Raw genomic sequence first — 144,179 nt, forward strand, 5'->3', positions numbered from 1 at the left:
AATTCTATCTTCCAACATACAAAAGGCGTGTCTCTATATTTTTCTGAGAGCAGCATACAGCTTACATTCATCAATTAAGGGGCCTACTTTGACCTGTCAGGAGGGAGAGAGAGAGAGATAGGCTCCTTACTTAGAAGTTAGAGGCTATATTGTACCAGTCTCTGTGGAATGTATAGATAACAGGCCCCCCTTCTCTTCCCCCTTTCAACATCTCTTCTCTGTCCTGCTGGCTTTCTTACACAGAGAGGACCTGATTTTTCTATACATTTCAGTGCTGGTAAAGTACATACAATATATGCATAAATAAATATCTATTTTTCCAATATCTCCCCATCACTAGGACTCGGGGTTTCACGAGAATGTAAACAAATACAGATCTATATATTCAGCCTCCTTAGTGGAAATCATAAAGTGGAGAGTGGTGAAAGATGTCTTCATGTGATCTCTAGAAGTTTTTGTTTACTTATGTTAGGCTAGCTGTCCCCTGCCACACGTTGCTGTGGCCCAGTCTAGTGATCTGGAAAATAAAGTAATTAAAAAGTGTTGGTTTCTAATATATGTAATTTCTTTATGCTTGTGGGTAAACAGTATTTCTTGCTGTTTTTTTGTCAGTGTTGATGTGGAGATTGTCTGTTTTGCCTACTCTGGAACATGCAACATATAATTGTCCTTCTTTAAGGGTCCCTTTCAAATCTATGATACTATATCTCTCTCTGTGTGAATCATATCTATCTATCTATCATCTATCTATCTATCTATCTATCTATCATCTATCTATCTATCTATCTATCTATCATCTATCTATCTATCTATCTATCTATCTATCAATCATCTATCTATCTATCTATCTATCTATCTATCTATCATCTATCTATCTATCATTTATCTATCTATCATCTATCTATCTATCTATCTATCTATCTATCTATCTATCTATCTATCTATCTATATCTATCTATGGCTGGATGGCTCTTTGTCAGGAGGGCTTTGATTAAGTTTTCTTGCCCTGGTGAAGGGAGTTGGACTGGATGGCCTTAAGTATTTTCTGTTGGTCATGGGGGTTCTGTGTGGGAAGTTTGCCCCAATTCTGTCGTTGGTGGGGTTTAGCATGCTCTTTGATTGTAGGTGAACTATAAATCCCAGTAACTACAACTCCCAAATGTCAAGGTTTATTTTCCCCAAACTCCATTTGTGTTCACATTTGGGTATATGGAATATTTGAGGTGACTGTGGAGCCCTATTATTGATCTGCATCTTCTCTTGCAGTGAGGACATTGGTTTCCAGGTGGAAGGCGGTCCCGGTCAGGGTTGGCTTGATGCGCCTTCCTCTTGGCACGTTTCTCTCTTTCGCTCTCCATTCGTGCCTCTTCGAATTCCACAGTACTGCTGGTCACAGCTGACCTCCAGTTAGAGCACTCAAGGGCCATGGCTTCCCAGTTCTTGGTGTCTATGCCACAGTTTTTAAGGTTGGCTTTAAGCTCATCTTTAAATCTCTTTTCCTGTCCACCAACATTCTGTTTCCTGTTCTTGAGTTTGGAGTAGAGTAGCTGATTTGGGAGATGTTGATTGGGCACACCGTGATTTGGACAACGTGGCCAGTCCAGTGGAGTTGATGGCGGAGGAGCATCGCTTCAATGCTGGTGGTTTTTACTTCTTCCAGCACACTGACATTAGTCCACCTGTCTTCCTAAGAGGAACATATTGGAACATATTGCAAACGGGGCTCTGGCAGCAGCCTCCTGAACAGCACGTAAGGGAGGAAGGGTCCAGTGCTGGGAAAAGGGAGGAAGCAGGAATGGTGATGTCGGATTATTCATTCCTTACCTGCTTTTGAGGCAAGGAAGGAAGCCTTGTTCACAGACTGGACTACAAGGAGGAGGAGACAGCTGAACCTCACAGATCACTGAAGGCGAGGAACAAGGGAAGCTCCACCATTGGCTCCTCATGTGGAGAGAAGAGAAGGGAGTATATGGACAATCTTGCTCTTTGGCTTGTCCAATGGGACAGAGCGCCCTTTGTGTGCCGGTGGTAGGGAGAGGGGTTAATTGATCTCTATGGTCCACAATGCATCCACTTTTTGCCTCAGTGGGCCATGGTCTCTTAAAGGTTGGGAACTACTGTCATAGAGGAACATGCCCCCATTATTTCCATTTTACCTCTGCCTCTGGTACCAACTTTTCTGATAAAGAAGTAATGCCCAGGAACACATCTACATCATTATCTGAGGTATTCTTGTGTAAGTATATATACAAATATTGTGCACGCACACATACACACACTTATATGAATATGAGAATGAGAATTTGCCTTATTTATTCATCAGCTCCTATCCATGGCTCTGTACAGATGATGACTTGCTATTGTCAGGACATATTGCAGTAAGGTGAATGAAGTCACCGTTTGCCATCTGTTGCGGAAGAAACCCTCAAGGGAAGAACAGGGATCTTTCCATTTGAGACATGTGGCATTTTATTCTTCAGGCTGGTTTCGTAGCCATAGGAATAGAACACCACCCCATCCCCATGTAAATGGTTTGGGCATAGATGGTGAGATGGGAAGAAAATGGAAGGCAATGGGATTTAAGGTTGCAAGCATCTTTTCTAGTGGGAATTCAGTACTTGAACAACTGCCTTGAAAAAGGTTTAGGAGATGATGTTTTCTTGGCCTGAGGGTGGAGTGAAAGGATTTCATACAGACTGAATGTCTGAATAAAGGTAAAGGTTTTCCCTGGCATTAAGTCTAGTCGTTTCTGACTCTGGGGGGAGGGTGCTCATCTCCATTTCTAAGCTGAAGAGCCAGCGTTGTCCGTAGACACCTCCCAAGGTCATGTGGCCAGCATTACTGATGGTGTGCTGTTACCTTCCCGCAGAAGAAGTACCTATTGATCTACTCACATTTGCATGTTTCTGAACTGCTAGGTTGGCAGAAGCTGGGGCCTACAGCAGGAGCTCACCCCACTCCTCGGATTCGAACCGCCAACCTTTCGGCCATCAATTTGAACAGCTCAGCGGTTTGACTTGCTGCATCAGGAGAGGAGCGAATGTGTGAATATGCACAAGTAAACTGTGCTTGTAGTTTGTGTTTTTGGTTTTACTTTGTTGTAGTTTGTTGTTTGGGCTTAGTTCACATATAAGCCGCCCCGAGTCCCCGTTGGGGGAGATGGCGGCTGGGTATAAATGAAGTATTATTATTATTATTATTATTATTATTATTATTATTATTAAATGTCTGGCCAGGCAAAGTAGGCAATCTGGTTGGCAGGCAGGTTCAGAATAGGGATGTCAAAGTCCAACAGATTCATTTGATCTTCATATGCAAAATTTTTGTTCAGATCATATTTTTTCTTAGTATGTTGTCAAAGACTTTCATGGCCAGAATCACTGGGTTGCTATGAGTTTTCTGGGCTGTATGGGCATGTTCCAGAAGCATTATCTCCTGACGTTTCTCCCACATCTATGACAGGCATCCTCAGAGGTTGTGAGTTGTGTTGGAAACTGGGCAAGTGATGTTTATATATCTATGGAATGATGTCCAGGGTGGGAGAAAGAATTCTCATCTGCTTGAGGGAAGTGTGAATGTTGCAATTGGCCACCTTGATTAGCATTGAATGGCCTTGCAGCTTCAAAGCCTGGCTGCTTCCTGCCTGTGGGAGTCCTTTGTTGGGAAGGCATTAGTTGGCCCTGATTGTTTCCTATCAGGAATTCCCATTTTTTTTAGTGTTGACCTTTATTTACTGTCCTAATTTTGGAGTTTTTTAAAATACTGGTAGCCAAATTTTATTCATTTTCATGTTTTCCTCCTTTCTGTTGAAATTGCTTTTGGATTTCAATGGCTTCTCTGTGTAGTCTGGCATGGTGGTTGTTAGAGTGGTCCAGCATTTCTGTGTTCTCAAATAATATGCTGTGTCCAGGTTGGTTCATCAGCTGTGCTGCTATGCCTGACTTCTCTGGTTAAAGTAGTCTGCAAGGTTCTTTGACTTGTGTTTGGGGAATGCTGCATTTAGTGGTCCCTATGTAGATTTGTCCACAGCTGTATGGTATACGATAGATTCTTAGTTTCCAACACACCTCACAACCTTTGAGGATTCCTGCCATAGATGTGGGTGAAACATCAGGAGAGAATGCTTCTGGAACATGGCCATACAGCCCAAAAAATTTACAGCAACCCAAATGTGCCAGTGTTGATAAATAATTCTTCAGTGACTTTAAACCAAATGTTATCCCATTTCCACTAGCCAATTCCTACAGATGCAGCAATCCTTATGATGTTATACCTACTTGCCATATATACTTTAAAGCTAAGGATCCTTGCAAAAGAAAAGAAGCAGCAAACCTACTTTTAAGATTTCTTAAAATCTTGGGTCAGTCATTAATAGGAATGAAGACTGTAGTCAAGAAGTCAGAGAAAGACCAGACTTGGAAGAAATGAGGCTCCATCTACACTGACCATTTAATGCATTTCCAATTGAATTATTATATAATGCAGTTCAAGACAGTTAAATTGCTTTATATGAGTCTACACTGAGCATTTATTGCAGTTTGAACTGCATTAAATAGTCAGTTTGGATGGGGCCTGAGTCAAGATTCTGCACTTTAAAGATATATCCCTGAATATTAAAGTAGGATTATCTACATTATCATATTTCCCATTTCTATATATGGCTGTGAAAGCTGGACAAGCTGATAGGATGAAAACCAGTTCATTTTAAATTATTTAAAATCTAATGAGTGTAATGTGTTGGTTTTGGTAATGTCATCATTTGCTTTTCACATCAGCTTACCAAATTTGATTTTCTGGGTTGCGGAGTGGCTAATTGTAATGGAGTGAACAAGGTTAGCAGAGGGAGGATGCTTGGGTCCTTTCTATACTTACTTACTTACTTACTTACTTTCTATACTGCCATATTAAATCCAGATTATCTGCTTTGAACTGGATTTTATGGCAGTGTAGACTCATATAATACAGTTCAAAGCAGATAATACTGGCAGTTTGACTAGTGTGGGCAGCTGATGCTCCTCATCAACAGATGGCTTGCTAAGAACATACATGGTTACAGGTACTCATTTATTTTTAAACCTTTTCAAACATGTTTTCAAATGCAAGTGTTTCTGCCTTATGCTGGATTATGAGTCTACACAGCCATGAAATCCAGTTCATCATGTCTATTTTCATACATAAACAGTAGGCTTGGTTGATAAAAAAAGGTTAAAAACTCATTTTAGATGTAGTAATTTGATTCTAAAGCCAGTTCCAATTTTCAAAGAAAAAAAATGTTCCAATTTTTTTGAAATTTCTGAGACTTTTGAATCTTTTTGTTAATGTTTTGAAAGTGTTATTTCTTGTTTCATTGGGTGGTCTCTACTTTGAAAGCAGTTGTTTTACTCCAGAAGCAGGGAAAAGCAAGTGGAGGGAATTCCTTCCTTCTCTGGTTTAAAACTGGCTTCTCTGGCTTGAGTTGAGGCCAGGAAATTCCTTCCTTCTCTGGTTTAAAACTGGCTTCTCTGGCTTGAGCCGAGGCCAGGAAATTCCTTCCTTCTCTGATTTAAAACTGGCTTCTCTGGCTTGAGTTGAGGCCAGGAAATTCCTTCCTTCTCTGATTTAAAACTGGCTTCTCTGGCTTGAGTTGAGGCCGGGAAATTCCTTCCTTCTCTGGTTTAAAACTGGCTTCTCTGGCTTGAGCCGAGGCTGGGAAATTCCTTCCTTCTCTGGTTTAAAACTGGCTTCTCTGGCTTGAGCCGAGGCCAGGAAATTCCTTCCTTCTCTGGTTTAAAACTGACTTCTCTGGCTTGAGCCGAGGCCGGGAAATTCCTTCCTTCTCTGGTTTAAAACTGGTTTCTCTGGCTTGAGTCGAGGCTAGGAAATTCCTTCCTTTTCTGGTTTAAAACTGGCTTCTCTGGCTTGAGCCGAGGCCAGGAAATTCCTTCCTTCTCTGGTTTAAAACTGACTTCTCTGGCTTGAGCCGAGGCCAAGAAATTCCTTCCTTCTCTGGTTTAAAACTGACTTCTCTGGCTTGAGACGAGGCCAGGAAATTCCTTCCTTCTCTGGTTTAAAACTGACTTATCTGGCTTGAGCCGAGGCCAGGAAATTCCTTCCTTCTCTGGTTTAAAACTGACTTCTCTGGCTTGAGCTGAGGCCAGGGACCAGAAGCGGGGAAAAGCTGAATAATTTCCAAAAAGCTTCGGAAGGGCAAAGGGACTTCCGGTTTTCTTTAAAACTTCAAAATCGCTTCAAAAAGGTAATTTTCCAACTTTATTATGAATGACGAAGATTCCAACGGTACCTAAACATGCCTAATAAACAGCATTGCAGATGCAATCCTCTTTTACAGCCTTGCACTGTAAAACTGGATTGCATCTGCAATGCCATTTGTGTATGAAAATATGCAGTCTGGACTGTAAAGTTGTGAAAAGGTGCTCTTCAGTACAAGGAATGTATTGTATAACCAGTGTGTAAACTCTGCATGCAGAGGTTTAAGCGACGATCTTGGCTGTTGTCTTCTTTGGCAATGAAATGGGCTTATTCCCAAATAAATGTACTGGGCATCAGGTCAGCAAGTCAATGGCCTGCATTTCTCTTGTCAAGATGGCCTGAGGATGGAAACTGGTGTCTTTTTGAAAGGATTTTTGTTGTTGTTGTTGTTGTTCTGACATATCAGGGATGTGGAAAAAGCCCAGAATGGGGTGTATAGCCGGAAGAGAGATCTTTCAGCTCTGCTGTGCTTCTGTATTCCTCCCTTTGTTCTCAGTTGCTTGGTTTCCTATTCTCCTCCACCACCCTTTCAGTGCTGCACCCAAATGCCAGGCTGGTTTCTGCCAAGACTGTGCTCATTCTCAATTTAATCATAGATAAGAGGCCTAATGTGCAGAAATGTCATAGCTTGAAGTCTGATGTATGCATGTGTTGGTGGGTGGGTCTTTGCTAAAATACAAAACTGTACCTCTTAACCATTTCTCTTCTTTTCCCTTAATACAAAGAAAGCTCAATTACCAGTAATTTAGTATTTGTCATTAGGTACTACCACCTCCCCCCTTTATATGCATGTATGTAGGTATGTATGCATTGGATTTATGCCCCATCTTTCTCCCAGATTTGGATTTATGGTGGGTATAATTTTGATCTGGTCTTTGTAATCATTGATGGTTGTCAAGTAACCCCATTGTCAGACTCAGTCCACTTCCTGGTAAAGTTTAGACTTGTTCACACTAAACCAGCATTTCTCAACCCATGGGTCGGAACCCCTGGGGGAGGGGTTGCGAGGGGGTGTTAGAGGGGTCGCTAAAGACCATCAGAAAACACAGTATGTTCTGTTGGTCATGGAGGTTCTGTGTGTGAAAAGTCTGGCCCAATTCTATTGTTGGTGAGGTTCAGAATGCTCTTTGATGGTAGGTGAACTACAAATCCCAGCAATTACAACTTCCAAATGTCAAGATTTATTTTCACCCAAACACCAGTGTTCACTTTTGGGCATACTCAGTATTCATGCCAAGTTTGGTCCACATCCATCATTGTTTGAGTCCACAGTGCTCTTGGGATGTAGGTGAACTACAACTCCAAAACTCAAGGTCAATGTCCACCAAACCCTTCCAGTATTTTCTGTAGGTTATGAGAGTTCTGTATGCCAAGTTTGGTTCAATTCCACCACACCACTGTTGGAGTTCAGAATGCTCTTTAAATTGTAGGTGAACTATAAATCCCAGCAACCACAACTCCCAAATTGCAAGGTCTATTTTTCCCAAACTCCTTATGGGTGGACTTATGTTAGCCACCCTGAGTCCCCATTGGGGAGATGGTGGAGGGGTATAAATAAAGGCTATTATTATTATTGTTATTATTATTATTATTATTATTATTATTACTACTACTACTACTACTATTATTATTATTGACCTCAAGTCCTCCATTGAAATCAATGTCCCTCATTGGATAGAAGTCAGAGCATACCCTTTGGGGATAGGCAGTAGGTATCACTCTTCACATTAAGCTTCAATTTCTACCATCTCCAACCTAAAGAAAGAGGAAGGAAAAAATGTTGGCAAGTATGTAAACAGTGGCATCACTAAGGAGGGTACAGGAGGTGCAGACTGTACCAGTGACATCAACAGAAGGGTTTTCCAGTGTTTCAGCAGAAATGTATTATTTTAAAATAAAAATATCCCAGCTTTAGCTTACATGTACTATGTATTTATATGTACAAGGGTAAATTTCAATGTTCATGTACTGTTTGAACCTTCTAATTTGCATGTAATTTGGCCAGAGTTGTCATTACTACCCAATTATCACGATTCTTTGAATCTACATGTGCCACAAACATACAGTTTTCGTTGTTAGGTTTTTCTCCTATTTTAGCTATAGTATTGTGGTATGTTCTGTGGGGGTGATACCATGAGTTGCCACATTGGATTTTTTAAAATCATGTCAGAAGTGACTTGAGAAACTGCAAGTTGCTTCTGGTGTGAGAGAATTGGCTGTCTGCAGGGACATTCAAAGGGGATTTCTGGATGTATTATCATCCTGTGGGGGGCTTCTGTCATGTCCCCATATGAGAAGCTAGAACTGACAGATAGCTCCTCACCCCGTCTTGCAGATTCAAACCGCCGACCTTCAGGTTAGCAGTCCAGCTGGCACAAGGTTTTAACCCATTGTGCCACCGCGGCTCCCTGCCACATCAGGTGACACCTACTCTGGTGTGAAACCCCTGAGGACTGGCTGTAACCCAGGGCTCCTTAAACTTTTTCCACTTGTGGCCTCTTTTCACCTGAGAAATTTCTATGTGTCATATGTTCTGCAGTTGATGGTGCTTGGTGATGGAAGGGTTAATGTAAGTATTAGTTCCAAAGGGTTTAGTAATCTATAAGTAAGAGTTCATGGGTGAAAGCAATTAAGGGTGGAGGTATACAAGAGAGGTTGCAGCTGGGTGTTTGTGGATATAAGGAGCGAGCCTTGGAAATGATCTTTGGGAGAAAAGTATTGTCATATTTTGATGGTGGATGCTGCTGGTTTTTCCCCCAGGTCTGTTGGATTTTCGGTATCATGTAATCTTGAAACCCTGGAACCTTGAACCTTTGGACTGGCTTTTGACAACAGTATAGACTTTTGATCCCTGGACTTTGTTTATTGAACTCTCGGCGTTTGACCATTGGACTGGACCCTTCGACTACGGTGTAGCTTTTGCTATCAGTTTTTGTTTATTCTGTGACTGAGTGCTATCTTTATGTTTTATATTTTGGTCTATTAAAACAGCCAGCAAGTAAATGCTGTTTTAATTAAACTGTTTTATATCAAACTGGGTTTTTGTTTGATTCACCTCTGCTGGAAATAACAGCAGAGCCCTGGCAACGTGACAGTATGGGATCTCAGGTATATATGTATATAAAATAGGTATAAAATATAACAGTGATAATAAATCAGTTATTTATGATGTACAGCTGAAGCATTTTCTGTAGAGTCCACTGTAAACACAGTACATTGTTGCTAACAGATTTATATTCTGAAGCTACTTGGTGGTCTTCAGAACCCCCATGCCTTGAAGGGACTCTCTGGCGTGAACCTCCCTCCAGCCTTGCACACTCTCCCTCGCCCCACACACATGCACCACGCTGCCATGTGCCGGGCACACTTGCTCTCCCCTCCCCTGCTTGGAATCTCAGAAACAGCCCTCTCCTTGGTTGTGAGGTTGGCCAATCACAGCGGAGGAGGGCTTTTAGTGGGAGGATTCACCCCCTGTTTCCAAAAAGGAAGAGAAGGACTGGTGGTGAAATTTTCAGCATTCTCTGCCAAAAGGGTTCCTAAGACAATCAGAAATATATGTTTTCTGATGGTCTTTGGTGACCCCTCTAACACCCCCTCGTGATCCCCCACCCCCGGTGTCCCGAAGCCCATCTTGAGAAACATTGCAGAATTATGTCTTGTGTTTTTGCCTTTCTTCAAGTTGAAATAATGAAGCATCATTCTACTTCCACTTTTTCAAAGTAAATATAAATATTTGAATTCTGCAGTAGGCAATCCATTTACAATTTCTCCCTCATCTTACAGAAAGCGCCACACCCTCAAAACAGGCATGTTCGTTGTGTGCCAAAGTAAAGTCCCATTCTTTTAAAAAAGATGCTAAAAAAGCAAAAAGCAAAAAAAAAAAGTTTAAAAATCCGAGAACAAACAAACCCCAAAGCAAAAAACTAAACCCACCCCAGTGATTCTGGAAATATCAAAGCAAGCATGTCAAAAAACATCCAACAGCAGAGAAATATGCTTAAGGCGAAAAAAAAAAGTAATAACAAGGAATAACTTATGTTAAAAAAAAAATCCAACGCACACATGGACACGCACAAATGAAATAACCTGATCTCATCAGTTTTTGGCTCCTTGTTTTCTCCCATGCTCTGCCCTTAGGTTTTTTAAAAATTGGATTTTAGTCCGTGGAATAATCCTTTCATTTGAACAGCGGCACCGGAGGAGTCCTTTTGGGTCTTCGAGTGGCATAAATATTGAACAGTACACGGATGCCACCTCCTGATCAGCTTTGTGTGGTGCAAGTCCCTTTCCATTAGAAAGCGGTGTGCCACTTGTTCCGTTTTATATTATTACTATTGTTATTAATGGGGAATCTAGTCATATTTTGTATCCATCCAGAAGTATCCCTACTAAAGAGGAGGAAAGAAGGAAATCATTTAAAACCACAGCATCAAGCCAGGAAAAAATTAAAATGCAAGCACTAGCGCCCATGCTTAGAGATTTCCCAGGATCATGCGATATTAGGATAGTTTTGCCTTTATGGCAGGAGACTAGCCTTGGGGCAACGCTATGGGGGAACCAATAACAAGTATCACATTGTCCCACCGCAGAGGTGGTTGGAGCACCGTGTCGAGCACTATATCGAGTGCCCATTGGCTTCTTTATGCTGACGCTTCCCCTCATCCTGACTACCAACATTAGCCACCACTCGGATTCTCTCCTTACAAGGCACCTCATTCCCCATGATCCAGGAGGAGCCTTTTCATAGTTTCAGAGAACCACACTCTTTGCCACTTTTAGTCCACTTTCATGCGCTGACATGAAGAAAAAGAGTTTCTATTGGTTTCCTCATAGTCTCAGCAAGATGGACTTGAACCCAGTTGGAAGATGGCAAGTTGGCTCTTGGCTGTCTCTGCCAGTTTTGGTGCCATCTTCTCCCAAAGTGGCATCCGCTCAGGATGAGGTTGAGGATATGAAGTCTCTCACTTGGCCGCTTGAAGTCAACACATCCAAGTGAATATCTGTTCCCTGTTCTTCCCCACTTCTGAAGGCGAAAGGTGTTTGGCGGGGGCCACGTCCGAGTCATACGTGGGTCTGCATGCGTTGCTGGGCCGGCCGCCCATAGTCAGACTGTTGGGACAAGGAGGTATAGGAGAAGCGCGAGCAGCCGGAGGCCTTGCTGGCCTGGTCGGACTGCTCATACCCACTCTCCGCTTTCTCATAGTTGCTTGGTTTGACGTAACTTGTGAAAGCCCGGCTGTAAGGGGCAGTGAGGTAGGCAGCCCCACTGTACATGCTTTCCTGGGGGAAAAGCCGCTCGTGGGGGTCGTAGGCTGAGCGGGAACCAGGTGTGCCCAAGGTGTAACGGTGAGTATATTCGTACAGTTTGGGTTGCACTGGTCCCGCCGAAGGGTACAGAGAGGTCGCCCCAAACAAAGGCCGGGGGGCTGGCGTATATTCAGAGAAGCTGCTCCCCAAACATGGTTCTTCATGTGCGCGGACCTTGTAGTAACCGTTGGTGGGATCCTAAGGCCAAAAAAAAGAAGAAGATTAAAATGGCAGTCAAGCCAGTCATAGGAAGAGCATGAGGATCTCTTTAACAGTGTGGTTAGTGCAGTGGTGCACAACTTGTGGCCCTCCACGTGTTTGGACCTCCAACTCCAACTCCCAGAAGCACTAGCCAGCTTGTTTAATGGTCAGGAATTCTGGGTGCTCTGGGGCCACAAGTTGTGCACCACTGTGTGCCATAGGGATGATGAATATGTGAATCTCCAGATGTTATACAGCAACCCATCTTATGAATGGGTTGTTGTATGGCCATGTTCCTGAAGCATTCTCTCCTGACGTTTCACCTGCATCTATGGCATGCATCCTCAGAGGTTGTGAGGTCTGTTGGAAACTAAGAAAATGGGGCTTATATATCTATGGAACATGCAGGGTGGGAGAAATCACCTCCCAACAAAGGCAGTAAGAAGCCAGACCTTGAAACTGTCACGCTTTCATGGCTGGAATCACTGGGTTATTGTGAGTTTTCCGGGCTGTATGGCTATGTTCCAGGAGCATTCTCTCCTGATGTTTCTCCTGCATCTATGGCAGCCATCCTCAGAGGTTGTGAGGTCTGTTGGAAACTAGGGAAGTGGGGTTTATATATCTGTGGAACATCCAGTGTGGGAGAACTCTCATATGTTTAAGGCAGATGTGAATGTTGCTGTTGGCCACCTTAATTAGCACTGAATGGCCTTGCAGCTTCAAGATCTGGCTGCTTACTGCCTGGGGGAATCCTTTTTTGGGAGGTGATTAGCTGGCCCTGATTGTTTCTTGTCTGGAATTCCCCTGTTTTTGAGTGTCATTCTTTATTTACTGTTTTGATTTTAGGGTTAGTATACTGGTAATCAGTATTATAGTCTGAGGGAGTTGCAGTTCCAACTTATGAAGGGCCACACATTCCTCATCTCTATATAGCAGGCATGGGCAAACTTCGGCCCTCCAGGTGTTTTGGATTTCAACTCCCACAATTCCTAACAGCCTATCGGCTGTTAGGAATTGTGGGAGTTGAAGTCCAAAACACCCGAAGGACCAAAGTTTGCCCATGCCTGCTCTATAACATGTTGAGTTAGCACACAGCATGTGCAGGTTCAAAGCTTATTGTCATGTTGTGCTTCTTGTTGTACAATCACCCTACCTCATTCATAGATTTTTTTTACAGCAGGGTCCGGATATCATCATAGTGTACTTAAGACCTTTCCACGTTTTCCAACCTCTTTTTTCCCAACTCTTTCCCCAGTAAAAGAAAGTTAAGGAGGAAATGATGGAATGGTCTCATTACGACTTTCGAACGGCAGGGCAATTTCGCACATCTGTAGTGCCATTACTCTAGTTTAACTGCCATAGCAGGACTAGCTATTCAGGGAAGGATAGTCACAATTTTCAGCGAGAGAGTTCTAGTGCCTCTCCCAACTAAAAATGCCAGGATTGTATAGGACCGAACCATGGCAGTTAAAAGTGGAATCATCGAGCATGCGGTGCGAGGAGCTCTTCATCTGCAATCAGCCCTAACTCTCAAACTGATTTACTCCGAGGAGGGAGAAGAAGGAGGGAGGCAGCATTCTGCAGTTAGAACAGCATTGGACTATCTATGTTCACTACTCTGAGATCCTTTGAGGATGAAAGGGGAAATATGTAAAGGATGCATGATAAAATGTTTGCTGCATGATGACGTTAAGCACATAATTAACATACAGAAGCAATCGGCAAATGGTATGGCAATGGCTGCTATCAGAGATGAATATAAAAAAAAATAGACTTATTCTCCAGGAAAGTAATGTATGAACAGAGATTTAACAATGGAACTTCCATATTCTGAAGAAGTGTATCAGATACCAGACACAAATAGTAGAAATCTGGCTCTCGCTATGTAACCTTCTTGCTTGCTTTTTAAAGGTATCTAAGGTTGTATTGTCAAAGGCTTTCATGGCCGTAATCACTGGGTTGTTGTGAGTTTTCCATGCTGTATGGCCATGTTTCAGAAGCATTCTCTCCTGACATTTCGCCTGCATCTATGGCAGGCATCCTCGGAGGTTGTGAGGTCTGTTGGAAACTAGGAAAATGGAGTTTATATATCTGTATAATGTCCAGGGTGGGAGAAAGAACTCTTGTTTATTTGAGGCAAGTGTGAATGTTGCAAATGGCCACCTTGATTAGCATTTAATAGCTTAGCAGTTTCAAGGTCTGGCTTCTTACTGCCTGGGGGAATCCTTTGTTTCTGGGAGAACAGAAACACTCCTGTTTCTGGGAGAACACAGAAATGCTGGACTACTCTAATAACTACCATGTCAGACAACACAGAGAAGCCACTGAAATCCACAAGCATGTGGACAATTTCGAAAGAAAGGAAGAAACCATGAAAATGAACAAAATCTGGCTACCAGTATTAAACAAACCTCTAAAATCATAATAGTAAATAAAGAACAACATCCAGACAAGAAACAAGTAGGGCTAGCTAATCACCTCCCAACAAAGGATTCCTCCAGCAGTAAGAAGCCAGACCTTGAAACTGCTAGGCTATTCAGTGCTAATCAAGGTGACCAGTTACAACATTCTCACCTATCTCAAACAGACAAGAGTTCTTTCTCCCACCGTGGACACTCCACAGATATATAAACCCCAACAGACCTCACAATCTCCGAGGATGCCTGCCATAATAGCAGGCGAAACGTCAGGAGAGAATGCTTCTGGAACATGTCCATACAGTCCGGAAAACTCACAACAACCCAGTGTCTATGGTTGTTGTTTTTTGGATGGTGGGCAGTTTACAAATGACGGGACCTGTATGACAGAGCTGGTGGTGATATGGCCCTCTTGAAGCTGTTGGACTCCATTTCCCATCAGCCCCTACCAAAACTGCACCTGGTGAAGGATGATGGGAGTAGCAGTTCATCAGTATTGGTCTGTAAAATCAGGTCTTTTGAATGATTGAGAAAGTTTATAATCTTGGGACACTCTAGGGGGCATTTTATGAGTGTGTTTTCTCTTGAAGTTGTTGGACTCCAGGTCCCATCAGTCCCTACCAAAACTGCACCGGGTGAAGGATGATGGGAGTCGCAGTTCATCAGTATTGGTCTGTAAAATCAGATCTTTTGAATGATTGAGAAAGTTTATAGTCTTGGGACACTCTAGGGGGCATTTTACGAGTGTGTTTTCTCTTGAAGTTGTTGGACTCCAGGTCCCATCAGTCCCTACCAAAACTGCACCTGGTGAAGGATGATGGGAGTCGCAGTTCATCAGTATTGGTCTGTAAAATCAGATCTTTTGAATGATTGAGAAAGCTTATAGTCTTGGGACACTCTAGGGGGCATTTTACGAGTGTGTTTTCTCTTGAAGTTGTTGGACTCCAGGTCCCATCAGTCCCTACTAAAACTGCACCTGGTGAAGGATGATGGGAGTCGCAGTTCATCAGTATTGGTCTGTAAAATCGGATCTTTTGTATGATTGAGAAGGTTTATAGTCTTAGGAAACTCTAGGGGGCATTTTACGAGTGTGTTTTCGAAAGCCCTTCAAACAGACCTTTGAGCATATCTATTCAAGATCTCTGTGTCTATAGCCAGAGGTTAGAAAAGTTCTCCTTTTGGATTTGTTTTCCCAGAATCCCTAAGCCAGCCAGCTCACTTTCCCAAGCTCTGAAAGATTTCGATCAAAAGAAGCGAGGGCCAATGCGTGGTCAAGCCCTCCTTCACAGCTCCAGCTGAGCTCACCTTCAGCTCTTGGCTCCCTTCGTCATCCTCCAGGATTTCGCTGTGCTCAGTATGGGATGTAGCTGGAGACTCGCTGCTGGTGGCCTGGAGGTAGATGGAGGGGTGGGGGGGAGGGAAAGGTGAGCACCATACAGACAAAGCCTCTTGGCCCAGTGCGGGCTCGTTGGGTCCATTGGGGCCAAACTAGATGAGACCATGGAGATCCAGAATGGGATCTCCGTCTCTCTTAGCCTGGAATTGTTCTTTTGTGGGGCAATGTATTGTGTGAATGGAAGATTGAGGGAGGAGGAATCAGCAGGCTTAGGGGAATTGCAGTGTTGGGGGAAGTGGAAAAACCTTCATATCTCTTCCCAGGTGGAGTCCCAATATAACATAATAAAGATGGAGACGTCTTAGTGGCTAGAAGAATCCTGACTTGTAAGGCACTAGAAAATGAAAAACTGGGGGAAAGGAGAATTTATTTATTATTCATCTATTTACAATATTTATATATCGCTTTTCTCATCCCTGATGGGACTCAAAGCGGTTTACAAAAATTATGCCAAAATTCAATGCCTTACATACATGGAACTGGGCAGTTGTAACTCTAAACATGGCAACATTTCGGGATTGCAATGATTTTTAAAAACCATCCTTTCAACAGGATCTGCTAAAGCATTATTTCTCTCACTGTAAGCTGCCCTTCTCTCGCTTATGATACAATATTGTAGGACCTAACATAAAGAGACACAATGGTGCAAGTTTATCAAATTGGATTAAACCCCTGTGCCGGCAGGACTGAAGACTGACAGGTCGCAGGTTCGAATCCGGTGAGAGGCGGATGAGCTCCCTCTATCAGCTCCAGCTTTTCATGCGGGGACACGAGAGAAGCCTCCCACAAGGATGATAAAAACATCAAAATCATCCGGGCGTCCCCTGGGCAACGTCCTTGCAGACGGCCAATTCTCTCACATCAGAAGCGACTTGCAGTTTCTCAAGTCACTCCTGACACAACAAAAAAATATATCAAATTACAAACAGTCTGGAGAGATTTAAAAGGTTTGTTCCTTTCTCATCATTTTAGGTTGTGTTATATGGTCGGATGTGTTTATTTTGATGTAATTTATTGTCGAAGGCTTTCATGGCCAGAATCACTGGGTTGTTGTAGGTTTTTCGGGCTGTATGGCCATGTTTTAGAAGCATTCTTTCCTGACGTTTTGCCTGAATCTATGGCAGGTATCCTCAGACCTCACAACCTTAGATGCAGGCAAAACGTCAGGAGAGAATGCTTCTAGAACATGGCCTACAACAAAAAACCTACAACAACCCATTTGATGTAATTGTCAGTATGGTTTCTTTCTGGCAATTGAATGTTTGCCTTAAATGTTGGAAACTGCCCTGATTCCCTTTGGGGAGATAGGACAGTATAATACAGATTATTATTATTATTATTATTATTATTATTATTATTATTATTCACCCTGTTAGAATAGTTATAAAAATAGTTCTATTGTGGCCGGGCTTAAGCACAGCAGGTTAACCACTAGCTGCAATCAATCTTGCCAACTGGAAGGGTTGGCAAGATTGATTGCAGTTAGTGGTTAACCTGCTGGGTCAGGGTGAGCTCCTGACCTTTAGCCCAGCTTTTGCCTATCTAGCAGTTGAAAACAAATGTGAGTAGATAAATAAGTACTGTGTTAAAGCGGAGAGGTATTTGGGCACAGCGTTTCTATCAGAAAAAGGAGGAAGTTTACAAACAAAGAAAGCTCTTAGACAGGGAGATGGAGCAACAACACCCTCCCATGGCCGGAACCAAGCACAGCCTCCAAGATACTGAAAGATGGGAAAGCCTATATATACCTCTATCTATTGCTGTTTACATGTTTTATCCATTGTTAAGTTTATGCTGGCATCGAATTGTGCCTTTGTAAGCCGCCATGAGTCCCCCCTCGGGGGTTGAGAAGGGCGGGGTAGAAATGTGCGAAATAATAATAATAATAATAATAATAATAATAATATTGTCTGTTTTGTCATTGTATAATCGGCAGTGAATGTTTGCCGTATATGTGTTTTGTGATCTGTCCTGAGTCCCCTTTGGGGTGAGAAGAGTGGAATAAAAATACTGTTCCTATTTCATTCTGCTAGAATAGTTATAAAAAATAGTTATATTGGGGCCGGGCTTTAGTACAGCAGGTTAACCAGCAGCTGCAATAAATCATGCCAACTGGAAGGTTGACAGTTTGAAGCCCAAGTCTGGGTAAGCTCCTGACCTTTAGCCCAGCTTCTGCCTACCTAGCAGTTCGAAAACAAATGTGAGTAGATAAATAGGTACCACATTAAAGTGAGATAGTATTTAGGCATGGTGTTTCAACTAGAAAAAAGGAGGAATACATTGTTTGGAGCAGATTTCCCCAGCCTCGTGCCATCCAGATGTTTTAGATGACAACTTACATGATCTTTCCACATCTGGCCAGAATTGAAGGTCCAAAATAATGAGAGGGTGCCAGATTAAGGACGGAAAGAAATATCTACCAGATTAAGGAGAGTAGATGGAGGAATACAATGGCTGCTAGCTTAGATGTCTTTCTTTTTAAATGTTAACAAAAATTTACTGGGGAACGAAGCAATCAGCCAGTGTGGGCACTATCTCTGAGGTCATATTATATCCTAATAATACTGAATTCATTCTACAAACAATGATCCCGCCACCTTTCAGATTCACATGCAAGAGGGGAATTATTAGGCTTAGCAATGCAGACAAAGCAAATGTTTGTAGACTTTTAAAAAAAGCCCTCAGGAAAACAAAAACACAACTCAATGAGCAAAGCTTGGAAAAGTAACTTTTGAGACTACAGTTAGCAGAATCCTTCAGCCAATAGGCCCATTGACTTGTGGGTTGGAATGTCCTTTTCCCAAGCTCTGAAGACTAAGCATGGGCATGGAATGAGAGGCAGTCTGGGAAAGAGAAAGCCAAGGATGAGATGAATGGAATGAAGCATCTTGGATTAGGACATGGCCTCCTGAAACCCTGAACTGCAGCATCCCACTCTGCAACATTTTGCTAGAAATCCCCTTTGCATTTTAAAAAAATATCATACACTGGTTGTCCACAGTTGGCATCCAAAAATTTGGAAGATCAATGGTTTTCTACCCTGGAAGGCAGCAGAATACTGTGTATGGGATATATGGAATGGTCGGTCATTTTGAGCAAAACACACTGGGCCGTTGGCTCGACTCACCATGGGCTCCTTGCCATCGTCTTCTGCCTCGCTTGGCCTGCTGGGGCTACTCTCTGTCGTTGTGATCTGCACTAAGATGTCTGCCTTGGAGAGCTGTGTTCCGCGCTTGGCTGCAGGACAGACAGATGGACAGATATAGGCATTGAATGGCTCTCTCCGTTGTCTATGACTCCACATGCAGGGATGAAGGATGATGGCTTCAGACCCGGGAGATAGCTGGGCTTGTGTATGGATGTAGATACGAAGGTAATGAGGGAAGATGCACCCAACTCTCTCATCGTTTTTGGACAAAAAAGCCTCACACATAACCTACATCAGAGCTCAAAGGTAACTGGCTAAAGAACACATTACTTAAAATTACAAATAATAGACCAACACATTATGATTCCAAGTTAATGAGTTATAATTGCACTTCTGTTCTACATGTTAAGTTAATAGGGGATTGGAAGGAGAGGAATATCACATTATTTAAGTGTGGTTCACGCTGCGATTTGCTTCTGCTACATTCAGATATGTTTTTCTAGAAGTAACTCAAAAGTAACCATTTTGGACTCCTTCAAGGACCAGAAAAGTATAAAAAAACCCATACATATTTATAATAATTGTGCAAAAGGATCAGTTCTGGGATCAACCACATATTCCTTGACTAAGGATATACTTAGGAGAGATAGAATCATAGAGTTGGAAGAGACCTCGTGGGCCAAGAAGTAGGAAAATCGCATTCAAAGCACCCCCAACAGATGGCCACCGGGCCTTTGTTTAAAAGCCTCTAAAGAAGGAGCTTCAACCACACTCCTGGGCAGAGAGAGTTCCACTGTTGAACAGCTCTCACAGTCAGGAAGTATTTTCTAATGTTCAGGTGGAATCTCCTTTCTTGTAGTTTGAGGCCATTGCTCCGCGTCCTAGTCTCCAGGGCAGCAGAAAACAAGCTTGCTCCCTCCTCCCTATGACCTCCCCTCACATATTTATACACGGCCCTTATCATGTCTCTTCCCAGCCTTCTCTTCTGCAGGCTAAACATGTCCAGCTCTTTAAGCCGCTCCTCATAGGGCTTGTTCTCCAGAGCCTTGAACATTTTAGTCGCCCTCCTCTGGACACATTCCAACTTATCAACATCTCCGTTCAATTGAAGTGCCCAGAATTGGACACAGTATTTCAGGTGTGGTCTGACCAAGTCAGAATAGAGGGGTAGCATGACTTAGAATCATAGAATCATAGAGCTGGAAGAGACCTTATGGGCCATCCAGTCCAACCCCCTGCCAAAGCAGGAGGAAAACTGCATTGAAAGCCCCCCCCCCCCCCCCACAATAGATGGCCATCCAGCCTCTGTTTAAAAGCTTCCAAAGAAGGAACCTCTACCACACTCCAGGGCAGAGAGTTCCACTGCTGAACAGCTCTCACAGTCAGGAAGTTCTTCCTAATGTTCAGATGGAATCTCCTTTCTTGTTGTCCTAGTCTCCAGGGCAGCAGAAAACAAGTTCGCTCCCTCCTCCCTATGACTTCCCCTCACATATTTATACATGGCTATCATGTCTCCTCTTAGCTTTCTCTCCTTCCCTGGCCCTAGACACTATACTTTTGTTTATGCAGACCAAAATCCCATTGGCTTTTTTTTTTGCTGTTGCATGACATTGTTGGCTCATGTTTAACTTGTTGTCCACGAGGACTCCAAGATCTTTTTCACACATACTGATGTTGAGCCAGGGGTCCCCCATTCTGTATGTTTGCATTTAATTTTTTTCTGCCTAAGGGCTTCATCACACAAGAGAATGAATCCACTTTAAATCTGGTTGCTGCCTATTGCAGAATTCTGGGGTTTGTAGTTTAGGGAGGAGCCTTTAACAGCCTCCCTAAACTACAAAGCCCAGAATTCTGCAAGAGGCAGAAACCAGATTTAAAGTAGATTCATTCTCTAGTGTGATGAAGTAGCAAGTGGAGTATCTTGCATTTGTCCCTGTTGAACTTCATTTTGTTAGTTTTGGCCCCTCTCTATAGTCTGTTAAGATCGTTTTGAATTCTGCTCTTGTCTTCTGGGGTATTGGCAATCCCTCCCAATTTGGTGCTGTCTGCAAACTTGATGATCGTGCCTTCTAACCTTTCATCTAAGTCATTAATAAAGATGCTGAACCGAACCGGGCTCAGGATGGAACCCTGCGGCATTCCACTCATCACTTCTTTCCAGGATGAAGACAAAGCACTGGTGAACACACCCTTTGGCTTTGCTCGCTTAGCCAATTAACATCTTGCTCTATAATTCTTTGTTCTGGTTTAGAAATGGTAAAGTTACTTTTTGGGCAACTTCCAGAACCCTCCAATCAGCATAGCCACTGGCCACACTGGTTGGGGGTTCAAGGAACTGCAGGGGAAAGAAAGCGGTTTCCAATCTCTGGTTTAATTTCACACTGTTTATATCTTATTGAGCAATCAACAATTTACTAGCTAACGACTGCGTAATTACTGGCTAGCTAATTAGTCTCCTGCCCCTTGTCTAATCTGCCTGGCAGTAGTTCTCTAGGCTAAGAGGCTTTTTTTCCAACATGGCTGGTCTCACATTATTAGGCAGAAGAAGACAACTACCCCCAGGCAGCAGATTTTGGATGTCACAAAAGACCAGCGTAATTGTGAGTGATTTAATTTGTCATTGTTGCATTTTTGGTGCCAGGAGTGGGAAGATATGCTTGTGGGATTTTCTGCCTCCTGTGCCAAAAGAATTTGGCTGTCTTTGGGTGCTATGCACCTTGACTTGAAAGCATATATATGTGTGTGTGGGCTCATTTGCTCTTCCGCCTCAGGCAACAAAATGTCTTGAGCCAACCCTGTGTTCGGAAGCCTCTGAAATTGGGGAGACATTCGCAAAAAAAGAGCGGGGGCCAGAGGACAGTTCCATCTTGTCTCCTGCATATGTCATCAGTTGGGGACCCCTCCCTGCAGCACCAACTGTTGCACTGGGCCAGAGTGAAGAGAGAGGGGGCCAGGGGGACAGTTCCATCTTATCTCCTGTGCTATACTAATAATATAATATAATATAATATAATATAATATAATATAATATAATATAATATAATATATTGTATATATACAAATAATATTTATAATATTATAATGTAATACAATATAATAGTAATAATATGATATTATAATGAAGAGAGGCAGTTCCATCTTGCCTCCAGTGTCATCAATTGGGAGCCCCCCCCCCCCCATTCAGCACCAACCGCTGCTCTGAGATAAGAGTGAAGAGAGGGGACAGGAAGGCAGTTCCATCTTGTCTCCTGCACTGTGCTTATAATATAATATAATATAACGTAATATAATATATTGTATATACATATAATATTGATAATATTATAATGTAATACAATATAATACTACTAATAATAACATGATATTATAATTATATATTTAAATTAAATGTAATATTACTAATAATATTACAATATAATGGTATAGTACAATATAGTTGTAGTGTTGATGTAGAGATTGTCTGGTTTGCCTAATCTGGAACATGCAACATATAATTGTCCTTCTTTAGAGGTCCCTTTCAAATCTATGATACTATATCCGTCATATACATATATGTGTGTGTGAATCGTATATATCTATCTATATCTATGACTGGATGGCTCTTTGTCAGGAGGGCTTTGATTACGTTTTCTTGTCCTGGTGAAGGGGGTTGGACTGGATGGTCTTAAATATGGGGGTTCTGTGTGGGAGGTTTGCCCCAATTCTGTCGTTTGTGGGGTTCAGAATGCTCCCTGATTGTAAGTGAACTATAAATCCCAGTAACTACAACTCCCATATGTCAAGGTCTATTTCCCCCAAACTCCATCTATGTTCACATTTGGGCATATGGAGTATTTGTGCCAAGTTTGGTCCAGATCCATCATTGTTTTGAGTCCTCAGTGCTATCTAGATGTAGGTGAACTACAACTCTCAAACTCAAGGTCAATACCCACTAAACCCTTCTAGTGTTTTCTGTTGGTCAGAGGAGTCCTGTGTGCCAAGTTTGGTTCAATTCCATCGTTAGCAACTACCAGCTAACTACCAACTACAACTCTCAAATGACAAAATCATAATGTTTTGAGTGATGGTCACTCCTTGTGTTGTAAGACGTTTTGTTGCTAAATTTGGTGTGATTTTGTTCATTAGTTCTTTTGTTTTTAAGGTACGCATTACGCACAGAGCATTTTTATATATATAGATTGTATTTATATATATATATATCTTGTCAGCCGCTCTGAGTCCCCTTCGGGGTGAGAAGGGCGGCAAATAAATGTTGTAAATCAATAAATAACAAATAAATAAATATTCCAGGAAACTTCTGCAGTGTGCCTTATGCTGCACTGTGGTCCCTCTTTGGTGGAGGCAGAGAAAACCCCTGCGGGGACCTGACCTCAACCCAGCAGCTCTACAGCCTCCCGCTCCTCCCCACTGCGTGCTGTTTCAGTGAGCGCACACATTGTCGGCTGCTTTGAAACACAGGGCACGTGCTTTGCTGCCATTGCAGAATTGCTAGGCTCCATTTAGCCCTCCAGGTGCACTTCTAATAGAGAAGAGCCTGCAAAACGGGGGGAGGAAGGAGCAGAGGGAACGGCAGGAGTCCTCACCTTTTCTGCAGTGCTTGCGCCGATAGCAGAGAGAGGCAAAGACAACCAGGATCAGGAGAGCAGCAACCCCAGAGGCCGACATGGCGCCCAAAATCATGACCGACCAGACCTCTGCAGGGACACAATTCATTGCTGGGTTATTGCAAATTCCTTTTATCCACTTTTTCTGTAAGCCTAGCCATCCTTCAAAGCATTTAGAGCAACTGACAATGGCTTTTATCCTGCTGCACCACCACACCATCCCTGCAGGACAGGTTACGCTGAGGGATGGTGATTTGCTCAAAAGAGCTGTTTGGTTTGAAGTGATTCATTTCAAATCTAGATCTCTCCACTCCAACTTTGGCAGAAACAGGGCAAGAGCAAGCATTCAATATATATATTGTATTGGCGAAGGCTTTCATGGCTAGAATCACTAGGTTCTTGTGGGTTTTTTCGGGCTATAGGGCCATGTTCTAGAGGCATTTCTCCTGACGTTTCACCTGCATCTATGGCAAGCATCCTCAGAGGTAGTGAGGTCACTACCTTTGAGGATGCTTGCCATAGATGCAGGCGAAACGTCAGGAGAAATGCCTCTAGAACATGGCCCTATAGCCCGAAAAAACCCACAAGAACCTAATATATATATTGCAGGGATGGGAATCATATGGCCTGCAAAATGTTGTTGGACTCCAAATTCCAGGGACTGTAGTCGATGGTGAGGAATGCGGAAAGCTCTAGTCCAACAACATCTGGAGTGCCACATAATCCCCATCCCTGATACAAAGAATCATCTGTTCACATAGTGCTTTACATGAAATGAAAGTACAGGTCATTGCCCCAAGGATTTAAAATCATATGGAAAACATAATAGAAAAGGGTGTTGGGATTTTTTTTCCGTGTCCAGAACAACTTGTGAAACTACAATTCACTTCTGGTATGAGGCAATTGGCCGTCGGCAAGGACACTGCCCAGGGGACACCATCCTGTGGGAGACTTCTCTCATGTCCCCGCATGGGAAGCTGGAGCTGACAGACAGGAGCTCACTTGCTCCCTGGATTCAAACAGAAGGGATGCCTGAATGTTTTCGCATCCTATGGGAGGCTTCTCTCATGTTCCTGCATGAGAAGCTGGAGCTGACAGATGGGAGCTCATCCCGCTCCCTGGATTCAATCTAAGGGGCGCCCTGATGTTTTACTATCCTATAGGAAGCTTCTCTCACAACCCCACATGAAAAGCTGGAGCTGACAGATGAGAGCTCAACCTACTCTCTGGATTCAAACCACCAACCTTTTAGTCCGCAGTCCTGCCAGCACAACGGTTTAACCCATTGCGCCGCCGGGAGCTTCTACTGGGATTTAAAACTGGAGAAGAATATTCTACAATTTCAGTACATGTCCACAGGCTTTGTAACATTAAATTATTGGATCTTGGACAATCTTATCCAACTGCTGCCCCTGTTGGAGACTGATGACCTTTTCATTATCTCCAGTTGGCATCTGGATGATGGAGGTTGTCATCAGAGAAAACTGCCGGCACAAGCGTTTAACCCACTGTGCCACCGTGAGCTCCTGAAGACTGACAGGTTGGAGGTTCGAATCCAGGGAAAGCGTGGATGAGCTCCCTCTGTCAGCTGCAGCTCCCCATGCAGGGACATGAGAGAAGCCTCCCACAAGGCTGGAAAAACATCAAAATATCTGGGCATCCCCTGGGCAACATCCTTGCAGACGGCCAATTCTCTCACACCAGAAGTGACTTGCATTTTCTCAAGTCACTCCTGACATGAAAAAAAAAATCAGAGAAAACTGGAAAGCACCAGGATGAGAAAGATGAAAAAAATGAAGGACATCTCAAAGGCTCCTGAGAAAATATTTTGGGAGCCTCACCTTGTCGGCGCAGGCTGACTGCGGCAGAGCGGGCACCAAAGCGGTTCCAAGCTGTGCAGTTGTAGGGGAGCGCAAAATCGTCGTCATGCGTCGGGTCAATCAGCAAAGCCGAGAGCACCCCTTGGTCCGTCACCACGGTGTCCACTGTGAAACGGTCCAATGAGCCGGCATCCAGGACTCGCTCGCCCCATGCCCAGGCCTGTTACAAGGGGAAGGAAGGAAAGGGAATCAGGATCACTTTGCCAGATGGGAGACGCCTGAAGGGTGAATAACATCCAGCTGGTACATATGTGACAGCTGCCATACGGAGGCACCTTTAAAACAGCCACACAACTTGTGACATTACCCACCATGAGGTTGGCTTATTATGTGCAGGAGGAATTCACTGTGCAAAAAAACCTGCTTATTTTCTCCATGCTACTGCAGATTCTTTATGCCTGTTTGCAGTCCGGGTGCAGAAATAATAATAATAATTATCGTCAGATCTGCATAGTCAGCTGCAGCCTACAAATAGCTCACCAGATGTTAACAAGCACCTCGTGGCATGATTGAAAAGCTTCACGTTATGTGCCGACCCTTCTCTGACCATTCTGACATGGCAGGAGCAAAGTCAGCAGGCTTTTGCTGCAGCGTGCAAACATTTCTTGCTTGTATCGTTCAGCTGCCTTTTTCAGAATGTCATTTTTTACCAGCATCTCATAAACTTTTGAGGCATGGTGCCAGAGGTGGCAAAAGCAACTCACATCATGCCCCAGCCAACATGGACATCATCTGTCCTGATTTGGAGAGCTGGAGTTCCAAAAATAATTTGCCAGGCTCTGCACAGCACTACATTTCACTGTTTAAAAAGCATTTCTGCACACAGTCCTAACAGATTGGTATCCAGGATGTACTGCGCAAGGAAACAGATTTCAACCTCTCTTTGCTTTGCTGTTTTCTCGGGGGCTAAATAGCATTTCTACATTAAACATTTAATGTCCAGCTGAGTCTAAATTCCTTCTTTACTCCTCAATAGATGAGCTCATCTCAGCCTGATCTGGACTGAAACCAACATATATGAGTTGGGGAAGCCGAATCTTTTTTTTTTTAAAGGGCCAGTGTGGGGTAGTGGTTTTAGCATTGCTCTACAGAACAGGGTTCATATCCCTGCTCAGCCATGGAAACCCACAGAGGCCCCATCTACACTGCCATATAATCCAGTTTTTGAATGCACATTAACTGCATTGAACTGGATTATATGGTAATGTTGACTAATATAACCAATGCAGTTCAATTAGCATTATAGGAGTCTACGGCGACCATTATAATGCAGTTCAAATAGGGATTTTGGCCTGCATCAATAGAAGTCTAGTGTCTAGATCCAGGGAAGTCATGCTACCCCTCTATTCCGCTTTGCTGAGACCACACCTGGAATACTGTATCCAATTCTGGGCTCCACAATTGAAGTAAGATATTGACAAGCTGGAATGTGTCCATGGGAGGGTGACTAAAATGATCAAGGGTCTGGAGTACAAGCCCTATGAGGAGTGGCTTAAAGAGCTGGGCATGTTTAGCCTGAAGAAGCGAAGGCTGTGAGGAGACATGATGGCCATGTATAAATATGTGAGGAAAAGTCATTGGGAGGAGGGAATAAACTTGTGCTCTGCTGCTCTGGAGACTAGGATGCGAAACAATGGATTTAAACTACAGGAAAGGAGATTCCACTTGAACATTAGGAAGAACTTTCTAACTGCGAGAGCCGTTCAACAGTGGAACTCTCTGCCCCAGAGTGTGGTGGAGGCTCCTTCTTTGGAGGCTTTTAAACAGAGGCTGGATGGCCATCTGTTGGGGGTGCTTTGAATGTAATTTTCCTGCTTCTTGGCAGGGGGTTGGACTGGATGGCTTACAAAGTCTCTTCTAACTCTATGATTCTAGGATTCTATATGGCAACTTAGGGCTGTTCCAGACAGGCCCAAAAGTGCGGGGCAAGCTGGTAGAACTCAAGGAGTTCTTTAATGGTGGCTGGGTAAGTTGTTTAAAATTTAAGGGCTTATTTTGGGGTTTTTTGGGTGTCTGGGTGCCATCCCGATAACTTCTAGACACACTGACGGGAAAGCCTGGGTTTGGGAAACTTTATGGTGACAAAAACTCATGCTGAAGCGGATTTTTAAAACCCACTTCAGTATAGGTTTTATCTCTGTCTGGAAGCATCCATTGATAGGGCCTGAGTGATACTGGACAGATCACACTCTCTCATTCCCAGAGGAAGGCAAAAACAAACCTCCACTGAATAAATCTTGCCAAGAAAACTCCATAATAGGTTTGCTTTAGGATTGCCATAAGTCAGAAGCAACCAACAGCCAGAGAAGGAGGAGGAGACCCAGGAGAAGATTCTGCTCCAAACAAGAGAACTCTTTTCATCCCTCATTATCTTAGTGTAAAGGTAAAGGTTTGCCCTGACATGAAGTCTAGTCATGTCCGACTCTGGGGGATGGTGCTCATCTCCATTTCTAAGCCGAAGAGCCGGCGTTGTCTGTAGACACCTTCAAGGTCATGTGGCTGGCATGCCTGCATGGAGCACTCTTACCTTCTGTTACGCCCAGCTTCTGCTAGGTTGGGAGAAGCTGAGCGTAACAGTGGGAGCTCACCTCGCTCCCTGGATTCGAACCGCCAACCTTTCAGTAAGCAAGTTCAGCAGCTCAGCAGTTTAACCCGCTGCACCACTGGGGGACCCTAGTGTATTTTAGCGTATGTAGGAGAATATCTATTTGAAAAATAACTAGGGAAAGAGAGATTACATCTCTGCACATGATGCCTTTGATCTGGGCTTGGCCCAGGCATGTTTACTTTGGAGTAAGAAAGAAAAGGAGTCTAGCTTCATATTACATTATTGATGCACTGTGCAGTTTAACCCTCTGTTATAAATGGTAATCCCTTTCCTGAAACTAGCTGCCTGGGAGATTCTCCCCACAAGGGCCTTTTTATGGCCTCTATTTTGTGGGATGAGAAGATTCAACCAGAGAAAGAACACAGAGAAGAAAGGTTAATCTCCTAAAGCTTTATAGCCTTCATCCATACCAAGTTGCCTTTATGACTTGAGAAAAAAAAGGACAGGACTAATTACAAATCTTCTGTTGTCTCATCTAGTCTGTTTGGAAAAAAATTAGAGCCCAGAACGGTGTGTTCCCTCAGCTGAGAATGTCAAAATTCTGGGCCAAGAAAAGCTGAATTCAGCAACACATATACATTCCGCAAATCTAGCAACTCTACACAGATAGTTACTTCTTCATTTTGTCCGTTCCAGTCTCGCCCTGTTGATTTTAGGGAGGGAAAAAGAGAAATTCTCTTGGTAAAGGCCAACCCCACCTCCTACTATACGGTGCTCTGCATTTTCCCCAGAGCCACCTTAAACCCACCCTGTGAAGCTATGTTTGGAATGTGGAGAAAACCTTTGTTCTCATCTAGCACTCCCTGAATAAATTGGATCGGAACCCTTGTCATCCCCAATAGCCAAATGGGAGTTGTGGCTGAACACATTTGGAGGGCACCAGAATGGCAAAAGGATACAACGAGGAGTTGTCACTCCATTTCTCAAAAAGGAGTTTGACAATTTCTGGAGGGTGAGATGCTATTAATGGCTCTTAGAGACAATGGCATAAGGCATACACTCCAAGCTCAGTAACTGTGTACCTTGGAAAACAAAAGTCTGAAGTGCAAACTGTTGGAATTCAACCCCACACTGCCCAAGTCTCAAGTCCTCAACAAGGAACTGTTCAGTTAGATTAGTATAGACTAAGAGTTTCCCTTTTCCCCATGTCTCCTAAATGACAATTGGGAATGTGGCTTTTTGTTCTCTCTTTCCTCTCATTCTGATTGGTTGTTTATAATGGATACTTTTCTACGGCAACCTTTTTTGAATCTGTCTTCTGTCTTCTTACACTTTAGTATGGAGAGTATGTTCTGTGTGCTTTGAGATCTCTCTCTGCTTGTGTATCAGAGAGATGTAGTGATTGAGTTTTTCCCCTCTCTTGAAACTTTAGAAGAGATGGGTATTAGAGTAGTTCAGACCCAGTGCTTGATGATTAAGAAATGCAGTTATTTCTTATTATTGTAATAAATCTTCTGTGATTTTTTAAGATTGGACTCTTACATGTTTGCCTCCTAAGCTCTGAATTCTTTACAGCCACATCACACTCTGCTCGCTAATGAGCTGAATGCTCAACTTTTGTATCCTGTTTGTTTTTGGATGCTCTGCTATATGTTTTAGGGTAGTTTTCCCTACCACAAACAATATTTAAATGATAACGGCATTTAAGCATCAATAGAAAGAGTACATTATTTTTTCTTATTTTTGTAAATAAACCTTTTGTAATTTTTTAAGATTGGACTCTGCATGTTTGCCTCCTAAGCTCTGAATTCTTTATAGCCATATCACACGGCATTTCATGCTCTGCTTGTTAATGAGCTGAATGCTCAACTTTTGTATCCTGTTTGTTTTTTGGATGCTCTGCTATATATTTCAAGGTAGTTTTCCCTAACACAAACAATATTCAGATGATAATGCCACTTAGACGCCAAAAGAAAGCGTACATTATTCAGCTTTGCTTTTGTTCTTAAGGATGCCTTATTTACCATGTACTATCATTTTACTTTTTAGTCAACACATGGCCCTCCAGATTTTGTTGGGCTGTACCTTTCACCAAGATAGCCAGTTACAAGGGATCATAGGAGTTGCACTTCAGCATCTGAAGGGCCACACACTGCCTGTTCCTGTTTTAATTTGATGTAGCAACTGTTTTTACAATGGAAAGGCAGGTCAGAAATATCTGTTATACATGCTACTGTTAATAAGGGAAATGCAACCACACAGACTCCCAGCCCTATGCCTTCTAGAACAAGAAAACCACAAAGAGTGGTCATCCTGGCTTAGCAGATTTGGCCACACAGTTAGTAGGTTAGGTTTTGCCCCCCACGAGTTAACAAATTTTGGGGCAAATGTATGCTCAATTGTATACCAAAGAGCTCTCGACATTGCTGCACAAAATGATCTAACGAACATAGCGCAAGCTAGAGCCACTCCATACCTGGCCAAATTTAAATGTAATGTGGGCATGGAACCTTACCTCTCTTTTATACTTCCACTCTATATTAGAAATTTTTTCCCCCGGCTAGATTTGAGCAGCTCGACATTAAGTCCAAGTTGGGACGACATCAGAATATCCCCTACATGAGGAGAACCTGTGGGTGCCGTGAGGTAGATGCAGAAGTGGAGGACTCAGAACATTTTTTCTTAAAATGACCCTACTACAACAGGATCCGGTCTTACTACCTAGAGCCTCTGCTGGAGAACCATATTCATTTAGAGAATAAGGAGAAATTGCACATCCTCCTTCAGGGTTCAGATAAAAACTCTATCTTAAAATTGACCCTTTTTACCCAAAAAGCGCTGGCCATCCGTGAGAAGATGGAAGCAGAGAGAGGCGACCTTGCTGCCATCAACAAAACTCAAACTTAAAAACTTAATATGGACACGCCACTAGTTTTACCTACCCATGCCCCGCACCCTAACCCTATTTTAAGGAATTAATCAATTTTTAATCTTTTAACCTCTTTATCTTGTAGTTGCTCAATTATTTAGGAGTGGGTCGACAGGCCAGTAGGCCATGATGCCTTGTATTCATATATGGTTTTACTGTATGTGTATGATTTGTATGTTTTGCATGTTTTGATATGGTCAAAATTGACTAATCAATAAAGAATTGTTGTTGTTGTTGCTACTGTTCATACTGTAATAAAATTGGAAGAATATACCTTTTTGTCCTAGTGTTGGCCACAGAACTGAAAAAGGATGCACATTTTGATCACAGGTATCATATAGGATGTATGCATATACAATACTATTTATGCCTTAAAGATTAGAAACTTGATGTATTTTAGACTAGAACCTGCATTCCCCTAATTGTTGAACTCTACAGCTGATGTTGACAACCAAGCTTGGATGACACCATTATGAGAGACCAGGTTAAAACAAGAGGAAGAGCTTTTTGCACAAAGTAGTACAACGAGACACTCACAATCCGGTCAGGCGGAGGGCTGCTTCCCACTAAGCACTCCAGCCGTGCCTTGGCACCCACTGTAGTCTGCTGGCTGGGCCCTGCACTGATGATGGGAGGACCTGGAAACAGAAATGCTGTCAACACACCATCTAAAAGACATATGCCACTCCTCCCACCTGTCCCAGCTAGGCTTGGAAGGATACAATCAGGTCCATGGCTTAGGTGACTGCCTGGCAGAGTGTCAGGTGATGGAGCTTGTGAATTCATTACTTTAAGCACAGAATCACAAATCCCCTACTACAGCAGAGTCTCGCTTATCCGACTTTAGGTTATCCGACATTCTGTCTTATCCAACGCTCTTATCTGACCCCCCACCCCTTCCTCTAACATTTCCCCTTCAATTAAAGGAGCACTCCCCAACTCTCTCTCCATTCCCAATAAATGAAAAAGTCAAGACAAGGAGGAGGAAGAGGAGGAAGGAAAGGGGGAAAAGAAGCAGGACCAGAAGTGGAAGCATCCTCCCTCCTTCCCTCTGTGATTTCCATGCTCCTCTTCCGCCTCCGAGCACTTCCTGCTGGGCCACTCTAGCCCTGAGGTGTTGCCTTGCTTTAACCCTGTTGTTAGTATTCTAGCTGTCCAACACCACGTCAGATAGGTAACAGTAGGAGACTCCGTATTATCTGACATTTTTGTTTATCCGACATTCTGTCAGGCTGTTTATGTCGGATAAGACTCTACTGTATATTATTCCCCATGATGCCACAAAGAGGCTGTCTTGTCAACCCCACTGCAGCAGTCCCAAGGTAACCCTAGGCCCCTTACCATTCACAGCCAGTGCTACCTCCTTCTCAGCCACTCCGATGCGTGGCACAATAGCTTTGCAGACGTAAATGCCGGCATCCTCCTGTGTCACTGCTTTGAGGTGCAATGTGTTGCCGTTGCTCAGCACCTGCTGGTACACAAAGTCTTGGTTGTGACTCTCTTTGAAAACTGAGGGTTTCCTGCCTGACTCTTTTCAGACAAAGTGGGGTCAAGGGAGAAAAGGAACTTCTCAATGAGGATGGTGTTGATTCTGGTCCGAGCTGGGGAAAATGAAATTTCGGACTACAATCGTCCCTTGTGGATTTCATGAAGGGGACCTCTGGTTCTCCCTTCCCTAAACACTGAAGTCTCACTCTGTACAGACAACAGTGGGAGCTGGATGGTGCACCTAGCTTATTTTTATTTTGGTCAAGATTAGAAAGCATTACTTTAAAAAACTACAGACTCCAGACTCTCCTAGCCCATATGGTTGATGGCCAAATGGGCTGGAGAACTTTGGGAGCTGTGGTCCAAAAAAGATAATAATTGATTTTTTGTTATCTCAGATCTGTTATGGTTTGCAAGGTACAACTGGATAGAGATTAGAAATGTGGATGTCTAGCTCACTAGATACTTGTTCCTATAATTACTATAATATATTTTTGTCAAAAGATGGCAGTCTACTTACAACAGTAGATCCCTTCTTAGTCCAGGCCAAAGTAAGCGGTGGATTCCCAGTCCAAGTACAAGTGAAAGACGCATCTGAGCCAATATCTACAGTTAAAGGCTTGGGTTGAGAGATAAGGCGAGGTCCAACTGTGGGAAAACATTAGGAGGGAAGGGGTATTTCTGAGCGTTACCAGAGTGGAATACTCAAGAAACAGATCTACAAAGGAATCAGGAAGCTCCTGTCCCCATTTGTTCACACCTCACCTCTGCCATTGATACATTAGGTCATTCTCGTCTTGTGACAATCTCTCAGCCTCAGTCCCCCTTCTATAAGGTAAAGGTTTCCCCTGACATTAAGAATAGTCATGTCCAACTCTGAGGAGTGGTGACAATCTCCATTTCTAAGCTGAAGAGCCGGCATTGTCCATAGACACCTCCAAGGTCATGTGGCTGGTATGATTACATGGAGCGCCGTTACCTTCCTGCAGAAGCAGTACCTATTAATCTACTCACATTTGCATGTTTTTGAACTGCTAGGTTGGAAGAAACTGGGTAACAGTGGGAGCTCACCCCACTCCTAGGATTTGAACTGCCGACCTTTTGGTCAGTAAGTTCAGCAGCTCAGCGGTTTAACCCGCTGCACCACCAGTGGCCCTTTCTATGACATAGGGATATATTCCAGTGAGGAAACAGACAGAGCAGCAATACTGTAAAGGTGTGAGAGAGAATGTATCTAAAGTACTCTGAACACAATTATGCAAATAGAGATGACGCGAAAATAGAAACTCAAGGTGTCTGACCAAACCTGGTCTGAATAATGGGCAGCATTGCTGAGGCAGGAGCAGCAGCTCATGGTCAGCCAATGGTTATGTTCTCAGTTCTGATCATGAAGTCTTAGTCTTAGAATCTTGGAGGCTTTGGCCTACAACTCCAGCCAACATAGTCGTAGGTTAGGCTGACTCAGGTATTGTGGAAGCTATGGCCTCAAAACGTAACTTCTCCAAGCTATGGGTCATTTTCTTCATTTTGATCTTATCCCTTCAAATAGCAATGCTAGTGATTAAACTGGAAATCATCTGCATAGAAAGAAGGGATGGGAATTGCACCGCTTTCCAGATATTGTTGGACTGCAACTCACAGAATTCCCAGCATTCCTGCTGGGAGATACAGCCCAACATGTCTACAGGGCTGCACAATTCCTTCCCTGAGATAAAGCACATTCCCCACATATCTCAGGATCTGAAATCCATTTTGCTCAATACTCACAATGCACATCTACCAGCGTACTGACGTTAGTGCTGCCCACAGAGTTTGACACCTCACATGACACAGGTTCGGTGAAGAAGGACTGGTCAACTGTTGCTTCGTAACTATCACCATTGGCCTCTGAAATTGGCACACCTCCTTTGGCCCACCTGTGAAAGTAGGGATGGTTTCAAGAGAGTGGGAGAACCTCATAACATGAGCCTCTCCCCTGTTCTTGGTCTTAACATATAAGCATGCAATATCCGGTATTGTCATTAGGGGGCACCCTGGACACATCAATGATTCTTCCTGATTTCCATATGGTAGGATTTCCTATTCTAACTCTTACCTGTACCCAGTCACTTCAGGGTTGGAGGTGGCTGTGCAGAGGAAGCTCACTTTGCCACCCTCAGGGACAGTTTGTGGTTGCACAGACAGGATTACAACAGGCGGATCTGAAAGACAGAGAAGAATAGATAAAAGCCTAATAGGAAGAAGTCAATGATATAGTAAAGAGTTAGCTCCTTCCCAAGCCCAGCCTTTCATATATTCAAACTTCCTATTCAAGATCCCTTTCCTGATCAGCACTGGCAGCTATCTCTATTTAATGAAGCCCCAAGTTGACTTGGATCCCTTCGTGTCCATTTCTGCATCTCCCTAGGAAACACAACCTACAAACTATCTAACAGAACCACTAAGAAAATCCAACAAAGGACAAGAGGGATCCTCTCACCTCTGCAGGAGTCTACCATTTACCATGCAGCTGTGGATAAGTCTACATAGGGACCACCAAGCACAGCCTTGCCCAAACACACATCAAGGAACATGAAAGGCACTGCAGACTACTTCGGCCGGAGAAGTCAGCCATAGCAGAGCACCTGATGAACCAACCTGGACACAGCATATTATTTGAGAGCACAGAAATGCTGGACCACTCTCACAACCACCATGTCAGACTACACAGAGAAGAATCTGAAATCCATAAGCATGTAGACAATTTCAACAGAAAGGAAGAAACCATGAAAATGAACAAAATCTAGTTACCAGTATAAAAAAACTCTAAAATCATAGCAGTAAATAAAGAACACTCAAAAACAGGGGAACTCCAGACAAGAAACAATCAGGGGCAGCTAATCACCCCTCAACAAAGGATTCCTCCAGGCAGTAAGATGCCACACCTGAAACTGCCAGGACATTACATGCTAATCAAGGTGGCCAACAGAAACATTAACACCTACCTCAAACAGACAAGAGTTCTTTCCCCCACCCTGGACATTCCACAGATAGATAAACCCCACTTTCCTAGTTTCCAACAGACCTCACTACCTCTGAGGATACCTGACATAGATGCTGGCGAAACGGCAGGGGAGAATGCTTCTGGAACATGGTTATACAGCCCAGAAAACACACAACAATCCAGTTATTCCAGCCATGAAAGCCTTCGGCAATATATCTCCCTAGATACCTTGTTACCTACCTACTTACCTATCTACCAATTAGGTCTCCTCTAGAATTAACTAGGCTTATAATGCCGAAAGATTAGGAAGCTACAATTTCACACAGTTTGCCCCTCCAGGTTTCCTGTTCTTCCTTAGCCATGCAGATGCCACATTTTTAGGAGCCTGGAGCCGAAGCAACCTACAGAGAATACTGCTTATGCAGCAAAAAGCAGCTCCAGTGGTCTAGGCCCATGACAACTCTTCTAGTGTATTTTGCAAAAAGAACAGGCAGAGCGTCTATATATAGCATGTTTGCATGTCAAGCTATCTATCTATGGTTAAAAAATAGTACAGTTTGCACCTAAATACTATTCTTGATGTTCACACTTCTAAACCACTCTCTGTGTGACCTTGGCCAAGTCATGACCCCGACCTGTTCTGAGGAATGGGATGAATTCACTTTCCACATGTGAATAGAGGTCCCCACCTGAACCTTCATGTCAACATCATAAAGACATTATCACCCAATAGCACTAGGATCCCCAGTGGTGCAATGGGTTAAACCAGTGTTTCTCAACCTGGGGGTCAGGACCTCTTGGGGGGGTTGTGAGGGGGTTTCAGAGGGGTCACCAAAGACCATCAGAAATCACAGTATTTTCTGTTGGTCATGGGAGTTCTGTGTGGAAAGTTGGGACTAATTATATCATTTGAGTTGAGAATGCTCTTTGATTGTAGGTGAACTATAAATCCCAGCAACTATAACTCCCAAACAGCAAGGTCTATTTTCCCCAAACTCCACCAGTATTCACATTTGGGCATATTGAATATTTCTGCCAAGTTTGGTCCAGTTCTATCATTGTTTGAGTCCACAGTGCTCTCTGGATGTGGGTGAACTACCACTCCAAAACTCAAGGTGAATGCCCACCAAACCCTTCCAGTATTTTCCGTTAGTCATGGGAGTTCTGTGTGCCAAGTTTGGATTTGAATCCATCATTGCTGGAGTTCATAATGCTCTTTGATTGTAGGTGAACTATAAATCCCAGCAACTATAACGCCCAAATGACCAAATCAACCCTCCCCCCCGACTCCACCAGTATTCAAATTTGAGTGTATCGGGTATTGATGCCAAATTTGGCCCAGTGAATGAAAATACATCCTGCGTATCAGATATTTATGTTACAATTCATAACAGTAGCAAAATTACAGTTATGAAGTAGCAATGACTAATAGTGGGCTGTTTATGTAGTTTTAATAATGCTGTACCTATTTGGTTTTACCTGGTTTTTAATTATGCAGGTGTGAATCCATACAGTATGTATTAATTTATGGGTGCATCTCGTCATCAATATATGTAGCATTTTATTGAGTTATAGGATTTTAATTGTGTATTTTATATTGTATTCAATAATCCAGTTTTCATGTATTTATCTGTTTGCCTTATATGTGAAAGACCTATGGTCTAAGCATCGAATAAACTTGACTTGACACAAGTAGCAATGAAAATAATGTTATGGTTGGGGGTCAACACAACATGAGGAACTGTATTAAAGGGTTGCGGCATTAGAAAGGTTGAGAACTACTGGGTTAAATCCTTGTGCTGGCAGGACTGCTGACTGCAAGGTCGGCGGTTCAAATCCAGGTTGTGGGGTGAGCTCCTGTCTGTCAGCTCCAGCTTCTCATGCAGGGACATGAGAGAAGCCTCCCACAGGATGGCATCTCCTGGGCAATGTCCTTGCAGACGGCCAATTCTCTCACACCAGAAGAGACTTGCAATTTCTTAAGTCGCTCCTGACACACACACACAAAATCCAACGGTACTGCAGTTCTTCTTCCCAAGATCCACTGCCTATAGCTGCCAACTTCGTTCCCTCTCCAGGCATGCCTCCTTCTCCCAATCCAAAGACTTACATTGCACATTGAGGGTGACTGTGGTCTGCTTTCCAGCTGGGGCTGCTGGGTTGCTCACTCGGCAAGTAAAGGAACTGCCCATGTCCCGGCTGCTTGGAGTCAGGAGAAGGGTGCTGACAGCCACTTCTCGCTTGCCGTCATCCATCAAGGCCTGCAAAGGAAAGCACAAAAGCATTGTGTGCTTAATACAAGAGTGAGACATGTCAAGCTTAATACAAGAGTGAGACATGTCAAGATGGGAAGCTCAGACAGACTGAGCTTCCCATCCCTGCTCACCTAAAAGTCCCAGTTTCTCAATCCTTTGAGACCCTGGCTTTGCTACATGGTTCTCCTGTAATATTTAGGCATACCCAGCCTACTTTTGGTTCTCATTCTTTGGTCTTGCCAGTACTCACACACCTTACCTTAGAATACACAGTAGAGTCTTGACGCTGCCCGTCACGGTACCAGCTAATCTCAGCAGCTGGCTTGGCACCGGCAGCACGACAGGACAAGTTGTAGGGAATGTTGGAGATCACATGGACGACTGGACCATTGTGGATCTCAGGATCATTGGGAGGAACTGGAAGAACAAAGAGAAGAGGGTAGGTCTTATGATCTGGGAATGGGTTACCTACAGATGCAAACAAGAGACATCAAAACATGAGAGAGTCTTCGGAATAGATACCCAAGTTCAAAGGAAGCATTTTATTCAAACCTGATGTCATAAAAACCCAAGAATGAGTGTCCTGAATCTGACTGATCTGTTGCTCCTACACTTTTTCTGGATGCAACTCATTCTTCAGAAACACACCAGAAAACTAGCTTATCCTATTGGGATGTCCACCTGACAAGAGGCAGGTATTAGGGACATATGATCCCTCAGCTGTTCTTAGTTCCCGTCCAGACAGTACCTTTATCCCAGGAGATTCTGCAGCAAACAGGAGAGTGGCCAGATGCCATTCCCTGTATGCAGAAACAATTGCTACAAAAGGCAAAAAATTGTGCAGGAATATCACGGTTTTGATACGAATATGCGGATCTTTGCATGTCTGTACGTCCCTCCAATCGGGACTTTTAATCTGGGTTTGTCCCTGGGTTTTAGATTATTGTTTCTGATTGGTCAGTTCCTAAAAAGAAGGTGACACTTGAGTAGAAGGCAAGAACTTTGTTTGTGTGCCAGAAACTACATGAAACATGTGGAGGGCACATTTTCTCTGGCCAGGACAAAGTTGTGGCCCCCTAGTCAATGTTGTACATCTTTTCACAAGAAGGGCAATCGGGAACCAACATGTATAACCCAGGAATAGCACTCTGTTGTTTGATACCACAAGTACACAACCAAATCTGTCTGGACAGATGTACAGACAACCAGGCTCTAAAAGTGTCAATAATGACAAAGTTCTGTTCTTGGCTTGAAAGTGTGTTTTCCTGTTTGATTGTGCAGTGCTGACTTGGGCAGAAGTGGTCCTACCCCATAAATATTGTTTGTATGGCAGATACTGCATGAAACGTGTAGAGGGCACATTTTTTTTGGTCAGGACAAAGCTGTGGCCCTGTAGTCAACATTGTACATCTTTTCACACGAAATGCAATCAGATACAGCCATGTTTAACCAAGGAACAACACCCTGTTGTTTGATACAACAAGTACACAACCAAATCTGTCTAGACAGATGTCCAGACAACCATGCTCTAAAAGTGTTAATAATGACAAAGTTCTGTTCCTGGTTTGAAAGTGTGTGTTCCTGTTCGATTGTGCAGTTTTGCCTTGGGCAGAAGTGATCTTACCCTATACACTTTGTTTGTGTGGCAGATACTTCATGAAACGTCTGGAGGGCACATTTTCTTTGGCCAGGAGAAATTTGTGGCCCCCTAATCAACGCTGTACATCTTTTCACAAGAAGGGCAATCAGGAACCAACATGTATAACCCAGGAATAGCACCGTGTTGTTTGATACCACAAGTACACAACCAAATCTGTCTAGACGGATGTCCAGACAACCATGCTCTAAAAGTGTCAATAATGACAAAGTTCTGTTCCTGGTTTGAAAGTGTGCGTTCCTGTTCAATTGTGCAGTGCAGATTTGTGCAGAAATGGTCCTACCCCATACACTTTGTTTGTGTGGCAGATACTTCATGAAACATCTGGAGGACACAGTTCTCTGGCCAGGACAAAGAATGGAACTTTTGCAATGATTCTCTGCAGTGATTCTCTGCATATCCGCATCTTGAGGGTTTTAAGCCTCTAAATCTTGCAACGAAGCATCAAGTCTGGACAACAGAAGCAGAAATTCCAGGACCAACAGGTCTTTATGTGGACCTCTTCTGAAGTCCTGGGATTTTTTTGCCTCTGTTTAAAACCCGTGATTTAGTGCTGTCTGGAAGTGCCCTTAGACAGCAACTCCCATCAATCTTAGCCAGCATAGTGACTGGTGAAGGACAACAGACAACTACATCTGGATAGTCACGCGTGCTCCAGAGCTTCCACAAAGCAAGATCTAACATGCCTATGGAAAAAATAGAGACCAGAAAAATAATTGTATCACATTCTCAGCTGCTGTATCTGACTCTTGGTTGCCTTTATAATGTGTGTGTGTGTGTTTGTGTGTGTGCATGCATGTACGTGCCTGATGTCAAAGGCAGCGAGGGGATAGAAAATGTCTTATTCTGGTACAGTGCAACTCATTCTCTCACTCCTGATCCAATGATATTTCTATTCTGCCTAAGCAACCTGGTTGCCTGCTGCAGGCTTAGCATCTAATCTATTCTTCCAATAGGACGGGAGAGGAGGGGGCAGGAAGACAACATGGGCTCAGATCAAGGTTGGACAACTTCTTCTTCTTCTATTAAGCATTTTCCAATGCAATAAAAAGGTCAAAAAATACAGAAAGAACAAACAAGAAAAAAGAAAAGAAAAGATAGTCAAGAAAAAAACAGGAATAGTGAAAAATATTAAGACGGAAATTTATTTCCAACTTTTCAAACAATGATGAGACAAAGTTATAAATCATTTCTTTTCTAATTATGACTACCATTCATATATTTCTACCGCTTTACCAAATCTACTAATTATAAAAGCTCGTAATTAAGATGTTATATGTTTTTTTGTAAAAAGCCAATTAAAGGCTACCAATCTTTCAAAAATTTCACCAGTTATTTACTCTGATCAATGTCATTTATTTGTTATTTACTCTGATCAATGTCATTTATTTGTCCATTTTAATGAATCTGCCACTCTAAGCAGCCAGTCCTCATTCATTCTTATTGCTGTATTTTTCCACTTCTCGGCATACAATAATCTTGCTGCAGTGTTCACATATTGGAATAATTTTCCATACTTTTCCTCCATTTGATCATGCATCAGACACAGCAGAAAGAGTCAAAGGCTTCATCCCATGGGATAATTAAAAGGTTTGAGATTGTTGGTTTCCCTTTAAGCTTCGCAATTCTGGGTTTGGAAATTAATTTTCGTACCCCCATCATACCTCCTCCTTTCCTCTACTTTCTTTAAATTAAGATTTATCAGTTTGATTTGTCATCACACGGTAGAAGATTTGTTTCCTCCCATTGTAGGATTTTGATTATATATTTCGGTTTTATAAAAACATCACCTCGGCTCATAGAAAGTGCTTCTGAATTAACCCTGATGCTTCAGCAAGCTTCTGAATTGGTGATGGTAGGAAGTGGACACTTCTATGGGCTGCTTTCCTTCCCAGGTCCCAGTATTATGATATTTTTATGGAATGCTTTCCTTCCTTGTGGGGTGGCTCGCCTTCCCTTGTGGTGCTCGGACCCTCTTGAGCTCTCCTCCTTAAGGGGGGGAGAGGTCTTTGGGGTCTTCAAGCCCACCTTGGGATTCGCGACACCTTTGCGCTCGATCCGGCAAAGGGGGGAGCTTTAGAAGCTCAACCTAGCCACCACTACACAGGTCCTCGTCAGGAGCTCGCTCTTAACGAGGCTTCTCCGTCGCCATGTCCACCGGAAGTCCCCCCAGTCCTAGTCTTAAGACACTTCTATGGGTGCCTTCCTTCCCAGGTCCCGGTCTTAAGACAGTTCTATGGGATGCATTCCTTCCCAGGTCCCTGTCTTAAGACATCTCTATGGAATGCTTTTCTTCCTAGTCCTGGTCTTAAGACACTTCTATGGGCTGCCTTCTTTCCCATTGTCCCGATCTTAAGATGCTTCTATGGGGTGCCTTCTTTCCCAGGTCCTGGTCTTAAGACATTTCTATGGATTGCTTTCCTTCCCAGGTCCCAGTCTTAAGACACTTCTATGGGACCTTCCTTCATAGGTCCCAGTCTTAAGACATTTTTATGGGATGCATTCCTTCTCAGGTCCCTGTCTTAAGACATCTTCTATGGAATGCTTTCCTTCCTAGTCCTGGTCTTAAGACACTTCTATGGGATGCTTTCCTTCCCAGCTCCAAGTCTTAAGACGCTTCTATGGGCTTCCTTCCTTCCTTCCCAGGTCCTGATCTTAAGACATTTCTATGGGATGCTTTCCTTCCCAGGTCCCAGTCTTAAGACATTTCTATGGAATGCTTTCCTACCCAGGTCCCAGTCTTAAGACATTTCTATGGGATGCTTTCCTTCCCAGGTCCCAGTCTTAAGACATTTCTATGGAATGCTTTCCTACCCAGGTCCCAGTCTTAAGACATTTCTATGGGATGCTTTCCTTCCCAGGTCCCAATCTTAAGACATTTCTATGGAATACTTTACTTAATGGGATTAAGACATTTCTATGGAATGCTTTCCTTTCCAAGTCCCAGTGTTAAGACATCTCTCTGGAATGTTTTCCTTCCCAGGTCCCTGTCTTATGACATTTCTATGAGCTGCCTTCCTAATTGAGAGAGAAGTCTATTGCCAATCGATTTAGGAATCGTCAGAGAAACCCACACTTTAAAAACTGTGAAATACCTGGAACCCAGAGTTGAAGTTTGTGTCATGTTATGGGTTCTGTGGGTTGCCGATTCTTAAATGTGTAGAAACACTGATTTTATTGCTTGGGATGGAAGTCTCAGGCTTCACTTGAATATCCTCTGTCAAATTTCATGTGAATCAAAGTGGAATAAAAAATGGTTGGCCATCCCAAATTTCCACCATATATAATACTAAGATCCCACCTGATGCTCACATTTCCGACATACATTAGAAACAAGAATCAAACAGGAACACACACTTTCAAGCCAGGACAACTTTTCTTATGTCAAATACCAAAATGTCTCCTTAAGATTATAATGTAAATTTCAATTTCCTCAACTGCTTTTTCAGGTCGGGCATCTTCTGAAGACCTGAGGACCTCAATGCCTCAACCCACAATGATTCTCCTTGAGGTTCACAACATCATTAAAACAGAAATGTGCCCCTTATCCTCAGCCCAGGTCCCGAAAGCAGGTTTCAGAAATGAATTGCCTGACTAAAATTCTCCTTTCTCGCCTCAAACAGGCCTTTTGTCAGAGACGAAATTGCATTTAAATGGGGAATTCTGGGACTTGATCCTCAAGAAATACTTTTTAAAGCTCTGGATAAGATTATGCCTGATCCAGATGAAAGGAAAACAGTGATATGCTGCATATCTGAGGATCATGATTTCCTGAGTAATGGGGGAACTTCATAGTTCCCCAGCAGCCGAACAAAAAGATAGCAGGATTTAGTGTAGTTTCCAGACTGTGAAGGTCTCCGAGTTTCTGTGGTGATAGACTTCCACCAGCAGCATGAATTTAAAAAGGTGGGGGTGAGCACCTTGTGATGCTATAAGCCAGAATTGGATACAGGAATTTGGGAACCTCTCTGATCTTATACTAGCTGAAATTGTCTTCCTTACAAACCAATTTTGGGATTAAGGAAAAAAGAAATGGAGCTGACTCAGGTCTGAGCACATTGAATCGAGAAGAGGATTGTTTCTGAAATGGATGGGAAAAATAAAGAACTCACTCAACACAGTAAGCTTGGCCCGTTGGGATCGCAGTGCTGCCTGTGTGGCTTGGCATTCATAAACGGCGTCATCATCCAGCTCCGCATAGTCTATCCGCAGGTTATGCTGTCCAGCAGAAGCATCACCAACAATGGAATATCGGGACCAGCCTGTGGTGAAGAAGGGGTGAGGTATACTATGAACATATTTGAGGTATCAATTGCAATCTCAACACATTACAGGAAGTTGCTGCCAACTGTGAGATAAATAAGGTTGAACACTGTGAAAGCCATCCACTGCATGGCTATCAACCTCCTCCCGGTAGACTCAAATCAAGGAAAAGCTTCATGAAAACCACCGCTCCTCTTAATGTTCCCCCAGCAACAGCAAGAGCATCCCTCTGGGCAGCTAAACCAGGAAATCCCAACTGGATGGCCCCCCACGAGGGTTTTCCTCCAGGGGCAAACCAAGAATGGCCAACTTGGAAGTCCCTGAACACTCAGAAGTGGAGTTGGAAGATCAAAAGACAATCTGGCAAAATGGCATTATCTAGAAGAATCCTCCACTTTGAGCGACTATGGAGCAGAACAAACAACTCTGCATCTGTATGCTTGCCTTCAATGCCCTGCCTCATGCACAGAGGAAGAAAGCTACAGACAATCCAGTTGCTGTTGCCTGTTTTGGGTCTAAAATTATTTAGCCACTTGTGTTCCCTCTATTTTATCAGTTTTATACTAATTTTGTTTATGCAATGCTTTTGACACTAAATAAATAAACAATGCAATGTAAAGAAATCAATTGGTTTGGGAATTAAAAAGCCTACAGAAGCCTCAATATGGAAAACGGTGAAGTAAAATTATGGGATGTATACTGCAAAACACCTTGGGAGGGAGGCAAAAAGTAACTGTTTGTTTCAAGAAAGAGATAAGAAAAACTGCCCAGGCAGTTCCCAAATTACAAACATCCAATTTACAAATGACTCCTAGTTAAGAACGGGGGTGAAACAACAGGAAGTGAGAGAAATATACCCCTCAGAAGGGAAATTCATTACTGAAATAGTTATCATGGGGAAAAGGTGCCTCAACTGAAGCTTTATCACCAGTCTTCATTTCCACAACAAGTTAAATTGTTCAAAATCCAATTGTAATAGGGAGAGAAAATGAGGTGAAATCTTCTGAACAGGGGCACAGACAGCATAGGCTGGGCTCTAGCACAGCTGGTAAATCACCAGCACCAATAAGATCTTACTAACCAAAAAATTGCCAGTTTGAAGCCTGGGTTGGGGAAAGCACCCGACTGTCAGCCCAGCTTACTGTCCACCTAAGCAGTTTGAAAACATCTTAAGAGCTGTAAGTAGAGAAATTAGGTACTGCTTAAAGTGAGGGAGGTATTTTATGGCACCATAAAAGGAAATACCAGAAATGCTGGCAACCAAAAGGAAGGAGGAAGTTTGTGATGGCTCTTCGTCATTGACAATGGAGTAACAGCACCCCCCTGTGGCCGGAATCGAGCACAACCTCCAGGAAGCCTAAGTTGGATGCTGACACAACATACCTATGTCTGTTGTTTGTCCTGTCTGCTTCAATGGAATTAAATGTTTGCTGTGTATGTGTTCAGCGATCCACCCTGAGTCCCCTTGTTGTTGTTGTGGTTGTTGTTATTATTATTATTACAAACACCACAGGGGTGTTAACTCTTTTCTACACTAGCCAGAGCTTGCATATCTATCTATCTATCTATCTATCTATCTATCTATCTGAAGTTACACATAAAATGTACCTGTTTCATACATATTCAGCTTAAGAACAAACCTACAGAACCCATCTTGTTTGTAATTTGGGGACTGTCTGTACTTGGTCACTACAGCAACTACTCAGTACCACAATATTGTAGAGATCAGTGCTCTAGGAGATCCACAACCCCCGGCCCTCCCTTCCTCAAACCATGATGAACATACCAGGCAGGTCTCTTTCTCCCCCCAGCGCGAGCCCATCCTTGGTCCACTGAACCATGCCGCGGTAGCCCATGACCACACAGGCGAGCGTCACTGACTGCCCAGACACGATCACTTGGTCCATGGGCTGCTGGAAGAAATATGCCGCCAAACCTGAGAAGAAAACACATATATCAAGATGGCGGGGTTAAAGCTATGAATAGTGACATATCGCCTGTGGCTCTTTTTGGATGCAGTTTCAAAGAAATATGCAAGAACTGACTTTCTGTTTCAGACCAATCTAAATAATCATTTTACTCCTAACAATAGCCAGTCAAATGCTTTTAAAAATGTGGAGGAAGGCTATGCTGCTGACATCATCTTGTCATCCCTGCCTACTATGGTGAGGAAAACTGTCCCCATGCATCGGCAAGTGCTAGAAGAGAGCCACACCATCCTGCACAAGGCTCCAGTGGATTGGACACAATTTTGCTCCATTAAATTTGGGAGCAAAAAACAGATTTACTCCAAAAATACTCCACTGCAAGCTTCTCCAAAGTTTCTTATGCAGTAGTTTCAAGATGTTTCATGTTGGTGACATACCTTTTTTTATACATGCATCATTTTGTGATACAGAAATTGAGTTTTACTAGCAAACTGGAACTTTTTTTTCATGTCAGGAGCAACTTGAGAAACTGCAAGTCGCTTCTAGTGTGAGAGAATTGGCAGTCTGCAAGGACGTTGATAAGGGTATGCCCGGATGTTTTACCATCCCGTGGGAGGCTTCTCTCATGTTCCTGCATGAGAAGCGGGAGCTGACAAATGGGAGCTCACCCTTCTCCCCAGATTCGAACCACCAACCTTTCGATCAGCAGTCCTGCTGGCACAAAGGTTTAACCCATTGTGCCAGCGGAGGCTCCAAACCAACTCATTATAAGAGACACAGACACATATGTACATTGGAATAACAAAATAGATGGATACACAGCATATCTCATGAATATATCTATATAAATAAAAATGTAATGTTCGTTTGTGGGATTAACATAACTCAAAAACCACTGGATGAATTTGGATGCAAGACCCAAGGAGTGACCATTACTCAAAAAAAATAGATTTTGCCATTTGAAAGTTGTAGTTGCTGGGATTTATAGTTCACCTACAATCAAAGAGCATTCTGAATTCCGCCAATGATGGAATTGAATCAAACTTGGCACACAGAACTCCCATGACCAACAGAAAATACTGGAAGGGTTTGGTGGGCATTGACCTTGAGTTTTGAGGTTGTAGTTCACCTACATCCAGAGAGCTCTGTGGACACAAACAATGATGGATCTGGACCAAACTTGGTACGAATACTCAGTATGCCCAAATATTAACACATATGGAGTTTGAGGGAAATAGACCTTGACATTTGGGACTTGCAGTTACTTGGATTTATAGTTCACCTAGAATCAAAGAGCATTCTGAACCCTGCCAACGACAAAATTGGGGCCAACTCCCCACACAGAACCCCCATGACCAACAGAAAATACTTAAGGCCATCCAGTCCAACTCCACAAGGGCAAGAAAACGTAATCAAAGCCCTCCTGATAAAGAGCCATCCAGCCATAGATATAGATAGATATATATGATTCACACACACACACACACACACACACACACAGATATAGTATCATAGATGTGAAAGGTACCCCTAAAGAAGGACAATTATATGTTGCATGTTCCAGAGTACATAAACCAGACAATCTCCACATCAACACTGACAAAGAAACAGCAAGAAATACTGTTGACCCACAAGCATAAAGGAATTATATATATTAGAAACCAACACTTTCTCGTTACTTTATTTTCCAGATCACCAGAGTGGGCCACAGCAATGCGTGGCAGGGGACAGCTAGTATATATATATGATTTATTGCTTATTTCACATAGACTCAGAGGATTCTCATTATGCTTGTGTGACACACCTACACACTTCAGCCAGCACATTTACATGTCATGACACAGTTTGGAAAGCTCTGTTCTAGTGAGTATTATTGGCCATTTTAAAGCATTTGTGGTTTTTCATCCTCCTCTCGCCTTTTACAATCCTAGATAGTTCCCAATGCAAAAGGAATTGAGGAAAAAAATCTCATCGGTCTCTAAACTGTTGAGTCTGTTCAACTGTCCCTTTACTCACTGCAGGGCACTGCTAGATAATTTGGGGGTAATTCTTAAATCTAAATTTGGAGAATAGAGAATGCAGGGACTGAGTGGATCCCCAAAATAGCATGCAGCTAGTCGGACACATTTGCCTCACCTGTGCTATTCAGGGAGGATTTAATTTTGGAAACATGTTTTCTTGTACTAAAACTCACAGACTCTTGTAGTTGTTGTCTAAAAAAGCAACTTCCCTAAGTGCTGGATTCATTTCTGAAGCAATAAGCCCCCTTTCTGAATGTTGTCAACGTTGATATGAGTGTATGCTCATGCATCTTTCTGTATGTGCATTGGGTGCAGATTAAGAGTCAAAAATTGCATACTCCAATTGCATTCTGAATTGTCTCAGTCTCCTCAGCCTGGGAAGGGCTGTGAATGAAATACCCCTTTTGAAACCCCGGAGAGGCACTGCCAGTCATGCTAAGCTAGATTGCACTAATGATCCGACTTAGTGTAAGGCAGCTTCCTTTGTTCCTGTCAGATATATTGGGCCATAGCTCAGTGGGAAAGCACATGCTTTGTATGCAAAAGATTCCAGGTTTGCTGGAGGAGGCTGGGAAAGTCTTGCCCGAAACCCTGGGCAACCATTCCCAGTCATTGGAGCAAATTGAGAATGGAGAATATGTGGCCCTCTACATATTTTGGATTGCAACTCCCATAATCCCTTATGATTCACTAGGGCTGCAGGACAAAACTTCTAGAGCAGTGTTTCTCAAGTTTCCTAATGCAGCGACCCCTTAATACAGTTCTTAATGTTGTGGTGACCCCCAACTATAACATTATTTTCTTTGCTACTTCATAACTGTAATTTTGCTACTGTTAGGAATAGTCATGTAAATATCTGATATGCAGGATGTATTTTCATTCACTGGATCAAACTTGGCATGGATACTCAATATGCCCAAATGTGAACACTGGTGGACTTTGGAGAAAATAGACCTTGACATTTGGGAATTGTAGTTGCTGGGATTTATAGTTCTCCTACAATCAAAGACCATTCTGAACTCCACCAATGATGGAATTGAACGAAACTTGGTACACAGAACTCCCATGACCAACAGAAAATACTGGGAGAGTTTGGTGGGCATTGACCTTGAATTTTGGAATTGTAGTTCACCTACATCCAGGGAGCACTGTGGACTCAAATAATGATGGATCTGGAGCAAACTTGGCAAGGATACTCAATATGCCAAAATGTGAACACTGGTGGATTTCGGGGAAAATAGACCTTGACATTTGGGGGTTGTAGTTGCTGGGATTTATAGTTCACCTACAATTCTGAATCCCACCAATGATAGAATTGGCCCAAACTTCCCACACAGAACCCCCAAGTCTTGAATGGAACTGCTGTTACGAGCCTCCCTCCAGTCTTACATGCTCTCCCTCGCCCGCACATGTAAATCACGCTGCCATGCACCAAGCACGCCTGCTCTCCCCTCCCTGCTTGGAGGCTAAGAAACAGCCCTCTCCTTGGCTGAGAGGCCAGCCAATCACAGTGAAGGAGGGCTTTTGATGGGAGGATTCAACTCTGTTTCCAAAAAAGGAAGCAAAGGACAGGCAGAGAGATCTTCAGCCTTCTCTGCCAAAGGGGTTCCTAAGACCATCAGAAATATATGCTTTCCGATGGTCTTTGGCCACCCCTCTGAAACCCACTTGCAACCACCCTAGGGTTCCCAACCCCCAGATTGAGAAATGCTGTTCTAGAGCAACAAAAAGTTCCCAGCCGTAGAGCAAATATTGCAGTGTTAGATAGACCAATGTATCTGACCTAGTGGTTTTCCTTGTGCAACTGCCATGGTTCACCTCCAAATTGCTCAGTTATGGAAGGAAGACAGAATGCTTGCACAGTGTCTTTTGAATGCTAGCGCTAGGAGGCATCCATCTGAAGCACCTGCAATATAAGGCAGCATGCTAAATTCTTCCTAACGTCCTACTGCCTCATATGGCTGTTTGTGTAGACAAGGTTGAAATGTGTAGCTGACACTCCACCTTCTTGTGCTTGCGATGTGGCTCTGTGACAGTTCATCCACCAACACACACACACACACACACACAGAGAAAAACACCTCTCGCTCAGCTGAGGAAAAGTGCCCATATTCCCAGAGCATTACCCCATCTGTCATTAGTTTTGCGGTGCAATTCTATGCATTCCTACTCAGACATACCACTTAATACATTCAGCTAGACTTACTCGTAGGTAAGTGCATCTCTGCTGTAGTCTCCCTCTCCCCGACTTTTCCTTTTGTGCAAAAAGTGGAAAGCAGAGAAATGTGGGGTAGGGGGAGGAGCAGAGTGTGTTTTAATTTTATTTTGAGGCAATGCAGCTGCCCCCGGGTCCCTGGCATTGCCTTATCTCCCCTCCACAGACTGCTGAGGTGCCGGTTTGGTGTGCTCTGCACATGCCCTTCAGCCAAGAAAGACTCTGTTTCCGCTCCCTGCCGCCTCGATCTTACCACTTTCTTCTACTCCCTTTCTCCCACTCCCCCTGGGGCTCAAGGCAAATTGCATTAAAGGAAACTTTAGAGATACTCTTTCGAGTGTACACATATATAAACACACAAATAAATTAGCATTTCACTAAAATATTAGCCCTCTTAATCCCTCCCTTTGGTTTGAAGTAAAAAAAAGAGAGATTGTGGGTCAGCGCATAAAGGAGAAGGCCTTAGAGGCTGGCAGAAGGAACAACGCACGAGAAGGAATCAGTATAGCCAATTGCATTGATTTTATTATTTCATTTAGTAGAGGGTTTTTTTGTACCGCACCTTCAATAAAGCGCCCCAGGCGAGACAGGATGGTTGCTTCACACAGCTGTACTCTGAAATTGCAACATGTTCCTGTACTGACAACTGTTACATTTCAAAAGGGGATATTAGCACAAATGTGTTTCAAGCTTTGTACATGCGCCTGGGGAGCTGTGGCCAATCGTGGCTCCCTGTTGCATGCACAGAAAACAGAGCAGGTTTGTAATGCAGTTGTAGAATACAGCTTGGAAAAGTTAGTTTTTGGGATGACCATTTCTAGGATCACCTGAGGGATTTGGGGGGAGTTGTTATATAAAAAAAATCCCTAAATTTTCTAAGTGGGCTTCAGAGACCATCCATACTGAGGTGTTTACTCAGTCCATGTGGAATCAGACTGTGATGATATAGTGGAGCCAAGCCATGGGGAGCCCCCAGTGGCGTAATGGGTTAAACCCATGTGCTGGTAGGACTGCTGATCAACAGGTCAGTGGTTAGAATCTGGGGAGAGCAGGTTGAGCTCCCTCTGTCAGCTCCAGCTCCCCATGTGGGGACATGAGAAAAACCTCCTACAAGGAGCTCACCCTGACCCGGGATTCGAACTGTTAACCTTTCAGTTGGCAATATTTACTGCAGTCAGGGGTAAGATTTACTGCAGTTGAGGGTTAACCTGTTGTGCTCAATTCATCTTATGAGGCAAGAAACTGAGGACTTTTTACAGCACCCCAAATCTTCCCAACAGCGCATCCTGCTTACCTTGAATACTGGGCCTTTGATATCCACTGGGCTTTGGTTCCAGGACCCCAGATGGATACCAAAACCTGTGGATGCTCAAATCCCATTATAGATACTGGCATAGACAAATGGCATTTGTTATATATACTGAGTGCTGGAGAGAGCCTGAGGATCTGTGAAACAGGAGATGCCAACAAACTAGAATTGCACTAAGTGAGCAGGAAAATTTAGGTTTGCTTTTGGGATTCCCTGCAATTTTTTTGAGTTGAAGTTGGCTGAATCCATGTATGCAAAAGCCATAGATGCATAGACGCAACTGTACTGCTATCTCTTTCTGGTATCTTAAATCAACTTTAGTAGAGAACCTAAGGAGCCCACGGTGATGCAATGGGTGAAACCCTTGTGCCAGCATAACTGCTGATCGGTTTGATTACAGGCAAAGTGGGTTGAGCTCCCTCTGTCAGCTCCAGCTCCCCATGCAGGGTAATGAGAGAAGCCTTCCACAAGGATGGTGAAACATAAAACATGCAAGACTCCCCTGGACAACGTCCATGCAGATGGCCAATTCTTTCACACCACAAGCGACCTGCAGTTTCTCAAGTCACTCCTGACACGAAAAAAGGAGCCAAGGCACATAGAGTTGCAGCACAGAGCTTTTCAAAATTTTCAGAGACAGTGGCATCACCTGCCAACACTTGCTCAATTCCTTGCTTCTTCTAAGCTTAGCTGCAATCAATCCTCAAAATAGTTAGGGCGATGAATGAATTTCCCTAGAAACACATTGTTGCGAGATTTCCTAGTTATTTTACATGGATGTATCCACAGGAGCATGTTGATACTACTTTAACTGTAACAGTTCCATCCTGTGAGATCTAGGGATTTATAATTTGTTGACTATGCTATAATTTTGCAGTGTGGATATTCCCCAGTCTTCAATAGACTTGTGCACGGGATTCGTTTCTTCTTTTTCCTCAGTTTCTTTTGGTACCTTTGGTACTTTGGGAGCTGGTAACGATAAGGGCCCAACACGAAAGCAAGTGGGGGCCGATCTCAGCTCCTCCTCTGCTTTTCGGCATCACAGTTTAATCTTTTTTAATAATCCCCCAGCAAACAAAAAGAAAACCCTTATTCCCTGAAAACTACTCTCCTCTTCCAGGAGGTCATCATTCTTCCTTATCTGAAAAGAATGTGTGGCACAACCCAGGAGGGAAAGTGCACACCAGCCTGCAGTCGAGCGCCTCTCTGTCTCCTCTAGAGTAAGAAACAGAACTTGCTCCTTACCTTGGAAAGAGTATGTGTGGCGTGCAGGCCCAGGAGAGAAAGCATGAGTGCCTGCCTGCAGCCAAGCAGCTCTCCTCTAGAGTAGAAACAGGTAATAAGCCTCCTTCTGATAGAAAGCAAATCTTTCGGCACCCCAGAGCAAAAACAGATATCTGCCCTCCTGATTCTGGGAGGCTTCCCAAAAATGGATCAGAGCCCCCACCAAAAGCCGAGACACGAAATTTACCCAGATTGCCTAGTCTTCAATAGGCAATTAAGAATCATTAAGATGAAAAAACCTTGTAGAACTGGTTTGTTAATATAGATCCACTTACATTTTGGGATCCTCTCTGATTTTGTGGTTAGAGAAAGTATATTAGTTGAACATTAGAAAATGTTGATCATTTCCGCTACCTTGGCAGCCACCTCTCCACAAAAGTCAACATTGACACTGAAATACAACACTGCCTGAGCTCTGCGAGTGCACCTTTTTTTCCGAATGAAGCAGAGAATGTTTGAGGACCGGGACATCCGTAGGGATGCCAAGGTGCTTGTTTATAAAGCTATTGTCCTCCCAACACTGCTTTACGCCTGCGAGACATGGACTGTCTACAGATATCACATGCAACTCCTGGAACGATTCCATCAGCTCTGCCTCCGGAAAATCCTGCAAATCTCTTGGAAAGAAAAGCGGACAAATGTCAGCATGCTGAAAGAAGCAAAGACCACCAGCATTGAAGCAATGCTCCTCCGCTATCAACTCCGCTGGACCGGCCACATTGTTCGGATGCCCAACCACCGTCTCCCAAAGCAGTTGCTCTACTCCGAACTCAAGAATGGAAAACAGAATGTTGGTGGACAGGAAAAAAGATTTAAAGATGGGCTCAAAGCCAACCTTAAAAACTCTGGCATAGACACTGAGAACTGGGAAGCCCTGGCCCTTGAGTGCTCCAGCTGGAGGTCAGCTGTGACCAGCAGTGCTGTAGAATTTGAAGAGGCATGAATGGAGGGTGAAAAAGAGAAACATGCCTAGAGGAAGGCATGTCAAACCAACCCTGACCGAGACCACCTTCCACCTGGAAACCAATGCCCTCACTGCGGTAGAAGATGCAGATCAAGAATAGGGCTCCACGGTCACCTACGGACCCACCAGTACACTGATCTTGGAAGACTATCCTACTCGGACAACAAGGGATCGCCTAAGTAAGTAAGTAGTTGGATAACCCTAGAAGTTAGCATTTCTATTTTTAATTCACTGCAGTTTGCTATGTCACCCAAACCCAGAATTGTGGATGCACCAATTCTGGCTGGTTTAAAGATGCCAGTTTAATAGCACATGATTTGAAAATGGTGTTTGGAAAATGACCATAATTCATGCAACTAAAAGTTTCTTGTGCAGTTAGGTCAAACTGAAAATGCATACTTCCAAAGTCTACCTTTGGCAGTCTGGGAAGAAGAGTGGAGGAAGAATATGAGCACTTAAGGCCATTGCAGCTCATAAGTAAAACCATAGTATAGAATGGTGCGAGAAAGGAGTCATCAGGCGGAATGAACATAGCTATACAAACAAGTAGTTCTGAGATTGAAATTGGTCTTTTTATCACTTACTTCCTAGTTTCCAGTTATATAAAGTGGAGTTTGAAAAATTATTTTTAAAAGAGTCTTGTAGATTCGAAGAGAGATGGTTTGCAAGTGTAACCCCCCAAATTCCCAAGCTCCGATATAAATCTCCCACAGACTACATGCAAATATCTCCGCCTAATACACATAACAGAGTCCATGGCTGAGACAAATCCAGTCACTCTCCGCAAGCTGTTACCTTCCCTGTCTCTCTCCTCCACCCTTTGGGCTGCTGGGAGGAGGCTGCTAAGATCCAAGAGGCTGAAAGAGCTTTTATTGGCGAACAGATTCCCTCCATCTTGAGGCTCTTATCTCCGCACTAAAGCCTGCTTAACGACAATCCAATAACGCTGGGCCTTTGTCCCATTGTTTAAAAGTTTACCCACTAAACTAAGGACTGAATGGAGGGATAATCCCCTCAAGAGGGTCAAGAGGACTGAGACACAGAGAGAGCAGGAGACAAAGGCCACAGAAGGAGTCAGGAAGGCAGGCCAAATTCTCCCGGCCCCAAAACCCCTGAACAGGACCAAGGCCAGCTGATCCAACTTAGGCAACTTAGGTGGTACCACCAAGATAGCACCAATCCTTTGCTCTGTTTCAAGCACCTATATGGTTAACTATTTCTCAAACACGTGGTTTTTTTAGTACCATAGAAGTGTTTTGTTCATACACCAGATCCTAGCCCCTCACCAGTGATGTTGAGAATACCACAGAGTATCACTGTGGTTTATTTATTTATCGTGTCAGTATCAACCAGACAATTGTATTACATTTTTAACAATTTTTAACAAACAGATAAAACAGAGTTTGCAAGCTTGGTAGTTGATTAAATGTCCTTTGACCAGTATCTGGCCACTTGGAGTGCCTCTGGTGTTGCTGCAAGGAGGTCCTCCATTGTGCATGTGGCGGGGCTCAGGTTGCATTGCAGCAGGTGGTCAGTGGTTTGCTCTTCTCCACACTCGCATGTCGTGGATTCAACTTTGTAACCCCATTTCTTGAGGTTGCCTTTGCATCTCATGGTGCCTTCCAAGTCGCCCAGTTTTCTTTGTGCCCGGGGGGAGTCTCTCATTTGGATTCAGCCATTGATTGAGGTTCTGGGTTTGAGCCTGCAACTTTTGGACTCTCGCTTGCTGAGGTGTTCCAGCAAGTGTCTCTGCAGATCTAAGAAAACTATTTCTTGATTTAAGTTGTTGACGTGCTGGCTGATACCCAAACAAGGGATGAGCTGGAGATGTCTCTGCCTTGGTCCACTGTGGTGAAGTTGTCAATGTCAATAATAATAATAATAATAATAATAATAATAATAACTAATTTGTTATTTGTTACCTGCCTCTCCTCACAGCTCACGGTGGGGCACAACACAGTCAAAACACATCACCATAAAATAAGTAAAGGTAAAGGTTTCCCTTTGTCATTAAGTCTACTCATGTCCAACTCTGGGGGGTGGTGTTCATCTCCATTTCTAAGCCAAAGAGCAGGCGTTGTCCATAGATGGCTCCAAGGTCATGCGGTCAGCATGACTGCATGGAGCGCTGTAACCGTCCTGCCAGAGCAGTACCTATTGATCTACTCAGAGGTGGCCCTAGGTAATTTTCAATGGTAAGCAAACAGTATTTTGGCGCCCCCCCCCCCCCCCAACCAATCACTGATATATATTTTCTGTTCATCGTGGGAGTTCTGTGTGCCATATTTGGTTCAATTCCATCATTGGTGGAGTTCAGAATGCTCTTTGATTGTAGGTGAACTATACATCCCAGTAACTACAACTCCCATACAACTGCACCGGGATTGTGGCGCAGCTGGTTGAGTGTCAGCTGCATTAAGATCACTCTGACCAAAAGGTCATGAGTTCGAAGCCAGCCCGGGCTGGAGTGGGTGTCCAGCCATTGTGTAGCCTGTTGTCGACCTTTGCAACCCGAAAGACAGTTCCATCTGTCAAGTAGGAAAATAAGGTACCACCTTGTGTGGGAGGGTAAATTAACTAATTTATGAGGCCATAAAGAAAACTCCGGGATGTGGAATGCAGAAGAACTTCATCGGTGTCACTGATGGACGATGAAAGCAGCAGCTCCCCTGGCGGCCAGAAAAAAGTTAAATAGCCTCTGTGTATTGTCTGTATTCATTGTCTGTCAAACTGGCATTGAATGTTTGCCATATATGTGTATACTGTAATCCGCCCTGAGTCCCCTGCGGGGTGAGAAGGGCGGAATATAAAAACTGTAAATAAATAAATAAATAAATATGTCAAGGTCTATTTTCCCCCAAGAGCGCCTCAAGAATGCCCCTGCGCAAAATCAACTATACTGCAAATGCTTACTTTGTGTAATGGGTTGAGCCGCCCCTGGATCTACTCTCATCTGCATTTTTCAAACTGCTAGTTTGACAGAAGCTGAGGCTAACAGCAGGAGCTCACCCCATTTCCTGGAATTGAAACGCTGACTTTTTGGTCAGCAAGTTCAGCAGCTCTGCAGTTTAACCCACTGAACCTCCATGGCCATAAAATACATTCATTAAAATATATACATTATTGATTGATTGATTGATTTGTTTACTCCATTTATACATTGATTTTCTCACCCCTTGGGGGACTCAAAGCCGTGTTAAAACAATCACAAAATACATGCGGTATATTGAAATACAGAATGCAAGTCAACAAAGAACGAAACAAAATTGCCTTTTTACAAGGGTGACCCCCTGAACTATCCTGAAATGAAGACTATGGGGACGATCCCAAAACATTTGTGGCCTAAGGCAATGGAGTAAGCAGCAGAATTTGGAAATAGATATTGGTATGTTTTACATATCACAATGCCTATATTTTTCTCCAAATTCAACAGCACAGAAATGTCTGAAAGAGATTCCCTATACTATGGTTATGAAGTGTCTCAAAGTCTATGCAGGACAGAATCAAGTCCAGATGTCAAGGTAAGTCCCTATGTTCCTGCTTATGGGGGAATGCCTTTTTGTCATTGATCATGCCATTGTCTACAACAGTGGAACTTCCATGAGTTTTTGTATGCTGAAATCCCCATTACGGCCTTTAATTCCAGCACTATTATGGCTTGGAAGAGGATTGGTTTCTATCTGCATTTGCCTTTCTCAGGACCTCCTTAAATACCACTTTCAGCAAAAAGTGGGCGCTAGAAGCAATATCATACGAAAGCTGACTGGCACAACCTGGGGATCCAGATACAATGCATGCTCATTGTGGAACACATCTCACCACGCTAAACCAGTGGGTGTAGCTCTCAATGAGACATGCCACTTTATCACAGGATGTCTATGCCCCACAACACTGGAGAAATTATATTGTTTAGCTGGTATTGCACCACCTGACATCTGCCAGGAAGTAGCAGCCAATAATGAAAGGACCAAGGCTGTGACATCTCCGGCCCGTCCTCTGTTTGGATATCAGCCGGCATGCCAACACCTTAAATCAAATTTTCTAAGACCTACAGAGATACTCGCAGAAACATCTCAGCAAGCAAGAGTCCAAAAGTGGCAGGCTAAAACCCGGAACCTCAAGCCATGGCTGATACCGAATGAGAGACTCCCTCCTGGGCACACAGACGACTTGAAGGCACTGAACAGACTGTGCTCTGGCATCACGAGATGCAGATCCAACCTCAAGAAATGGGGCCACAAAGTGGAGCCCACGACATGTGAGTGTGGAGAAGAGGCACCTATTACAATGCAGCCTGAGCCCTGCCACATGCACAATGGAGGACCTCTTTTCAGCAACACCAAGTGGCACTCCAAGTGGCCAGCTATGGTTCAAAGGACATTTAATATAATGCCAGGTTTTTAAACTTGGTGTTTTTTTAAATACAAATGTACCCTTGGTTCACTTCTGATATGATAAATAAAAAATAGCAAATCCCTGAAACAAGATGCAATCCCATTTAGGAGAAACAAAACAGAGAAAAATCCCGAAACACTGTTGTGGTGCTACCTTTATCAGACCAACCAAATTGTGCAGAACACAATACACAAGAATTTGGCACTCCTGGGTCTCTTAATCAGGCATGAATCTTAAAAATTCATTTTAAGACTTGTACCTTAACAGTTATAACATCACTTTTCTTCTCCTGTATATTTTTTTAGCCATCGTTGTCTAATGAAGAAGCCTCGAAAGCTAGTCTGATTAATCCTGCACTCTGTGTTGCCCTAGTGAAAGCGTTGCCACAATACGTTCTTTTTAAAAATTGGAAGCATTGTCTTACAAATAACAGCAGTACTTGTAATCAATTATTTTGTGAAGTAATGAGAAAAAAATCTAACATAATTTTAACACAAACACATTATTTTCTAATGAATAACTTCTGCATGCTATTCTCACTTGATATTTTTGCATAATTTGGAGGCATTCTTGTGTTAATTTTTTTTAAGAAACGCAATTGAAAAACACTTCATAAATTATGAACGACTTAAACGGTTACTTTTCTCCCATTTGAGTACTAATAAACACACAACATGTAGGGATTGCTCTTCGAAGAAGAGTGTGACCTTACCACTGGCATATTTGCTTTTCAAATAGTCCAAGTTTTGCTAAATACCTCCCCCCCCCCCACACACCATGTCTCACCCAAACCAAGCAACATGAAGCTGGCATTTATTTACAGTATTTATATTCTGCCCTCCTCACCCCGAAGGGGACTCAGAGCAGATCACAGAACACATATACAGTAAATGCAGTTATACACTGACAAAATAGACACGTGTACATAGATAGAGGTGTGTGCAAATCTCTCTCTCTATATATATATATAGAGAGAGAGAGAGCGAGAGCGAGAGAGAGGCTTTCCTATCTTGGGCATCTTGGAGGCTGTGCTCGGTTCTGGCCACAGGGGGTGCTGTCACTCCACTTTCCCTGCCGAAGAGCTTTGTTTGTATACTTCCTCCTTGATCAAATCGCCACCATTTTTTGGGCATTTCCTTATATGTGCCTTAAATACCTCCCCGCGTAGCGGTACTTATTTACCTACTTACATTGCTGTTTGTGAAACTGTTAGGTAGGCAGAAGCTAGGCTAAAGGCCAGGAGCTCACTCTGACCCGGGCTTCAAACTGTCAACCTTTTGGTTGGCAAGATTTATTTATTTACAGTATATTCCACCCTTCTTACCCCGAAGGGGACTCAGAGTGGATCACAGAACATGCAGCAAACATCACATGCCGGTATATACTGACAAGACAGACAACTGTATGTATATATAGCTTATATTTATATAGAGGTATATATATACCCTTTCCCATCTTCAGCATCTTCGGCATTTACTGCACTTAGTGGTTAAGCTGCTGTGCTAAAGCCTGGAAGGTTAAATTCATCTTATGAGGCAAGAATTTGCAGACTTTTTAGTAGAGGTAAAGGTAAACATTTTCCCTGACATTAAGTCTAGCCGTGTCCGACTCTGGGGGTTGGTGCTCATCTCCATTTCTAAGCCGAAGAGCCGGCATTGTCCGTAGATACCTCCAAGGTCACGTGGCTGGCATGACTGCACGGAGCGCCGCTACCTTCCTGCCAGAGTGGTACCTATTGATCTACTCACTTTTCCAAGTTTTCGAACTGCTAGGTTGGCAGAAGCTGGGGCTGACAGCGGGAGCTCACGCTGCTCCCCTGATTTAAACCTGCAACATTTTGGTTAGCAAGTTTAGCAGCTCAGCAGTTAAACTCACTGTGCCATCAGGGGCAGACTTTTTATGACATCCCAAATCTTCTCAACAGTACATCTTGCTTCCCTTGAATACTGACCTTTGATATCTGCTGGAGTTTGGTTCCAGAACCCCAGATGGATACCAAAACCTGTGGATGCTCAAATCCCATTATAGACAGTGGCATAGATAATTGGCACCCTATACTGCTGTCCTTAGGGAAGGCTGAGCGAAGGAAGATAGATGCTTTTGAGCTGTGGTGCTGGAGGAAAGTGCTGAGAGTGCCTTGGACTGCGAGAAGATCCAACCAGTCCATCCTCCAGGAAATAAAGCCTGACTGCTCATTGGAGGGAAGGATACTAGAGACAAAGTTGAAGTACTTTGGCCACATCATGAGGAGACAGCAAAGCCTGGAGAAGACAATTATGATGGGGAAAGTGGAAGGCAAAAGGAAGAGGGGTCAACCAAGTGCAAGATGGATGGATGGCATCCTTGAAGTGACTGGACTGACCTTGAAGGAGTTGGGGGTGGTGACGGCCGACAGGGAGCTCTGGCGTGGGCTGGTCCATGAGGTCACGAAGAGTCGGAGACGACTGAAGGAATGAACAACAACATACTGCTGTCTCCTTCTGGTATATTAAATCAACTTTAGTAGAGAACATAAAGAGCCTACGGTGGCGTAATGGGTTAAAATATTGTGCCAGCAGAACTGCTGACCGACATATCAGTGGTTCAATTCCAGGGAGAGCGGGTTGAGCTCCCTTTGTCAGCTCCAGCTTCACATGCGGGGACATGAGAGAAGCCTCCCACAGGATGGTAAAACATCAAAACATCCAGGTGTCCCCTGGGCAATGTCCTTGCAGATGGCCAATTCCCTCACACCAAAAGCGACTTGCAGTTTCTCAAGTCACTCTTGACATAAAGGAAAAAGAGAGTAGAGAGCCTAAAATTTGGAATACCATAACAAAGCTGCCTGCGCCTGGAATGAATTGCATCCAAAATAGCCCAACAATTTGCTACTCCTGGCAGTGACTTTATTCAAACCTATGGTTTAGGCCACCATGGCATTTTCATCTGTAGGTATATTCTAACCATATCTACTTTATAATGAACTCACCAGTGGAGTATTTGTATGAAAGGGGTGATAGAGACAGGTTCTTACAAGGAAGGAGGGGCTGGTATTTTTGTCTCCTTCTGTTGCATCTGCTACAAAAGAATTAAGTCTATGATCTGGGAGGTTAAATGTCAGCTTTGGATTATTTGGTTTAATGGATGATACTCATACGATGAGGATTTTAATTGAAGCAGATATTTTCTGCTGGTTATCAAGCAACCATAAACCACATTCATTCTGAAACAACTTTTCATTAATGATCCAATTAATAATGTGAGTTTGTAATTATTCCACATTATTATTAGCTCTTATCAATGCAATTACCTTTTTGGGCCCCCTTAACACTTAGAGCTTGGCAAAGTCTCTGGCTGAAATCCACTGTTGGTCATTTAGAATAGACCAGTTGATTTAATGGAAATTTGGTAAGTCAACAACTTTTAAAGTTCCATTGACTTGTAAGATATACTCTGTTTGGGACTCACAATCAAATTAAACCTACAACAATCATTTAGTGTAATTTTCAAGTCTGTTCAAAGCACAAGCAGACAATAATAGCATCTCTTAGGACAGAGTTTCTCAACCAGGGGGTCAGGATCTCTTGGGGGGGGGGGGGGGTCACGCGGGGGTGTCAGAGGTGTTGCCAAAGACCATTGGAAAACACAGTATTTTTTGTTGGTCATGGGAGTTCTGTGTGGGAAGTTTGACCCAATTCTATCGTTGGTGGGATTCAGAATGCTCTTTGAATGTAGGTGAACTACAAATCCTAGCAACTACAACTCCCAAATATCAAGGTCTATTTTCCCCAAACTCCACCATTGCTCACATTTAGGCATATTGAGTATTTATGCCAAGTTTGGCCCAGATCCATCATTGTGTCTACAGTGCTCCCTGGATGTAGGTGAACTACAGTTCCAAAACTCAAGGTCAATGCCCACCAAACCCTTCCAGTATTTTCTGTTGGTCATAGGAGTTCTGTGTGCCAAGTTTGGTTCAATTCCATCATTGATGGAGTTCAGAATGTTCTTTGATTGTAGGTGAACTATAAATTGCAGCAACTACAAATCCCAAATGACAAAATCAGTCCCCTTCCACCTGAACATGAAGAAGAACATCCTGCCTGTAAGAGCTGTTCAGTAGTGGAACTCTCTGCCTCAGAGTGTGCTGGAAGCTCCTTCATTGGAAGCTTTTATACAGAGGCTGCATGGCCATCTGTCAGGGCTGCTTTGATTGTGCATTTCCTACATGGCACAGATGGCTCATGTGGTCTCTTCCAACTTTATATTTTATGACTCTATAGGGAGCCCCTGGTGGCGCAGTGGGTTAAACCATTGAGCTGCTAAACTTTTTGACCAAAAGTTCGCAGGTTTGAATCTGAGGAGTGGAGAGAGCTTCCGCTGTCAGCCCCAGCTTCTGCCAACCTAGCAGTTCAAAAACATACAAATGTGAGTTGATCAATAGGTTCCACTCAGGCGGGAAGGTAATGGTGCTCCATGCAATCATGCTGGCCACATGACCTTGGAGATGTCTATGGACAACGCTGGCTCTTCGACTTAGAAATGGAGATGAGCACCGATCCCCAGAGTTGGACATAACTGGACAATGTTAGGGGGAAACCTTTACCTTTACCTATGGCATTATAAAGTGGTTCTCCAGTCTCATCTTCCAATAAATGTTGGCCATTTGAACCTGAGTCTTCCCAGTCTAATGCCCTGCCTCCTCTAATTCCTGTAACTTCCTGGGGAAAAATAGGGATAATCTCTCACCAATTGGAGGACACAGCTGGATGGTATTGTGTCATTGTTTGCTTCAAGAGTTGGGTGACAAGAGTAGAGTCACGTTTTCTCAGAAAATGAGATGCTCAGAGTTTACGTGCCTTGTTCTAAAAGAGAATGGTGCTTCTGAACAGCTTCCAGGAAGTATGTTTAAAGTTGAAAGACGGTGGGGAATCAAGTAATGGATCTCCCGTTGTTTCATTCCGTTGCGCTTGAATTATACTATTTTTACAGTCAAGCTGAAAGACTGCATTTGCATGCATGCCATTTCCATCCATGCCAGGGGCACTGGGTCCCTGACCCTCTTCCTCTTTGCTTATCATCACCTGCTCACGTGGCCTCTTCAAGCGTGCAAGCAAGGACAAAGGTCAAGGGATGGAGGAGCATCAGGCCCCACTTGCCTGCGCCCTCTCTTCCGGGCAGCGGTGCAGATCAAGTCCTGAGATAGATGGCAAGCAAACAGGAATCAGATACACAAACTGAGTGGGTGACCTTGGCCTGTCACTCACTCTCAGCCCGAAATACTTCACAGGGTTAATGCGAGGCTACAGCAGGGAAGAGGAGCGCCTGCCGTGCTGCCTTGGGCTCCCCGGAGGAATGACAATGTGTTCTCCTCTTCTTCCTCATTCACATTCTCTTTCTCCTTCTCTTCATCTTGCCCAAGGCCTTCCTTCACAAATCCAGAGCTAACATGGTTTAATTTTCTTGCAATTTCATCTGCCTGTTTGATCTCTTCCTCCCCCACTCTCCTGTCTGCTGCGCGCACACACACATTTGCTGAACGCACACAGCTGTAGGGAACACTCCTGCCATTGGCCCAAAGGGAGGAGTCCATATGGGCTTCCATCTGGTGACATTCAGGAGCATTTCACCACGACAAGGCAGCCGCATGTAGGCCAGTGTTCCTCAGTTAAATGGTGGGGTGAGCAGGCTCACCTCCTGACCTACCATCCGGGACGCCACTGTTTTCTCCCATGGATTTTTGTCAGGTGTGCCGGTAGCTGCTTACACCACTTCTGGATAAGGCAGTGGTTCATTTGTGGGCACGTTGTGTTTTTGGATATCAGCTGTCACCACACACTGGTCTCAGGAGGCTGAATAGAGATGAAGTATTAGATCAGTGTTTCTCAACCTGGGGGTCGAGACCCGGGGGGGGGGGGGTCATGAGGGGGGTGTTAGAGGTGTCACCAAAGACCATTAGAAAACACAGTATTTTCTGTTGCTCGTGCAAGTTCCGTCTGGGAAGTTTGGCCCAATTCTATCCGTGGTGGGGTTCAGAATGCTCTTTCATTGTAGGTGAACTATAAATCCCAGCAATTACAACCCTCAAACGTCAATGTCTATTTCCTCCACATTCCATGTTTACATTTGGGCATATTGAGTATTTGTGCCAAGTTTGGTCCATCATTGTTTGAGTCCACAGTGCTCTCTGGAGGTAGGTGAACTACAACTTCAAAACTCAAGGTCAATGCCCACCAAACCCTTCCAGTATTTTCTGTTGGTCATGGGAGTTCTGTGTAGTTCGATTCCATCATTGGTGGCATTCAGAATGCTCTTTGATTGTAGGTTAACTATAAATCTCAGCAACTACAACTCCCAAATGATAAAATCACCCCCCCAACCCTACCAGTATTGAAATTTGGGTGTATCAGGTATGTGTGCCAAATTTGGTCGAGTGCATGAAAATACATCCTGCATATAAGATATTTACATTACATGTCACAACAGTAGCAAAATTACAGTTATGAAGTAGCAACAGAAATAATTTTATGGTTGTGGGTTACCACAACATGAAGAACTGTATTAAGGGGTCGTGGCATTAAGAAGGTTGAGAACCACTGTATGCGATAAAATAAGGTATTCTTCTTGGGCAATAGATTTTTGAACGCCAGGAAAGGGTAGCAAATTATCATGTATTTACTAGGTTGTTCTGGCAAAGCCAAGGGAGGGAATTGCTGCCAAAACAATTTGTCTGTTTCCTGAATTGAGTTGGTGGAGAGGGATCCCTTTGAAGCTCTTCTTGGACCAGTCCTGACGGATGGGATTCAATGGCTTCCAACTCAACAGCAGGATTGAAGGATGAGTTCCCACAAAGTAGCCACAATGGCTTGGTCCAGCCAATGTTCAAGAATGCCCTGAAAGCCAGGCTTTCCAAATTTAGGTCTCCAACATGGAGGGACGTAGAACTTCTCCAACCTCTGATCATGGTCCATGTTGGATAGCCTTATAGAATCATAGAGTTGGAAGAGACCTTGTGGACCATCCAGTCCAACCCCCTGCCAAGAAACAGGAAAACTGCATTCAAAGCACCCTCAACAGATGGCCATCCAGCCTCTGCTTAAAAGCCTCCAAAGAAGGAGCCTCTACCACACTCCTGGGCAGAGAATCCCACTGTTGAAAAGCTCTCACAGTCAGGAAGTTCTTCCTAATGTTCAGGTGGAATCTCCTGTCCTGTAGTTTGAGACAATTGTTGTTTCTCCCATAATTGTTGTCCTCATATTGCACTTCCCTCCACCTTTTTGAAGGCCTCTCTCCACTGTTTTGTCCCCTACGTGCTCCTCCTTTACAAATATACCTTTTTCATTCTCAGCTCATCCAGAGTTTTATCATTTTATGTTGTACATTTGGCCCGCCCATTGTGTTTGATTTTTCACTTTGTTATTTTGCACTGTTTTATTTTGCTCTTGTGTTTTACTCATTTTATTGTGATGTTATTTTTTGTCATTCTGTATTTATTTTGTTGTAATGTATTACTAGCCTCATGTAAGCCACCCCGAGTCCCCTTTGGGGAGATAGTGGTGGGGTATAAATAAAGATTATTATTATTACTATTATTGTTGTTCTATGTCCTAGTCTCCAGAGCAGCAGAAAACAAGCTTGCTCTCTCCTCCCTATGACTCTCCCTCACATATTTATACACGCCCCCCATCAAGTCTCCTTTCAGCCTTCTCTTCTGCAGGCTAAACATGGCCAGCTCTTTAAGCCGCTCCTCATAGGGCTTGTTCTCCAGACCTTTGATCATTTTAGTCGCCCTCATCTGGACACATTCCAGCTTATCAACATCTCCCTTCAACTGCAGTGCCCAGAATTGGACACCGTGTGATTCCAGGTGTGGTCTGACTAACTCTGAATTGAGGGGTAGTATGACTTCCCTGGATCTATACACTGGACTCCTATTGATGTAGGTCAAAATCCCCTTGGCATTTTTTACTGCTGCATGACATTATTGGCTCATGTTCACCTTCCTGTCCACAAGGACTCCAAGATCTTTTTCACATGTACTGCTGTTGAGACAGGTGTCCCCCATTCTGAGAGTAGTAATCCATTTGTAATCCATGTTTGGGATCCACAGCATAAAAGCCAGAATGAGCATGATTGGTGCCTGAAGAGATTGATTGTAGGGCTGGGCAACCACGGAAAAATTTGTTTCTAAACTCGATTCGTTTTTTGGGGGGTTTTTGCGTTTCGATATTTAAAAGAATTCCGAAATTTTTCTTTAAAAAAGTTCGATATTTACGAAATTTCGTAAAATTACGAAACAATACGAAACGAATACGAAACGAATATGAATCGATTCGTTAATGGCAGACGCGACCGCGCAATACGCTAAAAAACCTCCATATGGGACATGCGGAAATAATAACGAAACGATTTCAAAACGATTTCGAAACGAATACAAAACGAATACGAAGCAATTACGAAACGAATTGAAAAATTCGTTTCGTTTTTAAGATGCTCCTGAATGGTTCAATATCGCTTCGTTATCAAAAAAAATAACGAATTTTTAACGAATTACGAAATTACGAAACGAAACCGCCCAGCCCTAATTGATTGTACAGCACGATTATGGGCTCTTCCAGAGGGTCACCCTGCATATGCATGGCCACCATTTGCACGTCTTTCACTCCCTGCTGCAGTATGGATGCTTTTGTCCTTTGCTATTTTGAAGAGGATCCCTTGAAATATGATTACTTAGTGGCATTCATGAGTGTATTTATTTTCAGTCACAAAACATTTTTTGAAAAATTGGGAGGTAACAAAGCTGTGGGAGTCAGTAGTATATTTCCATTCTCTCCAATTGTCCAATTTTGGCAGGACCAGTCCAAATTAATCCTCCATCGTACCACTTTTTCAGCTGCTTTTAAAAGCCCAATTTTCCTTAGTTCCTTCTACTTTTCTCCTTTATGCTCAGCTTCATTGCTACAAACTGAATTTGGAATTAAACGAAAAATAGTTTGCACTTATTTAGCTTGGGGGGCAGGGGAGGAGAGGAGGGGTGAAATTGTGAGCTCTCGATAGTCTCGGGGAAATGCATACTGCTTCTATCTTGTGTATTCTTTCCCATTAATAAAGTTTGCCCGCTTTGCCATATTCTGATGTTGCTTGGCCACCAGTGTCCCAGTTTTCGTCTGCTCAATGCTGGAGCATATGGGATTGCAAAAGGCTACCCTGGACCCCCAAACTAGTGGGTGGCATGATTCCCAATCCTGCTTTGCACATGCCACATGTTGTTTCGCTCAAAACACATTAGTAACGGGTGAGGACTTGAGTCAAAGGCTACTGTTTGGATGGACTTGAGTAAGAAGCTACTACTGATATTCCTGTAAAATAATCTGAATAAAAGAGGGGATGACTTTCCATCCCTGTGGTTTTATTAAGGTATAGGTAAAGGTTATCCCTTGACATTAAGTCTAGTAATGTCTGACTCTGGGGGGTGGTGTTCATCTCCATTCTAAGCTGAAGAGCTGGCATTGTCCACAGACACCTCCAAAATCATGTGGCTGACATGACTGCATGGAGCACCCTTACTTTCCTGTAGAAGCGGTACCTATTGATCTACTCACATTTGCATGTTTTCGAACTGCTAGGTTGGCAAAAGCTGGGGCTAACATCAGGAGCTCATCCTGCTTCTTGGATTCGAACTGCCAGCCTTTCAGTTAGAAAGTTCAGCAGCTCAGCGGTTTAACCTGCTGAGCCATCGGGGAGCCCTGTGATATTATTACATTTATAAAATGTAATTTCCAAACATTTAAAATTTATTTAGCCTGTGCTCATTTTAAAATCAGAAACACAGATCAGGGCATGACAGTACTGATAAGATATTTATATTCAGATGGATCTTGAGTGGAAAGTCTTGTTTTTTTCTGTATAAGGCCCTGGGGTTCCTTGGTAATAAAGGACCAAAACCGAAGGTGCTTGTGTTCTGTTGACAGCTATGGGAAGGGAGAGCCCCAAGAGAGGGAATCTTTTAGCACACCAACATATCTATAGGCTAGGAATAGATTGTGAGAAGAGGCAGAAGCAATTGTAAATTGCCTTGAAAAGTTTCCTTCATTTTGCTCGGTTAACTCCCACTGCCGATCATGCCACAGATCCAGGGCATGAAAGCTGAAAGGAGGATCTTGTTTGGGATCTGAAAAAAACCCCAAACAAACCCCAAAAACAAAACTGTTTCATGAACTATGTTTGTATCAGTGGCAGAAATGGGAACAGGAAGGCAAGAAGTCTTATTCAGTGTGAATTTAATAATAATAATAATAATAATAATAATAATAATAATCAGACAGACAGAGTTTTGGAGCACAATACTCCTGACCTCACAATCGTGTTAAAAAACAAAGTATGGATTGTCGATGTTGCAATCCCAGGTGACAGCAGGATTGAAGAGAAACAACTGGAAAAGCTAACACAATATGAGGATTTATAGATCGAACTGCAAAGACTGCGGCACAAGCTAGTCAAGGTGGTCCCAGTGGTGATTGGCACACTGGGTGCAGTGCCTAAAGACCTTGGCCTGCACTTAAGCACAATCGGTGCTGACATAAATTACCATCTGCCACCTGCAGAAGGCCACCTTACTGGGATCTGCATGCATTATTCGCTGATACATCACACATGTGATCCTATACAACAGCCAGCAGAGTGTCTGCTGTGGACTCATCTTGTTGTGTTTCAAATAATAATAATAATAATAATAATAATAATAATAATTATTATTATTATTATTTGTACCCTGCCATCATCTCTCCAAAGTGACTTGGGGTAGCTCATAAAACACTCTGAAGTGCCGCACATCAAATAAACAACACATAGACATAAAAGTGATAATTTGTGGGCCTCTGCATCTAAAAACAAAAAGTCTCTCACTGAATTAGTTGTGGCCTTCTGCAAAGAATGCTTTGAATATTAGTTTGCAAAAAGTATGTCCAGAACAGAAAGCCAGTATGATGTAATGGTTTGAGACCAGGGTCCAAATCCCTGCTCAGCCATGGAAACCCTCTGGTTGACCTTGGGCAAATCATCTCTCTCAGCTTCAGGAATGGCCATGGCAAACCTCCTTTGGAGAAATCCTGCAAAGATAGCCCCCTGAAAGGTTTGCCTTAGGTCAGTTCCAGACAGCATCAAATGGTGCACTTTAGTCAGGGGCAAACAAACAAACAAAACACAAAACAAAATCTGGGACTCGAGAAGATGTCCAGATACAGACCTATTGGTCTTAGGATTTCTGCCTCCGTCATCCCAAAATAAACAAGATTCGAAGATGCGAATCATTGTACAAGTTCAGTTGATGCAGGGCCATCTGTGAAAACAGGGTGTTGTTCCTGGGTTACACATGTCTGTTCCTGATTGCTCTTATTGTGAAAAGATGTACAGTGTTGACTAGGGGGCCACAACTTTGTCCTGGCCAGAGAAAATGTGCCCTCCAAACGTTTCATGAAGTTTTGGGCACATAAACAAAGTTTTCATCTTCCACTCAACTGTCACCTTCTTTTTAGGAACCAACCAATCAGGAACAGACATCTAAATCTCAGGAACAAACCCAGATAAAAAAATCCCGTGATTTCTGAGTGTAGGGACATACAGACATTTGAAGATGCAGATTTTCGGCTCAGAACTGGGCTATCCCCGCATCTGAAAATCTCACATGTTTTTCCATTTGTAGCGATTGCTTCTGTGTTTACAGGAAATGGCATCCGGCCACCCTCCTGTTTGCTGTGGGAGCTCCTAGAATAAAGGTAATGTCTGGATGGGCCCTTAGAGTTGTCATAAGTCAGAAATGACATGACAGCACACAACAACAACAGAAAAAGAATCTAGAATTAGAGGGTTCTAGGGTACCACTTTTTCTGGAATGTATGTTTTCCATGGGTTGTTGTGAGTTTTCCAGGCTGCATGGAACACAATAATAATAATAATAATAATAATAATAATAATAATAATAATACAACTCGGGGACTCGGTGCAGCTTACATGAGGCCATGCCCATTGATACAATACAAACAATATAACACAAAAACATAGTAAAACCAAACAAAATACATACAATGCAAAATCAATATAATATACGACACAACAATATAAAAAAGCAAAAAACACAAAAATTTCACTAGGCAGGGCCAGATTCAAGGATAAATTAAAAAAAAATTAAAACACTGGAAGTTAGTGCAGTGTAAGTTATATGGAGGAGGATGCGGGAATGGGGAAGGATTTCATTGCACAAACCATAAAATAAAGTGCTTCTAAGGACATTTTGTGCAAAGTGTGGTCAGTGAGACTGTTACATTCAATCACTGAAGGCACATTGGAATAACCAGGTTTTCAGATTCCTCCTGAAGATTGCCAGTGTGGGGGCTTGCCTAATACCTCTGGGGAGTGAATTCCAGAGCCAGGGGGCCACCGCAGAGAAGGCCCTCTCTCTCGCCCCTGCAAGTCGCACTTGCAATGCAGGCGGGAGCGAAAGAACATGGCCATACAGCCTGGAAAACTCACAACAACCCAGTGATTCCAGCCATGAAATCCTTCAACAATACATGTTTTCCATGGTTTTCTGGAAAGGCAGAACCTAATGCAAAATCCTATCAGCTAAGAAAGAAATACAGATTACATGCAGGCTAAGAGATGGAAATCTCAGGATATAATCAACCAGCGGTTGGGTTACCGGATGCCATCGGGGCAACATATCTTCTCAATCTCCCCAACTATTTTGCAGATGTATCAAAGTTCTTTCCTTCCTTTGATGCTACTTGGAACAGAAATAAGTACAAAAGAGAGGAAAGGTTGTAGCCACCCAGCCTGCTGGGGAGGTAGAGATCCTGTGTTCCAGTTACAAAACATTTCCACACACATGCACATTCACCACTTGTTGGCTCCATCTCTCACCCCCCCCCCCCCAATCCCCGCTCCCCAATTCCTGCCTCAGGCTCAGAGACGCCTCTGCCTCGTCTTTCCATGCTTCACGGCAAATCCTTTTTGAAGCAGCGCAGAGGCGAACCGCTGAATTCCTGCCTGCTAATAGGCGTGAAATCGGTGGTCCATTGTGCCAGAGCTGCAGGGGGAAGGGAGATGAAAGCCGCCCAGATAGCACAAATAGCTCTTGCCAGGCTCCTTGTCCAGCCTACGGAAATAGGGCAGAGTCACCAGGGAGGTGGGCCGCAGTTTCTCCTCCCCAGCAAAAATTGACCCAAAGGAATGAAAGCCTAGAACCAGAGGGTCCTGGAAAAAGCCCACCTTGGGAACCCATTTGAGCCCAAAGGAGGCAGAGCATCCTGGTGGACCCATTCAGTTCTGCTACATACACTACCTCCTGCCATGAGCCTTCTCCTACTGGAATCTAAAGAAGACTTTGTCCAAGTTACTCTTTTGAGTTATAACTCCCAGAATGTCCTCAATAGCATGCCTAGAGACCATGCTGGTTCAGGGATTCTGGGATGTGTGGCTCCCAAAGAATCTTTGCAAACTGTGCTCTGAAGGCAGCAGGGAATCCACTGCCTCTTTTCCACAACATAGTACTAAACAAAGAACGCCCTGCAAAAAGCCAATCTGAACCTTGCGCATTACTGGGCTGGACTTTTGCTTGGCTTTTGTTTCAATTTCCCCATCTTCGGCTAGCCTACAGTTCCTCCAGTAGTAGAGCGGCTTCCCTGCCATGCAGAATAATTAAGAAAAACCCCTACTACGGAGATCTCAACAAAGCCTTTTAGGCTGAGCTGTATCTTAAAATTCCCATTTAAGAAACAAAATAGTAACAGCAATCACAACAGTGTTTTTGTGTAACATTAGAAAAAGCCGAGGAGTGAAAAATAGGTACACAAAGTGTATGTGAATGCCCCCCACACCACTAATATTAATGTCTGCAGGAGGCTAAACTGTGATGAGAATATAGCTAGCAAAGTCAGTCCTTTCCTACTATGAAGCATACTATGAAGCATAGTGAAACAGCTGCCATAAGAAGCACATTTTAGGTCTCCACAAAAGCAGCAAATTGTTGCAAATTGTTGGGTGGTTGTGAGTTTCACAGATTGTATGGCCATGTTCCAGAAGCATTCTGTCCTGACATTTCGCCTGCATCTATGGCAGGCATCCTCAATGGTTGAGGGGTCTCTTGGAAACTAAGAAAATTGGATTTATGTATCTGTGGAAAGTCCAGGGTGGGAGAAAGAACTCTTGTCTGTTCAAGGTAGGTGTGAATATTTCAAATGGCCACCTTGATTAGCACTGAATGGCCTTGCAGATTCAAAGCCTAGATGCTTCCTGCCTGGGGGATTCCTTGTTGGGAGGTATTGGCTGAAACCATTGAAATCCACAAGCATGTGGACAATTTCAACAGAAAGGAGGAAACCATGAAAATGAAGAAAATCTGGCTACCAATATTTAAAAAACTCTAAAATCAGGACAGTAAATAAAGAGGATCACTCAAACAACAGGGGAATTCCAGACAAGAATAAATCAGGGCCAGCTAATCACCTCCCAACAAAGGATTCCTCCAGGCAGTTAGAAGCCATTAAATGCTAATCAAGGTGCCAATTGAAACAGTCATACCTACCTCAAACAGACATTATTTCTTTCTCCCACCCTGAATATTCCACATATATATCAACCCTGTTTTCCTAGTTTCCAACAGACTTCACAGCCTCTGAGGATGCCTGCCATTGATGCAGGAGAGAATTCTTCTGGAACATGGCCATACAGCCCGGAAAACACACAACAACCCAGTGATTGCGGCCATGAAAGCCTTCGACAATACAGCAAATTGTTGGTTACTTGTTTTGTTATTATCACATTTTGTATTGCCAGGGATGGGGAAGGCAGTGCTGCGAGATATTCTGGCTCCTGTGCCAAACTACTTTGGTTGACTTTGGATAATATGCATTGTGATTGCTCTGACTCAGACTATGAAATGTCTTGGGTTGGCACTACAGGAAACCGAATTCCCTCTTTTGACAATGGCAGAACTGTCTGCCATTGTCAAATGGGATCACTTCAACAAGTCCTCCATCCAAGTTGGGAAATGCATGCATTTGTTCTGACTCCTGGTGTCCTGCAGGGCCTTTTTTCCTCTGCTGGACTGGAAGCGAGTGGAAGGCTGCAGTGCTTTTGTAGTCTCACACTGGGACTTAGGCACAACAGCAGCCAAAAGCTGGCTTTGGTCCTTATTTGATAAGACGATCTTCCAAAATTGAGCCAGAAAAGAGAAAGCACTGAAAGCACTGAAAAAACGGCGGCAGGGAGAGTGTGTGTGTGGCACAAATCCCATGTTGTCGTTTTGCAAGCAGGGAAGTTGTGGGGAGGGGGCTGCCAGAGCTGGCAGCTTGTGAGTGCATGAGTTGACGGCTGGACAATAGCAGCTTTGTATTACAGCCTCATTCAATTCCCATCAGTTCTGCCACCCAGCCATCTCCATGCTGTCTGGTGTGTGGACCCCTCATGTTTAACAGTTCTGCCAGTTCCTGTGACCTATATGTGCCCCTTCCTTGGGCATTCCCTCGAAAAAGCCCTTTGTTTCTTCCCATGAGACAGTAACTTGGGAATTTTCCATACACCTGCAGGGAGAGGAAATCGTAGAATGGCACAACCAGCTCATATAACCAAACCCTTCAGGCTTTGAGAAGCGAAGTTTGTAAAACTTTCTTTTTTGGACTACAATCCCAGAACCCCATAGCTTGGGGATCGGTACCCCTGGGGGGGGGGGGGGGAGTTGCGATGCGGAATCAGAGGGGTCACCAAAGACCTTCGAAAAACTCAGTATTTTCTGTTGTGTCATAGGGGTTCTGTGTGGGAAGTTTGGTTCAATTCCATCATTGGTGGAAATCGGAATGCTCTTTGACTGTAGGTGAACTATAAATCCCAGTAACTACAACTCCCAAATGTCAAGGTCTATTTTCCCTAAACTCCACCAGTGTTCACATTTGAGCATATTAAGTCTTTGTGCAAAGTTTGGTCCAGATCCATCATTGTTTGAGTCCATGGTGCTCTCTGGATGTAGGTGAACTACAACTCCAAAACTCAAGGTCAATACTCACCAAACCCTTCCAGTATTTTCTGTTGGTCATGGGAGTTCTGTGTGCCAAGATTCGTTCACATCCATCATTGGTGGAGTTCAGAATGCTCTTTGATTGTAGGTGAACTATAAATCCCAGCAACTACAACTCCCAAATGACAAAATCAACTCTACCAGTATTCAAATTTGGGCATATCAGGTATTTGTGCCAAATTTGGTCCAGTGAATGAAAATATTTCCTGCATATCAGATATTTACATTGCGATTCATAACAGTACCAAAATGACAGTTATGAAGTAGCAACTAAAATAATGTTATGGTTGTGGGTCACCACAACATGGGAAACTGTATTAAGGGGTCGTGGCATTAGGAAGGTTGAGAACCACTGTCCTAAGCCAGCATTCTGATAACTGTGGTAGAAAAAATACCTTCCCAAGCTTTGATGGGGAGAATATCACCAGGTGGTGCTTTGCTATGGGTCCTCCTAATGGGGAATTGGCCAGTGTATCCGCCTCATCTGGCTTCCCCATGGCAATGCCATGTGTTCTGTCCTTTGGATCCTTTCACTGATGAAAACCAGGACATCAGGCATCAGGAAGATCGGAATGTAGTCAAGATGGCAAAAGTTATTAAGGGGGAAGAGGCTGAAACAGTTTACATTTTCCAGATTCTAATGGGAAAGATAGGATTTCATCCCTCCTGCCTCTCCTCTCTCTCTATTGAATAAATTACGTGCAAACTATGTGAACTCGGTAACAGAAGTAAATTGTGGACTATGGGGAAACATAATATAAGGAACACAAACTGGAACTTTTTGAAAGCAGCCGGAAAATGGGATGAAAGAGGATTAATCGGGTCTGTCTCTGCCAAATTGGGACAGTTAGAGTTTGTGTGCCTAGTGTCTACTACAGCGTTTCTCAACCTGGAGGGGTTGCGAGGGGTTGTCAGAGGGGTCACCGAAGATGATCAGAAAACACAGTATTTTCTGTTGGTCATTGGGGTTCTGTGTGGGAAGTTTGGCCCAAACTTCACCAATGTTCACATCTGGGCATATTGAGTATTCGTGCCAAGTTTGGTCCAGATCCATAAGTGTTTGAGTCCACACTGCTCTCTGGATGTAGGTGAACTACAATTCCAGAACTCAAGGTCAATGCCCACCAAACCCTTCCAATATTTTCTGTTGCTCATGGGAGTTTTGTGTGCCAAGATTTGTTCAATTCCATCATTGGTGGAGTTCGGAATGCTCTTTGATTGTAAGTGAACTATAAATCCCAGCAACTACAACTCCTAAATGACAAAATCAATATGCCCCCCCCCCAACCCCACTATGGGCATATTGAGTATTCATGCCAAGTTAGGTCCATATCCATCATTGTTTGAGTCCAAAGTTCAGTCTGGATGAAGGAGAACTACAACTCCAAAACTTAAGGTCAATGCCCACCAAACCCTTCCAGTATTTTCTGTTGGCCCTGGGAGTTCTGTATGCCAAGTTTGATTGTAGGAAAATTATAAATCACAGCAACTACAACTTCCAAATGACAAAACCAATCCCCTCTAACCACACCAGTATTCAAATTTGGGCGTATTGGGTATTTGTGTCAAATTTGGTCCAGTGAATGAAAATACATTCTGCGTATCAGATATTTACATTACGATTCATAACAGTAATAAAATGACTGCTATGAAGTAGCAATGAAAATCATTTTATGGTTGGGAGTCACCACAACATGAAGAACTGTATTAAGGGGTCGTGGCATTAGGAAGGTTGAGAACACTGGTCTATTATAAACAATAGGGAGCCCCTAGTGGTGCGGTGGGTTAAACTGCTGAGCTGCTGAACTTGCTGACCAAAAGGTCACAGGTTAGAATCCAGGAGCAGCTTGAGCTCCCACTGTTAGGCCCAGCTTCTGCCAACCTAGCAGTTCAAAAACATGCAAATGTGAATAAATTATTAGGTACTGCTTCAGCGGAAGGTAACAGCACTCCATACAGTCATGCCGGCCACATGACCTAGGAGTTGTCTATGGACAATGCCGGATCTTTGGCTTAGAAATGGAGATGAGCAAAAAACCCCAGAGTTGGGCATGACTGGACTTAATGTCAGGAGAAAACCTTTACCTTACTATAAACAAATTATTATAAAGTACATCATGGCTAGTATGCTTTGGGGTCCCTCCAGTTGTTTCAGAGAGCAACTTCCACCAGTCCCATTAGCATGACAAACAGCAAAGGATTATTGGGAAAAAAAGGAAAAAAAAGAGCCCCCAATGGAGCAGCTGATCTGCTAAACTTGCTGACCAAAAGGTTGGCACTTTAAATCCAGGGAGCTGGGTGAGCTCCCACTGTTAGTCCCAGCTCCTACCAACGTAACAGTTCGAAAACATGCAAATGTGAGTAGATCAATAGGTACCACTTTGGTGGGAAGGTATTGGCACTCCATGCAGTCATGCTGGCCACATGACCTTGGAGGTGTCTACGGACAACGCTGGCTCTTCGGCTTCGAAATGGAGATGAGCACCACCCCTAGAGTTGGACTCGACTCGTCTTAATCTCAAGGGGAAACCTTTACCTTTACTTAGCCTAAAACAACTAGAGAGCCAAAGCTCTCTCAGATTTGGTGTAGATTTCAACAGTTTGCTTACAGAGAACAGGTCTTCTGAGGATGCCTGTACTGGATTCAGGTTTAAACCAGCTCCATATCTGAAAATTGTATAGCAAAGTGCCCTCAAATCATACCCTACCTCACACAAATAGCACAACCCTTTTGATCAACGTCCTTACTGGAAGCCAACACAACTATATACTAACTAGAGCATTCCACATGTTATTAGTAAGCATTTCATTCTTGGGTATGCTGGCCAGGGCTAATGGAAGGCACAATCCAGCAACATCTGGAGAGCGACATTTTCCCCATCCCTGCCTTACTCTGTTGTAATAACACAGACAGACCACAACGCGAAGGGCCCACCTCCTTCATTTACCAGCTCTTCCCGCAGACAGGCCTGGCACAAAGCGTTGAATACCCTGGCAGTGTGTTGCCATAGCGGCTTGGCACCAGCTCAGCTGCCAGAAATTAGGTCATTCCCAGAAGCCAACAGATGTTAATTTTATGCATTTGTCCCTGTAAAGCTGGCCACTCCTTTCATCTCCTCCTTTTCTGCCCCAAATTAAAAGAGCCATGGAAATCCTCAAGGCACAGCTGCCCATCCCCTTTATGGCCAATGACCAATACATACAACCAACAATAAAACACATGATCAGATCTTGGGAAAGTTACTTTTTGGATTATTAATTCCTAGAATTTCCTAGCTAGCCTCCATGGCCAATTCTGAGAATTCAACGTATTGTCGAAGGCTTTCATGGCTGGAATCACTGGGTTGTTGTTGGTAAACTGGTTGGGATTTCTGGGAGTTGTAGGCCAAAAACATCTGGGGACCCCAGGTTGAGAACCACTGCTTGGCAATACAACTTGCATTAGAGGTATGTTGGTTAAGGTTAATGGGAAATACATCCTAGCAATGTCTGGAGAGCCACAAATGTCCCACCTCTGAGCTAGAAATAACCTTCAACAAAGGGGCGCCCAGCTATTTGAAAACTGTACATACTCGAAATAAGCCGAGTTTTTCAGGCTGAAAAAGCCCTGCTCAGCTTATACACAAGTCTAAGTTATTTATCATTTGACTTTGTTATTATATTTTTATTAATTTTTTTTATTTTACTCTATTTATTATTATTATTATTATTATTATTACATTTACATTATTTTACTCTATTATTACATTTTTACTCTATTTATTATTGTTATGTTTACATTTATTATTTTACTCTATTATTACATTTATTATTTTACTCTACTTATTGTTATTATTACATTTACATTATTTTACTCTTATTATTTTTATTATTGTATTATTTTACTCTATTTATTATTCTTACATTTATTATTTCACTCTATTATTCTTACATTTATTATTTACTCTATTATTATAATTATTATTTTACTATTATATTTATTATTTTACACTATTTATTATTGTTATTTTTACATTTATTATCTTACTCTATTATTATATTTATTATTTTACTCTATTATGATTACATGTATTATTTTACTCTATTATTATTATTATTGGAAGGATACATAAGCACATTTTATATTGAAGGTTAGAATGATGGTTTAATCAAAGCTGGATGGTCTTTTCTTAAATTACAGTTTTATGCAAATTTTCAAAAACATTTAACCTACTGATGTCTAAATTCATGTAATTTTATTGGTATCTATTTTTATTTTGAAATATACCAGTAGCTGCTGCATTTCCCACCCTTGGCTTATACTTGAGTCAATAGGTTTTCTCAGTTTTTGGTGGTAAAATTAGGTGCCTCGGCTTATATTCGAGTTGGATTTTACTCCAGTATATATGCTATCTTGTAGAAGAAACAAATGATACAGCTTATGCTTGGGCAATGTTCTTGTCTGTTAAGTCCAGGGGTGGGGAAAATGTGGCCCATGGGCTGCAGATGACCAACCCAGGACCATTTTTGTGTTCCACTTTTTGTCCCCAAATGTCCCACTGCTTCTGGTTGCACTGTAACCCCCAACACTTTCCCACCTGGTTAGACCACACCTGGAATATTGTGTCCAATTCTGGGCACCACAATTCAAGAGAGATATTGACAAGCTGAAAAGTATCCAGAGGAGGGCAACTAAAATGATCAAGCGTATGGAGAACAAGCCCTATGAGGAGCGGCTTAAAGAGCTGGGAATGTTTAGCCTGAAGGCTGAGAGGAGACATTATAGCTATGTATAAATACGTGAGAGGACGTCATAGGAGGAGGAGGGAGCAAGCTTGTTTTCTGCTGCCCTGGAGACTAGGATGCGGAACAATGGCTCAAACTACAAGAAAGGAAATTCCATCTGAACATTAGGAAGAAAGTCCTGACAGTGAGAGCCATTCAGCAGTGGAACTCTCTACCCCGGAGTGTGGTGGAACCTCCTTCTTTGGAGGCTTTTAAACAGAGGCTGGATGGCCATCTGTCAGGGGTGCTTTGAATGCAATTTTTCTGCTTCTTGGCAGGGGGTTGGATTGGATGGCCCATGAGGTCTCTTCCAACTCTATGATTCTATATAAATATGGTTAATAATAAATAAATAAATAAATAAATAATGGCACGTGGGCAGCCACATAGTGTAACACATTCTGCCATGTTCACCATCAACGAAACACATTCCACAGCATCCATTATCTAGTTCTGCACTTACTTGGGGATGGGGGATGTGGCAGGGCTGGAAGTGCCATTAGGCAGAGCGAATGAGCGTGAATTGGCAGAGAGGATAGGAGAGGACAGCAGTCGCCCCCAGCTGCTCTTCCAGAGACCCCTGGCTGTTGCCCTCGGTTGAAGGACATCCCTGTGCGTGCCATACAGCCACCCCAATGGCCTCTAACCTCTTCCTCTGCCTTCAGATGCTGCAGAGGGCAAAGTTCTCTCCTGTCACTGCTAAGCAAGCAAAGGCTGCTGCGCTGTCAATCCAGGAGATGAGCTGTGTACTCTATCAAGGACAGTCTTGAGAAGCCTCCACTGTCTGAAGGGACAGGGACCAAACAAGGCTGTTGGCCTTCCAATAAAAAAAAACCCTGTCCTCATCTCCCTGCGGTAAAATTTTCCTTTGGTCCCCAAATTTCTAGCATTGCCAAGAGTGAGACATTCAACATAATTTCCATTAAAACTGACCTACAAGGAACATTGCTTGAATATTAAACAAAAAGTGGGTGCTAGAAACAATATCATACAAAAGCTGACTGGCACAACCTGGGGATCACAACCAGACACAGTGAAGACATCTGCCCTTGCACTTTGCTACTCTGCTGCTGAATATGCATGCCTGGTGTGGGACACATCTCACCACACTAAAACAGTAGAAGCTTTCGGGACAGTGCAATAAAGCAGCAATAGAAAACCTTACCAAGCCAATTAGATCAGACGCAAATGATCAAGACAGTTTTAAACAGTGTATTTTAATATTGAGACAAATGTTTTTAATGTTTATGTATGCATATAATGAATTCATGTCCCGGCATTGAATGTTCGCTGTATATATGTTGTGCTCCACCCTGAGCCCCCTTCGGGGTTTTTAAATAGGTTTATTTTAAAATAAATGTTATAAATAAATCTATATAAATAAAGGAGCCCCCGGTGGCGCAGTGGGTTAAAGCACTGAGCTGCTGAGCTTGGTGATTGAAAGGTCGCAGGTTCGATTCCGGGGAGCGGCGTGAGCGTCCGCTGTCAGCCCTAGCTTCTGCCAACCTAGCAGTTCGAAAACATGCAAATGTGAGTAGATCAATAGGTACCGCTCCGGCGGGAAGGTAACGGCGCTCCATGCAGTCATGCCGGCCACATGACCTTGGAGGTGTCTATGGACAACGCTGGCTCTTCGGCTTAGAAATGGAGATGAGCACCACACGCCAGAGTCAGACATGACTGGACTTAATGTCAGGGACTACCTTTACCTTTATATAAATAAAAACCATTAGACGAATTGACACCAAATATGGACACAATACACCTCTCAGGCCAACGAGTGACCATCACCGATGATAACACTGAAAAACACAGTGGAAGGGACTTAAAAGCCAAAAATGCAAAACGACACTACAGCACATGCGCAAAACCACACACACACACACACACACATATACACATATACACACACACAAAACAATATACACAGACTGGGCCATAGCAACACATGGCAGGGGATGGCTAGTCTATGTAAATAAAAATGTAATGTTTGTTTGTGGGATTAACACAACTCAAAAACCACTGGACAAATTGACACCAAATTTGGACACAATACGCATATCAGGCCGAATGACTATCACTCATAAAACACTGAAAAACACAGCGGAAGAGACTTAAAAAGCCAAAAAACAAAAATACATTACAACGCATGCTCAAAGCCACACACACACACAAGCACACATATATAAACAAAAATATACACACACAAAACACATATATACAGACTGGGCTACAGCAATGCGTGCCAGGGGACGGCTAGTAAAATAATAAATAATAACGAGACATGCAGCGTTATCACAGGATGTTTATGTTTTTTTACAAGGCAGTGACATCTCCGGCCCATCCTCTGTTTGGATATCAGCCAGCACATCGATGCCTTAAATCAAGAAATAGTTTTTAAAAGATCTATAGAGATACTCACAGGAACACCTCAGCAAGCAAGAGTCCAAAAGTGGCAGCTAAAACTGGAACCTCAAGCCATGGCTGATACCGAATGAGATTCCCCACTGGGCACACTGAAGACTGGGTAACTTGGAAAGTGTGAACAAACTGCGCTCTGGCACCACGAGAGGCAGAGCCAGCCTGAAGAAATGGGACCACAAAGTGGAGTCCACAACATGCGAGTGTGGAGAAGAGCAAACCACAGACCACCTGTTACAATGCAGCCTGAGCCCTGACCTGCACAATGGAGAACCTTCTTATAGCAACACCAGAGGCGCTCCAAGTGGTCAGCTACTGATCAAAGGACATTTAGTATAATGCCAAGTTTTTTAAAACTTTTAAAACTTTGTGTTTTTAAATACATTACAACTGTACCCTCGGTTCGCTTCTGATATGATAAATAAATAAATCTTTAAATAAAAATGTAATGTTTGTGGGATTAACATAACTCAAAAACCACTGGACCAATTGATATATCCAATGTATGTCCTTCACTCAAAAAATTGATTTTGTCATTTGGGAGTTGTAGTTGCTGGGATTTATAGTACACCTACAATTAAAGAGCATTCTGAACTCTACCAATGATGGAATTAAACCAATCTTGGGACACAGAACTCCCATGACCAACAGAAAACACTAGAAGGGTTTGGTAGGCATTGACCTTGAGTTTGGGAGTTGTAGTTCACCTCCATCCAGAGAGCACGTTGGACTCAAACAATGATGGATCTGGATCAAACTTGGCATGAATATTCCATATGCCCAAATATGAACACAGATGGAATTTGGAGGAAATAGACCTTGACATTTGGGAGTTGTGGTTACTGGGATTTATAGTTCACCTACAATCAAAGAGCATTCTGAACCCCACCAATGACAGAATTGGGCCAAACTTCCCACACAGAACCCCCATGACCAACAGAAAATACATAAGGCCACCCAGTCCAACTCCCTTCACCAGGACAAGAAAACGTCATCAAACCCCTCCTGACAAAGAGCCATCCAATAGATATTGATAGATATATATGATTCACACACACACAGATATAATATCATAGATTTGAAAGGGACCCCAAGAAGGACAATTCTATGTTTTAGAGTAGGCAAACCAGACAATCTCCCTATCAACACTGACATAGAAACAACAAGAAATACTGTTTACCCATAAGCGGTGGCCAAGAGAGCTTTTGCACAACTAAAACTTGTGCACCAGTTGCGCCCGTACCTTGGGAAGTCTGATCTGGCCACAGTGGTCCATGCTCTTGTTACATCCCGAATAGACTACTGCAATGCACTCTATGTGGGGTTGCCCTTGAAGACTGTTCGGAAACTTTAACTGGTTCAGCGAGCGGCAGCCAGATTGCTCACCGGAGCGACATACAGGGAGCACACCACCCCCTGCTATGTCAGCTCCACTGGCTGCCGATTCAGTTCCGAGCACAATTCAAGGTGCTGGTTTTGACCTACAAAACCCTGTACGGTTCCGGTCCAGTGTATCTGTCCGAACGTATCTCCCTCTACGTCCCACCCCGGAGTTTGAGATCATTTGGGGAGGCCTTGCTCTCGACCCCACCGCTATCACAAGTGAGGTTGGTGAGGACGAGGAGCAGGGCCTTCTCAGTGGTGGCCCCTCCCTGTGGAACTCACTCCCGGGGGAAATTAGGGCATCATCATCCCTCCTCTCCTTCAGGAGGAAGGTAAAGATGTGGTTGTGGGACCAGGCCTTTGGGCAATCTGACAACTAGATAAGGACAACCAGATGAATAGGACTGACAGGAGTGACAATTGTGGAATTGGAATTTGAACTATGAGATAGCGAATGCTGACCGTCAATGAGGAGAAATTGGTTTGTATTGGTTTTATGGTTGTAATGCAAGAATTGTTGTTAATTGATGTTATTTTGTTTTATTGCTGTTATGTGATGCGGGCATCGAATTGTGCCTTGCTTTTGTAAGCCGCCCTGAGTCCCCTTCGGGGTGAGAAGGGCAGGGTAGAAGTAACCGAAATAAATAAATAAGCATAAAGGAATTACATATATTAGAAACCATTACTTTATTTTCCAGATCATCAGACTGGGCCACAGCAACGCGTGGCAGGGGACAGCTAGTACATACATACATAAATAAAAACTCTGATATTTGCCGTGTTTGCATTCCCTTGGTAGTTTCACACAACTCCTTTTCTATGGATGTCTAAACTCACTGAATAAACACTAAATAAACTCCTTTCCGGGCTCCGGGCAACCGCGGGCCCGCCTGGGATGCCTTCTGGGCATCCTGGGGAGGCCGAATCTGCATCCGTTAAAACCGCGGATACGGAAACCTTCCTATTGGACCCCCGTATCCGCTAAAAACTCAAAATGGCGGATCGGCCCCGTTTCAATTTTATATTTTTCTATAATTAATTCTAAGCCTAACTGCTATCTGAAAATTTAGGATAATGCAATTTTGGAAATGTGGGAACTGAACAAAAATCATCCTCTGAACCTAAGTGTTCTTACTTGGGGAATTGTAGACCCCTCTCCCCCAATCCTACCCTACCCCATCCATAGCCTTGATCTAATTACAGCTTTTGTTTCAAGGTCTGCACAGTTGTACAAGTGTAAATAACTGCATGGCTGGCCCAAGACATTTTGCTGACTGAGAAAGAAGAGCACTTGGTGCACCCCCCCCCTTCCCTTAAAGGTGCATATTATCCACTTTGATTTGGATTGTGGCATCTGGGGAGGGGAGGATGAAATGTTCCTTGCTCAGCTGTGATCTCAATGAAAACCACCCCTCCACCACACAGCTGTGAGCTTTGGAGAGCGAGAAAACACTCCCACCAGTGCGAATATTTCTAAAAGACTTCTTGCAGGATAACATGTGTGCATGCATGTGTGTGGGAAGGGTTTTTTTTCAGGATCAAAGGCAGAGAGGAGGGCTGGTTTTCCCATTAGGTAAAGTGAGATGGTTGGGGGGGGGGGGGTGCCACGTGGCCCAGCTTGCAGCTCCCGACTGTTGCCTTCAGCTCTGCTGGTGGACTTAGGGATACAGCCATATAACTCAGAACATCAAGGCAGAATAACCCACAATATCTGTTTTGAACTGGCTCCCCCTGAGGGGACATGAGAGAAGCCTCCCACATGGATGGTAAAACAGCAAAACATCTGGGCATCTCCTGGGCAACGTCCTTGCAGACGGCCAATTCTCTCACACCAGAAGTGACTTGCAGTTTCTCAAGTTGCTCCTGACATGAAAAGAAACATGACCAAATTTTAAGGGCCTCGGAGGAGGGCTTTCTCTTGCTCTCCCTTACTCTTTTGCTTCAAGCACATTTGGGGAGAACACAAAAGGAAGCCTTCTTGAGAGCTGTTCCCATAGGAAGCCTGCCAGGCCCCTCTCTGCTCTCCTTTGGCTGAGAGAGGAAGACCTCTCTGTTCATCGAGGATTTCGAAAGATAACATCCTGGTGCAGAAGTCTCCGAGTGTCTTTGCAGATCATGCCATGTCATTATGTTCATATTTTAACTACCATTTGAAAGGGTTCGAATGTGATGGTTTAATTGCTTTTTAAAATTGTTGTACTAACTACAGTTTTAACTTAAAGTATGGGCCTTTGGTCCCATTCCAGGAGAATGGTGGAATAGAACAATTCGTTTTAGATTTCCTATAAGATTTCAATGGGTGGGAAGGGACTTGACCTTTAGTTCTCTGGAATTCAGCCCATAACTTACTTACTTACTTAGGTGATCCCTCTTAATCTGAGGATGATGGTCCTCCAAGTGTAGTATCCTGGCGGTGGGTCTGTAGATGACTGTGGAGCTGCAGCTTCTCCCACAGTGAGAGCATTAGTTTCCAGGTGGAAGGTGGTCCCAGTCAGGGTTGGCTTGACATGCCTTCCCCTTGGCACGTTTCTCTCTTTCACCCTCCATTCGTGCCTCTTCAAATTCTGCAGCACTGCTGGTCACAGCTGACCTCCAACTGGAACACTCAAGGGCCAGGGCTTCCCAGTTCTCAGTGTCTATGTGAAAGTTTTTAAGGTTGGCTTTGAGCCCGTCTTTAAATCTTTTTTCGTGTCCTCCAACATTCTGCTTTCCATTCTTGAGTTTGGAATAGAGTAACTGCTTTGGGAGATGGTGGTCGGGCATCCGGACAACATGGCCAGTCCAGCGGAGTTGATGGTGGAGGACCATTGCTTCAGTGCTGGTGGTCTTTGCGTCTTCCAGCACGCTGACATTTGTCTGCTTGTCTACCCATGCGATTTGCAGGATTTTTCAGAGGTAGTGCTGATGGAATCGTTCCAGGAGTTGCATGTGACATCTGTAGACTGTCCACATCTCACAAACATATAGCAGGGTTGGGAGGACAATAGCTTTATAGATAAGCACCTTGGTATCCCTACGGATGTCCATAAAACCACCACACCATGTTAAGGAAACAAAGTCCTGGCATAGTTTCCAATTATGGGCATAGTTAGCAGAGTGTTTCCAGATCACTGTCAGGGTCTACTGTGATGCTAAGTTTTAGCACACTTTTAGTACACCCCTTTGCACCCACCTTCCTTCAGATACACTTCACAGCCTGCCCACATTCCAAAGCTCTGAAAAGTAGTTTGGGAGAGGCAAACAGTTTCCTAAGTGTTACTCCTGCCAACTGTTTCACCTTCTTCCCTTTCTGTTGCAAGAAGGATGAAAGATGTGGCAAAGTGTGAATCAACTGCCCTGTCTCCCTTTTGGACAGCCAAAGTGGCTGCGAGGCTTGATAAGGCACTCCCACCTAGATTAGCATGGAGCTGCATGCCAAATGTATAGCCTTTAACAGGGACTTTCTCGGTCTAGAGAAAGTCAGTGGGCTGGGAGTGGGATGAGAGGCACAAGTTCATTTCAACAGTGTGCACGCTTTTTCCCCCTGAAGCTATTTAAAGTGCTTGCTAGGGGTGGCACTCGGAGCAGGCTACTAAAAGCTGAGTGAAACCGTTATCTTACTTTATTAATTAATTAATTTGTTTGCTGTATTTTTACCCTGCTCTATCCCACCCCAAAGGGGACACAGAGCGGCTTCCAAATAGGCAATAATTCAATGCCATGGAAATATAAACATACAATTACAATATATACACTAAAATCAGTAAAAAATTAAAAAATCACAGCATATTAATACATTAAAATCAACCATTAAATCCATATACGAAAAAGAGTAAAAACTTGGCTTTTTGAACAAGCGTTTGGAAGTGCAGCGGAATAGGTAATTACGAAATAGGAAGAATGAACATGGAATGGCTGGACGATGCTGCTGGATAATGATTTTAACAAGATTACATTGGTGATTATTTGTTTTTAAATTATTTATATCTGAATGTTTTTAACTGTATTTTTATGTATATATGGCACTAAAATTGCTATTTCTGTGAGCCCCCTTGAGTCGCCACAAGGTTGAGGAAGGCGGGCTACAAATGCCGTAAATAAATAAATAAATAAAAGATCTGAAGCCATAATCCAAGAGCCATTACAACTGTGTTACAATTACTTCTTGGGAGGAGAGCGATGTCCAGTCTCGATAAAATAGTGAAGAGTAGAGACATCAGACTGGCAACAAAGATCCGCCTAGTCAAAGCCATGGTATTCCCTGTAGTCACCTACGGATGTGAGAGCTGGACCTTAGGGAAGGCTGAGCGAAGGAAGATCGATGCTTTTGAACTGTGGTGTTGGAGGAAAGTGCTGAGAGTGCCTTGGACTGCGAGAAGATCCAACCAGTCCACCCTCCAGGAAATAAAGCCCGGCTGCTCACTGGAGGGAAGGATACTAGAGACAAAGTTGAAGTACTTTGGCCACATCATGAGGAGACAGGAAAGCCTAGAGAAGACAATTATGCTGGGGAAAGTGGAAGGCAAAAGGAAGAGGGGCCGACCAAGGGCAAGATGGATGGATGGCATCCTTGAAGTGACTGGACTGACCTTGAGGGAGCTGGGGGTGGTAACGGCCGACAGGGAGCTCTGGCGTAGGCTGGTCCATGAGGTCACGAAGAGTCGGAGACGACTGAACGAATGAACAACAATTACTTCATAGCCGCCGATTGCACTGACTACTCTTCAAAAGCTTGGTCCCACAACCAGGTTTTTAGTTTCTTTCTAAGGATCAGGAGGGGAGAAAGCTGATCTAATTTCATTGGGGAGGGATTTCCACAGTCGAGGGGTCACCACCAAGAAGGCCCTGTCTCTCGTCACCACCAGCTGCACCTGCAAAGGAGGTGGGACCGAGAGCAGGGCCTCCCCAGAAGATCTTAGTCTCCCAGGTGGATTTTAGAGGGAAATATGTTTGGACAGGTAAGCTGGGCTAAAACTATTTAGGCCTTTACAGGCTAAAGCCAGCACTTTGGATGTATTTCTTTATTTTATTTATATACACCTTTTCTTAATCCCTGGGGAGACTCAAAGTAGTTCACAACAAAGTAAATGGCAAAATTCAATGCATCACAAAATACAAAAACACAACAAATAACTAAAATAGCATATAATAACAGATTAAAACCAGTAACTATTAAACATAAACAATATAACATAGAACATCGGACATTGCACCAATTGTGTTCGGTTGCAGACTGGCAGCCAGTAGAGCTGGCATAACAGGGGTTTGTTTGCTCCCTGTACTCTGGTCCAGTTTACTTGAAGCTTCCGAACAGTCTTCAAAGGCAGCCCCATGTAGAGCATGCTGCAGTAGTCTATTAAAGGTGTAATAAGAGCATGGATCAGCATGGCCAAGACTGGCTTCTCAAGGTATGGACGCAACTGGCACACAAGATTTAATTGTGCAAAAGGTCCCCTGGTCACCGCTGAGACCTGGGGTTCCAAGCTCAATGATGAATCCAGGAGAACTCACAAGTTGGAAATCTGTGATTTCAGGGGGAGTATAACCTTGAGGATTACAATAGAAACCAACAAAAGTACACCACGTGTGATTGGGGTGAATATATTATCCATTTTCCTTATAAATGGAGCGGAACGAAACACTATGGTAAGAAAATGATTCCCCCCACTTTCCGCCTCTCATGAGGTCCCCAGGCAGCAAAATGTCTTAGGCTACCTTTGGATCAAGTCCCACCCTGTATGGACTCATGGCCAGAACTGTTAGGCATTCAAGGCAAGGCCTCACATGCCCCAGGAATATTGCCAAGCCACCAAGGGTATGCCTGACAGATGGACACTCATATCCCTGATCCTTCTGTGCCAAAGGCTTAAGAATACGTGTAGTTAGAGGTTTAAAATGGTTGTGTATAGTGGACTGACATTTGTAGCGAGAGAACTTGGGAAAGCCCCAGATTTTATTTTTTGGACTGCAGATACGAGAAATGCCCCACCAATGTGACTGGGGATCATACTGAAATTATGCTGGGAGATATAGTCCAAAAAAGTAAATTTTTGCAAGCTCGATGTATTTAAAGTTAGGCCAAGGGTACAGGTCACTCACTCTGGCTATAAATAGTGTCCTCACTATGCAGATAAAGGAATTTGCATTGAGACATTGGCATACAGTACACTGCAGGATATACATCACCTATATTTGCATATAGATGTTCCTAACCATCTGGGAAATTATCTGGTACATTCAGTTGTGCTCTCTTCGTAGACCATGAGCAACAAACCTTGCCATTTAAATGTGGCTTTTGTGATTCATGGTCTCAATTTTTACAGACAAAGCACTTTGAAAATATTGTGCGCATATATATCATATACATACACACACTTACTTACAATATATGTGTATGTTACACACACTATATTGTGAAGCTACAAAATTTTACACACACACACTTATGAATGATGAAAATGAATTATGTAGCTTCAAAATGTGTAACAACAACAACCACCTCTTGATCATATGAGCCTATTGCATGTCGACAGGATACAGCCATTAATAAGTCCAGAAGACTGGAACACAAAAGACAACCGAAGTTCTATTTGAACAACATTTTATAAGTTAATCATCCTTCAAAAAGAGTAGTTTAAAACACAGTGACTTAAATAATGTGAATTTGCTGAAATAATGTGAATTTGCTGAAAGAACATCATCTAGACTATTATACAGAAAACGGCACTGAAGAATTTCTTGAAATACAATAGTTTGATGTTACCATTAAAAAAACCCTCAAATTATATTACTTAAACCAGAGTTTCTCAACCTTCCTAATGCCACAACCCCTTAATACAGTTCCTCATGTTGTGGTGACCCCTAACCATAAAATTATTTTGGTTGCTACTTCGTAATTGTAATTTTGCTACTGTTATGAATCATAATGTAAATATCTGATATACAGGATGTATTTTCATCCACTGGACCAAATTTGGCACAAATGCCCGGTACACCCAAATTTGAATACTGGAGTTGTAGTTGCTTTCAAGGAGTCCCCAGTGGCGCAGTGGGTTAAAGTGCTGAGGTGCTGAACTTGCTGACTGAAAGGTTGCAGGGTCGAATCCAGGGAGCAGTGTGATCTTCTGCTGTTAGCCCCAGCTTCTGCCAACCTAGCAGTTTGAAAACATGCAAATGTGAGTAGATTTATAGGTACCGCTCCAGCGGAAAGGTAACAGCTCGCCATGTAATCATGCTGGGCACATGATCTTGGAGGTGTCCATGGACAACGCTTGCTCTTCAGCTTAGAAATAGAGATGAGCACCAACCCCCAGAGTCGGACACAACTGAACTTAATGTCAGGGGACAACCTTTACCTACCTTTACCTTTACCTTTAATTGCTGTCATTTATAGTTAAGCTACAAGCAAAGAGCATTCTGAACGCCACCAACAATGGAGGAGAGGGGTTGCGAAGGGATGTCAGAGAGGTTGCCAAAGACCATCAGAAAACACAGTAATTTTTGTTGGTCATGGGGGTTCTGTGTGGGAAAGTTGGCCCCAATGTCTTGTTGGCGGGGCTCAGAATGCTGTTGATTGTACGTGAACTATAACTCCCAGCAACTACAACTCCCAAATGTCAAGGTCTATTTTCCCCAAACTCCACCAGTGTTCACATTTGCGCATATTGGGTATCCTTGCCAAGTTTGGTCCAGATCCATCATTGTTTGAGTCCAGAGTGCTCTCTGGATGTAGGTGAACTATAACTCCAAAACTCATGGTCAATGTCCACCAAAGGCTTCCTGTACTTTCTGTTGGTCATGGGAGTTCTGTGAGCCAAGTTTGGGTGAATTCCATCTTTGGTGGAGTTGAGTGCTCTTTGATTGTAGGTGAACTATAAATCCCAGCAACTACAACTCCCAAATGTCAAGGTCTACTTTCCCCAAACTCCACCAGTGTTCACATTTGGGCATATTGAGTATTCATGCCAGGTTTGGTCCAGATCCATGATTGTTTGAGTCCAAAGTGCTCTCTGAAAGTAGGTGAACTACAACTCCAAAGCTCAAGGTCAATGCTCGTCAAACCCTTCCAGTTTTTCTGTTGGTCATGGGAGTTCTGTGTGCCAAGTTTGGTTCAATTCCATCATTGGTAGAATTCAGAATGCCCTTTGATTGTAGGTGAACTATAAATCCTAGCAACTAAAACTCCCAAATGACAAAATCAATCCCCTCCCTGCAAACCCCTCCAGTAGTCAAATTTAAGTATATCGGATATTTGTGCCGAACTTGGTCCAGTGAATGAAAATATATCCTGCTCATCGGATATTGACATTACGATTCGTAACAGTAGCAAAATTACAGTTTGAAGTGGCAACAAAAATAATGTTATGTTTGGGGGTCACCACAACATGAGGAACTGTATTAAGGGGTCACGGCATTAGGATGGTTGAGACGCACTGCTGTACAATAAGAGAAGCTGCATTTGAAAAGCCGTCTCTTCTTCCATTGTCCTATGTGTCCCAGGGCTGGGCGCTGGCAGTAAAAAACAGGTCCCGGGGCTAAACTCATATGTCATGTCAAGCCCAGGCCCAGTTCTGAAAGAAGCAATAACTGCAGTGAAAGACTCATATGGCTCCGTGAATGTTCCCCTCCCTGTGAAATATATTCAGCAGTGACAAAATCTTTGGGATCCTGCCAATCTATCTAGTGCCCATCAAGCATGTAATAATTGCAGTTTTTGAAGGCTTCTGTGTCTCCAACTCCCCCGCCCTTGAGAAAATTCAATTTTTCTGTTTCCTGCAACAATTTTAGCTGGTAATAATCAATGGCTATCTTAAAGCATCTCTCCCGACGTGTTAAAAATCAATCCAAATGTTTACCGCCGCAGGAAATTAAGGGAGCAGACAATTACTTCGTGACAGAGGATGAGGCTTGGAAAAAATAAGAGCTTTATTTTGTTTAATAGCAGCTGCCACTTTACACAATGTAAGTGGCCTTACATCCAGAAAGCATGCCAATATATACAGAGATGTAGAGATAGGCACTTTATACATTCATTACGAGGCCTAGCTGTTCATTAGTTGGAGCAAGTGTTTTTCAATCAATAGACTCTTCTTTCCCCATCCCCATGTTGGTTTGTACAATACAACAAACTTGACTGACAAAACCAAATCTGTGCAAAGTATAATCCCCAGGAGCCACAATATTGGCTCAGGGCACAGCAGGGAGGATGAACTTAGTATCGTGTGCCGACGGCAGAAGCAACACAGAACAAGATGCAAAACCCCTATCTATATCTAGCTTCCCTCTATCTCATCTCGAAATGATACAGGAGCCCCCAATGGCACAATGGGTTAAACCCTTGTGCCAGCAGGACTGAAGACCGACAGGTCGCAGGTTCGAATCTGAGGAGAGTGCGGATGAGCTCCCTCTGTCAGCTCCAGCTCCCCACGTAGGGACATGAGAGAAGCTTGCCACAAGGATGGTAAAACATTAAAAACATCTGGGCATCCCCTGGGCAATGTCCTTGCAGACGGCCAATTCTCTCACACCAGAAGCGACTTGCAGTTTCTCAAGTCGCTTCTGACACACACACACACAACCTTGAAACTGGCAGACGGAAGAGTTGAGTCATTAGCAGGAAACAACAAACATGCTGCCACAGAACCAAATCCTATATTGGGTTGTTATGTGTTTTCCGGGCTGTATGGCCATGTTCTAGAACCATTCTCTCCTGATGTTTCGCCTGCATCTACAGCAGGTATTCTCAGAGGTTGTGAGGTCTGTTGGAAACTAGGGAAACTGGAATGTCCAGAAATAACTCTTTTCCATTTGAGACAAGTGTGAATGTTGCAATTGGTCATCTTGATTAGCACTTAATGCCCTTGCACCTTCAAAGCCCGGCTGCTTCCTGCCTGGGAGAATCATTTGTTGGAAGGTGTTAGCTGGCCCTGATTGTTTCCCAACAAAGAATTTCCCCCAGGCTGGAAGCAGCCAGGCTTTGAAGGTGCAAGGCCATTCCACGCTAATCAAGGTGGCCAATTGCAACATTCAGACTTGCCTCAAGCAGACAAGAGTTCTTTCTCCCACCCTGGACATTCCACAGATATATAAACCTCACTTGCCTAGTTTCCAACAGACCTCACAACCTCTAAGGATGCCTGCCATAGATGTGACCGAAACATCAGGAGAGAATGCTTCTGGAACATGAAACTAGGAAAATGGGATTTATATATCTGTGGAATGTCCATGATGGGGAAAAGGACTCTTGTCTGTTTGAGGTAGGTGTGAATGTAGCAGTTGGCCACCTTGTAGTTAATAGCCTTGCAGCTTCAAAGCATAGCTGCTTTCTGCCTGAGGGAATCCTTTCTTGGGAGGTGTTAGCTGGCCCCGATTCTTTCTTGTCTGGAATACCCCTATTTTTGAGTGTTGTTCTTTATTTAATGTTTTGATTTTAGATTTTTTTTAAAAAATAAATACTGGTAGCCAGGTTGTGTTCATTTTCTTGGCTTCCTCCTTTCTGTTGAAATCGTCCACATGCTTCTTGTGGGTTTCAATGGCTTCTCTGTGTCTGAAATCCTTCTGTTTTTCTGAATGTTGTTCTTTATTTATTCAAATCACTTGGATAAACCTTCTCTGATTAAATCTTTTGTTTTTAAAAAAACTGCATGGACCTGTACTTCTTTTTCCACCTTATATGCATAACCTTTTTGTGTATGAATTTTGGAACAGCCAGCTCTCCGAGTCGCACTCCATGACACAGCACTGCAGCCAAATAGAGGGACAGGGTTCACTGAGAAGCAAACACCAGAAATGAGTTCTGCTCTCTGAGGTGTGTGCATTAGGCATTCCCATGTTGGAAATCCAGGGCGGATTTAACAGGTCTATGACAAAACAGGGACAATCCGGTTGTATTGCAGACCAAATGGCTATCAAGATCCTTGTTAGTCCCTTTATATCAGTTCAAGGCTCCCTTTTATCCCTTTGTCTTCTCAACAATCCTGTGAGTTGTTGAGAAGACAAAGGCTGAAAGACATGGTCACCCACTGAATTTCTCAGTTCAAACAGGACTAAAAATTGGACTTTTCACTCCCTGTCCAATGTTCTAACCACTACGACATCTCGATTCTCCCCTTCTAAAACACCTTGCACATGATGCCAGGCTGAGATAGTGATAAGAGCATTAAGAGCAGGGCTGGGTCTCTCTGTAATGCTCTGGAAGCGGATTGTTCATCCATTGGGTGACAACGAATATGATGCTTAGGGGGCAAGTTGCACATTGCCACAGCATGAACTGCCAGTGTTCAGAAGCAGAATGGACTGTGCCAATGCAGATGGAGGCAAGGTCTACATTTTCCAGGGTTCTCCATCCAAAACAAGGCTTTCACGGCCAGAATCACTGGGCTGCTGTGACTTTGCCGGAACTGTACAGGCATGTTCCAGAAGCATTCTCTTCTGACATTTCACCCACATCTACAGCAGGCATCCTCAGAGGTTGTGAAGTCTGTTGGAAACTAGGGAAACTGGGTTTATATACCTCTGGAATGTCCAGAAATAACTCTTCTCTGTTTGAGACAAGTGTGAATGTTGCAATTGGCCACCTTGATTAGCACTGAATGGCCTTGCACCTTCAAAGCCTGGCTGCTTCCTGCCTGGGGGAATCCTTTGTTGGGAGGTGTTACCTGGGCCTGATTGTTTCCCAACAAAGAATTTCCCCCAGGTTGGAAGCAGCCAGGCTTTGAAGGTGAAAGGTCATTCCAAGCTAATCAAGGTGGCCAATTGCAACATTCACATTTGCCTCAAGCAGACAAGAGTTCTTTCTCCCACCCTGGACATTCCACAGATGTATAAACCTCACTTGCCTAGTTTCCAACAGACCTCATAACATCTAAGGATGCCTGCCATAGATGCGGGCAAAACATCAGGAGAGAATGCTTCTGGAACATGACCATACAGCCCAGAAAACTCACAGCAATCCAGATAAGAGTTTCCAACAGACCTCACAACATCTGAGGATGCCTGCTATAGATGTAGCGGGTTTTTTTTGTCGTGTCAGGAGCGACTTGAGAAACTGCAAGTCGCTTCTGGTGTGAGAGAATTGGCCGTCTACAAGGACGTTGCCCAGGAGATGCCCGGATGATTTGATGCTTTTATCATCCTTGTGGGAGGCTTCTCTCATATCACCGCATGAGGAGCTGGAGATGATAGAGGGAGCTTATCTGCCTCTCCCGGGATTCGAACCTGCAACCTGTCGGTCTTCAGTCCTGCCAGCTCAGGGGTTTAACCCACAGCGCCACCTGAGGGGGGTGAAATGTCAGAAGAGAATGCTTCTGGAACATGGCATACAGCCTGGAAAACTTACAACAACCCAACAGTAGCCCTCCTTACATGTAGAAAACTAGTGAATAGGCAAAGCCCCATTTTCTTGAAGTGGCAACTCGTTACTTCCTGAAGGTTGGTGGTTTGAATCTATGAGGCGGGGTGAGGTCCTGTCTGTCAGCTCCAGCTTCCCATGTGGGGACATGAGAGAGGCCTCCCACAGGCATCTCATGGGCAATGTAACACATCCGGGCATCCTCTCTGCAATGTCTCTGCAGACAGACATGCGGGGACATGAGAGAAGCCTCCCACAAGGATGGTAAAACATCAAAACATCCAGGCATCCCCTGGGCAACGTCCTTGCAGACGGCCAATTCTCTCACACCAGAAGTGACTTGCAGTTTCTCAAGTCACTTCTGATATGATAAAAAAACTTCTTCCAATGTTTTTAATGTTTCTCGTCTTATCCATACTTCTTCAGGGCTCTAATGTCTTGATCATTTGCATGCATAGCAATATAATCAATATGGAAGTCACCAAAAAATAATAAACTCAGTGTATCAGTGATACTGCTGAGTGCCTCTGTAGTCAAGCAATCACTTTGCTGATCATATATTACAGTCTAAAATCCTGCAGGACAGATATAAACTTTGGAAAATATTATTCCAAATGAATACCAATGAATATATCAACCTAGGGTTGTGAGGATGATGTATACAATCCAAGATTCAGTGTCTCTCTCGTGCCCATACTGCTGCAGGCCGATTGTCTGAGCATTCTGTCATTCCTGTAAGTCATGTTTAGAAATTGATAATTTGCACAAAAGTTAGGCTCTTGAAAAATGTCTTTTAAAAACTTTTACAAAGATTACATTTCTAGAATTCAGGGCTAAGAAGACTGGGTTGAGCTATGGCGTATGGGCAATGTCAGAGCTCAGAGAACAGGTCTTTCAGAGGACATGGGAGTAGCGTTTATGTGCCTTGGTGACCTTCATTCTCCATGCCCAGCAGAAGGAAGCCAATGTATACTGGGGGAATTCATCCCAAACACATGGAGTCTTGCTTTATTAGCACCATGTGTGTAGTCAGAGCACAAAATTGAGTACATCTTGGCCCAGAAACAGGTCTCCTCCCTCTGCAAAATTTCAATGACATTAAAGTATGGACTGCACACACATCTGTTTAATAGCAGGGACCATGTCATGCATAATGTATTTTTCAAAAGATGGACATGCCTAAAAACATAAAGGGGTTTTCTTGAGAGAACCTGGGATAAGATAGAGCTGGCAAATCAATGAACTTCTATATCAGTGTTTCTCAACCTTCCTAATGCCACAACCCCTTAATACAGTTCCTCATGTTCGGTGACTCCTAATCATAAAATTATTTTAGTTGCTACTTCACAACTGTAATTTTGCTACTGTTATGAATCATAATGTAAATATCTGATATGCAGGATGTATTTTCATTCACTGGACCAAATTTGGCACAAATACCCAATATGCCCAAATTTGCATACTGGTAGAGTAGGGAGGGGATTGATTTTGTCCTTTGGGAGTTGTAGTTGCTGGGATTTGTAGTTCACCTGCACTCTGAACTCCAGCAATGATGGAACTGAACCAAACTTAGCACACAGAATTTCCATAACGAACAGAAAATACTGGAAGGGTTTGATGAGCGTTGGTCTTGAGTTTTGGAGTTGTAGTTCACCTACATCCAGAGACCACTGTGGACTCAATCAATCATGGATCTGGACCACACTTGGCACGAGTTCTCAATACGCCCAAATGTGAACACTGGTGGAGTTTGGGGAAAATAGACCTTGACATTTGGGAGTTGAAGTTGCTGGGATTTGTAGTTCACCTGCAATCAAAGAGCATTCTGATTTCCACCAATGATGGAATTGAACCAAACATGCCACACAGAACTACCATAATGAAGAGAAAATACTGGAAGGGTTTGGTGGGCACTGACCTTGAGTTTTGGAGTTGTGGTTCACCTACATCCAGAGAGCACTGAGGACTCAAACAATGATGGATCAGGAACAGTGGTGGAGTTTGGGGAAAATAGACCTTGACATTTAAGAGTTGAAGTTGCTGGGATTTGTAGTTCATCTGCAATCAAAGAGCATTCTGATTTCCGCCAATGATGGAATTGAACCAAACATGCCACACAGAACTCCCATAATGAAGAGAAAATACTGGAAGGGTGTGGTGGGCATTGACCTTGGTTTTGGAGTTGTAGTTCACCTACATCCAGAGAGCACTGTGGACTCAAACAATGATGGATCTGGACTAAAGTTGGCACGAATACTCAATATGCCCAAATGTGAACAACGATGGAATTTGGGGAAAACAGACCTCGACATTTGGAAGTTGTAGTTACTGGGATATGTAGTTCACATACAACCAAAGAGCATTCTGAACTCCACCAATGACTGAATTGAACCAATCTTGGCACACAGAACTCCCATGACTAACAGAAAATACTGGAATGGTTTGATGGGCATTGACCTTGAGTTTTGGAGTGTTAGTTCACCTATATTCAGAGAGCAGGAGGGGGGCTTTTTTTGTGGGAGGATTTGCTGTCTGTTTCCAAAAAGGAGGAGAAGGACAGGCGGCAAGATCTTTAGCCTTCTCTGCCAAAGGGGTTCCTAAGACCATCGGAAATATGTGTTTTCTTATGGTTTTTGGTGACCCCGCTGAAACCCCCCTTGCGACCCCCTGGGGGTCCTGACCCCCAGGTTGAGAAACACTGCTACAGTTGGTTGTGACAGCATCAAACTAAACAATAGCCACTCTGCTTTTGAAAAAAAACCCAGTCAAAATAATGTACAAGTTGTAGATGGACCACTAAATTGGATGCCCACTAACTTACAAATGATTTCAAAAGAAATTGCTGCAGAATGGGTCTACTGACTGCGGTTCCTTGCTGGTAAGTAAATGGAAGAGCTGTATTTACTGGCAACGTGGCACTGAATGCAAGATGTTGGGAGGCAAGGTAAATGAAGGGCTATTACCATCTGTTGAAATGTATGTAAGCATCTGGACAGCATCCAGGAAAAGCAGGCTTGAGATAGTGGTTTGAGCATTAGTTAAGCTACGCAATGCATTATATACATTGGCTGAAATCCTCTTGGTGATTTGCAGAGACACAAACAAAGGTGGTGTCAGCTCAAGCACGTTTTGGGATGTTGTACAAGGAGGTAATTGTACTGCATTGTGCAATACTCCTCCCAGTTCCACAACAGCAGCTATGTATTTCCTGTGTGTGCCTCAGGCCTCAACCCAATTGGCCAGAGGACGCACCAAGATGTTGTTGGGATGCTTTTTCTCATCTCCAACATAAATATGTGGATGAAGATTTATGCTCCACTACCTTTCAGTAGTACCTTTAAAGGGCCCTAGTGGTGCAGCGGGTTGAACCGCCGAGCTGCAGAACATGCTGACAGAAAGACCAATGGTTCTAATCCAGGGAGCTGGTTGAGCTCCTATCGTTAACCCCAGCTTCTGCCAAACTAGCAGTTCAAAAACATGCAAATGTGAGTAGATCAATAGGTACTGCTCCAGCAGGAAGCTAACTCCATGCAGTCATGCTAGCCACATGACCTAGGTGGCATCTATGGACCACGCCGGCTCTTTGGCTTAGAAATGGAGATGAGCTCCACCCATCAGACTTTGACACAATTCGACTTAATGTCAACAGAAAACTTTTACCTTTCAGTAAAATCTCATCTAGACTGTACAAATGAGAAAACCCTTCTTCTACTCTGGAATAAGCGTACACTCTTGCAGTCCAGATAGGGCTCAGTGCACATATAAATATGTATTTTTTAAAATCAACCCCAGAAGTTCAAAGAAAAGTTCTGGGTAAACAAGAAAACAAAACAAAAATGTATACAGTTATTAAAAAATTACAGTGGTTTGCTACCACCTTGACCGCCACTGGCCCATCTTCTGGGGTCCTATGATTTGTAGTTTGGGAAGGGCATAGAATTTCTTGGTACATAGAATCATAGAATCAAAGAGTTGGAAGAGACCTCATGGGCCATCCAGTCCAACCCCGTGCCAAGAAGCAGGAATATTGCATTCAAATCACCCCTGACAAATGGCCATCCAGCCTCTGCTTAAAAGCTTCCAAAGAAGGAGCCTCCACCACACTCCGGGGCAGAGAGTTCCACTGCTGAACAGCTCTCACAGTCAGGAAGTTCTTCCTAGTGTTCAGATGGAATCTCCTCTCTTGTAGTTTGAAGCCATTGTTCCATTGCGTCCTAGTCTCCAAGGAAGCAGAAGACAAGCTTGCTCCCTCCTCCCTGTGGCTTCCTCTCACATATTTATACATGGCTATCATATCTCCTCTCAGCCTTCTCTTCTTCAGGCTAAACATCCCCAGTTCCCTAAGGGTACAGTACCCTAAAAAGTAAAGGTAAAGGTTTCCCTTGACATTAAATCTAGTCATGTCCAACTCAGTGGTAGTTCTCATCTCCAGTTCTAGGATGAAGAGCTGGCGTTATCCGTAGACACCTCCAAGGTCATGTGGCCAGCATGACTGCACGGAGTGCCATTACCTTCCCACAGAAGTGGTACCTATTGATCTATTCACATTTGCGTGTTTTCAGGGGCGGCTCAACCCATTACGCAAAGTAAGCATTTGCAGTATAGTTGGTTTTGCCCAGGGGCGCTCTTGAGGCCCTCTTGGGGGAAAATAGACCTTGACATATGTGAGTTGTAGTTACTGGGATGTATAGTTCACCTACAATCAAAGAGCATTCTGTACTCCACCAATGATGAAATTGAACCAAATATGGCACACAGAACTCCCATGACGAACAGAAAATATATATCAGTGATTGGTTGTGGGGGGGGGGGGGGGGTACTGTTTGCTTACCTTTGAAAATTACCTAGGGCCACCTCTGCATGTTTTCGAACTGCTAGGTTGGGAGAAGCTGGGGCTAATAGCGAGAGCTTACCTAGCTCCCTGGATTCAAACCACCAGCAGTTTAGCAGTTTAACCAGAGGTCCTCCAGTACCCTGAAAAGCGGCTTTATCATTCCCTTGCTGCACCTTAGGAAACTACAGAGCATTCCACAAAAAAAGTGCTACACTTATACAGTGTAAAAATATTTACAGTTGCTTACAGCGTATGTAGTACACACTATCATTTGACCCAAACACAGAAAATCCAGGTTTGAATCCCTATTTAATTACAGATAGTGGATGGAGGAAGGAAGGAATCCAACAGCACCTGGTTTATTTCAGTCTGAGCTTTCACAGGATTTAATCTACATTTTCAAATGCATGGAAATGAGCTGAAATAGCCCATGTGAAGAAAGGGATTGATGTCCATAAAAAAAAAGCACATGCTAAAATAGACCACTTAGTCTCAAAGATGCTTTTGGATTCTCACACACGCTCTGATTTCCCTTTTACCCTGAAATAGAGTCACACGGCTCTTTGTTTGCAAACTATCGATTATGAAGCACTCCGGGCAATCTTGAGCCACTAATTCTCTGCTCTCTCAGCCAACCCCACGTTGTGAGGACAAAATGCAGATGGGGTGGGGGACCTTGAGCTTCCCTGAGTCAGATTATTCATTCATTATATTCTGCCCTTTCTTTGAGACGCTAAGGTTGCCAGCCTGGATGGATCAAATTTGGTCTGATTCAGCACGACTGTGTTCCTTTCACATCCTTAGTTGGTTAATGGGCTGGGCTGAACCCACACAAACCTGTTTCAATGCTCCTACCATTGAGGAACACCTCTATCACACTTGAACTTAATTCCCTCACTTTGTGTATTGAGTCGTATTTACATTACAAACCTGGGGACTAGGACTGTCCAATCAACTATATGTAAAACTGTAGGAGACTTTTTGGTTAAAAGGCAGCACATAGATAAAGGTTTCCCTTGACATTAAGTTTAGTCATGTCCAACTCTGGGAGGTGGTGCTCATTTCAATTTCTAAGGTGAAGAGCCAGAGTTGTCCATAGACACCTCCAAGGTCATGTGGCCGGCATGACTGAATGAAGCGCCATTACCTTCCCACTGAAGCAGTACCTATTGATCTACTCACAAAATAATGAACTCTTGTCTGGGTTGCTATGAGTTTTTTGGGGCTGTATGGCCATGTTCCAGAAGCATTCTCTCCTGATGTTTCACCCACATCTATGGCAGGCATCCTCAGAGGAAACTAGGACAACTAAGGTTTATATACCTGTGGAATGCCTAGGGTGGGAGGAAAAGCAACACTAAAAAAACAGGGGAATTCCAGACAAGAATCAATCAAGGCCTGCTAACATCTCCCAACAAAGTATTCCCCCAGGCAGCAACCAGTCAGGCTTTGAAGCTACAAGGCCATTAAATGCTAATCAATGTGGCCAATTGCAACATTCACACTTGCCTCAAGCAGACAAGAGTTCTTTCTCCCACCCTGGGCATTCCACAGATATATAAACCTTACTTTCTTAGTTTCCAACAAACCTTGCACCTTAGAGGATGCCTGCCATAGATGTGGGTGAAACGTCAGGAGAGAATGCTTCTGGAACATGGCCATACAGCTTGGAAAACTCACAGCAACCCAGAAAAGAGTTTCCAGATGAGGATGCCTGCCATATTATTCCCCCAGGCAGCAACCAGTCAGGCTTTGAAGCTACAAGGCCATTAAATGCTAATCAATGTGGCCAATTGCAACATTCACACTTGCCTCAAGCAGACAAGAGTTCTTTCTCTCACTCTGGGCATTCCACAGATATATAAACCTCCTTTCTTAGTTTCCAACAAACCTTGCACCTTAGAGGATGCCTGCCATAGATGTGGGTGAAACGTCAGGAGAGAATGCTTCTGGAACATGGCCATACAACCTGGAAGACTCACAGCAACCCAGACAAGAGTTTCCAACAGACCTCACAACCTCTGAAGATGCTTGCCATAGATGTGGGCGAAATGTCAGGAGAGAATGCTTCTGGAACATGGCCATGCAGCTTGGAAAACTCACAGCAAGCCAGTCATTCCGGCCATGAAAGCCTTTCACAATGCATAGGAATTCACTGATTTCCCCCCCGAACTATAGTCTGGCCTTACAACAGCCTGAAAGACAGTGAACCGGTCCTCTACTTAAAAAGTTTGAGGACCTCTGCTTTAAGCAAACTATTGACATATTTTTTTTAGCTCAACCACTTTCCCAGAAATGTGATGATTGGGTTGGGTGGTGGGAGAGGGAGGAAATGCATCACAACGTTCGGTTTCCTACAATACATTCTAAAGATCACCTTGAATTACTGCAAGGCTTATTTTTAGTTGATCAATGCACCCGTTATAATTATTTGCTGGCCGTATGAAAGAGCGCTCCCCTTCTCTTTCTCCTCCACCGCCACCCCCGAGGTTGCCGACCAACTCTTTCGCGCACACCCCCAGCTCTGTGTCAGCGATAGGCAAAAAGGGGGTAGTCATTTGCATAACTTAATACAAGCGAGGCACAGCATTAGTATTCAGATAAATGCACTCGTTGCAACTTTGCCAACTTGAGATCACTGCAAATTTGAGTGGATTTCCACAGAGACAACAGAAGGCACATCCCCCAGGCCAGCTTCTGCTCCTGCCAAATTTCAGTCACACAGCTTCTCAATGAGATGACTGCATTTTTAATTTTTTTATTTTAAAGATGAAGGAGAAAAATCATCTTTTTTCTATCATTCTTGGAGCCAGCTGGATTTTATTTTGTAATTTTTTTTCTTTTGCTGGAACACCAAGAACAACCCTGAAGCAAAAGAGGAGGGAAATTCAGGCTGGATGGGCAGAAGCTGTGAATGTTTGACAATAGAGAGGTTCATTACATCTATTTCATATCAGATACTTAAAAAAAATACAATAACCAGGACAGATCAGGGACACACAATACATTCGACGGGCTCTGAACACCTTTGGCTAGGTGAAGAATTGTGCGCCATTTGAAAGCTTTGTTGGAAAGGGAGAGAAAGCGTTATCTTATTCAATGTTACTAAAATAGCTTGATACAGAATAGAGGCATTTGAAATGCCTTCCAAGGAACTCTAGGGTTCCATAGTAGTTTATCAATGGCTCCTCAATGGAGGGGCAAGCCTTTCCAAAAGGCAGCTCATCCTCCACAACTGATCTTCCTCTGCATGGAACAAATGGAGGGGAGTGTGTGGACACACATGTCAGATCGGTGGATCCCAATCTTTGGCCTTTAAATACTTTTGGACTGCTGCCCCCATAATCCCTTACTATTATCCATAGTGGTTGGGACTTCTGGAAGCCAAAATCCCAAGCAACAAAAAACTCAGAATTATTCTAGGTCAGTGTTTCTCAACCTAGGGGTCGGAATCCCTGGGAGGGTTGTGAGGGGGTGTCAGAGGGGTCGCCAAAGACCATCAGAAAACACAATATTTTCTGTTGGTCATGGGGATTCTGTGTGGGAAGTTTGGCCCAATTCTATCATTGGCAGGGTTCAGAATGCTCTTTGATTGTAGGTGAACTATAAATCTCAGCAACTACATGTGTCCAGAGGAGGGCGACTAAAATGATAAAGGGTCTGGAGAACAAGCCCTATGAGGAGCGGCTTAAGGAGCTGGGCATGTTTAGCCTGAAGAAGAGAAGGCTGAGAGGAGATATGATAGCCATGTATAAATATGTGAGAGGAAGCCACAGGGAGGAGGAAGCAAGGTTGTTTTTTGCTTCCTTGGAGACTAGGACGCAGAACAATGGCTTCAAACTACAAGAGAGGAGATTCCATCTGAACAACAGGAAGAACTTCCTGACTGTGAGAGCCGTTCAGCAGTGGAACTCTCTGACCCGGAGTGTGGTGGAGGCTCCTTCTTTGGAAGCTTTTAAGCAGAGGCTGGATGGCCATCTGTCAGGGGTGATTTGAATGCAATATTCCTGCTTCTTGGCAGGGGGTTGGACTGGATGGCCCATGAGGTCTCTTCCAACTCTTTGATTCTATGATTCTATGATCTCCCAAATCTCAAGGTCTATTTTTCCCAAACTCCACCAGTGTTCACAGTTGGACATATTGTGTATTCGTGCCAAGTTCCATCATTGTTTGAGTCCACAGTGCTCTCTGGGTGTAGGTGAACTATAACTCTAAAACTCAAGGTCAATGCCCACCAAACTCTCCCAGTATTTTCTGTTGGTCATGGGAGTTCTGTATGCCAAGTCATGGATGGAGTTCAGAATGCTCTCTGATTATAGGTTAACTATAAATCCTAGCAACTACAACTCCCAAATGACAAAATCAATTACCCCCACCAGTATTCAAATTTGGGCGTATCAGGTATTTGTGCCTAATTTGCTCCAGTGAATGAAAATACATCCTGCATATCAGATATTTACATTACAATTCATAACAGTAGCAAAATTACAGTTATGAAGAAGCAACAAAATAATGTTATGGTTGGGGGTCACCACAACATGAGGAACTATATTAAGGGGTCGCAGCAATAGGAAGGTTGAGAAACACTGTTCTAGGTCAACCTGTTCAAATCTGGCCATTTAGATGTTTTGGGTGATAATGCCTGTCTTCTAAAGCCATCGTGTAAGTCAACACATATGGATCTTATAATTTATTTATTTACTATATTTGTATACCACCTCTCCTCAGCCTTCCGGCGACTTGAGGCGGTTTACAAGGCAAAATTCAATGCCACAAAAACACAAGTACAATTTAAAAACATTAACGTCAATAAAATCATAACAACAGCAATAAAACGTAAGTCAATAAATCCTCATTAAAAAAAAGTCCAGCCCCATCGTACAGTCATTCCGTTTCCCTATGTCCATTACTCAATATATGCAAATGCTTGCTTGAAAAGCCATGTCTTGAGTTTTTTCCAAAATGTTAGGAGTGAAGAAGTCGATCCGATCTCCCTAGGGAGGGTGTTCCACAGCCAAGGGGCCACCGCTGAGAAGGCCCTGTCTCTTGTCCCCGCCAAACGTACTTAATTTAATAATTAATTAATAATTAATTACTATTAATTATTACTATTGCCATATTTTAATGATTTTATTGCTCTTGTTAACTTTATATAAAAGGTAAAGGTTTCCCCTTGACACTGAGTCGTCGTGCCTGACTCTGGGGGTGGTGGTCATCTTCATTTCTAAGCCGAAGAGCCGGTGTTGTCCATAGACAGCTCCAAGGTCACGTGGCCAGCAGGACTGCATGGAGTGACATTAGCTTCCCGCCAAAACGGTACCTATTGATCTACTCTCATTTGCATGTTTTCAAACTGCTAAGTTGGCAGAAGCTGGGGCTGACAGTGGGCGCTCACCCCGCCCCCCTGATTCGAACTGCTGACCTTTTGGTCAGCAAGTTCACCAGCTCAGTAGTTAAACCTGCTACACCAAGGGAAATAGCTTTATATGTCTGGTTTTAAATGTGTTACTGGTTTTAATGTTGATGTTGTAAGTTGGCCTGTTCAGCTTTTGATTGTGTCTGATGTTCATGATGGGAATATGGGTGATGTTGGGCCTGATGGTGGGCCTGGGTCTGTCTCCAGAAGACTCACAAGGTCACATTCCTGGGAGAGGCCCTTCACAGTCTTTCTCAGAGGAACTGCCTGAAGATGATTTGTCAGGTGCAGAAGTTAATGAGAGTCAAGTTAATGAGTGTAGATAGAAGACAAGGCTTTTGTAAACAGAGACAGAGTGCTCAGACTCAAAGGAGATTGGTTCGTTTACTGGAAAAGAGATAAGCAACCCTTATCTGGATCTAAGATCAAGAGAAATGCTTTCCTTTTATTAGGTTAATGCCTAAATTGCGGAAACCAGATCTTGATAAAATTTGGAATTTAGTTTTTGGATTATAATTCTCAGATCCCCCTTAATCTTAGTCAAATAAGGTATCTTATTTGCCCTAATCTTAGTCAATGACCACAATGGCTGGAGGTTGTTCCCCATTAATAGATGAATGAATAGCCAGCAGTATGATCATATCTTAGCCTGCACTGATAAAAGCATAGCTTCGTAGTCAAGGGAAATAATAACCCCTTATGTTTTGCATTGGTCAGACTGCCGGAGTGCTGTGTTCTATTCTGGGTGCCTCATTTTAAAAGGATATAGACAAGCCAGAGTGAGTTCAAAGAATGAGAATGGTAAGAGGTATGCAAAGCATGCTGAGGTTGATGAAGAGAAGAACTGAGGACTGCCACAAAAAGAAGGTGCAAGCTTGTTCTCTGCTGCCTCAATCTAAGTCTAATGGTTCAGAGTTACAGGAGGAAAGATTTGGACTGAGCACTGGAAGGAAAGTCTTGGGAATGGTTCAGCATTGGAACCAGGGAAGTGGTGGAGTCTCCTTTTCTGGGTATCTTGACAAAGACTAGATGGATACCTGCTGCAATGCTCTAGCGCAGTGGTTCTCAACCTTCCTAATGCCACAACCCCTTAATACAGTTCCTCATGTTGTGGCGACCCCAAACCATAACATTATTTTTGTTGCTACTTTATAACTGTAATTTTGCTACTGTTATGAATCGTAATGTAAATATCTGATATGCAGGATGTATTTTCATTCACTGGACGAAATTTGGCACAAATACTTCATGCGCTCTAATTTGAATACTGGTGGGGTTGGGGAGGATTGATTATGTCATTTGGGAGGTGTAGTTGCTGGAAATTATAGTTAACTAGCCATCCCCTGCCACACATTGCTGTGGCCCAGTCTGTTTATGTGTTTTTATTTTTTTTTTTGGCTTTTTAAGTCTTTTCTGCTGTGTTTTTCAGTGTTGGGTTTTTTTTTTTTTTTTTTTTTTGGTGACGGCCACTTGTTGCCCTGATAGGTGTATTGGGTCCAAATTTGATGTCAATTCATCTAGTGATTTTTGAATTATGTCAATCCCACAAACAGACATTACATTTTTATTTATATAGACTCACAATCAAAGAGAATTCTGAACTCCACCAATGATGGAATTTAACCAAACTTGACACATAGAACTCCCATGACCAACAGAAAATACTGGAAGGGCTTGGTGGGCATTGACCTTGAGTTTTGGAGTTGTAGTTCACCTACATCCAGAGAGCACTGTGGACTCAAACAATGATGGATCTGAACCAAACTTGGCACGGATACTCAATATGCTCACACTAGTGGAGTTTGGGGAAAACAGACCTTGACATTTGGGAGTTGTAGTTGCTGGGATTTATAGTTCACCTACAATCAAAGAGAATACTGAAACCCACCAATATCAGAATTGGGCCAAACTTCCCACACAGAATCCCCATGGCCCTTCTGACATCCCCTCATGATCAGGGGATGCCAGGGGTCCCAACCCCCAGGTTGAGAAATAAGCTCTTGCAGTCTAGCTGGAATCCTAGATTGAGCAGAGGGGTGGTCCTCTTGGCCCATAAGGCCCAGATCTCAGACTCTATGATTCTAGGTCAGGGGTCCTCAAACTTTTTAAACAAAGTGCCAGGTCACATTCCTCAAACTGTTGGAGGACTGGATTATAATTTGACAAAAACATGAATGAATTCCTATGCACACTGAACATATCTTATTTGTAGTGCAAAAATACTTTAAAACAATACAATAATTAAAATGAAGAACAATTTTAACAAATATACAATTAATAGTATTTCAATGGGGTGGACCTACTTTTGGTTGATGAGATAGGATTGTTGTTGTTGTTGTGTGCTTCCAAGTCGTTTCAGACTTAGGTTGACCTTGAGCGGGTAAATGACCTTGGAGGGCCACATCTGGTCCCCGGGCCTTAGTTTGAGAACCCCTGTTCTAGGTCATAGCAGGACCAACAGCTAACCTGTGTCAGCACCCAACATCAACTGAATACCACATATACTTTAGAAAAGGAATGATGAAATGTCACATTTCTGTTAACTTTAACCAGAACTCAAAGGCCCAGCAGCCAGAGCCAAGCATAAAAGGAGTGGCACACAGGTACAGACTCTGAGATTTGAGATGTGTGTTCAACCCAGGAATTTGTTTGTAGCACCAGCACTGAATTCACTGCTAAGAGGGCCTCCACACAATCAAAAAGATCCGCAAAAATCCATCTCAATTTCAGCAACCTAATTAACATCGTAACCTCATATATCTTCACCTAGGAGGATTTAGTTCTGAGTAAACATGCATAGAAAAGCTCTGTGGAATGGTAAACATGCATTTTAGTTTTTCCTGTGTGGTTTGTTTATAAAGACAGGAAGCTACAAAATCCTAGCCAATCTACTACAAATCCACTCTGAAATCTACCAGTCAGCCATGAAATAAAATCTGCCATTCCTGGTCTTAGAAAACTTTCCAGAATCTTTTTGCCAAACACAAGAATGAATAGGGCCAGGGATGTTGTGGTTCCTTGATAGACAAGTCAATGGGTTTCAAGAACTAGGTAAAAGCAAAGGTTTCCCCTGACATTAAGTCTAATCGTGTCCGATTCTAGAGGGTGGTGCTCATCTCCATTTCTAAGCCGAAGAGCTGGTGTTGTGTGTAGACACCTCCAAGGTCATGTAGCCAGCATTTCTAAGCCGAAGAGCTGGTGTTGTCCGTAGACACCTCCAAGGTCATGTAGCCAGCATTTCTAAGCCGAAGAGCTGGTGTTGTCCATAGACACCTCCAAGGTCATGTAGCCAGCATGACTGCATGGCTGTTACCTTCTAACAGAAGCAGTACATATTGATCTACTCACATTTGCATGTTTTCGAATTACTCGGTCAGCAGAAGCTGGGGCTAACAGTGAGAGCTCACCCCGCTCCCTGGATTCAAACCACCATTTTTTTGGTCAGCAAGTTCAGCAGCTCAGTGGTTTAACCCACTTTGCCACCAGGGTAGCATTCCCGAAAAACCAGTATATACCAGTCATCTTCAAAGGTATGATTGATGTCAGGATTTGTTTCCACTGGTGTTTGCTTCCTCAACCTGCCATCCCTCAGCCCTGTTGTTTGCAGATGAGATTTGCACACCAACACATTTGAAGGGCACAAGATAAGTGAAAAATGCACTAAAATGAATTTCTTCTGCAATGACATCATTATATTCTTGGGGAACGGATGAAGGTTATTATTTATTTGCTTTTTCATGATGAAGAAAGGTGGACTCGAAAGATAGAAATAAAGAAGCATATTATCTTAAGTAAGCTCCTCCATATACAAGTCCAAATCTATATTATTACAGTAACTTTTTTAAGGAAACCAAGATATCAAAGGCAGATCACTGACACTGTTAAACAAAGACTGGAAGTGGGAATTAGATTTGTTAAAATCCAATAGTTGTTCATTGTTTGTATGATATCCTGGGGCGGAATGAGGTAAATTGCTGCAACTTTCTGTCTGGCACTTCCTTTCTGATTAAGAGATCAGGAAATCCCAAAATCTTGCAGACATCTCTGGGGGTTATTTTGTTTGCCTAGGATAGGTATTGGAGCCCCAAGTGGTGCGGCTGATTAAACCGCTGAGCTGGTGAACTTGCTGACTGAAAGGTCAACGGTTAGAATCCTGGGAGTGGGGTGAGCTCCCAGTGTTAGCCCCAGCTCCTGCCAACCTAGCAGTTCGAAAACATGCAAATGTGAGTAGATCCATAAGTACTGATTCAGCGGGAAGGTAACAGCACTCCATGCAGTCATGCTGGCCACATGACCTTGAAGGTGCTGAACTTGCTGACCAAAAGGTCGGCGGTTTGAATCCAGGGAGTGGAGTGAACTCCCGCAGTTAGCCCCAGCTTCTGCCAACGTAACAGTTTGAAAACATGCAACTGTGAGTAGATGAATAGGTTCCACTTTGGTGGGAAGGTAACAGTGCTCCATGCAGTGACCTTGGAGGTGATAAATTTGCTGACCAAAAGGTCAGCAGTTTTAATCCGAGGAGTGGGGTAAACTCCCGCTGTTAGCCCCAGCTTCTGCCAACCTAGCAGTTTGAAAGCATGCAAATGTGAGTAGATCAATAGATGCTGCTTTGGCAGGAAGGTAATAGCATTCCATGCAGTCATGCTGGCCATATAACCTTGGAGGTGTCTCCTGACAAAGCCGACTCTTTGGCTTAGAAATTGAGATGAGCATCACCCCCCCCCCCAAAGTCAGACATGACTAGACTCAATGTCAAAGAGAAACCTTTACCTTTAGGATAGGTATTACACTACTATGGGCGTGGAAATAACCCTTACAGTTCTTATATCAACTGCTGCCTTTTTTTCAGACCCAAATTAAAAATAGGTCCAGAATGGAAAACTGATGATGTCCTCAAATGATGTTGGTTGAATGAGATTTCCCTGCTTCTTGGCAGGGGGTTAGACTGGATGGCCCACGAGGTCTCTTCCGACTCTATGATTCAGTGTGCATGCGTGAAATGATGAGAAATGTTGGGCTCCTTCAAAACGAGCCACGCGATGTCATAACGACTTTTATTTCACAGCTCCCTCCTCAATCTCTTCTTGCTAGAACTTGGGAAAAATTGCTTTTTTTTTGGACAACAGCGCTCTGAATTCCCCAGCCAGCACAAAAAAAAGCAAGCCCTACTTTCAATAAACACAAGCACCATTGGGAAAAAAAGAGATTGGATTTGACTGGACACAATTTGGTTGATCAGGTCTTGTCCAATTTGCTCCAAGGAACTGGGAAATTATTGTTTCCATTCAATATTTGATGTTTGTCTGTTATAACAAGCTGTGTTTTTTATTTAATTTTAGTTGTTAAATCATAATTCATGTTTATATGTTGAGTTGTTTAAATTTTGTTAGTATGGATGCATTGTTGTTGTATTTAGGCATTGAATGTTTGCCTTTTATGTTTGAAACCTGCCCTGAGTCCCTGCAAGACGTCGCATGCAACTCCCAGAACGATTCCGTCAACGTTGTCTCCGAAAAATCCTGCAAATCTCTTGGGAAGACAAGCGTGCTGGAAGAAGCAAAGACCACCAGCATTGAAACGATAGTCCTCCACTATCAACTCCGCCTGACCACCGTCACCCAAAGCAGTTGCTCTACTACGAACTCAAGAATGGAAAATGGAATGTTGGTGGACAGGAAAAGAGGTTTAAAGATGGGCTCAAATCCAGCCTTAAAAACTCTGGTATAGACACTGAGACCTGGGAAGCCCTGGCCCTTGAGCGCTCCAGCTGGAGATCAGCTGTGACCAGCAGTGCTGTAGAATTTGAGGAGGCATGAATGGAGGGCGAAAGAGAGAAACATGCCAAGAGAAAGGCACATCAAGCCAACCCCAACTGGGACCACCGTCCACCTGGAAACCAATGCCCTCACTGTGGGAGAACATGCAGATCAAGAATAGGGCTCAACAGTCACCTATGGACCCACCACCAGTACACCGATCTTGGAAGACTATCCTACTCGGACAACAAGGGATCACCTAAGTAAGTAAGTAGGGGTCCCTTTGGGGGGATAAAACAGAATATAAATAAATAATAATAATAATTATTATTATTTTAATCTTTGCAATTGGCACTGCCCACTGTGATCAATTTTCTGTGTTTTAATTTTATATTGTTGATCTGTTTATTTATACTGGTTTTTGCATCTTATGTTATGTCATTTTTTATTTTCTTATTTTCTGTTGTGTTCTTGTGTTACATTGTTTTACTATATTGCTGAGCATGTCCTCATGTAAGCCGCCCCAAGTCCCCTTGAAGAGATGGTGGCGGGGTATAAATAAAGTATTATTATTATTACTGTTATTATTATTATTATTATTATTATTATTGCCAACTTTTGAATCGTACAGAGGTCTTATTCAGGCCCCAAAGTAAAAACACATCAGGAACTCTCTGCTTGCTCCCTCTTCTTCACATTGGTTGGTCACATACAGATATATACGTACAAAGAAGACAAGCTCAGCACATTTGAAATACTATTTCTGTCCTGCTCCACGTCTCCCCCTCTCCTCCCCCTCGGCCTTATTCTCCTATACTCTGGCTGCTGCCTCTAGCTGCTGGCTGAAGACACACCATTATTAGACACGGCCCCGTTCTCTCTCTTTCTCTCCCCCCCCCCCCCCGCCCTCCGCACAGAGGTTGATTCAATGCCAGCAAGGAGCAGGCACCCCAGGGCAAGAGCGCCACAACCACTCAGCAATCATTAGTGTTACTGCAAAGGGAAGTGGTAGCCGGGGGCCAGGACCAAGCCAGGCGTGTAAGTGTGAACTCAGTCATCCCCTTGACACCTCTGCTTCCCGCCCTCCACGTCCTGGGGCCCATGAAATCTACCCCAGGGGCACCTCTCTCTGCTCCCATCACTGCCACTGAAGGCATCTGACAGCAGATGAGCCAGGGTGCCCAGCCAGCTCAACTAGGTTGCCAGCGCAGCAGGAACACCCCTTCTCCTCCCAAAGGAACCACTTCCATGCCACACATAGCAAGGAGAAACTGTGCAGGTGCTCCTTCTGTCTGTGACCCTTTCTCAGGATGGGCCTGGGATGCTGCTCTGTTTGGAGGCAGCCTGGCCACACTGCAAGGCTGTGGAAACAAGAAGGTGATGCTGAACAAGAGATGGGCCGGGATCTACTCCTCGGTCCAGCACCACCAAGCCCAGGCTGTCACTTTCTGTCACTGAAACTCCTCTGCTTTCCAGCTGCAGCTCCTATTTCTTCCCAAAGGCGCTCGCAGCTAGTGAAGTTTCCCAGCGGATTGAGCTGCCTGCCGACTAGCGGAGAAATGTGCCTCCTTCCCGTCTTCTGCTTCAGTCAGTCAACCACTGAGTGCCTTCTAGGCTAGCAGCTCTCCTTGGAAGAGAGGAAGCCTCTTGGGGAATTTGCCTAGAGTTTGGGCGCCACAAGTAACCCACAGCTTCTCCCCCAAGGCTTGCCCAAACACAGCTCTGTTGGTCTTATATACAGATATACAGTAAGAGAACAAGCTCAGCCTATCAGACACAGAATCTTCTGGTAGCAAGGTACACGAAGCCTAACTCTGAGCATGTGCTGAGTGCCCTTGAGTCCCACAACCATCCCCACTGTTAGAGAGCAACCATAGCCAGAACTCATCCTGTTGGTCTTATATACAGATATACAGTAAGAGAACAAGCTCAGCCTATCAGAATCTTCTGGTAGCAAGGTACACGAAGCCTAACTCTGAGCATGTGCTGAGTGCCCTTGAGTCCCACAACCATCCCCACTGTTAGAGAGCAACCATAGCCAGAACTCATCCTGTTGGGACAGGGAGGGGAAAGAATGAGCCTTTACAGCTCAGTCCATGGGCCAAATCTGGCCCGCTGTGTCTTTTGATGCAACCCTACAGAAGCTGGACTGCAACTTCTGTATTCCCCATTCTCTGCTTCATCACACTAGAGAATGAATCCATTTTAAATCCGGTTTCTGCCTTCTGCAGAATTCTGGAGTTTGTAGTTTAGGGAGGAGACTTTAACAGCCTCACCCTAGAATTCTGCAGGAGGCAGAAACCAGATTCAAAGTGGATTCATTATCTAGTGTGATGAGCTCTAGAGAGGAGGGGAGTTGTGATACTGTGACACCTGGAAGCCTGCAGTTTGTTCGCTTTAGTCAGGAAAATCGGGTTTCTAAACTAAGAGCCACAGGTACATTTTTAATGACAACATCCATTATCCTCAGATCAGAATCAATATAGGTAAAGCTTTTAAGCAGAGGCTGGATGGCCATTTGTCAGGGGTGATTTGAATGCAATATTCCTGCTTCTTGGCAGGGGGTTGGACTGGATGGCCCATGAGGTCTCTTCCAACTCTATGATTCTATGATTCTATGATTCTATGAAAGGTTTCCCCTTTATGTTAAGTCTAGTTGTGTCTAACTCTGTGGGGTGGTGCTCATTTCCATTTCTAAACCAAAGAGCTGGCATTGTCCGTAGACGTCTCCAAAGTCATGCGGCTGGCATGACTGCATGGAGCGTCATTACCTTCCCGCCAAAGTGGTACCGATTGATCTACTCATATTTGCATGTTTGTGAACTGCTAGGCTGGCAGAATGAATGAATAAACACACACACACACATAATCTTCTTGGTTGGTGCTCTTTAGTTTTTATCTAATTTGGCTTCCCAGGTATTATTCAACAGCTCACATCACTTTTGTATTGTCGAAGGCTTTTATGGCCAGAACGACTGTGTTGCTGTGAGTTTTCCAAGCTGTATGGTCATGTTGCTGAAGCATTATCTCCTGATGTTTCACCCACATCTATGGCAGGCACCCTCAGAGCTTGTGAGGTATGTTGGAAACTAGGCAATTGGGGTTTATATATCTGTGGAATGTTCAGGTTGGGAGAAAGACGTCTTGTCTATTTGAGGCAGGTGTGAATGTTGCAATTGGTCACCTTGATTAGCATTGAATAGCCTTGCAACTTCAAAGCCTGGCTGTTTACTGCCTGGGGGGGAAATCCTTTGCACGGAGGTGATTAGCTGGCCCTGATTGTTTCTTGTCTGTTTAGCTGGCCCTGATTGTTTTTTTTTGTCTGTTTTGAGTGTTGCTCTTTATTTAATGTTTTGATTTTAGTTTTTTTTTAAAAAAATACTGGTAGTCACATTGTGTTCATTTTCATGGCTTCCTCCTTTCTGTTGAAATTATCCACATGCTTGTGGATTTCAATGGCTTCTCTGCATCTGGAATCCCTCTGTTTTTCTGAATGTTGTTTTTTATTCACATCACTTTGGATTATGATCTGGGGAGAATGGAAGCTGCCACTGAAAACTATATGTGTGTGTGTGTGTGTGTGTGTGTGTGTACATATAGGTCACTGGTTCAAATCTGGGGAGCAGGGTGAGCTCCTGCTGTTAGCTCCAGTTTCTGCCAACCTAGCAGTTTGCAAACATGCAAATGTGATTAGAACAATAGGTAATGGCACTCCATGCAGTCAAGTAATAATAATAATAATAATAATAATAATAATAATATTTATTTATTTGATCAGTCATATGACCATTTCAAAATAGAACACGAGTATGACTCCATGCAGTCATATACTGCTGATCTTGCTGACTGAAAGGTTGGTGGTTCGAATGGGGGGGGGGGGGAGCGGGAGGAGCTCCCAATGTTAGCCCCAACTTCTGCCAACCTAGCAGTTCGAATGTGAGTAATCAATAGGTACTGTTCTGGTGGGAAGGTAACAGTGTCCCATGCAATCATGCTGCCCACATGACCTTGGAGGCATCTACGGACAACGCAGGCTCTTTGGCTTAGGAATGGAGATGAGAACCATTCCACAGAGTTGGACATGACTGGAGTTAATGTCAGAGGGAAATCTTTACTTTTATCTATCTATCTATCTATCTATCTATCTATCTATCTATCTATAGGTTTGGGGTTTTTTTGTTGACAAACTGCAAGTTGTTTCTGGTGTGAGAGAATTGGCCATCTGCAAGGAGGTTGCCTCTGATGGCGCAGTGGGTTAAACCCCTGTGCTGGCAGGACTGAAGACTGACAGGTCGCAGGTTCAAATCCGGGAAGAGCAGGGATGAGCTCCCTCTGTCAGCTCCAGCTCCTCATGCGGGGACATGAGAGAAGCTTCCCACAAGGATGATAAAACATCAAAACAACAGGGCATCCTCTGGGCAACGTCCTTGTAGACGGCCAATTCTCTCACACCAGAAGCGACTTGTAGTTTCTCAAGTCTGACAGGACAAAAAAAAAGAAAAGAAAAACACCTATATATGTATACTTGGTCTTCTGTATCCTCGGATTCTCCACCCATGGATCCAATGAGGGAGATACTGGGTGGGCGGGGTGGGCAATGCAAGTCGGAAGCACTGGCCCAACTGGGAATGCGGGGAGGAGGAGGCTCCTGTGTGCCTCCCGCCAAAGCTTTGCCTTCCCCGTTTGAAGCCTGAAATCCTGAAACAAGCCCGGAATGACAACGAAGTGGGAAGGTGGCAAAGCTCCGGCTCGAGTTGCGGGACTGAAGGAAGGAAAGAGGGGAAGGGAAGGGAAGCTGGGAAGAAGGGATGAAAGAAGGAAGGCGCTTTGGGTGGAGAGGAGGAAGAGGAGGAGGAGGCGGAGAGAGGCGGCTCAAGGTGAGCCTCGGGGGAGAAAAGAGACGGGGGGAAAACCCACCCGCAGTGGAGGGTCTGCTTAAGAGGATGGAGAAGGAGGAGAAGGAGGAGAAGGAGAAGGAGGAGAGCCCTCTCTTCCTCCTCTCTCTCTGCCTCTCTCTCTCTTCTCATCCCGAGAGGTGATTTGCGTCAAAACCCGCAAGATCGGAGGGAGAGTTTTCTTCAAGGTCACCCGCGCGCAGCCCGCGCCCAAAGCGCCGCTGGAAAGGGAAAGGGCGCCCCACTCTTGGCCAGCCCCACTCCCTTGGAGGGTGCCCTTCTCCCTCCTTCAAGGGAGAGCCCCAAAGCCAGACCCACGTGCCTCCATCGCCCTTCTCCCTGACGACCTTTCGCTGGAGATCGGGAACCTCCCGGGAGAAGACGGGACCCTGAGGCACCCCCTCCCCTTGGACTGCCCCCCTTTCCTGGGAGTGTCTAGCCTCTAAGCCTGGCTGCCCGTCCTCAGGGAAGTTGCTCTTTGGGTCTCAGAAGGGCTTTCTTACCGGAGTCCACGAAGTGAGCCAAGGCGAGGGTCCACGGGAGCAGAAAGAGCGCTGTCCGCATGGCGGGGGCCTGGGGCGAGGAAGGGGCGCCGGAAAGAGAGAGAGAGCGAGCCCCGTCCCCTTCTCTTCCTTCCTTGCTCTTTCCCCGCGCGAGGATTCCCCGCAGATCTTCCTGAAGGTGAGAGGAAGAGGAGGAGGAGGACTCCGCTGCCACTCTGACCTTGCCCACTCCTAAGTAAGTAAGTGCCACCGTTCAAGTTTGGGTTGTTGCTCAACCAAGGCTGCCTCCCCGCACGAGAAACGACCCACGGGAGGAGGACGCGCTCCTCTTTGCCTCCCTTCCTTCCCTTTTCTGCCGCCTCCCGGGAAGCTGCTGCTCATTCAGCAGGGCAGCGCCGTAGCCACGCCCACCTCGGCTCCTGATTGGCTGGCGAGGAGGCCGCACTCATTAAGAAAAGGGAAAGGAAAAAAAAGCACCCAGAGAGAGAGAGAGAGAGAGAGAGAGCGCTCGCTTGTGAGGAGAGCCAGGCTGGGAAAAGAGAAGGAAGGGTCCTCTCTGGCTCTTTCTGTCTCCCTGAGTTGCCCTCCCCTCCAGAAAGAAAGGTCCCATCCTTCTCCATAGCCTGTTGTAAAGAGGGAGAAAGGGCGGGGAAAGACTAGTGAAGGTTACCTTAAAGGTTGGCTCAGGCTGCCTATGCCGTTGCCCACTCGCCGGGCGTCCTTGCTTGTTTCACTCATTCATATTATGCTGAGATTCAGTGGGGATCCTCCCGCATTCCCTTCCTCTGGAGCAGTGGTTCTCAACCTTCCTAATGCTCTGTCGAAGGCTTTCATGGCCAGAATCACTGGGTTGTTGTAGGTTTTTCCGGGCTATACGGCCAGAGGCAGCCCTAGGTAATTTTCAACTGTAAGCAAACAGTATTTTGGCGCCCTCCTGCCCAATCAATCATTGATATATATTTTCTGTTCGTCCTGGGAGTTCTGTGTGCCATATTTGGTTCAATTCCATCATTGGTGGAGTTCAGAATGCTCTTTGATTGTAGGTGAACTATACATCCCAGTAACTAAACTTGCCGCATTTGCTCCCTTGCCTGGCCCGCTTTGGGTCCGGAGGCGTGCCTGAAGACCCCGTCGTGTGCACCAAAAGTCACCTCTTCTCCTGACTTTCTCCTCAGCCATTGGGACCGAGAGAGAGAGAGAGAGAGAGAGAGGTGGAGATGCCCACCTTTCCTGAAGGTAGGCGCAAAAACAAAGGAGGGAGTGGAGGTGGGAGATACCTCCAGCCAGAGGGGCTCTCTCTCTCTCTTGGTCCCAATGGCTGAAGAGAAAGTCAGGAGAAGAGGCGACTTTTGGTGCGCACGCTGGGGTCTTCAGGCACGCCTCTGGACCCGAAGTGGGCCAGGTATGGCGGCTCTGCCCCTTGGCCGACCCGCGGATTGGGGAGAGGAGAGGAGGCGGGTGGAGCACCAGGGATCAGGAAAGGGAGCCGGTCACGGGGAAAGGATTGAATGCGGAGAACGATTGAGCGCCGGGTGGAGCAGGAACAAGAGGGGCTAGGCGAGGCTCAAGGGCCTGGCCCCTTTGGGAAGAGGATCGCCTGGCAGCGAGGCAAGAAAGCCGAGGCTCCCCCCGGACTGCTAGGGCTGTTGTGAGCTGAGGGGGCGTTCCTCAAGTGGCAGTCAAGGGGCATTTACAGAGGCACCTCTGCACCCCTGGCAAAAAAAAGTGTTCTGCGACCGCTTACTTTGCATACTAGACGAGCCGCCCCTGTATATGGCCATGTTCTAGAGGCATTTCTCCTGATGTTTCGCCTGCATCTATTGCAAGCATCCTCAGAGGTAGTGAGGTCTGTTGGAACTAGGAAAAGGGGTTTATATATCTGTGGAGAGACCAGGGTGGGACAAAGGACTTTTGTCTGCTGGAGCTAGGTGGGAATGTTTCAACTGACCACCTTGATTAGCATTTGATTGCCTGGCAGTGCCTGGAGCAATCTTTTGTTGAGAGCATCCCTCTTGTCAGACATCAGAAGAGCTGCAAGACCAAGAACAAGCCATGAGAGTAAAGACAAAGATCCACCCAGAGGAAAAGTGTTCTTGCCATACATCAAGGGAACCACTGACCGCATAGGGAAGCTGATGAGGAAACACAACATACAAACTATCTACAGACCCACCAAGAAAATCCAACAAATGCTTCGTTCAGCAAAGGACAAGAGGGATCCTCTCGCTTCTGCAGGAGTCTACTGTAAACCATGCAGCTGTGGGCAAGTCTACATAGGGACCACCAAATGAAGCATTGCCCAAACACGCATCAAGGAACATGAAAGGCACTGCAGACTACTTCCACCAGAGAAGTCAGCCATAGCAGAGCACCTGATGAACCAGCCTGGACACAGCATATTATTTGAGAACACAGAAATGCTGGACCACTCTCACAACCACCAAGTCAGACTACACAGAGAAGCCATTGAAATCCACAAGCATGTGGACAATTTCAACAGAGAGGAGGAAACCATGAAAATGAACAAAATCTGGCTACCAGTATTAAAAAACTCTAAAATTAGAACAGCACAACAACAGAGAGGAAACAAACAAGGACATCTAATCACCTCTCAACAAAAGATTGCTCCAGGCACTGCCAGGCAATCAAATGCTAATCAAGGTGGTCAATTGAAACATTCCCACCTAGCTCCAGCAGACAAAAGTCCTTTGTCCCACCCTAGTCATTCCACAGATATACAAACCCTTTTTCCTAGTTCCAACAGACCTCACTGCCTCTGAGGATGCTTGCCATAGATGCAAGCGAAACGTCAGGAGAAATGCCTCTAGAACACGGCCACATAGCCCGAAAAAACCTACAGCAACCCTTCCTAATGCTGCCAACCCTTAATGCAGTTCCTCATGTTGTGGTGACCCCCAACCATAACATTATTTTGGTTGCTACTTCATAACTCTAATTTTCATACTGTTGTGAATTGTACTATAAATATCTGATATGCAGAATGTATTTTCATTCACTGGATCAAATTTGGCAGAAAAACACCTGATACACCCACATTTGAATACTGATGGGGATGGGCGGGGGGATTGATTTTGTCATTTGGGAGTTGTAGTGGCTGGGATTGACCTTGAGTTTTGGGGTTGTAGTTCACCTACATCCAGAGAGCACTGTGGACTCAACTAATGACGAATCTGGACCAAACTTGGCTCGAATACTCAATATGTATTTGAACACTGGTGGAGTTTGAGGAAAAAAGACTTGACATTTGGGAGTTGTAGTTGCTGGGATTTATAGTTCACCTACAATCAGAGAGCATTCTGAGCTCCACTAACGATGGAATTGAACCAAATTTGGCACACAGAACTCCAATGACCAACAGAAAATACAGGAAGAGTTTAGTGGGCATTGACATTGAGTATTGAAGTTGTAGTTCACCTACTTCCAGATAGCACTCTGGATTCAACCAATGATGGATCTGGACCAAACTTGGTTCGAATACTCAATATGTATTTGAACACTGGTGGAGTTTGAGGGAAAACAGACTTGAAATTTGGAGTTGTAGTTGCTGGGATTTATAGTTCACCTACAATCAGAAAGCATACTGAACCCAGCCATCAATAGAACTGGGCCAAATTTCCCACACAGAACCCCATGAACAACTGAAAATACTACATGAAACTGCTGGGAGTGGTCATCTGGAGTTTTGGAGTTCTGTGCAATCTCTACTACTCTTTTCCATCGGAATCCAAGGAAGCCCCTTGGATACTGGACCAGTGCCTGGCTGCTGTAATGATCTGGATGAGGGTGAACAAGCTGAAGCTTAATCCCGACAAGACAGAGGTCCTCCAGGTTAGTCACAGGTCTGACCGAGGTATAGGGTGGCAACCTGTGCTTGGTCTGCAGCTTGCGGGTACTCCTGGTTTCAGCGCTGACACTTGATGCTCAGGGTGCTCACCAATGCTTCCTCTTCATCCTGGAAAGAAGTGACAAGCAGAGTGCCGCAGGGTTCTGTCCTGGCCCCAGTCCTGTTCAACGTCTTTATTAATGACTTAGATCAGTGGTTTTCAACCTGGGAGTCGTGACACCTGGAGGGGTCGATTGCCAATTTCTGAGGGGTCGCAGGAGTGTTTCCTTAGGCCCCGCCTCCTCTGCCTCCCCAGAATGGCTGCCATGGTAAAAGGCCAGGCCCCGTGCAGTATCCAAAGGGCATCAAAAAGGCCCTGAGAGGCCTAGGGCTATGGAGAAGGCGGGATCAAAGCCCCCAGGCTGCCCCTTGAGGTTGGGAGCACCCCGGTGCTGGCGCCTGGGCATGCGCTCTCAAGCACTGCTGCAGTGGCCCCCTTCCCCTATGCATTTCCTGATGCTGGGAGAGGGATGCACTCCAGTATGGGCTCTTTCCCATTGTCCAGAGGCTCAGGTGAAGCAGAGCCAATTGAGCAGCTCGGTACCTCCCTCTGCCTCTCTCGGGTGAGGAAGAACAGGAAGGGGCCAGAGGCTGTCAGGAATGGTGGGAGTTGAAGTCCAAAACACCCAAAGGGCCCAAGTTGGCTCATAACTGTTCTAGCTGGTGTCTCATCCAGTCCCATTGTCTGCCTTCCTGCATGGGCATGGAGCACGGCCTGTTTCTTGGGCCTATGTGCAGGGGCAGCTCAACGCATTACGCAAAGTAAGCATTTGCAGTATAGTTGATTTTGCCCAGGGGCGCTCTTGAGGCACTCTTGGGGGAAAATAGACCTTGACATACGAGAGTTATAGTTACTAGGATGTATAGTGGACTCCTGGCGAGGTCGTGAGGGGTGTCAGAGAGGTCACCAAAGACCATAAAAAACCAGTATTTTCTGTTGCTCATGGGAAGTTTGACCCAAGTCCATTGTTGGTGGGGTTCAGAATGCTCTTTGATTGTAGGTGAACTATAAATACCAGCAACTACAGCTCCCAAATGTCAAGGTCTATTTTCACCAAACTCCACCACATTTGGGCATTTTGAGTATTCATGCCAAGTTTGGTCCAGATCCATGATTGTTTGAGTCCACAGTGCTCTCTGGATGTAGGTGAACTACAACTCCAAAACTCAAGGTCAATGCCCATCAGATCCTCCCAGTCTTTTCTGTTGGTCACAGGAGTTCTGTGTGTTTGGTTCAATTCCATCGTTGGCGGAGTCCAGAATGCACTTTGATTGTAGGTGAGCTATAAATCCGAGCAACTACAACTCCCAAATGACAAAATCAATACTCCCGCCCCCAACCCCACCAGTATTCAAATTTGGGCGTATCAGGTATTTGTGCCAAATTTTGTCCAGTGGATGAAAATATATCCTGCATATCAGATGTGGACATGGAACACAGAATGGCTTAGACAATGCTTTTGGAAAATGAGTTAACAGGAAGTCATTGGTGATTATATGTTTTTAATTATTTTTACATGGTTTTTGTAATGTGTTAAATGTTTGAATTTGTATTTTATGAACAGTGTGGCATTGAATTGCTGCCAATTTGTAAGCCGCCTTGAGTCACCTTTGGGGTGAGAAAGGTGGCATGGAAAAACCATAAATCTATATAAATAAAAATGTAATGTTTGTTTGTCAGATTAACATAACTCAAAAACCACTGGACAAATTGATATCAAATTTGGGCATAATACATGTATTAGGCCAACAAGTGACCATCTCTCATAAAAACACTAAAAAACACAGCAGAAGAGTCTTAAAAAGCCAACCCCCCCCCCAATCCCATTAGGATGCATGGGCCCCCATATATATATGTATATACACTCAAACACACGTATACACAAATATACACACACATATATACACACACAAAACACATGTACACAGACTGGGCCACAGCAACACATGGCAAGGGACAGCTAGTAAATAAATGTGTACATTATGATTCATAACACTAGCAAACTTGCTGTTATGAAATAGCAACAGAATTAATTTTATGGACAAAACAGGTCACCCTGTCTTGTCATAAAGCAAGAATGGGTATCTCTGACCATTCAGATGTTTGTAAGCTACGATTCCCTCAATCCCTCACATGGACTTGTGAGATTTTACGCCAAAAGGGCCACAGTTGCCATCTTCCGCAAATCTTGTATCTGAGGATTTGTTTTCTCCAGACCTCTTCCACAGAGCTTCACTTTATTGATTTTATTTAGGGTGTGTGTGTTTCCTCGGCTTTCTCCCCTCCAATGTTCTCTCCAAAATATGACACGTCTTATTTTGCTGAAATCTAACTCTCAGTCCCCTGGCATTTGCTTGCAGTCTCGTTCTGGGTTCCTTTGCTGAAAAGTGTGGCAGTTGCATTATTTATTTGTGGGGTTGTTGTTTGTGATGATCTTCTGATTGCCTTTGCAGGGATGGAAAGAACCGAAAGGCAAGTCTCCTGGGGAAACCAGGCTACTATGCGACAACCTGATGCAACAACTCCACACATCAAGGCAGCTTCCTGACCGGGCACTGCTTGCCCCCAAGAGGCATGGCTTGCTCCAGTTGCACACAGCCGGGCTTCTCCCCACCATGCTCTTGAATTGTTCCATGAAGGCCTCACTAAGAATGGCAGTCTGCATGAGTTGCTAGGCCAGTCAGTGTCAAACGTGGTCCTGTAGGAGGAAGCTCAGGTGAGAATTGTGTGACCCTTGGACCATGAGGTGCTTTTCCACAGCCCTTGATCTTTCAGTCCTGTACCAGAACTATTACAAAGTCAAAAGAAACTATTCTTGGTGTCTTAGGATCTCATCCCATTGAAGCAGGGAAGTATTTGGTAGAGTAGAGTTGTCATACTCAGTTTTGAAATGAAACAAATGATTTCCCTACCTTCATCACACTGTTAAATGTATCCGTGTTACTCAGTTGTACTCAGCATTCTTTCAGTAGATTTGCCATCACACTGTAATCACTAGGCACCACCTAGGAGGTGGGAAAAAAATCTCCTCTCTTTGAAATGTCAGGTGTTATGTGTCTTCAATTCTAGAAGAAAGGAAGCAGGGAGGGAAAGCAGTGATGCTCTCGCTCTCTCTCAGCTGCCCCACAGAGAAGGATGTGGATCTTGGAAAACTATAACTCCCAGGACTGCATAGTATGGACCTATGGTTCTTAAAGGAAAATCTAGCTGCATTCCTTTCACAGTATAGATGCACCCAGAGAAGGTTCATGGACCTCTGGAAACTGCAAGTCCCATCTCATGGAGAGATGGCATTTAAAGTAAGTTCCTACTGCATTCATTCCACAGTGTAGATGCATCAAGAGAAGGGTATGGACCTTGGGAAACTATAACTCCCAGGAGGACTCCATCGCATCGAGCCATGACATTTAAAGTGGGGTCCAAGGTAATTCATTCCATACTGTAAATGCACCAAGAGAAGGAGATGGGCTTTGGAAAACTATGACTCCCAGGACTCCACAGCATGGAGACATGGCATAATAATAATAATAATAATAATAATAATAATAATGGAATTTAAAATGGGGCTCAACTGCATTTATTCTCCACTGTAGATGCACCAAGAGAAGGGTATGGACCTTGGGAAACTATAACTCCCAGGAGGACTCCATCGCATCGAGCCATGACATTTAAAGTGGGGTCCAAGGTAATTCATCCCATACTGTAAATGCACCAAGAGAAGGAGATGGACCTTGGAAAACTATGACTCCCAGGACTCCACAGCATAGAGACATGGCATAATAATAATAATAATAATAATAATAATAATAATGGAATTTAAAATGGGGCTCAACTGCATTTATTCTCCACTGTAGATGCACCAAGAGAAGGATATGGACCTTGGAAAACTATGACTCTCAGGACTGCACAGCATGGAGACATGGAATAATAATAATAATAATAATAATAATAATAATAATAATAATAATAATGGAATTTAAAATGGGGCTCAACTGCATTTATTCTCCACTGTAGATGCACCAAGAGAAGGGTATGGACCTTGGAAAACGATGACTCTCAGGACTGCGCAGCATGGAGACATGGAATAATAATAATAATAATAATAATAATAATAATAATAATGGAATTTAAAATGGGGCTCAACTGCATTTATTCCCCAGTGCAGATGCACCCAGTGCAGAACTCCTGGTGGACACAGTTCCTTGATAAAACAAGATAAACCCACCCTGTTTTAACCCCAGATTGCTTTCATAAAACTGGAACATTTAATTAATTTTCAGATAATCCTTCTGTTTTCCCACACTGTCTTGAAAAATGAAAATGAATAATGAAGGAATTGCTCTGAACAGGCACAGAGTGCTGTTTTCCCAGAGCTCGGGGAGGGCTCCTGATCTCTTCTGAATAATGTAAGAAGAGCGCAGGAAGAGCAATCAAGAGAGGGGACTGTGTGTGCATGTTGGAAATGTTTAGGCTACAACTAGGATATGACTACAATTCTCAGAACCTCCAGCAGCATGGCCAGCATTATGGGAGTGCGTAGTTCTCAAAATATCTTCCTTTCCGGTTTCTTTTTGGAAGTGAATCGTTCTTAGCATTTTTCCCCCCTGGTGTTTTAAATCCTCAAAGTATTTTCTGTTTTATCTGTCCTTACAACAACCTTGCAAGAGAGAGATCTTATTGTAGATGTGGATGGAACATAATGGTTTCATTTTTTATACCTAATTACAGATGGGTAATTATTAAAAGTAAAGGTTTTCCCCTGATATTTTATTTATTTTGTCGTGTCAGGGCGACCAGTCGATTGTATTACATTTCTAACAGAACAAAACAAACAAACAGACAAAATACAAAATTTGCGAGTTTGGTAGTTGATTAAATGTCCTTTGACCAGTATCTGGCCACTTGGAGTGCTTCTGGTGTTGCCGCAAGAAGGTCCTCCATTGTGCATGTGGCAGGGCTCAGGTTGCATTGCAGCACGTGGTCAGTGGTTTGCTCTTCTCCACACTCGTATGTCGTGGATTCCATTTTGTGGCCCCATTTCTTGAGGTTGGCTCTGCATCTCGTGGTGCCAGAGTGCAGTCTGTTCAGTGCCTTCCAAGTCGCCCAGTCTTCTGTGTGCCCAGGGGGAAGTCTCTCATTTGGTATCAGCCATTGGTTGAGGTTCTGGGTTTGAGCCTGCCACTTTTGGACTCTCGCTTGCTGAGGTGTTCCAGCGAGTGTCTCTGTAGATCTAAGAAAACTATTTATTGATTTAAGTCATTGACATGCTGGCTGATAGCCAAACAAGGGATGAGCTGGAGATGTCTCTGCCTTGGTCCTTTCACTATTGGCTGCAACTTCCCGGCGGATGTCAGGTGGTGCAATACCGGCTAAGCAGTGTAATTTCTCCGGTGGTGTAGGGCGCAGACAGCCCGTGATAATGCGGCATGTCTCATTAAGAGCCACATCTACTGTTTTAGTGTGGTGAGATGTGTTCCACACTGGGCATGCATACTCAGCAGCAGAGTAGCATAGCGCAAGGGCAGATGTCTTCACTATGTCTGGTTGTGATCCCCAGGTTGTGCCAGTCAGCTTTCGTATGATATTGTTTCTAGCACCCACATTTTGCTTGATGTTCAGGCAGTGCTTCTTGTAGGTAAGAGCATGGTCCAGAGTGACTCCCAGGTATTTGGGTGCGTTGCAATGCTCCAGTGGGATTCCTTCCCAGGTGATCCTCAGAACTCGGGATGCTTGTCTGTTCTTAAGGTGAAAGGCACATGTCTGTGTTTTAGATGGTTTTCCCTGTAATAGGCAGTAAGAGTACCTAGAGCTTCAGAGAGCTTCTGTTCAGCCATCTCAAAGTTCCCTGCTTGAGCGGTAATGGCACGATCATCAGCATAGATGAAACTCTCTGTCCCTTCTGGCAGTGGCTGGTCATTTGTGTAGATGTTGAACATGGATGGAGCAAGCACACTCCCCTGGGGCAGGCCGTTCTTCTGTTTCCGCCATCTACTTCTCTGGCCCTGGAACTCAACAAAAATCTCCTGTTTTATTTATTTATTTATTTATTTGCTATACTTGTATACCGCCGTTTCTCAGCCTAGCCGGCGACTCAACGCGGTTTACAACAACTTATAACAAACAACAGTATACAGTTTAAAAAGCATAAAAACATAATCCACAATACATATATCAATAAACAATCCAATACATCTCTTGACTAAAAACGTGATCCAGTTTCGTCGTCCAAATTGCCAGTCCTTCAATCATTACACTTATTCCACTGGGTTAACCGAACGCCTGCTCGAACATCCAGGTTTTTAGTCTTTTCCGGAATAACATCAATGAGGGGGCTGATCTTACCTCCATGGGAAGGGCGTTCCAAAGCCGCGGGGCCACCACAGAAAAGGCCCTGTCTCTCGTCCCCGCCAGCCGCACCTGTGAAGCAGGCGGGATAGAGAGCAGCCCCCCCCCCCCCAGAAGATCTTAGGGTCCTGGTGGGCTGATAGGCCGAGATACGTTCGGATAGGTAAGTTGGGCCAGAACCGTTTAGGGCTTTAAAGGCCAACGCCAGCACTTTGAATTGAGCCCGGTAGCAGATCGGCAGCCAGTGGAGCTGGTGCAGCAGAGGAGTTGTATGCTCCCTGCGCTCCGCTCCTGTTAATATCATGGCTGCCGAGCGTTGGACTAATTGGAGCTTCCGGGCCGTCTTCAAAGGCAACCCCACGTAGAGAGCGTTGCAGTAGTCTAAACGGGATGTAACCAGAGAGTGGACTACCGTGGCCAAGTCAGACTTCCCAAGGTACGGGCGCAGTTGGTGCACGAGTTTTAACTGTGCGAATGCTCCCCTGGTCACCGCCGAAACCTGGGGTTCCAGGCTCAGCGATGAGTCCAGGATCACACCCAAACTGCGAACCTGCATCTTCAGGGGGAGTGCGACCCCATCCAACACAGGTTGTAACCCTATACCCTGTTCGGCCTTGCGACTGACCAGGAGTACCTCTGTCTTGTCTGGATTCAATTTCAATTTGTTCGCCCCCATCCAGACCGTCACAGCGGCCAAGCACCGGTTCAGGACCTCGACAGCCTCCTTAGTAGCAGGTGGAAAGGAGTGACAGAGTTGGACATCATCCGCGTACAGATGGCATCGCACTCCGAAACTCCGGATGATCTCACCCAGCGGCTTCATGTAGATGTTAAACAACATGGGAGACAGTATTGAACCCTGAGGAACCCCACAAGACAAAGGTTGTGGGGTAGAACAGGAGTCTCCCAGTAACACCTTCTGAGACCAGCCCTCGAGGAATGAGCGGAGCCACTGTAAAACAGTCCCTCCAAGACCCATTCCCGCGAGGCGTCCCAGAAGGATACCGTGGTCGACGGTATCGAAGGCCGCTGAGAGGTCCAGCAGCACCAACAGGGACACACTCCCCCTGTCGAGCTCCCGGCGCAGATCATCCACTAAGGCGACCAAGGCTGTCTCGGTACCATGCCCCGGCCTAAAGCCAGACTGTGCCGGGTCCAGATAATCCGTGTCTACCAAGAATGCCTGGAGTTGTGAGGCCACCACACGTTCCAGGACTTTGCCCAAAAAGGGGAGATTGGAAACAGGCCTAAAGTTGACGAATTGAGTGGGGTCCAGTGATGTTTTTTTCAACAGCGGTTTTATTACAGCTTGCTTTAAGCTTGTTTTGTAGCAGGTTTCCTATGAGGCGGGTGAGGTGGTAGTCCTTTGTGATATTATACATTTTTCACAGGAGGAGGCAGTGGTTCACAGTATCATAGGCTGCTGACAGATCTATGAAGACAGCTCCTGTGATCAAAGCCATCTTCTATGTGCTGAGTCAGGTTCAGCACTTGCGGTGTGCAGCTTTTGCCTTTCCTGAAGCCAGCTTGTTGTGGGATCCCCTGATATTAAGTCCAGTCATGTCCGATGGACATTTCTCCATTTCTAAGTCAAAGAGCCGGTGTTGTCCATAGACACCTCCAAGGTCATGTGGCCAGCCAACATGACTGCATGTGGGAAAACATTGCATTACTTTATGTAACTTTATATAACTCAGGAAAGAATATTGGGATTCAGGGCTGAGGGCACGTCATAGTAAACTGTTTGAAATACATGGTGTATTTTGGGAAATCAGGAGAGGATATAGTAGACAGCAGAAGATAAAAGGGAAGGAAAGTAAGGAGATGCAGATATTTATTAAAGATGACAATGACATTGTTTCAGTTTTTAGTTGTTCCTCTTGTGCCTGAAATATTAATATAAACTCTGCATTGAATAGCGATAATAATAATATTATTAATAATTTTTATTTCTAACATGCCTCTCTTCAATTACATAATGTAACACATTTTTTTTTTGTTCCTGGGTCATAAATGTCGTTTCCTAATTGGTTCTATCATAAAAACATGGAAAAAGTTTAATAAACGGCAAAAAATGTGTTTTTGCAGGACATCCTGCAGCACATTTTGCTATAGTATATGAATATCTCATAGAGGGCCCTTCCACACAGCCCTATATTCCAGAATATCAAGGCAGAAAATCCCACAATATCTGCTTTGAACTGAGTTATCTGAGTCCACCCTGCCATATAATCCAGTTCAAAACAGATAATGTGGGATTTTATTTAGCTGTGTGGAAGGGGCCTGAGTCTCAACCAATTCAGCATATGTGTTGTAGAAGGCTTTCATGGCCGGAATCACTGGGTTGCTGTGAGTTTTCCGGGCGGCTTACAAAACAGGCACAATTTTATGCCATTAGCATTTAATAGCCTTCCAGCTTCAAAGCCTGTCTGCTTGCTGCCTGGGAGATCATTTGTTGGGAAGTGTTAGCTGGCCCTGATTTATTCTTGCCTGGGATTCTCCTGTTTTCTGAGTGTTGTTCTTTATTTACTGTCCTGATTTTAGAATTTTTAAAATACTAATAGCCAGATTTTTTTTTTTCATTTTCATGGTTTCCTCCATTCTGTTGAAATTGACCACATGCTTGTGGATTTCAATGGCTTCTCTGTGCAGCCACTGAAATCTACATAGAGTGGTCCATAGAGTGGAGCACTCTAACAACTACCATGTCAGACTACACAGAGAAGCCATTGAAATCCACAAGCATGTGGACAATTTCAACAGAATGGAGGAAACCATGAAAATGAACAAAATCTGGCTACCACTATTTTTAAAAGGTCAGGACAGTAAATAAAGAGCAACACTTAAAAAACAGGATAATTCCAGACAATAATCAATCAGGGCCAGGTAACGCCTCCCAATAAATGATTTCACCAGGCAGAAAGCATCTAGGCTTTGGAGCTGCTGACCCATTCAATGCTAATCAAGGTGGCCAATTGCAACATTCCCACTTGCTTCAAGCAGACAAGAGTTCTTTCTCACACCCTGGACATTCCACAGATATATAACCCTCACTTGCCTATTTTCCAATAGGCATCACGACCTCTGAGGATGCCTGCCATGGATGTGGGCGAAATATCAGGAGAGAATGATTCCGGAACATGGCTATACAGCCTGGAAAACTCACAGCAGCCCAATTCAACGTAGTTTGTGGCAGCCACAAAAACAAATTTTCTGGAGCATAACAACTGCTTTCAAAGTAAGGACCGCACAATTAAACAGGAATAACACTTTCAAGCCAGTAACAGAAAAAAAAAAATCAAATTTTGTTACACAGTGTTATGTTTGTTTCAGTCTCAAACTATATGTATTCTGCTTTTCACCTTGTACTACTACTGTTCACAGTGTGGAACACTTTGAAGGTAATGTTGCTGTTTAGATTCATGCATTTAAGATGCACAACAGTTGAGGCTATAAGTTGATTCACAGCGAAACATTTCACCGTGAAGCCCCAGTGGTGCAATGTGTTCTCTTGTGCCAGCAGGACTGCTGACCAAAAGGTTGGTCAGTTCAAATCCGGGGCGTGGGGTGAGCTCCCATCTGTCAGCTCCAGCTTCCCATGCAGGGACATAAAAGAACCCTCCCATAGGATGGTAAAGCATCTGGGCAAGTGGGCATCTCCTGGGCAATGTCCTTATAGACTGCTAATTCTCTCACACCAGAAGCGACTTGCAGTTTCCTGACATGAAAAAGGTGACATGATGTTTCATTTGAAGGATGACACTTTTCGGCAGCTTTCTCCCAAACGGGCAACCTCTATTCCGATTGGACTACAACTCCCACGCTCTCTAAGCCATGATTGGATAATGGGATCTGGAATTTACTGCTTTTGAGAGGAAAGATCAGTCTTAGAGTTCAAGTAAAGCAGTGAACTATTGTGAATAGCATAGGGATGGGGAATCAGGAGTCAGCGCACTAAGCCAAGGTGGGTTGCAATTCTTCATTTATGAGACTACGTACTCATTATACTGCTAAAATGAGCAGCTTCATTCTTTTTGATGAGGTGATTACAGGATGATGAGAACTGGCGCTTCCCGGCCTTGAATTCCTGCTAGATCTGCCTCTTTTCCCAGTAAGCTTCAGGGGATGAGCTATGAGATGGAAAAGGCATGATTCACACATCGGAAAGATCCAGTCTCAATTCTGGGTCAAACTCACTTGGCCTGTTACTGAGGTTGGATCAATCAGATTTCTTCAATGCACCATTGCTGTGTCCTCTCAGGTCACCTGCTCTGTGTCACACCATGAAAATAGAAGAGTAAACTTCACAGGAGTGGTCTATAAATTAATACTGGGTTGTTGTATGCTTTTCGGGCTATCTGGCCATGTTCTAGAAGACTTGTCTGTGAACCCCACCTTCTCCAAGATGAACTGAACCACCTAAATTGGGCTTTACAGGGTAATGGATACTCCACTACAGACATCAGAAGAGGTGCAGACCGAGAACAAGCCACAAGAGTAAAGACAAAGATCCATGCAGAGGAAAAGTGTTTTTGCCAAACATCAAGGGAACCACTGACTGTATAGGGAAGCTGATGAGGAAACACAACCCACAAACTATCTACAGAACCACTGTTTGTGTGTGTGTGTGTGTGTGTGTCAGGAGTGACTTGAGAAACCAAGTTACTTCTGGTGTGAGAGAATTGGCCGTCTGCAAGGACATTGTCCTGGGGACATCTGGATGTTTTGCTGTTTTACCATCCGTGTGGGAGGCCTCTCTCATGTCCCCACAAGGGGAGCTGGAGCTGACAGAGGGAGCTCATCTACACTCTCCCCAGATTCAAACCTCCAACCTGTCAGTCTTCAGTCCTGCCGGCACAAGGGTTTAACCTATTTACAGAATAAAGGGAAAAGATAAATATACAATGTTATATAAGTCTATCCTCATGATTGAACAATTGTAATAAACACAGCAAAAGTAGTTAACTATTCCTGGATTGGGGGGGGGGGATGGGGTTGTGGTGGTGGGATTGAGGAAAATACTGGTATTTCAACTGTTAATTTCAAAGATTGTATGCTTCTATGTATTATACAATAAAAATAACATTAAATGAATGAATGAATGAATGAATGAATGAAGAAATATCCACTGTGCCATGGGGGCTACTCAGCTCACAGTTATCCAGTGGGTTTTGTGGCTCATTGGGAATCAGAACCTGGATTTCTAGATCGCCAATGTTATATTTCTGCACTGGAGTTCACAATAATGGCATGATGAAAAAAAGATATTTAGACAGGAAAATCAGCATGGTGCAGTGGTTAGAACAGGATGTGTTAGAACAGGATCCTGAGAGGCCAGGGTTTGAATACTGCTCAGCCATGGAAACCCAGCTTGAGGCAGGTACATCATCTCAGCCTCAGAAGGAGGTAATGATAAACCTCCTCTGAACAAATCTTGCTAAGAGAACCCCATGACATGTTTTCCTTAGGGTTGTAGTAAATCAGAAATGACCTGAAGGTACACAACAACAGCTTAAAAATAATTTTTAGTGCTCTGGAGACTAGGAACCCTACATGGATAATCAAGGTACTGGGAAGCCCTGATCCTTGAGCACCCTAACTGGAGGTCAGCTATGACCAGCAGTGCTGCCCGGTGCCAGCACAAGGATTTAACCCACTACACCACTGTGGGCCACTATAGACACACTAATAAAATCCAACAAATGCTACATTTAGCAAAGGAGAAGAGGGATCCTCTAACCCTCTGCAGGAGTCTACCGTATACCATGCAACTGTGGACAAGTCTACATAGGGACCACCAAACACGAATTAAGGAATATGAAAAGAACTGCAGACTACTTAAACCAGAGAAGTCGGCCATAGCATAGCACCTGATGAACCAACCTGGACATAGCATATTATTTGAGAACACAGAAATGCTGGACTACTCTAACAACCACCATGTCAGGCAACACAGAGAAGCCATTGAAATCCACAAGTATGTGGGCAATTTCAACAGAAAAGGAAGAAACCATGAAAATGGACAAAATCTGGCTACCAGAATTGAAAAACTCTAAAATTATAACAGCAAATAAAGAAAAACACTAAAACACAGGGGAACTCCAGGCAAAAATTTATCAGGGATAGCTAATCACCTCTCAATGAAGGATTCCCCCAGGCACTAACAAGCCACACCTAAAAACTGTCAGGTCATCAAATGCTAATCAAGGTGGCCAATTGAAACATTCACACCTAGCTCCAACAGACAAGAGTTCTTTCTCCCACCCTGGACATTCCACAGATACATATATAAACTCAATTTTTCTAGTTTCCAACAGACCTCACAACCTCTGAGGATGCCTGCTACAGACTCAGGCAAAACATCAGGAGGGACTGCTTCTGGAACATGGCCATACAGCCCAAAAATCCTACAACAACCCAGTGATTCCGGCCATGAAAGCCTTCGACAATACAATCAATATTGGATTACAAGGTGGCTCAGAAGGCACAGGTAGCCTGCAAATGCCATCTGTCATGGGGTCCATGAGTGCCAGAGTCTAGCCCTAGCCCTGCCTTCTTTTTGCTTTCCATTCATATCTGTTTGCCACTTTCCATTTAGCAGAACAAAACTGATGCTGCCCCTCTGCTGACCTCCTTCCCCATTCTTGGGTGGGATGCCCTGCTGCAGCACAGAACGGAGATGCCGCGATGCCGTTGGGCTGTGGACCCCTCCCCACTCAACACACGCCTTTTCCACTAGCATCTGTTCCCAATTATCTCTTGGAAGTGTGTGCAGCAGGCAGCAGAGCAGGGGAAGCGAGGTGGGGCGGTGGGTTACGGGTGGCTTGGGTGCAAGGACTCACAGAGTTCAGTTTCCCTAAGTGTTACAATGACTGCATTCAATGCTATACAGCAGTGGTCCTCAAACTTTTAAAGCTGAAGGCCAGTTCACCATCCCTCAGACTGTTGGGAGGCTGGATTATAGTTTGGGGAGAAAAAATGCACATTGCATATATCTTATTTGGAGTGCAAAAAAATATGAAGGAACAATACTCTCTCTCTGTGTGTGTGTAGCGACTTGAGATTTCTGGTGTGAGAGAATTGGCTGTCTGCAAGAGGGCCTTTCCACACAGCTCTATATCCCAGAATATCTATGGAGAAAATCCCATATTATCTGAGTGTGGATTCAGATAACCCAGTTCAAAGAAGATATTGTGGGATTTTCTGCCTTTATATTCTGGGATATAAGGCTATCTGGAAGGATGTTGCCCAAGGGATGCCCAGATGTCTGATGTTTCACCATCCTTGTCGGAGGCTTTTCTCACGTCCCCACATGGAGAGCTAGAGCTGACAGAAAAAGCTCAAGCCACTCTCCCTGGACTCAAACTGCTGACCTGTCCATCAGAAGTCCTGCCAGCACAAGGGGTTAACTCAGTGTTTCTCAACCTTATTATTTATTTATTTATTTGCTTTATTTCTATACCGCATTTTTCAGCCCAATCAGGCGACTCAATGCGGTTTACACAATACAGGTTATCACAACAATGTCATAAGCAATTAAAACACATCATATACAACAAACAAAATCAACAACAATTATTATCAAACCATATCATAACGCCTCAATGAAATCAGATCCGTTCTCATAATCCTTGTGCCATTCCTATGTTCGATTTTACAGTCTTCCTGTGTTCAGTTGCACTGTTTAGCCAAACGCTTGTTCATAAAGCCAGGTCTTAACCTTCCTCCGGAACGCCAACAGCGAAGGGGCCTGTCTGATGTCTATAGGTAAGGCATTCCATAGCCGAGGGGCCACCACCAAGAAGGCCCTGTCCCTCGTCCCCGCCAAATGCGCCTGTGACGCAGGCAGGACCAAGAGCAGGGCCTCCCCAGACGATCTTAATGTCCTAGTCGGTTCATAGGTGGAGATGCGTTCGGAGAGGTAAGTGGGGCCGGAACCGTTTAGGGCTTTATAGGCTAACGCCAGCACCTTGAATTGTGCCCGGTAGCAAATTGGCAGCCAGTGGAGCTGGCTCAACAGAGGAGTTGTATGCTCCCTGAGTGCTGCTCCCGTTAGCAACCTGGCTGCCGAGCGCTGGACCATCTGAAGCTTCCGGGCAGTCTTCAAGGGCAACCCCACGTAGAGTGCGTTGCAGTAATCTATGCGGGATGTAACCAGAGCATGGACTACCGTGGCCAAGTCAGACTTCCCACATGCCACAACCCCTTAACACAGTTCCTCATATTGTGGTGACCCCCAACTATAAAATTATTTTCACTGCTATTTCATAACTGTAATTTTGCTACTGTTATGAATTGTAATATAAATATCTGATATGCAGGATGTATTTTCATTCAATGGACCAAATTTGGCAGAAAAACACCTGATACACCCAGATTTGAATACTGGTGGGGATGGGCGGGGGGATTGATTTTGTCATTTGGGAGTTGTAGCGGCTGGGATTGACCTTGAGTTTTGGGGTTGTAGTTCACCTACATCGAGAGCACTGTGGACTCAATTAATGATGAATCTGGACCAAACTTGGCACGAATACTCAATATGTCCAAATGTGAACTCTGGTGGAGTGTGAGGAAAACAGACTTGACATTTGAGAGTTGTAGTTGCTGGGATTTATAGTTCACCTACAATCAAAGAGCATTCTGAACCCCACCATCAATAGAACTGGGCCAAACTTCCCACACAGAACCCCATGAACAACAGAAAATACTGCGTTTTCTGATGGTCTTTGCAACCCCTCTGACACCCCCTCATGCCTCCCCCCAATGGTTGCAACCCCCAGGTTGAGAAATGCAGTTTTAAACTGAAGACCAATTCCCCCAGACTCCCTCAGACTGTTGGGTGGCTGGAATATAATTTGAAAAAAAAAACCATGAAAGAATTTTTATGTACTTTGTATTTATCTTACTTGTAGCGCAAAAAAAAACCAACAACTTTGTTTTTCAGTCAGGAGCAACTTGAGAAATCATGTAAACAATCCATATACATCAATAATAAGTATAAAACATCATAAAATAAGCAGTTTAAAATAATAATATACCTTTACATTCTTGCAGCTTCATGACAGATTATATTGCACTTTGTTCCAGTTCATAACATTATGGGGTTTCTTATTACTCCAAATTTGTTTCCTTCACTAAAGGCCTGTCTAAACAGAATTTTTTTAAATTGGTTCTTGAAAGAAGAAAGGGAGGGAGCTCTTTTAATTTCTTTTGGGAAGGTGTTCCACAGGGTCGGAGCGGGCACCAAAAATGCCCTTTCCCTCATCGATGTCAGTTGCATTCCCCACGGTGGTGGAAGTGAGAGTAGGGTCTCACCAGAAGATCTTAAAGAACAGGCCGGTTGGCATGAGGAGATGCAGTCAGTTGGACCTGGACCATTTAGGGCTTCCACCATGGCCAAGTCTGGTTTATCAAGGAATGGGCACAATTGGCGCACAAGTTTTAATTGTGCAAAGGTTTAATTGCCACCACGATCACCTGGGCCCAGAAGGACCCCCCAAACTGCAGACCAGAGTCTTCAGGGGGAATGTGACCCCATCCAACACAGGTTGCCACTCTATATCCCGATCTGCCTTACAACTGACTGGGAGGACCTCTGTCTTGTCTGAATTCAATTTCAATTTGTTCATCGTCATCCAGTCCATTATAACTGCCAGACACCGGTTCAGGATCTGAGCGGCTTCCTTGGCTTTCAGGGGAAATGGGGAATAGAATTGAGTGTCATCTGCATACCTAACTGCAAAACTATGGATGATCTCACCCAGTGGCTTCATGTAGATATAAACAACATAGGGGAAAGTACAGAACCTTGCAGCACCCCATAGGACAATGGCCATCGGGTTGAGCAGGCATCCCCTAGTGCAGTGTTTCTTAACCTGGGGGTTGGGATCCATGGGGGGGGGGGTCATGAGGGGGTTTCAGAGGGGTCGCCAAAGACCATCAGAAAACACAGCATTTTCTCTTAGTCATGGGGGTTCTGTGTGACAAGTTTGGCCCAATTCTGTCCTTGGTGGGATTCAGAACGCTCTTTGATTGTGAACTATAAATCCCAGCAACTACAACTCTCAAATGTCAAGGTCTATTTTCCCCCAAACTCCACCAGTGTTCATATATGGGCATATTGAATACCTGTGCCAAGTTTGGTTCAGATCCATCATTGCTTGAGTCCACAGAGCTCTTTGGATGTAGATGAACTACGACTCCAAAACTCAAGATTAATGCCCACCAAACTTTTCTAATATTTTCAGTTGGTCATGGGAGTTCTGTGTGCCAAGTTTGGTTCAATTCAATTGTTGGTGGAGTTCAGAATGCTCTTGGATTGTAGGTGAACTATAAATCCCAGCAACTACAACTCCCAAATGACAAAATCAACCCCCCCCCCCCCCCGCAACCCCATCAGTATTCAAATTTGGGCATATTGGGTATTTGTGCCAAATTTGGTTCAGTAAATGGAAATAGATCCTGCATATAAGATACTTACATTATGATTCATAACAGTAGCAAAATGACAGTTATGAAGTAGCAATGAAAATAATGTTATGGTTGGGGGTCACCACAACATGAGGAACTGTATTAAGGGGTCGCAGCATTAGGAAGGTTGAGAGCCACTGCCCTAGTGATACCTTCTGGGTCTGTCCTTCCAGGAAGGACTGGAGCCACTGTAAAACAGTGCCCCCAAGTCCCATCCCAGCCAGGTAGCCCAGAAGGATACCATGGTCAATGGTATCGAAGACCGCAGAGATGTCCAAGAGAACCAACACACTGCGTAGATCATTTACCAAGGTGATTCTAGCTTATCCCAGCAAAAGTCTTCCTCAGCTAGAGACATAACAAAAGGACTGAGTTCTAGTTTTCACCACCACATGGCACCGCTATGCAGGGACACTTTGGATCAATAGGGGAGGCAGGACTCCTGGGTTCTCCAGCCCCTTAATGTGGACTCTGAACATCCTGATCTGAAGGGAGGGAGGTCTATAGATAATTATACTATGTAACATGATTTTTGTTCCTGGGTTATAAATGTCATTTCTCAATTGGTTCTATCATAAAAACATGGAAAAAGTTTATTAAACTGTGAAAAAAACTTCTTTTTTTGCAGGACATTCTGCAGCACATTTTGTTATAGTTTTTCAGTGAGTATCTCAGAGTCTCAACCAATACAACATTGTTTGTGGCAGCCATGAAAATAAAGTTTCTGGAGTAGAACAACTACTTTCAAAGTAAGTATCACACGATTAAACAGGAAATAACACTTTCAAACCAGGAACAGATTTTTTCAAATTTTGTTACACAGTGTTATGTGTAACACTTCACTTATTTCAGAAGGTAGCAAACCAGTTCTGCTGTGTTTTTATTGCAATTTTAAAACTGCGTTTTAAAATCACATTTCCATTTTTAAAAGTGCTTAAGGTAGGCTAGTAAACATCTCTAAAATAAATTGAACCATTAATATGACCACAATATTCAACAGCATTTAAAAGACCTGATTTGGGGGCTCTTCTTGTCCCCTCCCCCTGGATATTTAATGTCAAGTCTTGCCTTGCTGGAGCCACTGCCTTGAGCCCTGATGTCTCAGGGAAAGAAGGGCACTGATACCAAAAGAGATGCTTCTGCCCCTGGCTCTTCTGTGCCATCAGCCGAGAGCTTAAATCTGCTGAACTCCCCCATCCCTCTTTTTCCAAGCCAATAGTAGCCCAAACGCTATGGGAATTATCCTATGTCACAGGTTAGTCCCCTGAGTAAATCTCTGCGAATGCGAAGCAGATTGCTGATCAAAGGGTGGGAGGGGGAGATTTAAAGTGATTTCTGCGGGTTTATATTTTTCCCTTTGTGAGGTGGAGATTTAACCAGGCCAGGAAGATTGGCTGAAGGCTGAGCTGCGCAAAATATGCTCCGGCATCTTTACCTCTTAAATCCCTCACATGTGTCAGTTTACCAACCTCTGATGGAGTGGTGTTTATAGAGGGACCACCAGCAGATGCCAGATGAAACATGGACACACATATTCTCTTGTGATGTTATTTGTGCACATGCAGGCATATGTGTGCCAACACACATGCATGCTGCGGACACATGTGTTTTAGTACATGTAAGTAGGACTCCGGATGAACATTGCAGCTGGGCAGGGGGAGGGGAACTTGAAGACACCAAGTGAAGCAGCCACTGAAAATCCACCCCAAAGAGGATTTGAAAAGAATATTCTGAAGATTTGAGGATTAGAGAGAGGGGAAAATTGGCATCTGTATGGGATGGAGGGAAGCGGGGCGGTGGATTGTATACTGGGCAGAGCATGGGCCCCATAGAAGCATCATTCTCATCATACATTTTCCACCTGAATTTGAGGTGATTGCTTTGACCTTGGGCTTACAATCACAAACACAAATTACAGTGAGGACCAGACATTATTCAGGATCAGCCGTGTCTTTCTATATGGTTCCCGTGCAAAAGGAGCACATGAACTGCGCATCTCAACACACTAGGGGCGTTCATTAAATACTTTCCCTGATTCACTTCTATTTATCACAGGATGCTGAAACTGCACATGTGTAATGATATAAGTCTCTAAATGCTATGTGCCAATTTCCAAATCAGAACTGATAACAGTCTTGATTTTACAAGTGCTGAAATTGTGTGCAGTTTGATAATGAACCCAGTGGAATACAGAGCCGTCCTCAAGTTCCTTTACTTGAAAGGCCGCACACCAAAGGAGAGATTTGATGAGATGAAAGAGGTTCATGTTGATGATTCTTCATCATATGATATAGTCATGAACCAGCATCATCAATTCAAATGTGATCGGACTCTGGTGGAAACAGCTCCAATTCTGGGGCAAACCCACTCCGCTATCGATGAACACAACATCCAGCAAGTGGAGGTTGCCATTTTGGAAAATCGCCACATAACCATTTGCCACCTAGCCCAAAATGTCAAGATTAGTGTGGGGTCTGTGGAAAAAACACATCCAAGACCATCTTCACATGCATAAGGTATCCGCTCGCTGGGTCTCCCCGCTGCACACACCTTTCCAGAAGCAGGAACGAGTCAAATGCTCAGGATCGATTGGCGATGCGTCATGGAAACCAGGAGGACTTTTTCAACAGACTGATCACACAGGATGAAAGCTGGGTCCATCACTATGATCCTGAGACTAAAGTCCAGTTGATGCAATGGAAGCATCACTGGTGCCAAAGAATGCACGTACCAACTCTCGGCAGGCAATATCATGTTCACAGTATTTTGGGACCAGCATGGAGGAGTATTGATGGATTTCCTAGCAAAGGGTTCAATGATCACTGGGACATACTATGCTTCACTGCTGCAGAAATTGTGGGAGACCATCAAAAGCAAGAGATGTGGCATGTTCACCAAAGGCGTCCACCTTCTGCAAGACAACTCATATGTTGCCCAAATGGAAGCATGCTCCTGTGGCTTTGAAATTCTACCACATCCCCCTTATTCACCTGACCTCGCACCATCGGATTTCAACCTCTTTCCAACAATGAAGTTATTTTTGAAGGGCAAGCATTTTACAGATGATGAGACTCTGATTTCCGAAGTCACAACATGGCTTTTGGAGCAACCTGTCGACTTCTACAAGCAAGGTGTTTACAATTGCTTAAAAAGATGGGAGAAGTGTGTGTCCCTAGGTGATACCTATGTAGAGTAGGAATCAAAACTGTGACAAGTTTCATTGCTCTCAATCTACAGGATGTGGGTCAGGGGAAATCTTTAATGAACGCCCCCCCCCCCCCCCCCAGTATATTGTTTCATTTTTTCATGAGCTCTGAAGAAATACTCTAACAAGAGATGGGCTGCATGCATTCATGCTGGCAAAATATCTTTTAAAAATATTACTTCAAGGGTATGAGTGAAAAGGCAATGAGGCATGGAAAGTACCATGTTGCAGCACAATATTTGTGATAATGATGCCTTCTTGACCATCAAGCACATGGACAGCTCCCACTGGTCACCTTGGACCCTCAAGTTTTTATTGTGTGTGCAAAGTGTTTCAGCTGTATGCTAGTGATGGACTTCTATATAAATCAAATTATGAAGCATCTCGCTTCCAAAAGCAAACTGTTCATTGCTTTGTAATCTTCCCCGTCCAGTCACAGGAATATTAGAAACATCAGGGAGTCCTCACACCTGGTAATTCACATGTTCTCCAGTACCTAACAGATGAACAGAACAGACACTTGTATTACAATTTTTGTAATGTATCTTCTTATTCTAAGTTAATAATTATAATTAATTTACTGCAAAGCAGCCTTTTTTGCCCTCACCTCTAATGCAAGGTGATTAAGGAAGTGGTCATAACAGATGAAAAGTACCATGCTCAACCTAAACCATTTAATGTTCAAAGTCATGATAGATCTGACTGTTCTGTATTTACGGTCTGGATAGATGGTTGTGTGCATGTGAGTTGGATTCACTTTGTGGATGCATTCATGGCAAGTTTAGAGCAGAGTTTTCCAACCATTTCACTTTTTAGACGTGTGTCATTTTGCAACCCAGTAATTCAGTTTTATTTGCAAACCATATGTGTGTGTGTGTGTGTGTGTGTGTGTGTGTATATATATATATATATATATATATATAGTTTGCAAATATATACACACACACACACATCCACATGCTCCCGGTGGTGCAGTGGGTTAAACCGCTGAGTTGCTGAACTTGGTGACTGAAAGGTTGGTGGTTCAAATCGGGGGAGCAGGGGGAGCTCCCACTGTTAGCCCCAGCTTCTGCCAACCCAACAGTTCAAGTGTTAGTAGATCAATAGGTACCACTTTGGCGGGAAGATAATGGCACTCCATGCAGTCATGCTGGCCACATGACCTTGGAGGTGTCTACGGACAATACTGGCTCCTCAGCTTAGAAATGGAAATGAGCATCACCCCCGAGTTGGACACGACTGGACTTAATGTCAAAAGGAAGCATTTTCCATATAGTGTCAAAAGCATTGCATAGAATGTTGTAAAGCAATGCTTTTGGGTTGGAAAGATTAGCTGTTTACAAGAAACGTTGCCCAGGGCATTCCCCACTGTATTTACTCAGTCTTTGAGGAGGCTCTTTCTATGTTTCCCAACCAGAGATTAAACCAACACTGTATAAGAGATACGGACACATACATATGAGTAAATATGAGTAATATGAGTAAGACCGAACTATTTGGGGAAAACAACATATCTCACAAAAACCTTTCACACACACACACACAAATATATATATCTCGCTTGATTTCTTATTTAATATAGACTCTGGTTTCTCATTACATTTCTGAAACACATGTTGCAAGATACAGTTTGGAAAGCTCTGGTTTAGAGCAGCATTTCTCAACCTGGGGACCCCTGAGGGACAGTCGCCAAAGATCATAAGAAAACACAGTATTTTGTGTTGCTCATTGGGATTCTGTGTAGGAAGTTTGGCCCTATGCTATCTTTGGTGGGGTTGAGAATGCTCTTTGATTGTAGGTGAACTATAAATCCCAGCAACTACAACTCCCAACAGTCAAGGTCTATTTTCCACAAACTCCACCAGTGTTCACATTGGGGCATATTGAGTATTCGTGCCAAGTTTGGTCCAGATCCATAATTGCTTGAGTCCACACTGCTCTCTGGATGTAGGTGAACTACAACTCCAAAACTCATGGTCAATGCCCACCAAACCCTTCCGGTATTTTCTCTTGATCATGGGAGTTGTGTGTGCCAAGTTTGGTTCAAATCAATTGTTGATGGAGTTCAGAATGCTCTTTGATTGTAGGTGAACTATAAATCCCAGCAACTACAACTCCCAAAAGTCAAGGTCTATTTTCCCCAAACTCTAGCAGTATTCACATTGGAGCATGTTGAGTATTCATGCCCAGTTTGGTCTAGATCCATCATTGTTTGAGTCCACAGTGCTCTCTGGATGTAGGTGAACTACAACTCTATAACTCAAGATCAATGCCCACCAAACCCTTCCAGTATTTTCTGTTTGTCATGGAAGTTCTGTGTGCCAAGTTTGGTTCAATTCCATCGTTGGTGGAATTCAGAATGCTCTTCGATTGTAGGTGAATTATAAATCCCAGCAACTACAACTCCCAAATGTCAAGGTCTATTTTCTCCAAACTTTACCAATGTTCATTTGGGCATATTGAGTGTTGGTGCCAAGTTTGGTCCAGATTCATCATTGTTTGAGTCCACAGTTTGGTTCAATTCCATCGTTGGTAGAGTTCAGAATACTCTTTGATCGTAGGTGAACTATAAATCCCAGCGACTACAACTCCCAAATGACCAAACCAATCCTCCCCCCAGCCTTTCCAGTATTCAAATTTGGTCCAGTGAATGAAAATACAGCCTGTATATAAGATATTTATGGTTCACTAGCCATCCCCTGTCACACATTGCTGTGGCCCAGTCTGTGTTTTGTGTATATGTGTGTATATATGTGGTTTTGCGCATGCATTGTAATGTATTTTTTAAATTTTTTTTGGCTGTTTAAGTCTCTTCTGCTGTGTTTTTCAGTGTTTTTATGAGTGATGGCCACTCGTTGGCCCGATAGGTGTATTGTGTCCAAATTTGGTGTCAATTCATCCAGTGGTTTTTGAGTTATGTTAACCCCACAAACGAACATTACATTTTTATTTATATAGACTAGCTGTCCCCTGCCACACGTTGCAGTGGCCCAGTCTGTGTATATGTGTTTTGTGTGTGTATGTATTTGTGTATATGTGTATATATGTGGTTTTGTGCATGCGGTGTAATGTTTTTTTTTAGTTTTTGGCTTTTAAAGTCTCTTCTGCTGTGTTTTTCAGTGTTTTTATTAGTGATCGTCACTCGTTGGCCTGATAGGTGTATTGTGTCCAAATTTGGTGTCAATTCATCCAGTGGTTTTTGAGTTATGTTAACCCCACAAACAAACATTACATTTTTATTATATAGACTAGCCGTCCCCTGCCACGCATTGCTGTGGCCCACATGGCTGTTCTGTGTGGGAGTTTTGGCCCAATTCTATCATTGGAGGGGTTCAGAATGCTCTGTGATTGTATGTGAACTACAAATCCCAGGAACTACAACTCCCAAATGTCAAGATTCTATTTTCCCCAAACTCCACCAGTGTTCACATTTGGGCATATTGAGTATTCGTGTGGAGTTTAGTCCAGATTGTAGGTAAACTGTGAATCCCAGTGACTACAACTCCCAAATGTCAATGTCAATTTCCCCCAATTTCTCCATCTGTGATCATACTTGGGCATATTGAGTGCTTGTGCCAAATTTGGTCCAGATCCATCATTGTTTGAGTCCACAGTGCTCTCTGGATGTAGATGAACTACAACTCCCAAACTCAAGGTCAATGCCCACCAAACCCTTCCAGTATTTTCTGTTGGTCATGGGAGTTCTGTGTGCCAAGTTTGGTTCAATTCCATCGTTGATGGAGTTCAGAATGCTCTTTGATAGGTGAACTATAAATTCCAGCAACTACAACTGTGAAGGGAGTTGGACTGGATGGCCTTAAGTATTTTCTGCTGGTCATGGGGGTTCTGTGTAGGAAGTTTGCCCCGATTCTGTCGTCCATGGGGTTTTGAATGGTCTTTGATTGTAGGTGAACTGTGAATCCCAGTGACTACAACTCCCAAATGTCAAGGTCAATTTTCCCCAAACTCCATCTGTGTTCATATTTGGGCGGATTGAGTGCTTGTGCCAAATTTGGTCCAGATTCATCATTGTTTGAGTCCACAGTGCTTTCTGGATGTAGGTGAACTACAACTCCAAAACCAAAGGACACTGCCCACCAAACCCTTCCAGTATTTTCTGTTGATCATGGGAGAACTGTGTGCCAAGTTTGGTTCAATTCCATCATTGGTGGGGTTCTGAATGCTCTGTGATTGTAGGTGAACTATAAATCCCAAATACTACAACTCCCAAATGACAAAATCAATTTTTTTTTTTAGTGAAGGGCATACATTGGGTTGTTAGGTGTCTTGTGTCCAAACTTGGTGTCAATTTGTTCAGTGGTTTTTGAGTTGTGTTAACCCCACAAACGAACATTAGATGTTTATTTATATAGATTACAGAAGCAAAATTGCAGTTATGAAGTAACAACGAAAATATTTTTATGGTTGGTGGCCACCACAACATGAACAACTATATTAAGGAGTT

The 144,179-nt window shown here is 43.8% G+C and overlaps 1 protein-coding gene across 4 annotated transcripts; it reads right to left on the reverse strand.

Annotated features, from left to right (window-relative positions):
* Positions 1-9,953: 9,953 nt before the first annotated feature.
* On the reverse strand, positions 9,954-115,870 carry KIRREL2 (kirre like nephrin family adhesion molecule 2). 4 transcript variants are annotated; one of them, XM_060783905.2, is made up of 15 exons: positions 115,790-115,870; positions 45,112-45,261; positions 43,175-43,324; positions 37,665-37,822; positions 37,261-37,411; positions 34,263-34,368; positions 33,935-34,083; positions 32,688-32,815; positions 32,021-32,147; positions 31,217-31,317; positions 25,164-25,362; positions 23,302-23,412; positions 18,698-18,807; positions 15,480-15,563; positions 9,954-11,754 (listed from the first exon to the last, which is right to left on the reverse strand). In XM_060783905.2, the coding sequence occupies exons 1-15, from the start codon at positions 115,848-115,850 to the stop codon at positions 11,311-11,313; spliced, it is 2,229 nt and encodes a 742-aa protein (XP_060639888.2). In that variant the 5' UTR covers positions 115,851-115,870; the 3' UTR covers positions 9,954-11,310. The 4 variants fall into 4 exon arrangements, with proteins under 4 accessions (XP_060639888.2, XP_060639886.2, XP_067316763.1 ...); XM_060783903.2 differs by having other exon boundaries at positions 32,021-32,150; XM_067460662.1 differs by having other exon boundaries at positions 18,698-18,918; positions 32,021-32,150.
* Positions 115,871-144,179: the final 28,309 nt, after the last annotated feature.

The sequence above is a fragment of the Anolis sagrei genome, chromosome X (genome assembly GCF_037176765.1).
Source record: "Anolis sagrei isolate rAnoSag1 chromosome X, rAnoSag1.mat, whole genome shotgun sequence".
Taxonomy (NCBI): Eukaryota; Metazoa; Chordata; class Lepidosauria; order Squamata; family Dactyloidae; genus Anolis; species Anolis sagrei.

Bases quoted from the DNA above. Each gene is read 5' to 3' on its own strand.
- KIRREL2 (XM_067460662.1), bottom strand. From the start codon at position 115,850: ATGCGGACAGCGCTCTTTCTGCTCCCGTGGACCCTCGCCTTGGCTCAC. The intron at 45,262-115,789 runs GTAAGAAAGCCC...TTTTCTTCTCAG, and splicing joins GGCTCACTTCGTGGACTCCG to GTTTGGCGGCATATTTCTTC. The intron at 34,084-34,262 runs GTAAGAGTTAGA...CTACTTTCACAG, and splicing joins CCTGAAGTGACTGGGTACAG to GTGGGCCAAAGGAGGTGTGC.